Source organism: Kogia breviceps, chromosome 2 (assembly GCF_026419965.1).
Source record: "Kogia breviceps isolate mKogBre1 chromosome 2, mKogBre1 haplotype 1, whole genome shotgun sequence".
Classification (NCBI taxonomy): domain Eukaryota; kingdom Metazoa; phylum Chordata; class Mammalia; order Artiodactyla; family Physeteridae; genus Kogia; species Kogia breviceps.
Window position 1 is genome coordinate 199,777,049 of NC_081311.1, and position 142,829 is coordinate 199,919,877.

The window sequence follows — 142,829 nt, forward strand, 5'->3', positions numbered from 1 at the left end:
ACTCCTGAAGGCCTCCACACGTGATTGGCAGGAGTGAGGAGGGGTCCAGAGCTCTGTGAGACCCTGGCCAGGCCCACCCCCTCGCCTCTTCCTCCATCTTCTCCCACCTCCTACCTCTGCCACAGCTTTGACCACCTCCATCTACCAGGCCACCAGGATTAGCCCCAGGGTGCTCTGCTCGCCTGCTTCCTCAGCCACTTGAGGAGCCCAGGAGACCAGGCCACCTGCAGCCCTGACTCTGCTCCCCTGTCCTCGAGGAGCGAGGCATGGGCCCCGGCACTTCCTGTCACTGTGCCCAGCTTCATGTGCCTTCACAGCAACAAAGACTTGCACTTGTTTGTCGGTCTACACCCCGAGAATGTACACTCAACGAAGGCATTTTATTCATTGCTGTTCCCCCAGTTCTTAGACCAGTCCTGGGCATGAGTAGGTAGTCATAGCATTTATATGATGGACGAATGAATGAATGTTCACTCTCCACTGATGACCTTGCTTCTATTTCTTGAGAAAATAGAAGCAACCAGATGAGAACGTCCACATGCCCCAGCACCCCAACTACCATGTAACTGTACCTGACTTCTCTCTTTCTATATTGAACACAATTCCAGCTTATCTGCCTTGATGGCTTATTTGCTGTAAATCTATGTTGCTATTTATGGTACAGATTGTTTTATCAGAGTCTACCTTTAGGCGATACTATTCCTCATCCTCACATACAGCATAAGCTGACACGCATTCCTCCTTCCTCAGCCTTGGTGCTATTGTTGTCATTCGTCTAACTTCTACATTTATTACAAACCCACAATATAGTTCATTGCTTTCAATGACATTAAAACATTTAAAGCATTAAACATGAAAACTTTTAACAACATTAAACCATTTTAAAGATGTTAAAATAACAGGAAAAAAGACTATTGTATATTTACCCACATAGTGCTATTTTTGACACTCCCCATTTCTTTTTGAATATTTTGATCTCGACTTGTTATCGTTTTCCTTTTGCCTGAACATCTGGGACACTTATTTTAAAAATTTAGATTTAAAACCTGCAGGAACAATAAATTGTAAATCAATATGTATTCCATGTTTATAAACATGTCACTTCTGGGGCAGCTGTTCTCAACATGTGCCCACCTGCGCAGCCCTGGGACTGCACCGTCCTCCTTGTCAGCTGGGGAGACCACGAGAGAGCAGTTTTCTCTCAGGCATGGGCCTTTTAGGGGTTGGGTTGGTGTCCTGGGGCTACAATAACAAAGCACCATACCCTGGGCAGTTTAAATAGCAGAGAGGTATGGTCTCCCAGGCTGGAGTCCAGAGCCCAAGTTCAAGGTGTCAGCAGGGCTGGATCCTTCTGAGGCCGTGAGGGAGACTCTGTCCCAGGATCTCTCCCGTACTTCTGGCAGCTGCTGTAACCTCTGGCGTTCCTTGGCTTGTGTATGTGTCACCCCAGTCCCTTTCTCCATCTTTACATGGTGTTCTCCCTGTGGGCACGTCTGTGTCCAAATTTCCTTTTACACCCATCATATTAGATGGGGGCCCACCTTACACTGGTGTGACTTCATATTAACTAATTACATCTGCAATGACCCTACTTCCAGGTGAGGTCACATTCTGATGTCCTGGCAGTTTGGGCTTCAACATGTGAATTTTGAGGGGATAGAGTTCAATCCATAACAAGTGTTGTTTCTGGCCCAGGAACAAGCTGACCTGGGGTTTCCTTCTTTCCCATCACCCCCAGCTCCCCAAGAAGCAGGCTGGGACAAACGCTGCAGGTACCAGGCCAGGGGGCAGGTGTCAGGGCACTGGGACACACCCACTGGACCTGCCTCAGCACCAGCTCCCTCTGGAAGACAAGCTCTGTCACGTGATATTACTGCCTCAAGAGGTCCTTCCATCACTTAATCTCTTTAAAGAAAGGAGGAAGGGACTGGAAGATTTTCCCATGCTTTAAAAATAGACCCCATTCGCTCCATGATTTCCACAGGTCACCTACCTCTTCTGAGCAAACGAAGACAGTATGACTCACAGCCTCACACCTTTCTCGGACGCTGGACCCCCAAGGAGCTGGGGGTCGCCTGTGGGCACACAGTACTTCTCTCTCAGCCTCCTTCCACACAGCCCAGCGTCCCCCCACCCGCCAAGCCCGCTGCCCCCTCCTGTAGCACACAGAGCTCCTCCAACCCGTCACTTCATTAGTGCGCATTGCGGAACAAGTGGCATTTGACCTCTGGCCCTCAACCCCCCCACCCGGCTATCAGGCCAAATTCTATTTTCAGCCACGGAAACTGCTAAACACTGCCAAAAGGGATCCCTCACCCTGCCCCCCACACAATTATAAATACTTCAAAGGACCATAAATGTTTTCAGAAGAAATCACAGCCAATCAAGAAGCCAGATGGAGAGCCTCTGGGTTAAAAACATCACATGTGAATGATCCCAACAGCCTAGTTTACAGCGAGCTCCGGTCCTGGGACATTGCAGCCCGGTGGGGTGGGGCATGCTGCTCCTTCCCTGCTTCCCTAGCTCTTGCCTTCGTGTCCTGCATGTCGAAACCCCCACCCAGGCCTCAGTGGGCACATGTTTTCAAGGCTTGGACGGTGTTGGCATGACTCTGTCACCGCTCAGGACAGCAAGGTCCAGTCTGCGTCCTCGGCACAGTCTGACGGCCCAGTGACTGAGGCAGTCACGGCCTCCAGGGTCTGGGAAATCCAGAGACAGTCTTTTCCACGCAACAGGCATCAGCAAAGAGCCAGCTTCTCAGCTGAAGGCTCCCCAGGCCCCAGACAGACAGACGTGTCACTGGATTCACCAACTCAGGTGCTGCATGTCCAGCGAGAACTCAGAAAGACAAGGATTCCCATGTCCTGTGCTCCACTGAAGATCAGGGGAAGTGGCGTGAGCGAGGAACCAACGACCAGAGGACATCCTGGAAGGCTTCTGGCTGGGGGTGATCTTTAAGAATTCCAATGGGCAGAGAATCATGGGAAGAGATTTGCATAAACATGACTAATTCACTTGATCAATAAGTCTTTGTTGTGTTGACTGCATGAGGGCAGAGTGCCACAGCTGGGGCAGAGGAAGTAGACCAGCCCTGAGCTTGTGGGGCTCATGGTCTTGTAAGAAGAGACCAAGCCCAGTTATTACAGAAGTAACTAGTAGAAACAAATGGCCTCGTGACAAGGAAAAATGGGTGGGGGAGCTCCTCCTGAGATGGGGGTCACAGAGGGCATCCAGAGGAGCAGAGACCTGGAGTTTGGGAGGTGTGGGTGTCCCAGGGATCCAGAGGTGGAAGGGAAGGGGCTCAGCTCCTGCTAGTGAGGAGATTTGGGGCTTCATTCGAAGTGTGCAGGGTGCCTCTGGGACGTCTGAGACACACGAGAGATGGATGCCGTCTGTGTGTTTAAGCTGCCCTGGCCACCGTGGATGTGGCCCGAGCCCAGCCGAAGCACAGTCAGAAACTGCTGTTGTCTGAGGCTCAGAGGCAGGGTGTGGAGAGAAGCAAAGGGCCCCAGGAGCTACTGTGATGAGGAACTGACAGGGTTGGCACTGACTGGACGCGGTGGGAGGTAGAAGGAGAAATCGAGGTCCCTTTGGTTCTGTGACAAGCGGCTGGATGGACAGAGGACCATTTAAAGCGACGGAGTCACGGGCACTTGACTTGAGATGCGTCTGGTCTGTGTGAGCGGAGATGCCGAACCGACAGAGGGACACGTGAGACTGGAGCTGGGGGCTAGGACCACCCCGGGGCAGTGGGTGTTCAGAGGAGGAGCCACCAGAGGTGGAGGGAAGCTGGGGGGTGGCCGGCGTGACCGGAAGGATTGTTGATGTCACAGCACCCCAATCTGGCTGCAGACCGGCCTGCTGTCTGGTGTGGGGTGAGCCCAGGGTCCACCGAGAGGGGCCCCCGCAAAGCTGGCTTTTCCTCCCCAGGAGCCAGGACCCAAGTCCAGCGTTGCTTCTGAGGCTTGGATCCCTGGGCAGGTGTGGGTTCAGCCCCTCAGACAACAGAGGGAGAGAGTCTGGCAGAGATGTCGTTTGACCCTGAAGCTGCATGTGAGCTCTGGAATGCACATCCACGTGTGCAGTCCTGGTCATGATTCTCCTGTTCTGCTAATGTCCCAGAAGGCCGACTTCCCTTGGTCTCTGCAGCCTCCAAAGACAGCCCCGGACACTTGGAGCCTCTGAGCCTTGAACCTGACGCCTGCCTCGAGCTTTCCAGCCCCCAGCCATGCTGGGATCTGGGATCAATCTGAGCCTGAGGTGGCATAAACCTTCCAGAGGGTCGGGCACACTTGTCACCCTTTCTCTGGCCTCTCAGCCATGAAAAGAGCTTTTGCTTTTCGCAGTTACATGTCAGCAGGTTACTTTGTTTTTAGGAAATGTGTCCCTTTCACCAGCCACTTTCCGCAGAAGAGAGGAGGGAGAGGGCAGCCCCCAGGTGGGAAAGGACAGGGCTCTGGTTCCAGAGCCCACCTTGGGCGTCCGGCCAGCACCACCTGGTTAATGAGAAACACACCCGGTGTTTCCGGCTAATTTGGTTTCCTGCCAAGACAAATCAGCCCAAGTGGTTCCCACCTCCCTGGGGCCCGGGGCCGCCCTGGGGTCTCCTGTGAGCATGAGGAGGAAGGAGCGTCCTTTAATAATTAACACAGGGTTTTGCCACATGGAGGGGGAGCGGGCCCAGGCCTGGCTGCCCCCAGCACACCGGAAGCGCTGGCCGAGGAGGGTCCAAGAGAGGAGGGAGCCGTTCGTTAGCACGACCCACGCCAGGGAGCCCCACAGAAGACACAGCGTGACACGGAGCGGCTGTCCTCAGCTTCCCGCTTCACCTGAGACCCTCCGTCCCTTGACCCCTCTTGTCCTCCTGTGACGAGCCTGAGCTGCGCCCCGGACAGCAGGACCGTCGAGTCCCACGTGTCTCCACGGGGGCCGGGCCTCAAGCAGCAGCCCGGGCCGGCCCTTTAGGAGTCAACCCTCACGGCCGCGCCGGGGATGCTGAGGCTTGGCTCAGTCGTGCTTCTCAAACACAACCCATGCAAGAGCCCAGGTCTGAGTTCACGTTCAGTCCAACCCGGCTCAGAGCCAGGGCCTCATTCGCTTGCGATCCAGCACCTGCCCTGGGGCCCCGCCTGGGCGGGAGGGCAAGGGGGCGGGTCTCAGAGTTATGGGGGCTGCAGATGGGCTCTGCCCCTCCCACAGGCACCAAAGACCGTAGCCCTTTTGGTGAAAGGACCCCTGGAGCTGAGGGTGAAAAGTCAGGCTCCAGACTCGGGCCGGCAGGTGCCCCGAGCCTGGGTGCAGCCGGATGGCCTGGCCTAGTCACGTGTCAGATGAAGACCTGACCATGGGCTGAGAGGAGTGGGGACATTGCTGTGACTCAAGGCAGGCTTGCTGGGCCTTTGAACTCCAGGGACGGGTCAGGAGGCTGCTGCAGGCAGAAGAAATGGCCTGAGCAAGACCGAGGAGGGGGAGATGCCCCCGTGTGCTGCGGACAATGAACCCGGAGGCGGGTGGTCCAGCCACAGGTCTTTGGTGGCCATAGGCTGAGCCGGGAGCAGACAGCACCACGGTCTGGTTGGCCAGAACAGCAGGCAACTGGAGAAGACAAAGCCGAGGTCAGAGTTCAAGGTTGGATGCAACAGGAGCAGGGGCAGGCGTTGGCTGGGGCTGGGGAGGAGCCACAGGCAGGGATAGCAATTGTCTGTTACCGACTTATTCATCCCTTGTTAATGGAGACTCTCTTTTCCTGGATTATGTTGAGACTGCAGAGGACACTTCCTGACATTAACGGATGCTTCCTAGAGTAAATTGTTTCCAGAGGCACTTTTTTGCTTCACATTTTGGTTTTTTTCACCTTCTGTTCTGCCGGCCGGTCTTTCTGAACCTCCGTGATTACAAAGCCCTGGTCGTTTTCCGTCAGTTGATCATCTGGAATCTGAAGTTCAGGGCTGGTGGGTGTGCTGCAGCCCTTTCCAGAAATCCTGGGTCCCAGGAGGCCTTGACCTTGCAGAGTTTCTGAGTTGAGAAGGGACTTCCTGTTTCTGCAAGCCTGGTTCTCTGACTTTGGGCAAAGGGTTTCATCTGTCCTTAATCCAGATTTGAGCTCAGATTATCTGTGGTTCCTTTTCCAGAAGTAGCAAACGGAAAACTTCAAACTCCAGCTGCAGCCAAGCAGGGTCCTTCTCTACGGGCACAGAATTCACTTCTTCAGATATCAGGGTCTTTTTCCTTCAACACCAGCTGTGTTTATTGTTGGAAAAGAATTCTTGAGCGAGCTTTGATAGGCTGTGTCTTTCAAGCAATGGTCCGTTTCATCAAAGACCATGAATTTATTGGCATAAAGTTTCATAAAATCCTTTATTCTTTTAATACATTTAATACCTAGGATATTTAAGTCCTCTTGATGAATTGATGGCTTTATCATTAGGCAATAACTTTATCTCTGGTGATATTCTTTGCTTTGAAATCTCCTTTGTCAGAGAGCAATATTGCCATCCTAACTTTATGTGAATTAACATTGGCATAGCATGGTATATCTTTTTCCTACCTTTTTACCTTTAACCTATTTATGTCTTTAAAGTGGATTTTTTGTAAGCAGCGTAGAGTTTGGGTCTTGCTTATCCAATATGGCAACACCTGCCTTTTAATTGAGGCATTTAGGCAATTTACATTTAACATGTTACTGATATGGTTCAATTGAAGGCTATTTTCTTAATATTCATTTTCTATTTGTCCCATCTGTTCTTTATTCTCCCATTTTGCCCTCTTTGGGGTTAACTGAGTAGTTTTTAATGATTCCACTTTATCCCCTTATAAGGCTTCTTAGCCATAGTTCCTTGTTTGTTATTTGAGTGGTTGCCTCAGGGTTTATACTATACAACTTTAAGTTATCACAGTCTATTTTCCAGGGACACTATACCATACCAGGCAGAGTAGATGAACCCTACAGTAGAGTACCTCCATTTCTCCACTTCTTTTACCTTTTTCTTTTCTTTTCTTTTTTTTTTAGTAAAAGGCTTTGTTTTACTTTCATTTCGGGAATATATTATAGTTGGGTATGAAATTTCAGTCTGACAGCTTTTTTGTTTTTGTAATTTAAATATGTTGCTTTACCGTTTTCCCACTCACATTGTTTCTGATGAGAAATCTGTTCTTGTCTTACTTTTTTTGCGGTATGTGGGCCTCTCACTGCTGTGGCCTCCACTGTTGCGGAGCACAGGCTCTGGACGCGCAGGCTCAGCGGCCATGGCTCACGGGCCCAGCCGCTCCGTGGCACGTGGGATCTTCCCAGACTGGGGCACGAACCCGCGTCCCCTTCATTGGCAGGTGGACTCTCAACCACTGTCCCACCAGGGAAGCCCTGGTCTTATCTTTGTTTCTCCATATAAAATGCCATCTATCTTTGGCCATTTTTTAGATTTTTTCTCTCCTTTACTGACATTGAGCAATTTGATTAACTTGGTATAACTTTCTTCGTATATTCCTCATGACTGACTGAGGTTCACTGAGTTTCTTGGGTCTTTGAGTTTACAGTTTTCACATCAAATTTGGAAATTTTTGGATTATTGTTTCCATCTTTCTTCAAATATTTTTATACCTTTCATGTCTTTTCTTAACTTTTGGAACACATGGAATGCAGTTATGATAAATGTTTTAATTTCTTTGTCTGCTAATTCTAACATTTGCGTCAGGCCTGGGCCTGTTTCAGTTTATTGATTTTTCTCCTCATTATAGATTCTATTTGGTTTTTGCCTGCCTGATAATCTTTGATTGGATGTCAGATATTGTGAATTTCATCTTGGTGCTGGGTGTTTTGTATTCCTGTAAGTATTCTTGAGCTTTATTCTGGGTGCAGCTGAGTTTCTTGAAAACAGTTTGATCCTCTTGAGTCTTGGTGTTGGTGGGATCAGAGCTTCATTTAATCCAGGGTACTTATCCTCCATTACTGAGGCAGGTGCTGGTACCCAGAGTCCCTAGAAGTTTTCCAGTCTGTCTGGCTGGAACAGGCACCATATTCCCAGACGTGAGCGCATCCTGGGCGCTGTCCCTCTAGCCCATTTTCTCCTGGCCTTGCTAGTTTTTCTCACACGCATCTGCTGATCAGAAAGCAGCTTAACACTTCAGGGTGGGCTTCCGCAGACCTCCGGTGTTCTCCTCTCTGGTACTACGCCCTGCGAAACATAGTTATATTGGTTTCCCCAAGCTCTCAACCCTATCTTCTCGGCTCAGGGAGTCTGCTGGGCCCTGGCTGGGGCCCCCTTCCTATGCTGGGGCCTAAAAGCCCAAGGCTGTCTCCTCTATTTCGCCTAGCTTTTGTTTATTTTTATTTCAGGTGGAAGGAAGTGGCGAGGTCTTTTATTGTATTTAGGCTCTCTCCATCCCCATGATTTCATCTTCAGCACCCCGGGGTCTGCATCCGCGCCCAGCGCTCGGTGGGGACTGAATGCATGTTGAGAACATGAATACATGAATATGTGAACTTAATCAGAGAGTAACAAAGCACGTAGAAGCCAGTTTTCACAAGTGTAAGGAGGGCAGACGCTGCCATGTACACTTTTGTGTGTATGAGTCTTGTTTCTTCTTGATGCAAATCTTGAAGTCAAGGGCCCTGTTTAATTTATTCTCATCCTTAGAGCTGAACAACTTTGTCTTGTGTACCTTAGGCTTTTAATAAATATGTGGTCAATGAAGAAACAAACAGGAGACATTTACACATTGTGTAAACAAATTTAGATTGAGGTACAGGTACCACAAATTTGTACTTAAGCCTGACAGCACTGTGTCTTTCTTTTTTTGTTTGTTAAGATTTTTTTTTTTGATGTGGACCATTTTTAAAGTCTTTACTGAATTTGTTACAATATTGCTTCTGTTTTATGTTTTGATTTTTTGGCCGTGAGGCATGCAGGAACTTAGCTCCCTGACTAGGGATCGAACCTGCACCCCCTACACTGGAAGGTGAACTCTTAACCACTGCACCGCTAGAGAAGTCCCTGGACACACTGTGTCTGTACTCTCTGCCTGGCACTGTGCCATCACAATACCAGTCTGTATCCATCTGTGACAAAAGGGTGACTTGAAAGGTGCAGCAGTAACTTTCATATGTGATGTCTTAGGCTTTTCAAGGTTCTCAGTTTATTTTGGGATGGGAAGAGCCAGGACTAGAGAAAGTGAAAGCAGAAAAGCCAGCTGCCATTGGAAATCAGTCACAAATAAAATTATAATGCAAGTCTATTGGAAAACAGACGTGAGTCTCCACAAACGGGAAACCTGAGACAGAGCCTGGTGGGTAGTCACTGCTCACGAAATCCCCTGCACTGGGAGATTGGGATTGACATATACACACTACTATATATACAATAGATAACTAATAAGGACCTACTGTGTAGCACAGGGAACTCTACTCAGTGCTCTGTAATGGCCTATATGGGAAAAGAATCTAAAAAGGAGTGGATATATGTATATGTATAACTGATTCACTTTGCTGGACACCTGAAACTAACACAACATTGTAAATCAACTACACTCCAATAAAAAAAGAAAACAGGGCTTCCCTGGTGGCGCAGTGGTTGAGAATCTGCCTGCCAATGCAGGAGACACGGGTTCGTGCCCTGGTCCGGGAAGATCCCACATGCCGTGGAGCGGCCGGGCCCGTGAGCCGTGGCCGCTGAGCCTGTGCGTCCGGAGCCTGTGCCCCGCAACGGGAGAGGCCACAACAGTGAGAGGCCCGCGTACCGCAAAAAAAAAAAAAAAAGAAAAAGAAAACAATTAAAATCAGTTACTACAGGCCCAGCCTTTTGGAAGGAACTCACTCATCTCAGGGACATTCTTTCACGCAGGATACATGACCAGGCTGAAAGCAGGGGCTTCAAAGCAGCTTGGGTCCAGGAGGAGGTGTGGGGGAGCAGGTGTCAGCCTCGAAGGGCGTGGTCATAATTTAGCAGCAGGACACGGTATACATTCCCAACCAGAGGAGCGGCTGCACCTTTCAGTCAGTGAATGGTAGCCTGGGACACGGGATGCAAATAATCACTCTGGCTGGACCCACGAAGAAACCACAAAGACGGGAGAATGGCCTGCTTGGGGAGGGCCTGACCACCTCCGAGGTCTGGAAACATCACCCGGAGCCTGCAAGCTGGGGGGGTGGGTGGGGTGGGGCGGGTGTATGACATTTGAGTTTTAAGCTCTGGGTGCTTCCTAGATTACTTTGCAATGAAACCAATACCTGACGCTAAAATATTTTATAGCTAGTTTTATTGTTAAATGAATTCTATTTGGTGATTATGAGATATTCTATTTTTAAACAGTCTCAGCTCTTTCGCTGCCTCCATATCTGTTCCCAGTCCCTTGAAGAAGCTGTGGCAGGCACCGAGCCCCAGAGAGACCCTGAAAGGATCCAGGAGCAAACAAACAGCAGCCCTGGCTCCGACATGTGCTGACAGAATCCACTGCCCTCATCGCCCTCTTGTGGTCACGCAGCAGATGAAAAACTTCAAAGGCAAGTTAGTGTCTATATGTCCCTGCCACTCTCCCACTTTGTCACAGGTTCCCCTTCCCCTTCCCCATATCCTCAAGGCCATGCTCTCGTAGGTCTGTGTCTTTATTCCTGTCTTGCCCCTAGGTTCTTCATGACCTTTTTTTTTTTCTTAGATTCCATATATATGTGTTAGCATACGGTATTTCTTTTTCTCTTTCTGACTTACTTCACTCTGTATGACAGAGTCTAGGTCCATCCACATCACTACAAATAACTCAGTTTCGTTTCTTTTTATGGTTGAGTAATATTCCACTGTATATATGTGCCACATCTTCTTTGTCCATTCATCTGTTGATGGACACTTAGGTTGCTTCCACGTCCTGGCTATTGTAAATAGAGCTGCAATGAACATTGTGGTACATGACTCTTTTTGAATTATGGTTTTCTCAGCGTATATGCCCAGTAGTGGGATTGCTGGGTCGTATGGTAGTTCTATTTGCAGTTTTTTAAGGAACCTCCATATTGTTATCCATAGTGGCTGTATCAATTTACATTCCCACCAGCAGTGCCAGAGGGTTCCCTTTTCTCCACACCCTCTCCAGCATTTACTGTTTGTAGATTTTCTGATGATGCCCATTCTGACTGGTGTGAGGTGATACCTCATTGTAGTTTTGATTCGCATTTCTCTAATGATTAGTGATGTTGAGCAGCCTTTCATGTGCTTCTTGGCCATCTGTATATCTTCTTTGGAGAAATGTCCATTTAGGTCTTCTGCCCATTTTTGGATTGGGTTTTTTTTTTTTTGGATATTGAGCTGCATGAGCTGCTTGTATATTTTGGAGATTAATCCTTTGTCAGTTGCTTCCTTTGCAAATATTTTCTCCCATTCTGAGGGTTGTCTTTTGGTCTTGTTTATGGTTTCCTTTGCTGTGCAAAAGCTTTGAAGTGTCACATATCTACACTACCAAACGTAAAATAGATAGCTAGTGGGAAGCAGCCACATAGCACAAGGAGATCAGCTGGGTGGTTTGTGACCACGTAGAGGGGTGGGATAGGGAGGGTGGGAGGGAGGGAGAAGCAAGAAGGAAGAGCTATGGGAACATATGTATATGTATAACTGATTCACTTTGTTATACAGCAGAAACTAACACACCATTGTAAAGCAATTATACTCCAATAAAGATGTTTTTTTAAAAAAAGGCAAGTTAGGAGGAGGCTATGGTTTTGCACAACGGAAATATGTTCTCTGTTAGGGAAAGCATCACCGGGCACCCTTTTTTTCCTCGTTGTTTCCACACACACAAGTGTAAGTGAGAGAGACGTTACATCAGGATTACCTTTCTCTGTCAAAGAGAAACAGCATGAACGTTAAATGTTTAAATTTCAGAACTGTAGACCATCACTCTGGCTGTCCAAAATCCAGGCTAGGAGGAATTTCTGAGAAGATCTCGTCCAAATCCTTCTTTTGTAAAAATTAGGGAGTTTAGAGTCCAGAGATGTGAGTTTCTTGCCTACGATCACAGAGTGAATTGCTGACATTTTGGGGATAGGGGCCCGAGAGTGGTTCCAGCAATCAGACAGCCCGGTCCTTCCATCTGCAGCGGCAGGAGATGCAAGGGCAGTGCGGTCCAGAGATGAGGGCCAGGCACAGGGCACCGAGGGTGGGGCTCTGATGCCGCCGCAGCTCTGAGTGGTCCCGTGGGCAGGTGGGTCAGTTCTCTCATCTGTGTCCAGCCCTTTCCTGAGCTGGGACCATCTCTTCCCCCAGCCTAACTCAGAGCCTGTGTGCCAGGACCAGACAGGAGAGGCTTGTGGGAGGCGTGCCTTGACGAAGGACGCCAGGACCCAGGGCCCTGGTCTTGCTCACGATGTTTTCTCTTAGCTTCTGTGACCAATTCTCCCTGATCAGACAGGACCAGTGGTGGCTACTCTGTGGCCTCATGAAGCAGCAGTTCATGAGCTTTGGTGGGTTTGTTTTAGCTTGGTGTTAAATATATATATATAATTTTTTTTTTTTTTTTTTGCGGTACGCGGGCCTCTCACCATTGTGGCCTCTCCCGTTGCGGAGCACAGGCTCCGGACGCGCAGGCTCAGCGGCCACAGCTCACGGGCCCAGCCGCTCCGCGGCACGTGGGATCCTCCCGGACCGGGGCACGAACCCGCGTCCCCTGCCTCGGCAGGCGGACTCTCACCACTGCGCCACCAGGGAAGCCCCTAAAAATATATTTTTTTAAGTTGTAGTCAAATATAAGTACCATAAAATATATCCTCTTAACCATCTTTAAGCGCACGGTCCAGTGGCATCAGGCATATTCACACAGTTGTACAAGCACCACCACCATCCTTCTCTAGAACACCTTTCATCTTCCCAAACTGAAACTCTGTCCCCGTTGAACACTAACTCCCTACTCTCCCTCTTAACCCTCATTTTACTTTCCGTCTCTATGAATTTGACTCCTTACTCTAGGGAACTCCTAAGAAGCATGCGGTATTTGTCCTCTTGTAACTGTTTTATTTCACTGAGCATAATGCCCTCAAGGTTCTAGGTTCTGAGTCATAGCCTGTGTCCAAACGCCCTTCCTTTTTAAGGCTGCGTAGTATTCCACTGTATGGATGGACCACATTTTGCTTTTCCATTCATCTGCTGACGGACATGTGGGCTGTCTGCACAGTTCACGTGGTTTTATTGACGCCTGGCAGGAGAGCCGCCATCACATGGACTCACAGTGACAGGACACGTCTTCCTCCACGACGGGGGGTGCATCCAGGAGGCCCTCCCCCAAGGTTACAGGTGTCCCAGGCAGCCTGGATTCCTTCCTTCCTGCCAGGGAGCTCTCCCGACCTCTGGCCCGGCTCAGGCTGCAGCCCGGGATCGCACGCTGTTTGAAATTTGGGATTGGATTCAGAAGGATCCAGAACCTGAAAAGAAATGTCCTCTCATTTGATCTGAAAACACGAAAAACATGTTGGTTTGCTGAAAAGGTAGTTCTCCAGTGAGCAATTAATTACCAGACGCATCAGACAGAGGTCGGCGAAGGGAGTAGGTGCGGGGAGTTGGGGGGCGGGGCAGGGGCGATGGCTCTGTTCCTGCCCAGCCCAGAAGCTCGCCAAGGCGTGTGACACATTCTGGGTGCCCTCACCACGGCCTCGTACCTCTCCTCCCAACAAAAACCCTCCTGAACTTGTGCTTTCTCTTACCTCTCATCACCCATTCTTCCTGAATGTGAATGCAAAGCAGGGAAGGGACCCTCACAAATCTCTCACATTAATCGTGTGCTTTCTGTGTGCATCTGTGGCCACCCTGCTTCTGCATCACCACTGACACCCAAGGGCTGCTTCTCGCGGCAGGCTTCATGCCAAAGCCAGGCCGCCTCCCCAGATCAGAATTACCGCACGAGGCCAAATTAAACACGACGTCGCCCTTGCTGCAATTCTTCCGCACTTTCTGGCTCTTAGCAAACTTCTCTTTGAACATCCTGCAACAGGCTCACCCTTTCCTATGAAAACACACCCACTATTCCTTCCAGATCATTAAAAGCTCAGGAGAGATAGGTCAAGGTCGGCTTTCCTTTGTTTCTAACGAACATCCTTGGTCCAGAAAAGGGGAGAGGCCTCAGCAGACCCGCACTGGCCAAGTGCTTGTGTCCAAGCATGGGGACAGCCCAGGCAACCCTGACGGCAGCCCCCCGGCTCCCTCGGCCCCCTCCCCTCGGGCTGCAGGCACGGATGATTTCAGGTCCCCAGAAACTAACAGGCAAAGCATTAGGGGGTGATCTGAAGCTCAGCTGAGCTGCACAAATAGCAAAAAAGTGCAATGAGGTAAAGTTATGTAAAGTTAAGTAAAATCCTCACAGGGAACCATAAAGCTGTTCTTCTCTTTATGAACTCCAGCAAATCGCTTCAGAAAATGAAAGTGTCGTAAAAGACATATTTCCACGGAAAGCTAGGGATGTTCTATGTGAAATGGTCACTTAGAAATCTTCCGGAGGAAGAAGCCGTTTCTGTGACTTCAGGTTTTGAAGACGTTTGAAGCTACAGCCTCAGTTAATGATGACAGGATATTTTTTTAAAAAACAAACTTCCAGTTTTACTACCTACGTGATATTCTGCTTAAGTCTTTTAAAACTAATTTTTAAAATCGGAAATGTGTTCTCATAGCAATTCATTAATTTGTAATAAGCTCAATATAGACCCTTTTGTCGTTAATGGATTCTTTTGAATATTACCCTTTAATTTTCACTTATTTGAGCTCTTGGAAAACTGCAGGTTCCTAAATTGAAGCTTAAATGAATTTCTTCTTTATAACAGCTCAGAAGGTACCAAGACCTTAGCAAACAATGTCACATCTAATCAAAAATAAAAAGTAATTTTAAATTATGCAGGAAAAGATAGCATTTAAATCATACAGCTTTCTTTTAAAAAAAAAAAACCTCTGGTTTAATTGAAGGCTTTCTTTACACTTTATATTTTGGTAGAAATGTTGGTAATTCTGAGTGTATCTCCTGAAGGGGTTTTCTCGAAGGAAAAAGGCTGTAAATTCTATCTTCCTATTTTCACAGGAGTGTTTCTGACACAGCACGGTGATATTTTTTTTTGGTGAAAATGTCATACCAAACCTCTGGGTTTTCCTGAATTTGTCTAGATAAAAGAGAAGGACAAAAATATTTTCCATCTGTAATTTTTTGAAGTTATAAGGCATTTTTAAAAACCTGCATTAAATTAGCAATGGAAATCACATTCTCTGTCTCCAAACATTTCTAAAATTGAGAATTATTTCATTTCTGTAATTCTGGAACATATAATTCGTTTACAACATGTGTGCCCACATTTACACAAACTCAATCATTGCAGAGTAGAACATTCTTCTAAAATATGTGCCCACAGTGTTTAAAAATGAATGCTTTTGGCTCATTGACTTGTTATATAGTAAAGACTTTATATAAAAAAAAATTGGGCTTTGGATTATTGGTTCTTTACTGAGCCTTGCCATAGAAAGTATATCTTATAATGAGAAAACAATATAACAGGAGTGGAAAGTTTACTGAAGCTAATTTGATACAGTGTTCCAACGGGTATTCTCTGTTTAGGGTAAAATGCAGATCCAACCCCATCCGGCCTAAACTCTGCGTTTGAGTGGTCCGAGATGTTTGGAGAAGAATGGATCGCCCCTTGGTCCAAGCACCAGGAAGCTGCCTGCTCAGATTCACGTGCATTATTCTGTCTTTGCAATTTCCTGGAGCTGTCTTCTTTTTTTTTTTTTTTTTTTTTTTTGCGGTATGCGGGCCTCTCACTGTTGTGGCCCCTCCCGCCGCGGAGCACAGGCTCCGGACGCGCAGGCCCAGCGGCCACGGCTCACGGGCCCAGCCGCTCCACGGCACGTGGGATCCTCCCGGACCGGGGCACGAACCCGCGTCTCCCGCATCGGCAGGCGGACTCCCAACCACTGCGCCACCAGGGAAGCCCCGTGGAGCTGTCTTCTTGAAGCAGGCGATAAACTCTCTTATTTTATCATGCAAGTGCTTCTAACAGATTTATGGCAGTGGACACACCTGCAGGGACTGCTCGCGCCCCACCTCCCCGCCTTACCAAGCACATCTGAGAACGCTGCCTCATCACCTCTATCAGGGAAAACAAGTTGTGTACTTGTTTTCTGGATTCATTACCAATAGTTGACTTCCTGAGTTCAGTCCCAGCACCGCTCCTGCTTGTAAAACTCTGCAGGTGTGTTGACTGGCCTCTAGTCCAGCTAGAGAAACCGATTCCCAGGTCTCCATATGATTGGCGGGGCTTTCTTTTGCTGCTTTAATCAGTTGCTAACACCTTGCTGTTTAATATCACCGCAAGCACAATTGCAAACAAGGAAGGACACACTCCTGAAATAATAATTTTTAAAAAACCCCTCTGCTTAGTAACAAACATAAAATCCATCATTATTCAATACAGAAGACTTCTGTCTTATTGTAACAAAATAGCAACTCTATTCCTGAGGCTTTAGTTTGATGGTGGAAATTCTTCCTTTTGACAAAGCAATTTCTCTGTACAAAGAAACATTGTATCTTTTGTTTATTTTCGTCCCTCTGATCTAACACAAAATAGGGAACAATCTTTTACTCAAGAGCAATTAGTCCTGTTCCTGTTTCAGAAAATGGTTGAACACATAGGCTTAGAGAAGAGAATATTCCTTCAGAAATTACTAACCATTAAGTCGTAAAGACAACTTAGAGGTTATTTTCCTCTAGCAAATAACCATAATTTCCCTGAAATCTAGTTCTTTATGTAATTAAAGTTATTTATTTAAGGATTTGAATTTGCTTTAACATTTTAAATGGCCTTAGTGTCTGTGTAAAATTCAGTACTTTGAGCCTGGTCCGTGTTGGGTTCGACTACACATATAATTTTACCACTGCTCTGTAATGCAGGCTATTGTTCGTGTAATAATAGTCTAAAACACTAGCCTGCTGGCGGACAGAATCAGGAGGTAATTCGTGCTATACCCGGGCTGGGGTGCCTGTTATCCTGGACTCCTCCAGAGTCTCCTAAATGAGTCTCCAAGTTTGATTCCTTACAGCAAGGCAGAGAGAGGGTCTCGAGCGTGTTTATTGATACAGAATGTTCGAGATCGACAGCCAGGGCTTTGCGTATGATCAAGCGACTTTCTGTGCAAATCTTATGGAATGTGGCATTCCAGACTTTAAAGGGAAGGGGAGATCGCCATGGCAACGGCACAGGGGGCTGAGGCTGGGGGTCCCCTTGGGAGCTTAAGGGCCAGCAGAATTTTAAGCATTTGCAACTTAAAAAAAAAAGAAGAATAGGAAAGCTCCATCACTCTGCCAACTCTGTCTACAGAAATGGATACGGTTAGAGGGTTCCTCGGAAAGATCCAAATAAACACAGCCTGAGCCTGCACGATGTGAGCTGGAAAGGACAGTTGCTAAAAAAAAAGTGCAGATCCTGGCCTTTTCCATCGAGGACGGAGCCGCTGTGACTGCCTAACCACCAAGAAGGAGCAGAGCTTGGGAAAAGGCCAGTGACTGGTCAGGAAGTGTCCTTGGCTGGGGGCTGCCCCGCCTGTCCCCTCCTGCCCACCCAGAGGCTCCCACGTCGCCCAGCTGGGCTGCACAGCACCTCTGAAGGCCGCCTGCAGGCCGGGGCTGAGGTCCCCGGCGGCCTGGCCCGTGCACGTCTCGGAGTCACGCAGAGCCCGGCCAAGGGCAGCCAGCGGTCGGTTCGTGGCTCCTGACGCTGAATATGTAGAAACAGCTTCTATTAGCACAGAAATCTCCTAGGATCCAAATAATAAACAAGTGAGTGCAGCGTAAAAAGGACTGTAGGCCAGTGTGATTTGTGGTCGTCGTATCTGAGGGAGAAAAAGAAAGATAACAGATTTATAAACGGGGCTAATTCAAACCCAGTGGAATTGGACTTTATCATAGGCTCCCCCTCCCGAAGACCGTTCTGAAAGCGAAAAGCGAGAGTCCAGTGGTAGCCAGGGGTCCGAATCAGCGGGTGCTGGCATCAGAGGGCCGGGAGGGCAGCCCCGGCCCCGCCCCGAGGTGGGAGCCCGACACCCGGCCTGGGGCCTCTGCAGGGTCACGGGGGAAGGATGAGGGGCGGCCACGCGGGGGGGGGAAGGCAGCACCTGGGTCTCCGGGGAAAACCGGAGGCAGGTCCCCCACCTCTGGTCGCAACCAAGTCAACCCACGTGGGAAGCGACATGTCGGCTGCCAGTTCCCCGGATAACAAAGTCAGAGAGTGTCGCCGTTCTGGGTGCTTTTTCCCCTGCGGCGCCGAGCACGCACCCGGCCACGGCCCAGACCTAACTGCCACCGCCTTGATGTCCCCGGGCCTCGGCCGGGCGCAGGCTCAGCCTCTGAAAATAAACATATGCCCCAGAGACGTGCCGGGGCTTCAGGGATCAGCCTCTAGGAGGAAGGCAGACGGGGGTGAGGGGGGGGGTGCCCTTGGGCCCCCCGCAGGGCCGACTGGATGCCAGGCCTCCCCACCCACCTGGTGACCGCGAGTGACTCACATTGCCTCTCAGTCTTCACTCTGTTGTCTGCAAAATGGGTCTCATTGCATTTTGCCACCTCCAGGGCCAGGCAGTCAAGGAGCCCGGCACAAAGGCAGGTTCGGACGGGGGGAGGGGAGGAGGGAAGTAGGGGATTTCGGTAAATGGCCTATGGTTGCCGTAAAAGTACTTTAAAAAGTATGGGGCTTCCCTGGTGGCGCAGCGGTTGAGAATCCGCCTGCCGATGCAGGGGACGCGGGTTCGTGCCCCGGTCCGGGAGGATCCCACGTGCCGCGGAGCGGCTGGGCCCGTGAGCCGTGGCCGCTGCGCCTGCGCGTCCGGAGCCTGTGCTCCGCAACGGGAGAGGCCACGGCGGTGAGAGGCCCGCGTACCGCAAAAAAAAAAAAAAAAAAGTAAAGGAGAAAAGAAAGGTAACTCCTAAGCTGAGCGAGCACCAGAGGCAGCGTGTGATAATCCCTCCCCTTCCTCCCCTCTCCCTGTACTCAGGGGCGTTCAGTACGTTCACATCGTTGTGCAACCGGCACCACCATCTGTCTCCAGAACTTTCTCAGCCTCCCAAACGGAAACTCTGCTCGCACTGAACACTGACTCCCCATCCCTCCCCCGTTCCCTGGCCGCTGCCCGCCACCATTCTCCTTTCTGTCTCCATGCATTTGACGATTTTATGTACGTCGTATAAGCGGAATCAGACAGTCTTGGTCCTCTTGTGACTGGCTTCTTTCACTCAGCAGAATGTCCTCACGGTTTATCCATGTTGCGGCCCGCGTCAGAATCCCCTCCCTTTTTAATGCTGAACGATATTCTGGTGTGTGGATAGAGTGCGTTCTATTCATCCATCCATCCGTTCAGCTGTTGATGGAGTTTGGATTGCGTCCACCTCTCGGCCAGAGTGAAGAATGCTGCTTCGAACGTGGGTGCACACATATCTGTGGAAATCCCTGTTTAAAATATTTTCGGTTTATACCCGTAAGTGGAATTGCTGGATCTCATGGTAATTCTCTGTTTAATTTTTTGAGGAACTGCCGTATTGTTTTCCACGGGGGCTGCGCCATTTTACTTTCTCACCAGGAAGGCACAGGGGCTCCGATTTCCACTTTCTGGCCAACACTTGTGTGTTTGTTTATAACAGCCATCCTAATAGATAGGAAGTGAAAGACGTGAAGATTTGCATTTCCCGAATGATCGGTGATTTTGAGCTTGTTTTCGTGTGCTTCTGGCCATTCGTATACCTTCTTTGGAGAAACATCTATTTAAGTCTTTTGCCCATTTTAAATTGAATTCTTTGTTTTTTGATGTACCTAGATTTATAGAGGGCTCTTCTCACCTTGTATGTGGGGAACATCTTTCCTTGCAGATGAACGCACATCTGTGTTCACAGGGTGCCCTCTGTTCTTCTGCGTCCGCACTGGGCCCTCGCTCTTGAAACGGGGGGCGGTGTAGTGGTTAAAACCACAGACCCCACCCCACGCCGTACCAGCTGCGAATGAATTCCTGAGCAAATGGCCCTCGCTCTACCTCAGTTTCCTCGGGTGTAGAATGGAGATTGTGGATGCTCACCACATACGCTGTGTGGATTAAATACGTCGTGTATGTAAAATCCTCGGAACCCTACTCGCAGCACCGGGGATGCCGCGGGAGGCTTACCCGGGCCGCTTGTCGTTTGTTTGTTGCTGTCGGTCCTCCTCTGCACAGTGGGTTTCAGTTCTAGTTGAAAGACAAACCAGGATCTCGGGCAGAAGGCAGACTTCTGGGTGTGATGCCAGATGAGCCCCCTGACCCCCACCTCCATCGTGTTGACAGGTGCTCACGGCGACCCACGCCCAGAGCTGCCTACGCGCATTTCCCAGCAACTCGCCCTGTCCTTACATGACCCCCTGTTAGGTGGGCAATGCTGTCCTCTCCGTCCGTAGCTGGGAAACCTTAGGAAGATCGAGTTACTTATCCAAAGTCACTGGGCTTCAGGGGGCATATGACCAGGATGTGAAACTAAGAGCCACAGGATATCAGAGCCATATCCTTACGCAGCCCTGCGGGGGTCGTAGCTTGTCCTGACCTTGAATTGCACTCTGTGACAAACCAGAATTTCTATCTTGATTGTGGTGGTGGTTACATTACTATATATTTGTCAAAATTAAAAAGGATGACTTTTACTGAATGCAAACTGTGCTTTAATAAAAAATAGGAAAAATAGGTTACACAATTTCCCTGAATTTGCATGAACTTTTGGGGGTTTATGTTAGTTTGAAGGCATTTAATGACATTTATTGTTTGCTTGGTAAGAGACCTTCACCTTGGAGATGTGGAAATATCAGTATGTACCCAACCAGCATCGCCATTCCTGGGCAGACGTGAGCCTGTTGAGGATTCCACGTGCTGGTGGCAGAGATTCCAGGCTGGGCTTTCCTGGGTCTGAGGAGCTCACTCTGCAAGTCTGACTTGGAGCAAACACCTGCCAGAGAGCTGGGAGGCTGCATCCGCCTGCCCTCCTTAATTCCGAGCGCTGTCACTGAACTCAGAGGCTCGTCTCTTCTACCTTTAAATACTACCTTTCTTTGAGATTAAAACAGTATCATCTGACTCTGGCTCAGTTCAAACTAACTTAACCTGAGGGGTCTCTGGTGCTGCAGTTACGTTCCGGAAGCCTTTGTAATTGCACCTTTGCTTTACGGGAAGGACCTCTGCAGAGGAGAGACGCCTGTGTGATCACGCGTGTGTGTTGGAGAGAGACAGAAACAAGTTGGAAAAGAGCTCTCCTGGTGGCCCTGTCTTCATCTCTGGAACGCTTTACTCAGACCCCCACGCTGGCCGGCTCTGCCCAGGCGGTGGGCGGATAGCTGGTCACCGCTCCCGCCAACATCACAGGATCTGCTGGTGCCCTCAGCCCAGTCCCGTGTCTGCTCAGCTCCTCGGCATCTTCTGCCCTCTCTGTGTCCCTGAACAGCTTCTGGTCTGCCCCAGCCCTGCTCTGTGCCCTCTTCTCACCAAGCCTCTCCTGCTCCTCTCCCATCTCTCTGTAACCTTTCTCCGGATGCTTCAGGCATCGGTGGTTCAACAGTAGAATTCTTGCCTCCCTGCCTCCGGATGCCTTGTCTGTTTCCCTCTGAGCATAATTCCCACTCTGCTCTAATTTCTGGAAAGGGACTTGCAACTCAACTTGGGTGGGCATTTCAAGGACATGGGGCTGTGAAATGCACGTTGGCAGGAGAGGGAATACTTGGGTGGCTTTTGAAGGCAATTTTGTTGAATTAGCATTGCTGGCATTAAACACATGCACGCATGCACACAAACACACACACACACACATTCATTCTACTTGCCCCAGATTTAAACCAGTTCAATATAAATGTGATGGAGGGTAACCATGAATATATCTTTACATATTAAATATTTTAAAATGAAATCTCATTTTCTGATGCACCACTGGTTATATCTTCTTGATTCAAAAATAGGTTAGGAATTTTGGAAGGTGATGGAATTGTTCTATATCTTGACTGTGCTGGTGGTTACACAGCTGTATACATTTGTCAAAATCAAAAAGGATTAATTTTACTGAGTAAACTATGCCTTAATAAAAAACCAGAAAAAACAATAGGTTACAAAATGAAGAATTCAATGGGTTTGACAGATATTTCAGCCGCAGGACATCAACAATCTATTGGCAACATTTTTTCATTTCATTAACTGACTCGGTGGTTATTCTGAAACCTTGGAAAGGACCAATGTCCAATTCTAAATACAGACCAGGCTGGGGGCGGACACTCTTTTTGTCTTTTCAGTTCTCCTTCCTCTTCTGGGGTCCATGCTCCTTCCTTCTGGGGAGCTTATCCTTCCCTATGTGAGCCAGTGGTTCTGGAGGGGCTGACCATCAGAATAGCCTGCCCTCAGGCCATGGGCATAAGACCCTGCAGAGCCAATCAAAATGTGTCCCCTGGAGAAGGGTGGTGGGGTGTTAGTTAGGAAGTTAGGGATGGACATGTCCACACTGCTGTATTTAAAATAAATAACCAACAAGGACAAAAAAATGTTTCCGCTGGAGGTGTGGGGGGCTGGTCTTCCGGGAGGGTGCAGCCACAGCTGTGAACCAGCAAACTCTTGGTGGCCAAAGCCCTTGCCAGGTGACAGGAGACAAGATACAGGTGAGGGAGATGGAACTCAGGCACCAGGAGAAATAAGGACCAGAGAAGGAGTCCCAGCAGGGCTCTGCCCAGTCCTGCCTGGGTCCTCAGATCTGGTCCAAAGCAATGGCAGTATGGGTGTGATGGACAGGGTATGTCGGAATAAGGTGGAACCTCTAACAACTCTGGTGACAGGGAAGGTGGACTGAGAAACAAAAAGGATGATCAAAGCATGCTTTCTCTCAGAAGAGAGTAGGCATGATGGAGTAAGAGGGTGGAAAGTCATCTGTCCACACAGTTGGCCCGCTTTTGCGTAGCTCTGGGTCTGCACCAATCGTGTGGAAGTGGAGTCTCAGGGAGGAGGTGCTGGGGTGATAAGACAAGGACCAGCTGCCGAGCACAGGGAGAGGAGAGGAGGCTGCACGACGGCTGCAGTGGATTCAGCGGAGACCGCGCTCACCTGCTGAAAGTGGATTTGCAGTGAAGAACGTAAGCTTTTGAAATGTCATCTCAAAATGCAGATAAACATAAGAAAACTATGAGAGAGAAGATGATAGACAAAGAAGAGAGAGAATGAAAATCCATGAAACCCATGTAAAAAAAATACAAGGCAAATCAAAGTTATAAGAGATGAAGACTTTACTAGGCTATTTGAAAATACCTGAATATGCAAATGAAGAAGATTCATCAACTCATTACCAAGAATGTTGCTTATACTCAAATGAACATTTTGAAGAAAAAAGAAAGTGTAATAGTAAACAACAAAATAATGAACATGAAACTTAGAACTGATTATACCATGTTTCTAAATAAGAAGACTAAATATCATATAGATAAAAATTCCTCCTAGATTAATTCAGATTCAAATTCCTACAGGATTTCTCTAACTTCACAAAAATAGGTGCCTCTGGAAAAATCCATGTGACAATGGATAAAAAGGAAAGAAAAGAAGGAAAAAGAAAGTTAAGAATGGGAAGGGAAGAGAAGAAAGAGGATCTTATAGCAATTTTCAATCTATGATAATTAAGTAGATTTCTGGTCATTACAAAGGACCCAGCAGTCATGAGATTTGTTCATGCCTGTTCCAGACACTTAGAACTGCTGATTTAAACTTAAAATATTGAGCCAAGATAAAAGCAAGAAAGGCAAATCTCCAGTTCACAGAAATAAAGAGGAAAATCTCAGCTAAAGCAGGAGTTTTGGCTTCATGCTCCAAAGTGGGTGTGGGCTGGAGTTTTTACAGCAATAGAGGCTACACGTGACCCTGAGCCCCAAGAATCTGGAATTGCTCTTCTTATCTGAATCTAAGAGATCAGAAATTGGAAAGTTCTTCACCATGCATGCACAAAGAGCAGAAAAATCTCTGTGTTCTGGCCCCAGGTCATGGCCTGGAAGAAAACTTCCTTTAACAAGCTGTGAATTGAGAAGAAACTCAGCCTGTGCTGTGCACAGGTGCAAAACCCCAATTCATATGTCTTCTCTTGGGGTATGAAACACCATGCCGAAAACCAAGTCACAGGTGAGAACTGACTACAGCTAAGTCCAGTGTCAACTGAGATGGATCACAGAATCCATTCCCCCAAATGGAAGAATTCACACCCAAAGATTAGACTTCACAGAATAATCTGAATGAAACTCTAAACTAAAAGTATTTTAAATATTCAAAGAATCAAAGGAAGGTAAGAATGTTTAAGACAAGAGTAGGCATTATGAAACAAAAATAAACAAATTTGAAATACAATTAAGTAGAAACCTTAGGTTAGTGCATATTTTTAAAAAGCTCCAGTAGCAGACATGATGTAGTTGAAGAGAGAAACAATGAACTGGAAAAATGTGTGAAAACTCATTGGCACACAGCACAGAAAGATAAGTCAACATATAAATGAGAAATTGGCAGATGTAGAGAATAAAATAAGATGCTTAAATGCGTCCAGTAAGACTTCTAGAAAGCGAGAGTGTTGAAACTTGGGCACAGGTGATATCTGTAGAGATAATGCCTGAGTTTTTCCAGAATAGAAGGAAGACATGAGTGCTGCAACTTAAAAATATCCTCAAGTCCTAGACGGGATAAATAAAAGCAAATTCACATGAGGACAGAACATAGTAAACTGTCAAATATCAAGGAGAAGGGAAAAATCTGAAAAGCTACCAGGGATAAAAAGACAGACACTCAATGAAGGAATAACAGTGAGACAGTTGTACATATCTCATTAGTAGACCAGAAGTCAGAACACAGTGAAATAATATCCCTGATCGTTACATTGGTCAACTGATCCAGGACAGACAGACGAAGGAACAGAATAGATAACCCAGAAAGCGAGAAGAGACGTGAGTATTTGACAAAGAAGGCATCGCAAAGCACTGAAGCCTGGGAGGATTAGTCAATAATTGTTGTTCATATAACCAGTGAGCTATGTAGAAAAACACGCTGTATGTCTGCCTTACATGGTCACCATCATTAAGATTAAGGAGTTAATTTTAAAAATAGCAACAGTACAAAATGTGGTATGAATCAGTTAAAAATGTGTTTAACTTTGCTGATGGTTAAAGAAATGAAGATCAAAGCAATAAGTTATCATACTCAAAGGTTTTTAAAAAATGTTAACGTCCAGTGCTGCGGGCAGGGTGGGTGGAATGCCTAGGTATTTTCCTAGGTTTTGGCAGGGGTGGGGTTTCAAACTGATAGAACACTTTTGGAAAGGGATTTGGAAGTACCTATTAACAGTGATCAAATGTCCATTGTCTTTGACCCCATAAAGCCATGCTGAGTCATTTACTTAAAGAAAAAATAATCAAAAATGGAGACAATGATTTATGCACGAAGATGTTCTTCACCACCTCATTTATAATAATGAAGTCTGAAAATAACCACAGTGTCCATCATCAGAGATATGTCTTCAAATAAATCATGGAAAATTAAGTGATGAAACATGACACAGTATAAACTGTTTCCTAAGCGTTTTTAATAACAGAAAGTGTACGTGGGGTAATATACTAAGTGAAAAAAAGCAGGTTGTGTTACCGAACATAAAAAAACGATCACGGCGTCTTTTAAAGAGCATGCAGCTGCACAATATTTATTTTTGGTGGTTAATCTCTGAGTGGTAAGTTGTTGAAGACTCTTTTCTCCTTATTACACTTTTCTGCATTTTCCACGTTTCCTACCATATGGCTGCTTTATAAGCACAGCAAAATAATGAATGTTTAAGAAAATTAAAGCCCCTGATAGAAAGAAAATCCCTTTGACCTGAAGAATGGCTAGGAATGTTGCCTAGGACCCCGGGTCGCCGGTGTCAGAAACCTTTCTCTGGGGAGAAAGGATGCCGTGTGACTTTGAGGACAGTCCTCATTCTGGAACCCACCTTTTGGTGAGAAGGTTCTAGAGTCGTTAAGTGCCGTTATCCGTTAGGTCTCTGCCCTTGACCTATGCCTCCTGTCACCTTCTCTCCTTTCCACACAGGACTCACGCTCCGCTCAAAGAATTGTGGCTATTGCAGGAGGCTGCCAGGCGGGAGACCAATTAGGGCAAAGTAAACATTTCTCCACTAGGAAAATGGATGGAGGCCACCAGAGCTCTCCTCCGAGGGCAGAAAACACACGGTTTTGTAGGCCCTGGGCAGCCACAACCAGAGATGAAAGAGACAAGAGAACGTCCCACAGCCTGCTGGGCTGGGGCCGACTGGGCAATTAGAGCTCAGCATTTATTTATGGAGCTAATTTTGCATATATTGCTCCCATTTCTGTCTGCAGATAAAAAGCAGAGATAATCGGCTTGGCACTGGCCGCGGATGCTTCAGGAGCCCCGTGCCGGGGCCGCTTTAAAGCAGAAGAGGATCTCAAAGAGTCTGGTTCTGAATCAGGTCAAAGAATTCACTCCACCACAAACTACACTAACTCCTCACCGCTGCGTCTTCCTGCAACGGATCTGCGAAGGGGATATTTAGAGGATTTCCATCATTTATGGGAAGCGCTTTTGAAAGGAAAAATAAGGCCGGAGTGATGTACTTTCCTCTGAAAAGCTTACGGCCGCCATCATTTGCCCTAGTAAGCTGCGTCCTCTCTGCTGCAGCACCAAAGCTCTCCTGCGTCTTTACCCCACCACATCTGATTCACCAGCCACTTTCCTGAGTGGGGTTGTTTCAGAGATCATGAAGGGTTAATAGGGAGAAACCCGCCTCCCCAACGGTACTCGCAAGCTCTCCAACAAATGTGTGTCCCTTTAAGAGTGTCCTTAGAACCTTCCAACACACCGCTGCACGGGACACATGGGCCACCTCATCACTTTGGGGGACAATTGGGAGTTTGAATATGTACAATGATTTGTTCTCACAATACTTCCTCACCTGTCACTGGATCTGCCATTATTAGCATTAAGGTAAATATTAAAAACAAACAAACAAACCCAAACTCATGCCTTAAAAACCAGTGGGGTAGTAGCTGATGAAACGAGTAATTATAACATAAAGTATTTCGGAGCTAATTGAAAAGAGACTGGTCTATTTTCCGCCCTCAGAAATAACGACTGCCTCCTCCTCAATCCTGAAATTAAAGTACCAGAGAGAGAAATAGATTACCTAACATGTTTTGAGATTTAAAGTTAACTTTGTGATTTTAAGAATTTAGAAGGGTATTTTTCCTGCTCAATCACATATCAGCTTCCCCTTGAAGTTTTCAGAAGTCCCCTCATTCCAGTGGTATTGCTTTTTCAATTAAAACATATTTAGAGGATGCATGAAATGATTAGTTAATTCAACCATACTCTATTAATCAGCTCCACAGCGAGAGGACTTTTAATACTGATGCAGGGAGGGTGGGAGAGAGGGTGATGCAAGAGGGAAGAGATATGGGAACATATGTATATGTATAACTGATTCAGTTTGTTGTAAAGGAAAAACTAACACACTATTGTAAAACAATTATACTCCAATAAAGATGTTTAAAAAAAAATGTGAAAAAAAAAATACTGATGCAAACATGCCTCGTGGAACAGACTCGTTCTCCGCTTTACCTCTCAGCGCATGGGATCAAAACCAATAACTTGAGAGAATAAATATGGCGAGTCCCCTACAAACCTTAAAAGCTGGTTTGTGTGACCTTTGTTGCATTAAACAATAAAATAAAAGGGGCTTCAAACATAGAGTAGCCTTGTGATTTGAAACAGACTAGAAAAATCTAAAATCCTGAAAGAATGAACAAGGATGGTAAGCCAGTAAATATTTAACCTCAGTTTTCAGGGAAACAAGTCAATTAGCTTAGGTGATTGAAAAAGGATAATCTGCTCTTGTATTGGTGCATTTCACCCCCAAGCCAAATAAAGCACATGCGTAGGAGAGACCCTTCGTCTTTTACTTTTGCTCATCTGCCTTCCAAAATGCACATGCATGTCTGATTCATTTTCTGTATTAGCTATGTCTCTGAACAATTGCTAATCATTTTGTGGTGGTTATTATTATTATAAGCAGAATCTCATCTAAAAAATGATGAAGGAATTAAAAGAAACAGCTGCTTGAAAACTTGCTTGTGAATATTTTGTAATGAAGAGTCACCTTGGCTGAAAGCAATCCCCCTTGGGTTCTCTATTCATTTAGGGGAGGAAGAATGACCTTTGAGCTACCTGTCCTGGGAGAGGCAAGTGCACTGGGGGCGTGGCCCGTTGAAGCCCCGCCCACCCAGTGACTGTGATTCTGCAGACCCGCGGAGCGTGGCACGGACTCTTTGAACAGACCGTCGAGGTCCCTGAACGTGGGCTTTCCTGGAGCGCCCAGGCAGGGTCAGGCGAGCTGTTCAGCGGGGGAGAGGGCCGTTGGCATCTGTGGGGCCTGACGTCTTAACCTGCCCGGGGCTGGAGCGTTCTGGAGCCCTGAGCTCTCTTCTGAGCCCTGGACAGAAAGGCAACCTGGGAGACTCCAACTGAAACAGATTTATACATGACACACGTTCTGAGTTAATACTTTAGTAGCATATAAGACACCGCCATCCCACACCCCAGTAAAAATTTTCCAAAAATCCAAGTCTGATGCACTTATACAGATGGAGCAAAAGGGTCCACATTAGGGATGACACCAGCCTTTGGGGCTGGGAGAGCCACGTAAATCTCAGGGCCATGGCACAAAGCTGACCCCCAGTCAGGTCCAGGGAATAAGCAAAAGGGCAACAGCGTTGCAGCGAATCAGCCCGAGTTTGAGCCATCCCCCCAGGCTTTCAGATTTAAGTAAATGCTCCAGAGTTCACTGATGCCCAGAGATCTCTGGGGGCCGACACAGCTGCCGCTGTGGGACGCCTCTGGCTCCCCCCTCCCTCCCTCCCACTCACCCAGACTCCAGCCTCTGACCGGGAGGGAGCAGGCAGGGTGGTGAAGCTCCCGGGGTGCGGCTCAGAGCCGGGCAGCTGCGTGGCAGGACCGCCCTCAGAGCGGAGGAAAAGCACTGGCCCCCCCGACCCCCCTTTGCTTCTTCCCTGGAGCGACTTAGCTAACGCTTTCACAGTCGCCTTTCCTCACTGTGCCGGGGCTGGGGGTCCTACCTGACACCGAAAGGGCCACGTAGGGCATCTGCTAAGTTAAAGCCAGCTACTCTGGAGAGTTATTGAGCAATTCATTTGGAGGTAGAAGTAGGCATTCACTGGTGGTTTTAAATCAAGAAGATGATTTATCTGCACGTTTAAACACCAGCTGTCACCACAGTGCACCCCATAGAGTGATGATGTGACCTCTCGTGTCCCATTGATGTCACAGCCCCATCCACACTCTACGGATCGTGTGGCATTCCATTTTAAAGGTGTAGTTGGTGCCACGGTACACTTCTTAGAAGGCGAATCTTCAGTCTGGGCAGAGCAATGAGATTCCCCAGAAAAACAAAATTCGCTTATTTTTTGTTATTGAAAGACCTTTCTTTGTCATTTAAAACTTTAATGAAACACAGTGTACATACAGAAGAGTACACATGTAAATATTCACAAGCTAAACACACCTAGGAAACCAGCCACCAGAATTACCAGCACCCAGAAGTCCCCCATGGTGCCCCCTTCCAGGTATTACCGCCCCCCCCAGAGTCCACGATCATAACTGTTCATCACATAGGTTAGTGTGGCCGCAGTTTTGTTTTTGTTCTTTGTATGCGTGAAATCATGGAGCGCATGTGCTTTTGTGTCTGGCTTTATTCACCTAACGTTGTATTTGTGGGATTTGTCAACGTGTAGGGGTAGATTATTCTTTTTCCTGGCTGTGTAGTACTCCCTTGTGTGAATATATCACAGTACGGACATTGATTTCATCATGGCTGTGGAGTGTTCTCAATATAGACATTAATGGGCATTTGAGCAGGTACCAGCCTGGAGCAATGACAAGGGCGGTGATGTAGCTAAACTGTTTTGCTGTTAATATACATGTAATTGAAAATTCTAATTCCTCGTGAAAGAGCTGAATAAATATAAGATTTCCACTGAGTTTATATCATTGAATATGTTGGCTTTTATAAAACTTTTGATGTTCAAGTAAATCTTTTGTTTTATTGATGAAGAATGATTACAGATACCCAATACCATGGACTTGAACCATATCTCTATTTTCAATAGCCTAGATATACCTTTTGTGGTTTAAACCAGCATCCATTTGTTACCTCCTAGTTCCTGTGGGTCAGGAACCCCGGCACAGCTTAGCTGGGTTCTCTGGGCTGAGCTGCATTCTCAGTGGGAGTGCAGAGTCCTCTTCCCAGCTCCTCCAAGTTGCTGGTGGAATTCAGTTCCTTGCAGTGGTGGGACTGAGCGCTCAGCACCCAGCACTTCACAAGGGCTTCTCCGAGGTCGGCAGGAACATCCCTGACCTCTGGAACATCCTTTACAAGGACCACCTGATTGGGTCAGGCCATCCAGGATAACGGCCTTGCCCGTTTGCAGGAGACGGGGATAACACAAGTATGGAGGCCATACCAGGGTTTCCCTACTTCAGCTTTCCATCTCCATGTGCCTCTCTGCACAGCAGTTTCAGAGTAGTCAGATTCTTACTTGCTGGCTCAGGGCTCCAAAATACCATGATCCATAGTTTTGCTTTTTCAGTTGTTCTCTCTCCCTTCCTGATGCTCCAAGAGTCTTTCAACTCTTTCTGTTTAGAGGACTCCCTTTAGCCTTTCTTTCAGAGCAGGGCTGCTGGCAGCAAATCCCTTCAGTGCTCCTTTGTCTGAGCAAGTCTTTTTCCCCTTCATTCCTAAAGGGTAGTTGTGCCAGATACGGAATTCGGGATTGACAGTTCTTTTATTTCAGCACTTGAAAAACACTGTGCCATGTCATTCTGGCTTCCATGAATTCTGTCCAGATACCCAATGTCATTCAAACTCTTTTTCCCTGGGTAAAGCATCATTTCTCTCTCAATGATTTCAAGATTTTTGCTTTGTCTTTAGTTTTCTAAAGTTTGGTTGTAATGAGTGTTGGCATGGGGTTCTTTGAATTTTCTTGTTTGGGGTCTTCTCAACTTCTTGAATCTGAAGGTTTATGTCTTTTGCCAAATTTGGGGAATTATTCAGCCATTATTTCTTGGAATACTTTTAGGGATCTCCTCTCTCTTCTCTCTTCCTGGGAGTTCAGGGACATAAATTTTGATCTTTTGGTGTAATCTTACAGGTCCTGAGGCCCCCGCTTTTTTTTTGGTCTATTTGTTTCTCCATTGTTCAGACTGGGGTAATTTCTGCTGTTCTGTCTTCAAGTTCACTGGCTCTTTCTTCTTCATCTCCATTGTGCTCTTGGGTCCATCCACAGAGTTTCTAATTTTACTCTTTCAGTTGTAGTATTTTTCAAGCATCCATTGTCTTGGATCATATCTTTATTTTAAATAGGTTACATATGACTTTTAAACTGGTATATTTCTCTCCATGTCCTTCTAGCCCATATTGCAAACCTTACCTAAGGGAGAAATGCCTTTCAGTGAACACTGCGCACTTTTAAAGCTACAAAACCAGACCTCCAGATATACTGTACATTCAAATGGGGTGGTCCACCCTGTAGAGGGGGTGGGGGCCCACGTCCAGAGCTCACTCCATCCATGACTTCCACGCACTGAGCCCTCAGGGGGCTTCTGCTCAGACACGAATCTTCCTGCTGCAGGGCTTGAGGTCCGCCTGCCGATCAGATCAGCCCTGAGGTCTTCCTCCCTATGACTAGGGTTGATTCTAATTTAAGGATCCTGAAAGTAGAGCCTGGGGTCCTAGGAAAACCCATTTTAGGGTCTGGGTGCCTCCCTCTGACAACAAACAAGACAAACTTCCTTCAGTTGCCAGTCTCCCTGCTTTAGTTGAAGCCTGTGGGTCTTAACGTAAAAGTGGCTGATGCATCTTGACTTAAATGCAGGAGCTTGAATTCAAGCTCAAACACCCAAATTGGAACTAGGGTGTGATTGATCTCGAGCTGTGAATATATATATATATATATATATATATATATATATATATATATATATATATATATATATTTTTTTTTTTTTTTGTGGTACGCACGCCTCCCACTGCTGTGGCCTCTCCCGCCGCGGAGCACAGGCTCCAGACGCGCAGGCCCAGCGGCCATGGCTCATGCGCCCAGCCGCTCCACGGCACATGGGATCTTCCCGGACCGGGGCACGGACCCGCATCCCCCACATCGGCAGGCGGACTCTCAACCACTGCGCCGCCAGGGAAGGCCTCGAGCTGTGAATTTTTAAAGGGTCTGTAGGTCATGTGTGCCTGGGGAAAACCCAGGAGGCTTGGCCATACCGGCCAGGGGTCCAGACCCCAACTTCTGACAAGCCTGGGGTCTGCTCTCTGGGGAGGCTGAGGTCCCTGGCCCACTTGGTCTGGGCTGTGAACTAGGCCTCTGCTGAGCCCCACTCATGAACTTGCTGGCCCTCTCCATCTGGCCCAGCGAGCAGGTGGTCAGAAGAGTCCCCTCCACCTCTCTGCTGTATCAAAGCTCTGGCCACCTCCACCCACTCTATGCCCCAGCCCCTCCCTCTCTTCCCCTCCAGTGGGTCTAAGAGACTGGAAGGTGACCCCACTGGTTTCTTTGCCCAGCTCATCTGTGTTCTCTGTGTCAGGGCCTGTAATAAGTTTCCTAGGGCTGCCATAACTAAATATCACCAACTTGGTAGTTGCAAATGCCAACTAAAAATTGGCACTTGCCATCTGCCTCTACAAGAATGAGAATGGCCACTCATTCTTGGCCACTGCAGTTGCTGACCTTCAACACACCCCAAAAGGACTTCAGGGTAGAGGTCAGGAATGGGTCAGTCCAAAAGAAATGTATTCACTCCCAGTTCTAGAGGCCAAAACCCCGAAGTCAGGTGTCAGCGGGACCGCGCTCCCTCTGAAGGCTCCAGGGGAGACTTCTTCTTGCCTCTTCCAGCTTCCGGTGGCTCCAGGTGTTCCTCAGTTTGGGGCTGAATCGCTCCAGCCTCTATCTCTGTCTTCACGCGGCCTCTCCTCTCTCTGTGTCTCTCTTCTTCTGTTTCTTATAAGGACACTTGTCATTGGATTTAGGGTCCACCTGAGTAATCCAGGGTGGTCTCATCTTGAAATCTTTATCTTAATCTGCAAAGTGCCCTTTTCCAGGTAAGGTCACCTTCACAGGTTGCAGGGGTTAGGACATGGGGACCACCATCCCCCCTCCTCCAAGGCCCAATCATGCAGAAGAGCGGAATCTGCTCCAACTCGACCCCTGGAACCGGAATGTCAGCTCTGAAGCAGCTCCTCCCAGGATGGTCCTCTCTTCTCTGGAATTACATGTTCACAGTTTAGTTTGTTCCAGGCCCCTTCCAAGAACAATAGCAAAAGGCCCACGGGCAGGAACGATGGCCTGTTTCATTCTCACAGTCCCCCTGTGTAGCAGGAAGTTTTCACCATCTCCTAAGGCTGATATGATACACCCCAATGATAAAAACGTTGTGTGTGTGTGTGTTTTTTTTTTAAGTCATCTGGAAATCAGAACAAGAAAGTTCTCAACTTAACTCTGCCACATCTGGGTGCGAGTGATTCATGAAGAAGCAGCCTAGTTCTGGTTTTCATTTCAAGTGATGTTTACAAGGAGTTTAAAGCGTCTGCCTCTCAAAGGGTTCTCTTTAATATACGGCCACTTGCTTCTCACAGAGCCCAGCTTCTCTGTGTAAAAGCAGAATAACATTTTCCACAACCATATCTTAGGAAACATTGAAAGGATTAACAGAACTCCTATTTGCAAATCAATTTCAGATATACTGGTCCGCCCTAGTGGAAGACGTTTGTGATTTCATTTGCTAATTAAAACCATTTCCCCCAAATTTTGCTTTCCTCCCTAATTTGAATAACAAAGAGCCATAGAGATAGAACCACATCTGTTGACTCTTCTCAAATATTTCTGAATATGGGGTAGAAGGAAAACATGAGACACCAAGAGAGTGACGCACAGACACAGAGGAAACGTAGACAAGCTGATGGCAGGAGGTCAAAGTCCCGGCAATGGACGTGTCCATTTCAGCTCTGCAGCCTCCAGTGCAGACCCGGGCCTTGCGTTCACTCATCCTCCTTTCGTCAGGATTGAATCAGCGTTATCCTGGCCCACGTTCATTTTTAAATATACTTTTTCCTCCCCTCCATCCTCAACTTCAAAATTAACTCCAAAACAATGTTGATTACATTAGAATGTCTAAGGATCAAACAGAAAAGGAAACAGATGGACATGCAACAGCTCAGATTAAGTTAATCCCAGGTTAAACCTAAATATGTAAATGGTCTTGCTGAATACAGTTTTTGTAAGGTTTTTAATGGAAACAATGCAAGTGGTGATTCCATACGGCCAAAGAAGCCAGCGAAGGTATTTTTTTCACTTCCCATTTCAGCTCGTTGGCGTCTTAGACAGCATCGCCCTTTCTGATGACTTTCTTGTGTCTTGATCTCAGCCACGCCTGTCTGAGTACAGGTAGAAAGCGCCACAGACCTGAGAGTGCTTGCAGTTTCTCTGTTCCTCCTTCTTGTACCAGGAACCACCTTTCCGGAGGCCAGGGGCTCCGAGGAAACAGCCCCAGGCAGAGGGTTCTTGCTTGTAACGTGTTTGCTCGTGTTTGAAAGCCTGAGTAAGAAAGCTCCAAAAGGAGACAGCTCTCTGGAGGGGCGGCCGTGGGTGTGTGGCATCTGGACCAGCTCTCCAAGTTCTTTCCTTCAGAGAGATGTCAGAGCAGATGGGGAGAGCTGGACATTTGCGAGATGAAGTGGGTGGGAGAGAGCTGACGCTGGCGCTCAGCCGACACTCCCCCCACCCCCTTCAGGAGGCGGCAGGAGGTCACGCCTCCCGGTACTTACCTGGGTGAGTACGAACCGCCCCTAGGTTTGTCCTTGGTCCCATCCTTGGTTCCTGTAAACATGGCACATATGCATCCCTGTGACCCCTTCTTTCAACCTCACAGCCGGTGAGTCACTGGTCACACCGTGGCCTCCTGGATACGGACCCCAGTGGCCATCTCTGCCGTTTCATTCAGTGCCGTGTGCCAGCTGTTGTGCTGGGCCCTTTACCTACAGCTTCTCGTAAAGCCCTTGACACACACACTTCCGCAGGACAAAATGATGATGGGGAGGAGGGCTGAGGAGGAGGAGGATGAGAAGGAGGGCAAAGGAGGAGGAGGAGATCCACATTTTAAAGATGAGAAATCTGTGGCTCACAGCAGCCAGGCAGTTTGTGCTGGAAAGTTGATAATAACCAGGGTTTGGACCAAGCCTTCCTCTCTTTCCTCTCCCACTCATTCTTCTCTTTCTTTCCTCTGCCCCTGCATCCTGGTCTCATTTAGGCTCACACAACCTCCCTCTCCCCCAGGCTATCCTTGTACCTTCATGGCCAATACCCGTTTCCAGTTTTCCTAGTCTAAATCCTCCATCCACCGTCACCAGAAGCAATTCCTTCTCGAGATCTTTAAGCAATCGAGCTCAGAGCCTTGACCCAGCCCTCCATCCCTCCTCAGTCTGAGCCCTTCCCACACCCTGGCTTCTCCCCTTCAGCTCTCCCAACACCAACCTGCCTTCCTAAAGAGATCATTCTACCCTTTAGCCCCCGGAGAACTCTCCTGCCCCTTCCATCATGCGTCTGGTCCCAAATGAGAAACCACTACCTGCCCCACTCCCAGAGGACTTTCCCGCGTGCCCTCCTCACACCCCCATCCTGCCCGTCCCCGGAGAATCAGTGCGTGCCCACCTCTGGAGGTGTCTCCCCCAGCGCTCCGGGACACGAGGGGCTCCCGGCATCCGCCCCCATGTCACTCCTGTGCCACGTCAGGGGTCCTGTGTGACGCTCTGTCTTTATCTCCACTCAGTCTGAGCCTTGCTGAGGTCAGGGTGTGTGGCCTCCTTCTCTGTCTCCCCATAGCCATTTCTCAGCATGTTCTTTGAATAGTTAGACCCTCTCTTACCATTCTGCCCTCGGGGTCCGTAGCAACACAGCTCAGCCTTGCTGCCCTCCATTGGTGTCCTTCCTGATGTATGGGGACCACTTCCGAGGACGCTCACCCTTCCTCCTGCCTATATCCCGGGCACTCTAAACTGTGCTTCCAGAGGCTTCTGTGTTCTCTGGGCTTCCCTGAGCTGGAGGGATAGGGCTCATATGAGGGGGTCTGCACCTCCACCCCCAGCACCCTATGCCCAACCAGAGCAGGAAGTCTTCTCCACTCCACTTACTGAGCACTTACTAACCTCTCTGGGAAGATGCCTGGTTCAAACACTGGCCCTGCCTCTTGCTCTCTGCGTGGCCCTCGGGTAACCAACGCAGCTAAACTGTGGCTTCCCTTTCCTCACCTGCAAACACAGAGGATATCAGCCCTGCCTTGAAGGGCGCAGTGAGAGTGGAAGGAAGCAAAGACAGCGAGCTGAAGCTCCGTGGGAAGGACAAGCCCCCGGGGGCTGGCCTTGGTTCTTGCCTCCCTCCTGTTCTCGGAGTTCGCAGTCTCTTGGAGGTTACAGCACATCCTTGGCGAGAGTCCTGAGCGAGCTGCAGGCCAAGTCAGCATCCTTCCTTCCCCTGGGGGAGACGGAATCAGCCGCGCTTGCCGGGGGCGCTTCGCAGTGGTGAAACCTCGTGAAGGTAGAGCGAGCGACGGTTGGGTGCTCGCTCTGTGTCTGGTGCTGCCCAGCTGGCACGGGCACCGCACACGAGCTCAGGCAGAGCCCCGGACGCCACACGCTCATCTCTGATGACGCAGGTCTGCTGATGCAGCGCCAGAATCGGAGTGCCTCCTCCTGGCCCGGCTCTCCAGCTCCTGCCAGCCGTCATCTGGACCGCCATCGTCCCCAGCTAGATGTAGGTTTCTCTTCCAAGGAGGCGAACCAGAGAGATCCCGCACGCTCTCGGCACCAGGGTCAGCTGGGAGTCTGATGAGATGAAGTGAGACACAGTTAGAGACGGAAGCATGGGGTGGGCTGAATGAGATTATGTGTGTAAACGGTGGATCGTCCTTGGGGTGTGAGGAAAAAGACTCAGACTTCAGGTAAAAATCACTGGCCAAGTGAGCCAACCACCATGAAAAAAGATGACTTCGTCTGTTTGGGGTTTACCTGGTAACTGTGGTGTTGAGCAGTTATCCACCGGAGAAGTGCTCCCAAGAAGGGGGCTGAGGTCGGCAAGTCAGGCTGAGGCTGGTGGTGCCCTCACTCAGGTGGAACTAATCCAGGACAACCTGGAAGAATCTGGGCTCTCATCTGCTTGTTTCTTTGTCATATTTTGCTCTATTTTTCTTTGAGATCTTCTTGACTTTTATCTTCCAAATATTCTGTTGAAATGTTCATTTCAGTAATCACGTGTTGTTACTAGTTTTTTAATTTAATCATTCATCCATTTATTTTTTTGCAGTATTTTTAAATTTTTATTTTCCATTACTTTATTTTTTAAAATCTAAAAAATAATTTTATTTTTATGCAATTCCTACAGCTTACGTTCCATTTACAGTTACTACAAGACACTGGCTACATTCCCCGTGTTGTACAATACGTTTTTAAAAAGGGTTTAAGGGCTCACTTTCATTCTCTGTTCCTTTTTCAAATCATCTTGTCTTGTTGCAAAGATAAAAACATCTCCTCACGCTGAAGACACAAGTTATTTTTTTAGGTTCTGGTTGTTCCCTAGATTGTTTCCATTTCTTCTAGTTGTATTGCTCTAGAGTTCATACTTGACTTGGCATTTTACACACTTTCTCCTCTCTACCCCGTCTCTTGATCTTCCATGTAAAAAGGCTATATTTAAAATCTGGGTCTTAGTTAGTTTTGTATTCTACACATAATGGTATCCAGTAAACACATTTTACTGGTTTATACTGGAGATAATGGACTGATTTCCAGTCTATATGTAGCTGATCTAGGATTAAATGATGAACTGAATTGAGTTACAGTGGCTGGGAATTAATACGGCTAATTTGCGATTAATTATACTGAGTACAATTCGTGCTGTGATGTGGTTCTATTCATATTAACTAGAATTTCATGCAAGAGCCACCACCAAAGGGTACCCATGTCCCAACTTTCCCCAGTTCGCAGCAAACACATCTTGCTCACTCAGGTCAGACCAGCGGGGAGGCTTGGTGTTTCCCACAAGCTCCAGGCACCCTGTCCTGATGCCACGGTGAGGCCACCAGGTTCAAGGCATGGGAACTGTTCTAACCACGTGACATACCCTCCAAGGAGAAATGGTGACCCAGGGAGAGAAGCAGAGGACAGATGCTCTACTGAGGGGACAAGGGACAGGGTGATTTGTAAGTCTCGGGTCCAAAGTTTTCTTATTCAAAAGCTCCAGAGATTGATCCAGACATATATATTTTTTTCATTCAAACTTGGGGGAGAAGCTTGGTAGTTGGGAGCCCTCGGTTCAAACTGATTCCATCTCTTATTGGCTTTGTGAGCTTGGGAAAATAGCTGGATCTCCCGAGACCTTTCAATGAAAGGATCTAGACCAGCCCATCTGCTCTTAAATGTTATGATGCCGAGTGGTGACTTGGGGAAGGGATAGCGTGAGAGGGAACGCGGCAGCGTGCCCACCCTGGCCTCTGACACTCTTTCATCTCCAGGGATCCAGTGTTTCTGTCTACAAGGTGTCGTATTAATAACCAAGACTCCCACAAAACCAGAAGGCTCATCAGAGCTTTAAAAAGGAAAGCAGGAAGTCACAATTTACTTCTGATTCCCTCCTGCTCTGCTATCAAACTCTCTCACTGGCTCTTCAAAGCAGACTTTGAAGAGAACATTTTTTTGAACATCTTTATTTGCCCAAAGTAGAAAAAAAATGATCTCATTTAGGCCAGAGCTGTGATTTCACTTTAGGTTCAGGGGAGGATAAACTAGCTCCTTGGTAACAAAGCCTGTGAAACACACACATGTTCACTAATAGCCAGTGGATGTTGGCAGAACCTCTGTCATTTAATTCTACAAAAACACTTTTGGTTCCATATCGTTAGACTGTAAAAAAGAATGTACATCGGACATCATTTCAAGCCAAGGACAGTTTAGTGAGCATCTATGGAGGGCGAGCATTTGGTGCATTTTGTCGGGGTTGTGGAGCACGCGAGGTACCTGTGTAAGACGCTTTCCCTCTTTAGGGAGCGTCCACCTCGTTTCGGAGGCAAGGCTACCTCACATTTGAGTATCCGTAGCAAATCGTAATGATCTTAATAACAACAGTAGCCTACACTGATTGGACACGGACTGCATCCCAGTTTCTGCCCGAGGCATTTTCCCAGGCTCACGCGATGCCTGGCACTCAGGACTCAGTCAACAAATGTGAATTACCTTCCTTCCGAGAGACTTCCCTTTGCGTGCAGTGCCCTTGGAAGGGGCCAATCCTGACTTGACAGGGACTGAAAAGACCTCGAACATCATCCGGAGCCTGGAAGCAGCTCCAACACTGGGCCTGAGGTTGTCCGACTCAGCGCTCTTGTCTCAGACTCTGCATCGCTTGGCCCCCATCTGACTTTGCAGGTTAAAGAGGGCTGACCGCCTGCCGGGAGGTCATACGGTGCTGCACGGTGACAAGAGTGCACCTGAGCCTCCTAAAAGCCCATGCAGCTTGAAAATCACTGGCCAGCAGCCACCGATCATGTCAGGTTTTGGCAAGACCCGTCTCTCTTGCACCAGTACCCCAAGTGAGACAGGTTTTCATACCCAGTTCCCCTCGGTTATTATTCTAAATGAACTGTCAACTCCTCCTAAAGTTAGCAAGGTTTATTTCGTCATATTCCTCCATTTTACACAGCGGACAGCAGCTCTGAATGTCAAAGCTAGAGCAAGACAGAGTAATTTTTAAATGAACAATAAACCAGTTAGATTTCTCTGTGGCAAGGGATGTCACAGCTTCCTTTACCCCAGGTCCTACAATGTCCTAGTAACTATTTCCTACATTATTTCTTTAATGTGCCTGGAGGTTGGTATATTGAAGAAATGGCTCTAGGGCAAATATGTAAACAGCATAGGAAGGATGTGGAATGAAGTTTCTCTGCACCCCTCCTGCCCTGTAGAACTACTGCTGATATAAATCCAGAGCATCAGGGACAAGCCCAACCAGATCTTTTTGGAGTAGATTTTGATAGTGAAAGAATAATTCTTTATCTTAATGAGGCTTTACGACAGTCCATCAAAACCATTGTCATATTAGGTCGTAGGCCTCCCATGGGGGCCTGGCTAGGGTGACTCTTAGAAGGAAAATGAAGCAAATATAGCAATTAAGCAACTCCAATTGCCTGGTGGGACAGGGGGTCCCCAGGCCAGACTTCAACCAGAAAAGCAAACAACATTAATGAGGCCGCAAACACCAAGCCATTCAGCCCCAGCACTTTGGACTCTTATCGTACAGGTGATTAATCCAGAAGGGAGCTGTAGTAGTTTCCCACGGCTGCTGGGACCCGTTACCACGGGTGTACAGGCTTTAAATAGCAAAGTTTTATTACCTTATAGTTCTAGAGGCAGGAAGTCTGAAACGGGTCTCATGCGGCTAAAATCAAGGTGTCAGCAGGGTGCTCTTCCTTCTGGAGACTCCAGGGGAGAATCCATGTCTTTGTGTTTTCCAGCGTCTAGAGGCTGCCTGCGTGCCTTGGCTCACGGCCACATTGCATCACCCAGTCTCGGCTTCTGTTCTTCCATTTCCGTCTCTCTGACTCAGACCATCCTGCCTGCCTGTCACAAGGAGCTCTGTGAGTATGCTGGACCCACCAAAATAATCCAGGTTAATTTCCCCATCACGGGACCCTTGACTTAATCACATCTCAAAGTCCCTTTTGCCACCGAAGGTCAAGTATCCACTGGTTCTGGGGATTACAACGTGGACGTGTTAGGGGGGCATTATGCTGCTTCCGTAGGAGCCGTGCTCTAAGCCAGAGGATGGGGTGACATTCCTTCTGGGAGTGGAATCATGGGGGGTGAAGTTCCATGTTAGTCATGGGGCCCACCTGGGATCATTTGTGGAGAGGGAACAAGGTCATTAATGGAACAGCCTGGAAATCTCAAGGTAGTGCATGTGAGAATGAAAATGGAATAATATCTAACATCTACATCATGCTTCGCTCTTTTGCATTATTTTTCTTAATCGTTACAACAGCTTATTGGAGTATATACCATTATCATCCCAATTTACAGAAAAGGAAATTGAGGCTACAAAATGTTAAGTTACTTGCCCAAGATCACAACTCTGTGTACATCTGTCATAAGTGGTGGAGTCTGACTACAAATTGAGGCCTGAATGCTCATTTTCCTCTTTCATGGTGACTTTAAATATTTTGGAATCATGAAAGCAGAAGTCCTATCTAATGCAATAAGACAAGAAAAGGAAATAAAAAGTATACAGTATGGGAGGCAAGAGAGAAATCTGTCTTGGTTTGCAAATGACTTGAATGTCAATGTAGAAAATCCAAAAGAATCTAAAAAAAAAAAAAAAAAAGACCCTCTTGGAACCAGTCATCGATTAATTATAACGAGGATGTAGGATACAAGGAAGTCAATCACTTTCCTATACACCCAGCATTGAACAAGTGGAATTTTAGATTGAAAACACAATACCATTTACATTAGCACCCCCCAAATATTAAATACTTAGGTATAAATCTAACAAAATATGTACAAGAACTATATGAAGAAAACTTTGATAACAGAAATCTGAGAACTAAATAAATGGAGAGATAGTCCATGTTCATAAATAGGAAGACTCAATATGGTGATGATGTCAATTCTTCCCAAGTTGATCTATGGATTCAAAGCAATCCTAATGAAAATCTCAGCAAGTTATTTGGTGGTTATTAACAACTGATTTTTAAAGTTTATATGCAGAGACAAAACACCCAGAATAGCCAGCACAATACTGAAGAAGGACAAAGTTGGAGGGCTGACATTACTCAATTTCAAGACTTACTATAAGGCTATAGGAATCAAGACAGTGTCTTACTGGTAAAAGAATAGACAGATAGATCAATAGAATAGAAGGGGGAGCACAGAGAGTCTCCTTAAATAGAGTCAACTGATCTTTGATAAAGGGGTAAAGGCAATACCAGTACGATGGAGCAAAGATAGTCCTTTCAGTAAACGGTGCTAGAACAATTGAACGTCCACATGCAAAAAAAACTGGACCTCGGCACAGGGCTTATACCCTTCACAAAAATTAACTCGAAGTAGATCATAGACCTATGTAAAATGTAAAACTGTGAAACTCCTAGGAGATAAAATAGGATAAAACCTAGATGACTTTGGGTCTGGTGATGACTTGTTAGGTACAACACCAAAAGCACCATCCATGAAAGAAAGAATTGACATGCTGGACTTAATTGAAATTAAAACCTTCTGCCCTGCAAAAGACAACGTTAAAAGAATGAGAAGACAAACCACAGAAGACCTGGAGAAAATATTTGCACAAGAAACATCTGATAAAGGACTGTTATCCAAAATGTCCAAAGAACTCTTAAAATTCAACACTAAGAAAACAGTCAACCTGATTAAAAAATGGACCAAGATCTCAACAGACACCTCACTAAACAAGTACTGGTGACAAATAAGTAGAGATGCTCCCTACATAGGTCATCTGGGAAGTGCAAATTTCAACAACAGTGAGATACCACTACCCACCTATGGCCAAACTCTGGAACTCTGACAACACCAAATGTGGCTGAGGATGTGGAGCAGCGGGAACTCTCATTCATTGCTGGTGGGAATGCAAAACGGTACAGCCGCTTTTGAAGACAGTTTGACAGTTTCTTAAAAAACTAAGCATACTCCAACCATAGGATCCAGCAAACACACTCCTTGGCATTTACTCAAAGGGGCTGAAAACATGTTCACACAAAAACCTGCGCACAGATGTTTATAGCAGCTTTATTCATAATTGCCCAAAAGTCCCCCAGTAGGTGAGTGGACAAATAAACTGTGGTGCATCCAGACAGTGAAATATTATTCAGTGCTAAAAAGAAATGAGCTTTCACGCAATGAGATGACACGGAGGAAACTTAAGTGTGTATTACTAAACAGAAGAAGCTAATCTGAGAAGACTACATACTGTATGATTCCAACTTATGTTATTCTGGAAAAAAAGCAAAACTATGGAGACAATGATAGGATCAGTGGCTGCTGGGGGTGGGGAGGGGTGAGTAGGAGGAACACAGAGGATCTTTAGGGCAGTGAAAATACTCTGTATGATACTATACCAATGGATACATGTCGTTATACTCTTGTCCAAACCCGTGGAATGCACAGCACCGAAAGCGAACACTATGTAAAGTATGGACCTTTGGGTAATTATGATGTGCCCCTGTAGGTCCATCAGTTGTAGCACGTGTACCACTCTGGTGGGGAATGTGGATAATGGGGGAGGCTGTGCGTGTGGTAGGCAGAAGGTGTATGGTAATTCTCTTCCTCTCAATTTTGCTGTGAACCTAAAACTGCTCTAAAAAATAAACTTAAAAAATAAAAGAATTGTGAAAGCATCGTTTCATTTTTCATTATTGCTTTCCAATGGAAAGTCCTTACTGGAAGGAGTCTTCAGGTTCAGACCCTCAGATACTGGAATGAGGCACTTTGCCTGTGATGCAAAGATCTTTCGCACATGATTCACGATGCCAACAATTTCCTGCTGATTCCTCTAAGTTTAAATCAGTTTGACAATACGCATTTTCTGTTTCATGTGTTCTTCAGATCCAGTCTCTTCACAGGACCATGCTTCATGATGTAAGCCCCAGACAATGCAAGTCTGTAAAGTATGATTAATGTGCCATGTGTCAGAGAAAGGATCAAAGGTTGTGTGTGTGCGTGCTCTAATATGGTAGGATGTCCTTCCAAAAGTTCAGGGCTCTGGGGCTCCCTTCCCTACAGAGAAGAGGAGGGGGGAACACAACTCCACTGAACAAAAGAGTCGAAGTAAAATGTACATCGTATGAAACATTTTTATGATCCAAAAAGATAAGGAATGCCGGAACGGAGAGAAGGAAGGAGCCAAAGGATAAGCGTGAGTTGTTATGTGACCAGCACTAAGCACCCCTCTCTGTTCATCTGGAAAGAAGTAAAGATGCGCCATGGCTCCTGGGTCTGTACAGAGCCCCAACTCAGAGCCACCCTCGACATCTAACAAGTATGGATTTCCGGATAAATCCTCAAATGTGTGGGCCAGCTGTCCCATTCAATGCAGACTCTACATGTGAAAGTTCTGCTTCTCTGGGCTCTGGCTTCATTGTGGCAGTGCTGAGCTAGCCCACGCTCAGGTCCAGGAGAAGCCGGGCCACTTGAGTCAGCCCCCAGGAAGGTAACTTGAGACAGGGTGGACCAAGTAAGACCCTTCCCCAAGGCTGCTTCCAAGAAAAGTGTCATGGCCAAGGAGGGTGAGGGTCAGCACTGAGCAGTCATTGCTCAGGGTGAGGATGGGACCAAGCAAGCGGTTGGGGGTTTGGAGAACACAGGAGCAGTGCAGGGGGCAAGATGCATGGCACACCGAGAAGTTTTGGCTGAGCTGGGTCACCTGATCCCCTAGGAGAAAGGTGCCTGTTTAATTTACTGTCCAAAAAGTGACACTGTTGTCAGTGAAAGGGAGTGCTATAATAGACACACTGGGATGTGTGATTCGCACCCCCTGTGATGCTGTGGGTGGAAGGGGAGGTCAAGGTCAGCACTGGGGACCTCTCTGGACGTGCCTGTCTCACCTACCACACAGGCAGAGAGAGAAACGACTCGTCCGTATGGGTCCTGGATAGGACGAAGGGTGCACAAATAGGACGATGTTAGATTCCACACGGGGAAGAATTTTCACTTGGAATACTCCAGGAGTCCTATCTTCGAGAATTTACAAATTAGTTCCCCCTAAGCCTTGGAAGACTAACAAAATTATTCTGACAAAGAGTTTCAGGAGATGCAAGTTGAGTATAAGCTCTGGTAATAAGTGATGCAGAGGACAAGCTAGACACTTCTCCTGACCACAAACAGCCATGAACTGGCGAGGCCACCATGCTGCATGTCTTTATATGTCTAGAACAGTGACCAGCGGGGGAATAGCAGCAATGAGAGACATCACTGGAAAAGGCTTTGAGGGGAGTTCTGCTTCTCCGTAGGTTGTAAAAAGCTGCCGGGGACCATTGCTCCTCTTCTGACCACGAGAAGGAGCTGGAAACTCTACAAGATCATAAAGTTCCTTTAGTCCCTAAAGAACTAAAGTCACAAGGCCACAGAGGAACTAGATTCCAAGTGTGACAAACCCTCTGAGGAGAGGGGGACCACATGAATTACCCCATGTTTGGTGGAGCATAAAAAGGGTTAGTTACCATGCAACCAAGGCAAAAAGAAACAGCTGAAAGTTAATGATTTCTCAAATGATGAATATGGGTGTATTAGATTGAATGGTGATCCTCAAAAGCTATGTCCAAGTCCCAATCCCGGGAACCTGTTACCTTACTCAGAAAAGGGGTTTCTGCAGATGTAAGTTAAGGATCTCAAGATGAAATCATCCCAGTTTATTCAAGTGAGTCCTAAATCTAATGACAGGTTTTCCTATAAGAGATACACAGAGAAGACAGACACAGAGGCAGAAGTGATGTGAGGCAGCCACAAGCCAAGGATGCCAGCAAGTGCAGAAGCTGGAAGAGGCGAAGAAACAAAATCTCCCCTAGGGCCTCTCTAAGGAGGACTTCTGTCCTCCAGAACTGTGAGAGAATACATTTCTGCTGTTTTAAACCACCAAGTGTGTGGTATTTTGTTACAGCAGCCCTAATCAACTAATACAATGGGCTCATATGACAGCTCAGCATCCCTGGCAATTCTAGACACAAGGGGAGTCTGCACTCAATGTTCTTCCATGGGCCTTTACCAAGTACTTTCAAGAAAGATGGAGGGCAAGGAAGGAGACCTCAGAGGGTCTGTCTTAGTGGTGCACAGGCATGAGACCCTGCCTGCTTCCTTCTTTATTATGGAGCCAAAGCCAAGCTGCGGGAGGGCCAGCCCCCAGGGCCCAGAAAAGATGCTCTACCTCTGAGAGAAGAAAGAGGTAGATGCTCTACCTCTCCCTTGTAGGAGGAGCTGAACTCAGCTCAAGCAGGATGCTGTGTGTCAGGTAGAAGTCTGCTTCTCAGTGCAGGAGGATCAGGAAACCCTCTCCCACCTAAGACCCTCCCACACACTAAGAAAGCAGAGTTTGGCTGTCATGAGGGAAGGGCAGGAATGTTGAGAAAGCCTCATTCCTGAGACCTAGATGCACAGCCAAGGCTGAGACTAGAGCAAGAGAACTGAGAAAATTCTCTGGACCCTGCCACAGTGTGTGCATCACAGACGACCCCTGGCAGAGGGTCAAGAATGTGGGGAAATCTCCTCTTTATAGTGTAGATGTACAGGGAAAACAGAGCTGAGGGTGAAGCAGGAACATGGAGGAAAAGCCTACAGCACTCCAGGCCCAAAGTAAAGACAGGGAAGAAGCACCCCTCCAAGGAAGAAATTCAAAGTCCATAGTCACTAACGGGGACCCTAGCAACAAAAACTCCACACCCAACTCAACTACAGAACAGAATGACTCAAATCCCACAACAACAGTCTGTCAGAAGATGCATGCCCATTTCCAGGCATAAATACTATTTGGCTCAGTCTTTGCTGTTCTTTCACATACAGTGTCCCAAATTTAAAAAAAAAAAATTTTTTTTTGAGATACACAGAAAGACTATAAGAGATGACTCATTGTCAAGAGATAAATAATCATAAAAACCAGACCCAGAGATGATCTAGATGTTGGAACTATCAGACATGGATTTAAAATAACTGTAGTTAATATAATAAGTAACTTATTTAATATAATAAATAAGATAGAGGAGAAGGTAAACAATGTTTCAGAACACATGAGAAATTTCAGCAGAGAAATAAAACCATAAAAAGGAGTCAAATGGAAATGCAAGAAAAAAAATTTTTTAACTTACCATATCAGAGATGGAGAATTCCTTCAACAAGCTTAACAGAAATGTGGACACAGTAGATTAAAAAAACTGTCACTGAACTTGAAGTTAGGTCAATAGAAATCGTCCAAGATGAGACACAAAGAAAAAAAAGAAAAAGCAGGAAAAAAAAAAAAACCTCAAAAAACAGAACTGAGCATCCATGAACTGTGGGGAAATATGAAGCAAATAACATATGTAATTTTAGTCCCAAAATGAGAAGGGAGGGAGCAAGAGAATTGGGCAGGAAAAAGATTTGTATGTCAGCAGTTGATAATGGACAAAATTAAAGAAAAACAACAAACTAAAAATCAAAGAAACTCAAAGTATCTCAAGCAGAATAAAAATAATGACACATCAAGATACATCATAGTCAAATATTTAAAAACCAAAGATAAAGATAAGATCTTGAAAGAAACTGGAGAAAAAAATATACATTGTATATAGAGGAACAAAGGTAAGATTGCAGAAGACTCCTTGTCAGAGATCTTGTACGCCAAACAAAAACAGACATTTTTTGAAAGACTGAAGGCAAAAGTTGCTGTCCAACCAGAATTCTATAAACAATGGAAATGTCTTTCAAAAGAGAAAGCAAAACAGAGACTTTTTAAGACCAATAACAACTGAGTTAATTCATCCCTCATCTGCTTTCACTACAAAAAATATTAAAGAAGTTCTTCAGGCAGAAAAAGTATGATACAATGATGCCAGATGCATATCTGAGTCTACACAAATGAATGAAGAATGCCAGAACAGGTAAAAATGAGTAAATGTAAAATTATATTGAATCTCTTTCAAACTGCCTAAAAGAAAAACAGTAATGATATGGTAGGACTTAAAACAGATGTGGAATCAAAAGGTATGATAACAAAAGTACAATGAATAAGAGGAAAAAATGAAAATATACTATTGTAAGTTTCATGTAGTAGTACGTGAAGTGAAAAATAGTATTTGAAGGTAGATTGTGATAAGTTAAAGATGCACATTGTAAAGCCTAGGACAACAACAGAGAGAAGGGGGTGGGAGAAGAAGAAATAAGCCAATTTAAGGTAGAACTGAATACACAAAATCATTTAATTAATCGGAAAGAAGACAAAAATGGGAACAAAGTACAGACAGAATAAATCGAAAACAACAGGCAAGACATAGATTTAATTCAGCTATGTAAATGGTTATTTTAAATGTAAATTCTCCATTTAAAAGACAGAGATTGTAAAATTAGAAAGAAAGCAAGACTCAACCATATACTTAAACAAAAACCTTTAAGTATATTGACATAGAAAGATTAAAAGTAAAGAGATAGAAAAAATATATATCATGCAAACACTAGTCAAAAGAAAGTTGAAGTGGCTATATTAATATCAGAGAGACTAAAATTTAGAATAAGCAATATTAGAAAGAAAAAGAGGGACCTCATAAAGTGATACATTAGCCAATTCATCAAGAAGGCATAACAATCTTACTTGTGTTTTTCCCCACTAACGGGAGCCTCAACATGCATAAAGCAAAAGCTGAGACAACTAAAATGAGAGATGGACAAATCCACAATGATAGCAGGAGATATCAACACACCTCTCTCAGTAGTTGAGACCAAAAAAATATACAAAAAATTAATAAGGCTGTAGAGGATTTTAAAAGATCAACCAATTTGACCTAATTGACATGCTTTAGAACACTACACCCAATGTTATTTTCAAGTGTATACTGAATATTCACCAAGATAGAACATATTCTGAGCCATAAAACCAGTCACAACAAAATTTAAAAGACTGAAGTAGTACAAAGTATATTTTTTAAGTGCAATGTAACTAACCCAGAAATCAACAACAGAACAATATCTGGAACCTCCCAATATTGGGTTATTAAACAACAAGTAATCCAGTCAAAGAAGATGTACAAGACAAATTAGAAAAAAATTGGAGTTAAAAAGGGGAAAATACAATCTATCAAAATTTGTAGGATGCAAGTACATCAGTGCTTCAAGGGAAATTTATATTATTAACTTCTTATATTAGAAAAGAGGAAAGTTCCCAAATCAACTACCTAAGCTTCCAATTTAATAAACTACAAAAAGAAGCAAATTAAACCCACAGCAAGTAGAAGGAAGAATACAAAGATAAGACCAGAAGTAAACAACATAGAAACAGAAAAACAATAGAAAAAAATCAATGAAAGCATTAAAATGATTACCACTTATACAGACTGAATAAGAAAAAAAAGAGAGAATACATAAAGTATGTATATTAAGAATAAAGCAGGGACTTCCCTGGTGGCGCAGTGGTTAACAATCTGCCTGCCAATGCAGGGGACACGGGTTTGAGCCCTGGTCTGGGAAGATCCCACATACTGCGGAGCAGCTAAGCCCGTGAGCCACAACTACTGAAGCCTGAGCGCCTAGGGCCCGTGCTGCGCAATGAGAAGCCCATGCACCACAGTGAAGAGTAGCCCCTGTTCGCTGCAACTGGAGAAAGCCCGTGCACAGCAACGAAGACCCAATGCAGCCAAAAATAGATAAATAAATTAGTTTAAAAAAAGAATAGGGCTTCCCTGGTGGCGCAGTGGTTGAGAATCCGCCTGCCGATGCAGGGGATATGGGTTCGTGCCCCGGTCCGGGAAGATCCCACATGCCGCGGAGAAGCTGGGCCCGTGAGCCATGGCCGCTGAGCCTGTGCGTCCGGAGCCTGTGCTCCGCAACGGGAGAGGCCACAACAGTGAGAGGCCCGCGTACCACAAAAAAAAAAAAAAAAAAAAAAAAAAAGAATAAAGCAGACACTGCAGAAGTTAAAGTTGGAGAATGTTATTAACAACTTCACAGCAATAAAGTTTACAAGGTAGATGAAATGGAACAATTCCTTTAAAGACACAGGCTGTCAAAATTCTCCCAAGAAACAGACAACCTGAATAACCCTCCCTCTGTTAGAGAAATTGAACTTACAGCAAATTGAATTTCTTTGGATTCTACACAGAAAAGTACAGACACAGATGGCTTCGTAGGCTTATATTATCAAACATTTAAGAAAGAAATAATATCAATTCTATGCAATGTCTTCTAGAAAACACAAGTGGAGGGAACACTTGCCAACTTATTTTATGAGGCCAATTTTATCTTGATACCCAAACCGAGGAAAGATGTTACAAAGAAAAAAAAAAAACACATTAGACATTAAAAACTCTTAACAAAATATTAGCAAATTAAATCCAGCAATACATACAAAGGATGATATATCATGTTTAAGTAGGATTCACCCCAGAGTTACAAAGTTGGTTCAACATCTAAAAATCAGTGAATGTAATTTGCCATATCAACAGACTAAAAAAGAGAAAACAATATGATCAACTCAATGATGTAGAAAGAGGATTTCGCAAAATTCAATACCTATTCATTGTAAAAACTCTCAACTAAAAATAGAAGGACATTTCCTCAACTTGATGAAGAGAATCTATGAAGAACTTACATCTAACATCATACTGGATGGCAAGAATCTGAATGCTTTCCTCCGACTGGGAAAAAGGCAAGGAGTTCTGCTCTCAGCAATTTTTTTTTTTCTTTTCAGCATTGTATGGAGGTCCTACCCAGTGCAATAAGGCTAGAAAAAGCAATAAAAGGCACATAATAGAAAAGAAAGAATGAAAACTTTTTATTCGTATACATGATTGTCTATGTAGAAATGCAAAATACAGAAATACGGAATAAAATTTACCATTAGAGAAAATTAGCATATCGACAATATTGTGCAGCCTTTACCACAACCTAATTCCATGATATTTTTATCATCCCAAATGGCAACTGTATACACGTTAAGCCATTCCTAGTCTCCCCTGTTTCAAAATGCACCTGGGCTTTGTTTTAATTAGGTATGGGAAGATACACAGAAACAGAGATGACTGTCACGAAGGATGACGTTTTTATACCCACAGATCCATAGGAACAGGAGGCAGGGCCACACGGGGAAGTACCAGGGGTGGTTAAGAGGCAGAAGAGAGGGGGAAATGTGGACAGGAGCCTTTATTGTGGTTTGTGTGGGACAGGCAAGGCAGGGCAGGGTAAGCAAGCCGAGCCAACTTCTGGTTAGACAGTGAAACCCCTTGAGCAGCCGGGGCTGTAGAGGTGGTCACTAGCTGTTGGCAACTGTTCCTGGGGTGAGTTAGGGCAGGGACTATGTTCCAGACTCTGATAAAATGAGTAGGGTTTGCACTCAGCATTGGCGGGTTTGCCTATCAAAGGGATGTCCCCAGGCAAACTGTTTGCTGTCTCCAAGAATCCACTGACTCTGGGGGTGGGGGGCAATCCCGCTCTGGGTCCACAAGGCCCCAAGATGTCAAAGCATCATAAAATACAGAAAATAGAACACTTGATTAATACACCCCCTCCTCCTAGCCCTTGGCAACTACTAATCTGATTTCTGTCTCTATGGGTTTGTGTCTTCTGGATATTTCATATAAATGGAGCCATACAACATGTGGCCCCTTCTTCTGGCTTCTTTTGTTTTGCATAATGTTGTCAAGGTCCATCCATATTGTAGCACACATCAGTATTTCATTCCTTATTTAAAAAAATTTTTTTTCATACAATTTTGAAAGGTGACTGTTTGCAGTTATTACCAAATAGTAGCTACATTCCTCGAGTTGTACAATGCATCCTTGAGCCTCTCTTACACCCAGTAGTTTGCACCTCCCACTCTCCCACGCCTATATTCCTGTAGTCTGCTTCTTTTTTGTCATATTCACCAGTTTGTTGTATTTTTTAGATTCCACATATAAGTGATATCAAACAAGTACTTCATTCTTCCTTAAGACTAAATAATATTCCACTGTATGGCTAGACCATGTTTTGTTTATCCATTCATCCATCGATGGACATTTGTGTTGTTTCCATATTTTGGCAATTGTGAATAACTCCGTTATGAACATTTGTGTACAAGTTTTGTTTGAACGCCTGGTTTCAGTTCTTTGGAGTATATACCCAAGGGTGGCATTGCTGGGTCACGTGATCATTCTATAATTAACTTATTAAGAAATCACCAAATTTCTCCACATCCTTACCAATACTTGCTAGTTTTCTGTTTTTTGTTTGTTTGTTTGTTTTGCTTTTTATTATTATAGCCATCTGCAGTTGGTCTTTTATACATTGTTGGTGGGAATGCAAAATGGTCCGGCCATTGTCAAACAGCCGGGCAGTTTCTTCTTAAGTTAGGCATATACACTTACACAGGACCCAACAACCCCACTCCTAGGTATTTACCTGAGAGAGACGAAAGCATGTGTCTAAACAATGACTTGAATGCAGCTTTATTCATAGTCACTGAAAGCTGGAAACAACCCCAATGTCCATCAACTGATAGATGGACAAACAAACTGTAGTGTCTCCAGACAACGGAATACTCAGCAATAGAAAGAAACAAACTATAGATGCATGCAACAGTGTGGATGAATCTAAAAAGCATTATTCTAAGTGTAAAGAGCCAGACACAAAGGGCTATGTCCTGTACAACTTCGTTTTTATGACTTTCTGGAAAAGGCAAAACAGGAACATAAATTAGATCTGTGGGTGCCAGTGGCTGGGGAGGGGGAGGTGACTGACTGCAAAAGGCACACGGGAACTTTTTGGAGTGATGGAAATGTTTTGCACAGTTGTCAAAACTGTGCATTTTAAACTTTTTAAACTTAAAATGGGTGCAGTTTATTGCAGGTATGTCATACCTTCAAAAAAGGAGATAGGGACCCAGTTCTCCATCCCATACTTAGATCCGCTTTCCTGCCTTTGCACCTGGAATATACTTGCTTGTTGGCTGGGGATCTCAGTGTCTCAAGACATACAACAAGGGAGTCAAGAGGGTGGTGTGGTGGCGAGGGAAAGCTGGGCCACTTCTCCACCCACCCCGGAAGCAAGCACAAGGCTGTTTTCTGTTTCTTGGGTTCGTTACTTGGTGGAATCAACTCCTTCCTCACCTTCTCTCCTCCTCCTTCACCCTCCTCTTCATTGAGTTGACCATTTTCCTTCACTTTGAGCATAAAGAAAACATCTCATTGTTTGAAGGTTCCCATCATGGGCATTGTTATTGATTATATACCAAAATTTCACTCGCGGAATTTAAAAACTAACAATATTTCAGAGTTTTTACACGACTTTAAAAACGGAAGATGAGTAAAAACACTTCCTTCCTCTTAAATTGCAAAGCTCTGTGCAGCCCAAATATGAGTGATTGTGATCCCGGCTGCTCAGCCGTGAGTTAGCAGGCCACGGGTTTCAGAATGAATCCAGGGTATAGGAGTCCCACCCAAAAGATGTACCACATACCTACAAAATATTTCCTGTGTGACCCAGGGAAATACAGGTGACACTTTCATCCTTTGATGCTAGTGTTCATTAACTTTTCCTCTGGGGGGAAAAAGGTATCCGTCAAAAAACTAAAATAAAGCTAGTTTCCCTTCGTATTCAGAGTTCAGATAGCGTCTTCTCGGAGTTGGAGTCAGCGGGGCGGGAAGAGGGAGAAGCCTGGAGCCAGCAGGCCTCACGCCCCGCACCGGCTTCCAGCTCGAGGGAGACCAGCATCCTCCCCAGCACTTTCACCCGTGAGGAGGGGAAACTGAGGGACACCTGGGCTGTTATTTATGCCTCTTCCCTAAAGTAGGAGATGAAGAAATGAAGTAGGAAAATGGAGTCAAGCAAAATAATTAAAAACCTTCTAAAAAATGTGTAGCCTGGAGAAGTTACACCTCACCCCTTATCCCTACGTAAACACACACACACACACACACACACACACACACACACACACTCGCACTCACATTTTCTTCTTTAAACAAGGACAGCCAATCGCTCTGTGTCCCGGTCACTTGGGAGAGCTCTGCGCCCACTTCCCCACCCTGCTCTGGTGACCTCTATAAAAGAGAAATTTGCCATACACCCTCAAGTGTTTCCCCCAGCAGACTTCTTTGATGAGCTTTTATACTAAAGATATAACCAGAGTTTTTAGCACACGCACGTTGAATTCCAAATTTATTCTTTGAAACATTTGAGGTCAAATCTGTATGTTTATTTAGATAAGTGTTCAGGACTTTTTCAGTCGAATTTTCAACTTGTGCAATTAAAGGTTTCTGAAGAACATTTTAAAACATGTATACAGTTTTAATTTTAAGATCTGCTAAAGCTCAAAAGTGTCATGTGGCAGAGAGACCATACTTTCTAATTATAAAGTATTGGGGAATGATAAATTCACATGACCTTTTCAGGAAAGTTTATGACCAGGCCACAACAGGACAGGGGCTTTATGAGGGGTCAGGGCATGTGTGGTCACCAAGGCTCCCCTGCACATTACTTAGACAGATGAAAGAAAATCACAGTCCCCAGGTTCTGGAAGTACCCACCCTGGCCCCGGTCTTTCTAAAACGCCACAACGTGTCCAAGTGTGACACGAAGCTTGAGTTCCCCGACCCGGATATCAGTTTCTGAAAACAGAACCTAGACCTTGTCGTGTTAAGGGAACCTCACGAAACTTTCACTCCAACCCATTATTTCACAGAGGGGAAACTGAGTCCCGCTGAGACGAAGGGACTAATCCAAGCTCATCCTCTGGTCAGCGACAGGACACTGAAGCTTGATTCCTCCTCATCCTGTTCTTCTTCTACTCCTGTGCAGACTGGGTGTGGCTGGGTTTTACCTTTTTTTCTTACAAGATGGAGCAGTGTTTAAATTGCATGTCTTCCTGTTCCCAACTGGTAAACCTAAAAGTGAAAACGTAACCAGATTCAGCAAGAGGAAAAATGGGTGAATGCAACCTCCCCAGCTGGCTGTCACTTCCCAGCTTCTCTCAAAATAAAAGTCGGTCCTCACATCTTTCCCTAGAACGCTCCTTTGGTTCCCATTGCCTTCAGAAGGAAATCCAAACTCGGTAATTGGTCCTATGAGCGCCTGGCTCCAACATTCCTCCCCGGCGCCACCGCAATGTACACGCCTTGCTCGTGGGCCCAGCATCTCTTCCAGGGGGGGCCTCCCCCAATCTCAGGGCCCTCAGGCCCCCAGCCACATGGTGGAAGTCCAGCCAGTCAGGGTTCCATGCTTACCTTCTCTGCTGGAGCAAGAGGAGAACACTGTTTCATTAGTGTTGCCATCCCAGGATAATATGACACTGAAGGGTCAAGCCTATCATCCTCAGGCACAAAAGGGAGGACCCCTTGTACTGAGGCAGAGTGAGGCTCACACACGTAGAGGGAAGCAGAGCTGCCGGGTGGAGAGGGAAAAGAGAGACACGACATCATCGAAACTCCTGGATCCAGCTAAACCTGAAGCCCGCCACAGCCTGAGCTTCCCAAGTAGTGAAGAAATTCCTTTTCTGTTAAGCAGGTACAGATTGTGTTTGTATCCTCAGTAACCAAGAGAGTGCTGGCCACTGATCCCCTGAGCTCCCAGGTGCAGGGACCCACCCATTGTGGGGACACCCAGGACTCTTTCAGCCCGTGGATCTTGACACATTCTCATCTCTCCTGGCAGACTTGCTCCCCCTTTGCTGATGTCTTTCCCAGCACCCCAGAGCTACCAGGCTCTCCCTCCTCAGCCTTCCCTCAGCCCGGGTCCAGCACACTCCACCACTCCCCTCAATGTGCTGCGTTGTGAAGTCTCTGCTGCCTGGCTCCCACCCCACTTCTTAGCATGGCTCGAACCACACAGTCAGTGATAATGAAATGGCCTGCACTAATACTCTTCTGTCTTCCACGAATTCCTCCCTCCAGTGTACAATAAAGTGCATGTTTTTATTAGAGTGTAACCATAAGTCCTCTTATCTCTCCACCCATCAGAGTCAACAGGATCTGCTGGGCTCCGCTGGAAAGTGCAAAGCTTGAAGGGCAGTGGGGGAGAGGGAAAGAGAGGGCAGAAGATGTAAGTGACAGATTTTGAGATTAAAAACAAACAAGACGGGACGGTGAGAACTTGAAGGAACTATCTGAAAGGGGTGGGGGGCTGGCGAGAGAAAACAAGCCTTCCCGAGTCATGAATTCAAGTTAAGCTAAGTTAAATCCAGCTACTCCTAGAACCAGAGTGGATGACAGCCTCTCCCAATCCACCGTGGTGGGAGGCTCCTGGGCAGGGACACGATCCCAGCAGGACCAGGAGCCCCTGACAGCTTCCTCGCTCTCTGGTGTAAAAAGATGCACCGTGTTTACCTTGTACATGTCTTGCCCCAGACCTTAAGTTAGACATTTCTTCAAGGAGAGACCCCCACCCCCCACCATGGACGGCAGCGGTGCTCACTGCCCCTGGTTCACTCAGTGCTTCTGTGCTTTCTCCACGGTCAGGGTCAAGAAATACATTGTTTAAGAGGAAATACATTACGAGCTCACACTGATATTTCCAACAAATTTAGAAAGCCATGGTCTTACTTAACTTCTTTCATTTTATATTTGTATCTCTTTCCTTTTAGGGTGGAAATCTCGATTCCCAAAGATGTAAACATAATAACTTGCTTTAGCTCACAGTTTCAGAATGACTGCAGCAATACTGTTACTAGAAATATGAATACTGAAAACAGATTAAGCCTTTGTGCGGTTCTTTTCTCTCTCCTTTACAGTCTATCCCTCTAGGGATGGATACAGTCAAATCACAGCGTTTCAAGTGATCTTAAATTATTTCTATCTGCACGGTTAAAGCCACCAAGATGATACAAAATTAGGTACATCTGTCTGATTTTGCTTTTGACGTTTTAGGGTTTTCTATTCTTTTCTCATTTTGGTGTAATTTTTAAATAATTATGTGAAACATTTATATGGTTTCAAAGTCAAATCTACAAAACAAAGTTTATGCAGAGGAGCCTGCCTTCTGTCCCAGACCCCTACACCTTGTTCTCTCTCTCTCCCATTCTTTTTCGGCCATGGTTGATCTTTCTGGCGTTGTTTTTATGTTTATTCATTTTTATTTTTAAAAATTTATTTATTTATTTTTGGCTGCGTTGGGTCCTCGTTGCTGCGCGCAGGCTTTCTCTGGTTGCGGCGAGCGGGGGCCACTCTTCGTTGCGGTGCGTGGGCTTCTCACTGCGGCGGCGGCTTCTCTTGCTGTGGAGCACAGGCTCTAGGCGCGCGGGCTCAGTAGTTGTGGCGCACGGGCTTAGTTGCTCCGCGGCATGTGGGATCTTCCCAGCCCAGGGCTCGAACCCGTGTCCCCTGCGTTGGCAGGAGGATTCTTAACCACTGCGCCACCAGGGAAGCCCTCTGGTGTTGTTTTTAAACTGAAATTAGGTACATATTCCATGTGAAAAATAAATCATAGCATGAGTTTGTTGCTGATTTGATCTTAAAGGCATTAATAAATGTGTGGCAAAGGCCCACGTTATTCCCACACTACAAGTGAGAGACGGCAAGAAAAGGCACCCTGGGAAGAGCCCTAGTGTTCATCTTCTACACTACGGTCCACAGTCGGGGTGTCTCAGAGTTAATTTGCAGAGAACAGGGCCCACACTAGTTAGTTTATGCAGGAAACAACTTATTAGGGAATATGACAGAATTGCAATGGAGCTGATAAACAGACTCTAGATAGAGCTTTTGGGACCGACTTGCAAACCATACTGCAGACTTGGAGCTACTGTACCAGGAAAACTGTGATTCCAAAACCAGCCTGGAATCAAGGAGCTTCTGCCACGGCTGCCGGCTCCCAGGCTTGCTGGGTTCCGCTCCAGAAAAGGGTTGCTTTTCCCCCTGCCTCTAGATGTGGCCAGACACTGCATTGCCGGGAGCAGCCAAACATCTCCACCCCTGGACTTAACAAGCACGGGGCAGAGCCATGGCCTTCTTCCCTTCCACATCCCACAGGACTGCATCTCGCAGACCCAGGCTGCCAAAGTCTGAGAAAGGTCATTTGTAGCTTTTCAACTCCTGCAGTTCAGGAAGGATCTGTAGAAGAAGGATGGAAAGGAGAGTGAGCACCCGTCCACCATATACAGCCGCACGCTGGAGGAACCGTCCTCTTAAGCCTTGTCGTGGTAACGTTAGACGTGCAAGGCAAGGGTCTAACTGTCATAACGAGGGCTTGTCCTATGCCCTCCTGGGCGATTTTTCAAAGGGAAATTTCTAAAAGGGATTTTCCTACAGGAGACTCTTACCTGTAGGTGATCCGTGCCTTGGATATCAGGTGTCAGCCCCTTGTAAACCCAACTCTTGTAAACCCTACTGCTGTGGCTTACGCAGGTGATCGGCTCTCAGATGGGACCTCCAGAAATTGTTCGCAGGCTCCTCTCCTCCTTACACGCTGGCTCTCTGGGCTCACGGGCAGGCGGAGGGGGGAGGGACGTCTCTGGGCTTATGTAAGCTGGACGGGAAACGGGGGTCTGGGCCCTCGGTCTCCGCAAACCGAGTGACACACGAGGAGTCGGTGAAGAGCAGCCAGTCGCTGCTGTTCCCAGAAGGCGCAGGCCCTTTAGACGCGCAAAGCCTCGGGAAGGCTGGGCCCCAGCGAGGCCAGGACGCTCCCCAGGGCCCTCTCGCTCTCTCTTTTGTTCCTTAAGTTTTCATTTTAGATTTTTAAAGAGACACGGAAAGCTATTTTGCTGCGCTGGATAATCTGAGCGTCATACCAGAGCTGGAGAAGGGGGCGGTCAGGCGCGGTGGGCTGGGCGCGGCGACTCCCAGGACCCCGTAGACTTAGGATCCTGTACTTTTCAGATCGTGAAGCCCGCGGGTGGGGAAGAAACTGCAAACCAACAGCGCTCTGACGCAGCCACATTGTGCGCGGGCCTCACCCCCGCCCCAGCTCTGTCTCCCATCGCTAACGGCGGGGGCGGGGGGGGAAACGTCCCCCTGGGCCGCCCGGGCCGCACACGCAGCCGCTCGCCCTCGGGTTTCCTAACGCGGTGGGCGCGGCCCGGCCCCGCGGAGCAGCCGAGGCCCAGCCATGCCGGCCCCGAGTTCAACTGCAATAAAAGGGCCCGGCCCGCCCTTGATCACGCGGCTCGCCTGACAGCCCGCTCAGGCCCGGGTCTAATTGAGCCCGGGTCACCTGGGAATAGGTTCAAAGGCATCCAGGCCGTAAACCACCTCCAGGCCCCGAGCCAGAACGGCCTGGCGAACAAAGAGCCCCCGAACCACTTCAAACGCGCCCGCGCTCGGCGTCCAGATGGCGCGGGGCCGACGTTCCCGGTGTCGCCCGCCGAGGCCGGGGCCCCGCTCTGCGGCCGCCCGGGCTGCCCCGCGGGCGCCCAGCGCAGGGGAGGCCGCGCGGCTCCCCAGGCCGCCCTCTGTCCACAGGCGATTTGCGAAGCAGAGGGTGGGCCCCGAGGCTTCGGCCCGGCCCCGCGGCCTAGCGGGCGCCCCGGCCCCGCTCCCGCACCCGCCGCAGGGCCAGGCAGGTGGGCGCCGGGCGCTCCCGCGGAGGCTCGCGGTGGCGCTGAGGTTTTAACGCACTTCGGAGGACGGCCTGCGAAGGCCGTCGGGGCCGGGGCTGCCCAGCAAGTCGGGGTGAGAAACTCCCCCATACAACTGCTGGGCAGGGCAGGCCGCGTCTCCACGGATCCCCGCGGCGCGTGCGTGGAGAGCGGCGTCTCCAAGGGCACCCGCGTGTCCGCACGCCCGCGGTCTGGGCGCCGGGGCTACTGGCCCCGCGCGTCCCCCACCCCTGGCCGAACGTGCGGGTCACGGCGCGAGCTCGCCGTGCGCCCGGGAGCAGGCAAGGCGCACACTGGCCCGGGCGCCCCCGGGGGCTCCCCGCCGCGTCCTCACCTCCTGGGAGTGCATCCAGGGTAGGACTCGCCACCCGCACCCCTCGCGGCGCGGGACACACCCCGCAGCCCGGCGGGTTTCGATCTCCAGTTAAGGAGCAGACAAAGCCGGGTCGGCTGAGCCCAGGGCGCGGCGCGGCCGGAGAGCGGTCAGAGCCCGGGATGGAGGCGCGGGCGGCGCGCGAGGGCCCGGCACTCCGGGGTGCCCGCGGCGGCCGGGGCCTAAGGGGGAGGCAAAACTGAAAGTGCCGCGCCGGGGGGCGGGGGCGGCCGGCGAAGGCCCCAGAACTTGTCCTGCCCCCGGGCGCGGCGGCCAATCAGCGCGCCGCCCTCGCTCCTGACAACTATTTAGCAACCCAGCCCGGCTAGGGTTTCCAAAAAAGTTAGAAAAACTTCCTCTCCCGGAGACCTCGGTTTTGCACAAGCCGCCCTTGAAATCAGAGCCTTTCGAGCAGCTCGGAGAACGTGTGCTCGGCGACCGCGGGCTTGGCCAGCGGCGCGCGCTCGGCGCCCGGCGCCCCCAGCCCCACGCGCGCCGGGCGGGCGCCATGGAGGAGGGCTCCAGCTCGCCCGTGTCCCCCGTGGACAGCCTGGGCACCAGCGAGGAGGAGCTCGAGCGGCAGCCCAAGCGCTTCGGCCGGAAACGGCGCTACAGCAAGAAGTCGAGCGAAGATGGCAGCCCGACCCCCGGCAAGCGCGGCAAGAAAGGCAGCCCGAGCGCGCAGTCCTTCGAGGAGCTGCAGAGCCAGCGCATCCTGGCCAACGTGCGCGAGCGCCAGCGCACCCAGTCGCTCAACGAGGCCTTCGCCGCGCTGCGCAAGATCATCCCCACGCTGCCCTCGGACAAGCTCAGCAAGATCCAGACGCTCAAGCTGGCCGCCAGGTACATAGACTTCCTCTACCAGGTCCTGCAGAGCGACGAGATGGACAATAAGATGACCAGCTGCAGCTACGTGGCCCACGAGCGCCTCAGCTATGCGTTCTCCGTGTGGCGCATGGAGGGCGCGTGGTCCATGTCCGCCTCCCACTAGCGCCGCGCCGCCCACGTCCGGACCGGCGCGCCAGGGTAGGTGCTGCGCGCGCGACGGGCGCCCTCCTCAGCGGGCGGGCCGCGGCGGCGAGGATGGGGTGCGCTTTTCCTCCTGGCAGCAGACGGGGGTCGATCGGGAAGCTTCCAGGCGCCGGGGCACCCCTGTGGTTTGGTGCACAAGCTCCCAGGCAGGGGGTCAGTCGGGAACGTGCCGACCGGTGACGGTGGTGCTTTGCGTCCTTGCTGCTGTGGAGGTGGGGGTCTGTGCGTGACTGTCGGGGGCGTAGGCATCAGAAGAGCTGCCCGAAGCCGGCCGGGGCAGAGATCTGAGGACCAGCTCCCCACTGCGTCCCTCAGAGCGGAGGCCGCCCGGGAAGCTGCCGGGGCCGGGCCGTGCCAGGCTGTGGCTTCGCCCGGTTCCCGGGGAGTGACAGAGCGTGCTCGTCGTGCGGACACCCGGCTCTCCTCGACTGCTCTTGCAGGGCGTCCCGGGCCGCGCCTCGGGGACCCGGCCGTCGGCGCCCTGGCCCGCCCGGTGGGCGCAGAGGTGCGGACCGGCGGCGCTTGGGTTTGCTAGGGGAAGGCGGGAGGACGCTCGCTGCCCTGTGCTGGCGGCCCCCGGGGCCAGTGCAGCCCGAAAGCCGGGGACCATCCGCGCCCGGAGCGCGGAGGACAGGGCCAAGGCTGAGGCGCGGAGACCGGAGCGCGGACACCGCCGCTGGGAACCCCGGCTGCCCGCAGGCAGGTGGAGCGGACCTCGGAGCTGGGAGCCTCTGGCCCCAGCCCTGAACCTCGAGAGTCTGGGAGGGGGCTCTGCCCGCGCGGCGTCCGAGCATTCGGCCCCGCAGGAGAGCGCGAGGGGTCCAGGCTGGGAAACAGGTTTGCGGGGAAAGGGAGGCGGTGCGACAGGGCCCGGCGCCGGCGAAGGCAGAGGGACACGGCTGCCGAGAGCCCTGGAAGTTCTGGATTTCTCTAGTAGAGCGCTCAGGGCGTCCTGCACCGGCCCCTTTTCACCGGACACCTTGGAAGTCCCTTAGGCAATGTCTAACTGCGGAGATGCTGTCCTGTCCTTTCCAGAAGGCTCTGTGACCATGCCTCTCTCCGACGATGGAGTGAAGAAGGGTGCAGGGTTTTTGGTGGAGAGAGAGCCGGGTTACAAATCCTTCGTACTTGGTATGTTTTAGTTTCTCGCTCATCTTGCAGTGTTTTTATTCACGTCTCCACTTCACACAGAAGGAATTTAGATTAATAAGGAGTGTGCAGGCGCCCATTCTCCCAAGTATATCCATTTCTTTTCTGTGTGTTTTATAATATCTGCAAATGTTTTTGCTGGGGCTACGAAAGGCTGATCTAGCACAGGTGGATTTTATTTTATTTTTTTAGTTTTTATTTCTGTGCCACTGAAAATTCTTTTGGTGAAATAGGCCCCTAAGACAATAATCACTTTATAGGCTTTTTAAAAAGAATTTTTAGCAGAGAATAACTTACGGGGATCTTCTCCTATCTTTGTCAAAAGCAGATGGAAAGTGTCTCAATCACATATTTTCCTAGGAAAGAAAGTTTGGATTGGCCGAGTACTAAAATGCTACAGTGGGATAATACATTAATTTGGGTTTTTGCTGCTTAAATTATGAGCTTCCATTAGTTCATTCCATTTACCCTTTCTACCACACATAGTTCATAGCACATCTGAAATAAGAACAAACAGATGAGGAACGTCATCTTTTAAAACGTACACGTAGATAGCTTTGTTTAAGGAAAAAAGTCAACAGAATTATCATTAAGACTTCCCTCCGGAAAACTATTGAAAATAAAAGCAAGAGGTATTACCTTAGTGTGAGAATTTCGTAGGATCTTTTAAAATTCATTTGAAAAGAATCGCATTCTAATCAGACATAGAGCACAGTTAACATTATATAAAAATAAAAGGTATTACTTATAATGAATAAAGGAAAAGCATTAAGAGTTTTCTTGGAAAAAAAAGTCCCTGAAATGTAGGAGATAAACACATTCAGCTGGAGACGGAATGATCTCCACGGGGCCCATTTATTTTTATGTTTCTTGAATATACTGACCAGGTCTGATAAGCCAGTTTCCTTCAGTGGATAGATGCCCACTCAGTACAGAAAGAGAAGGGAAATGTGAAAATCTTTGACACACCGGTGATGCTGGACGCACCTTGTTTTTACTTATCAGCCATGTGAGACAAACTTTTGTATTCTTTCTGTTTTTAAGCTTTTAGTCCAGATGAGTATAAATACAGTCATAATTGGTTTGATTTCCTGAAAATGTTGCTCCGTGGCATTTGCTATTTATTTGTAACATTTTTAAGATGCATTAGGTGTATGTATTAGTAAGGAATTTCTAGACCTTTCCAGAAATTTTATGTGATTTTAGTGTCTGTTGAGATATATGAGAAAAGCTGTGTCTACGTGAGCAGCAACCACATTGAACGCCGAGATTGTCCCTTGATGTAAAGAGACACACAGGAAAAATCAGAGTACTGCGGGTGCTAATGTTTATCCTGACTTTTTCCCTTGGCCTGGTATTTAAAAATACAAATACACAATAAATCAGGTGTCTTTGGACAGTCAGCAGGGCTCATCTAATCTGAAAATCTCCAAAGGAGTTTTCGGTTTTCTCATTAAATGCCTGAGTCTTCGGTGCGGGGTTGGTGGGGCACCTGGCTGGGAGGGTATGGGGAGGTGGTGATTACTTATCAGACATTTTTCGTGTTCTCTGCTTTGTGGTTAAAGAAGATATCTCTCTAACTTCTGCAATCTGCATAGATTTTTCAGTAGGTTCTCATCCTCAGAGTACTACCATTTTTTTCCCTAAGAACTTTTAGTTCTGTTCTCCAAAGAACAGAGTAGGACCCTCTAACCATCCAATATGTGTAAGCCTTTTCCTCTCTCCTGAAAATTGACTTTTTGGAGGTGTTCGTTAATGGCTAAATTCAGAATGCGAGCCTGTCCTGAAAGAAAATGAATTCCCTGTGGTGAATGGAAATGCAGAATCCTAGGAGAGCTTTTGATTGGTCAGGGGAAGGAGGAGAATGAATGGCCCAGCTACTTGAAATATAAGTAATGTTTTGTTATAAAATGCCCAGAAGAGATCTGATGCAGGGGCTGACCTCTGTTACGTGGGTATTGTTTCCTTGAATATTTGTAGTTACTCTAAATCTTGCAGGAAGCAGGTCTTGCTACCCATCTGGCCAGAGTGGGAGCTGGAGGCTTGGGACTTGGAGAGTGGCTGTTTGAGGTCATTTGAAATGTAGTACTTGACTGAGGTTTTCTGAAAGCTGTGCTATTTTCAGACAAGTCGTGAACCTGAAAGAATTGAGTTTGCATCCTCCTTGCCTCACTATATTTTGGATAGACGGCGCAGATGCCAGATTCCTTTCGCCTGGTGAAAAGATCATAAAGTAAACTCTTTCTGAGCAGAACACTATACCTCATAACTGTAGTTTAAATCTGGGCTTTACAAAAAAACAAATATTTTAATAAGCCAGTTTTAAAGGCTGAACTTTTATGGCAGTTTTTAAGCTTAGTATTTATATTAATCTATTCTCACTGGTGTCTTTAAAAAACCCTGTGAATGTATGCTGGAAAGTCTGTTTATGTTTGTGTCTTGTCTTGGGAAAGGATAAATGCGCTGCAAAAAGCAAACCAAATACAAAGCTTTCTGCTAGCAAAGAATTCACGGATGAGGCAATAAAATTCAAAGAAGAGATGAATACATTAGTGTAGCCAAGAAGCACAGCCATAAAGAAGACATAGAATCTAAGAGATACAGACATGGATGCATTCAAAGGTGAAGCCAAGATGAAACACTAAAAGCAGAAAATGCTTAAAAACATATTTCACATGGTCACCTGAGTCTACACATGTGATAAAACTGTTGAGAATGAAACACTCACACACACACACAGACACACACACGGGTGCGTGTAAAACTGGCGACATCTGAATAAGGTCTGGAGAGTGTATCAGTGTGAGTTTCCTGGTTGTGATATTGTATTATAGTTTTTTGAGATGTTACCACTGGGGGAACCGAGTGAAGAGTGTAAGGGAATCTCTGTGTACTGTTCCTTACAACTTTCTGTGACTCTACCATTATGTCAAAACAAAAAGTTTGAAAGAAAAGATATTCCACAGGAATTTTTAAAATTTCTATATTCAAGTGAGCAAATCATATAAGGAATGATTATGCCTATCTCAGAGTAATAAACCAAAAAGAATGTGCTTTGAGCAAAAATCCACGTTTTTCCCTGATATCATTTGCCTTATTGCACTTTTCAGAATATTAGGAATTTCTCATACTTGCAATATATAATGAATTAGAAGTGGTTCCTTATCATTCTAAAACAAAGAGTAGAATCCCAGAAATCTAGAGGAGAAATACCAATCAATACATTTATCCCTTTGCTGATAACGAATATATTTTTCAAAGGAGTTTTAGGAAATATTCACCTGAAACTGACACATTTGCTTTTAAGATACTAAGTCTAAATTGACTTACATATCCCCCCCCACACTATTCAAAAGCCAATGATTTATCAAAATTATTCATCCAAGAAGTGTAGAGATTGAAGTCTTAGTGCACAGTTGCGGAGTGGGGAGAGAGGGAGACGGAGAGACACACACACACACACAGAGACTGACAGAGATACCAAATCGTAAACTGAGTCATGATTATTTTAAATTAATATTTGTCTGTTTTTAATAGGAACGTATTTTGTGTTGGGGTAAGTCTTTGACCGCAATTTAGTTATATTAAATGTGCCTTAATTTAATGTTTATTTTGAAGTGAGATACAGTGACGTTAACCCTGCGATTTCCATGCTGATGTCAGCTAAGGCATGGTGGGAGTTTTCTTCAGTGACTACTAACAGTTGTCATGCTAAAAGGAGACTCGAATCAGAAACTGGAAAAGCCAGCACGTAACTTTATTCTGACCTGAGAACTGTTCCGTGGTGAGTTGAAAATAGAGTCATTTTGAATCAAAACAATGCCTTACGTGCTTTGAAATCTGTATTACTTTATCTACGACGCTCTTGTTTAGAATAATATGATCCTGTGATCATGTGTAAGAGGGAACATGATTGAGAGAGCGAGGCATGGTGTCTGTGGAGGCTGTTATTGTTCAATTTCTTCCCATAATATCGTTTTCCTCTGTTATTTGATCAGGGAAAGATTCAGATGCCCAGCTTCTCGGGATGTCTCCTGTAGAAGATGGTGATTTTACTTCTCACATCCTAAGAGCAATGCCTCTAAAACTGGCACGTCCCTCCTTTCTTTAGACCAGAATTTCCCCAGCAATTGAATGAAGGACAGGATGTTGAGCCCAACGAACTTTAAGTTATCAAATTCGGTTATTCTGAAAAATCCTCCTTTCTTTTTAGCTCATGTTCGACCTTAAGAATAGCCACCTGAATCTTTGGGGGGAAATGGTAAGTTATGTTGTCTGCCATTAGATTCCTCTTGCTTGCTGTTTGTGAGGGAGGGTTCCCATTTGTTTTTCCGGACGTGCAGATCTGGTGTGTGACTGATGGGAAAGATTTGGGCAAAAACCCGAATTTTATTAACACTGCGACAGAGACCAAACATCCAACCCCAACCCCACTGCTGAGGTTTGTGCTGGGGTCACAGCCAGGGCCTCTCGGGAGCGCCAGGGAGAGCAACTCAGAAGGGAAACCGGTGGTGGGTGTTTAGCCTTGTGCTTGGGGAGGGGAGGGGTGGAGAGCCTTTGTCTGACTCCCCATGGAGAACAAACGCCCCGACTTTTGCTGTTCATATGCTGTTTTTCTATGGCTGCACAAATGAAATGCCACACTGGCCTTTCTGTTCGTTTCTCTCCGAGTATGTCCCTCTTCTTAGAGATTCAAGAGATTTTTGCCTGCTCCAGAGACAAGTGAGGGCTCCTTGAGGAACAGCTTGTAAAATAAACAAACTCCCTGAAAGAAAACACAGGCCAATAGTTTCTAGTCTCTGCCTCTGCGGCGTGGTGGATTTCTGTGTGTGTTCGACTTTGATTTAACATATTCTGGAAGTCAGAATGCAAGCAGGCAGCATGTTCTTTCAATCAGGAGATCTAGAAATGAACACTGAGCTGCTATTTCCTTTCATTAATCTCAGCTCTTTAAGTAGATTTGTTTGCAGGGAGTGTAGTGGGATCAGGAGTCAAAAGCCATTTGCCTTGTTTGACTTTCTGGCCCTGTGGGTGCGAAAGTGCCTGCTACCTAGTCCTTTGCTTCCATAACTCAGACTTTTAGCTCCGGAAGAGTAACAGGGAAAGCTAGCCTGCAGGATTAAGAAGATCTGTACTTACTGGGTCACTTCCGGAAGGCTGTGTACATTGAAAATCCCATTCCTGATGAGATTGCCTTGATCAATGCACAGGTGCTTATCATTTCTTTGGGAAATGCCTGAAATTACTGCAAATTGGAGAGGAAAGGAGGGGGGAAAGGGCTTTATTTTCTTTCTCGAGTTGAGAGCATTGCCAAGTCTCTGTTCATGTAATTGGGTTTGACTGATGAACAATATCCTCACTGAAGATTAATTTTCCTGAGTTTAAATCATCCCACGTTGCGTATACTACGTATACATTGGGTCGTAACTAATCAAAGCCTTCAGAATACACATGGCCACCTTGTTGTCCTTTTTCATGATATCTGTATGCGTCGGCGGGAACCTGAGAACGACTTGATCCTTCCTGCATTTTTTCTGTCTGGTGAGCCTTTCTTCCTCAGCTCCTCCCCCGCCCCGACCCTACAACCCTGCATCCTCTCTTGTGCCTATTCTTTAGCTGAGATCTATCACGATTAATAACTGAAGTCCACGAAAGCTTTCATATCGTAGTAAGTGACAAAGGGTGCTCCAAAAGCCCATCGTCAGGCCGCAGCAACAGCACGAACGAGCATATGGGGAATAAACACCCCGTCTCAGGTTCTCGGAGTAGAGCAGCTCTGGGTGTTCTGGAACTTCAGTGCAGCTCAGTAATAGACGTGTGGCCACACCCCCGCCCCCCAAACTCGGTGCTGGGAGACTCCCTCTCTTTAGTTGGCTATGGGTACGCTTTTCTAAGGAAATTGTTTCACTGATACTAGAACAAAAGCGCCCCTGATGGATATCTGTACCCTAGAAAGCCTGGTGTGTCTTGTTTCGTTGATTTTTCTTGTGCAAAATGACCCGCTTCAACCACCTAGAACTGCCTGAAACCAGGTGGGGACTCCACTGGCGGGTGCTTCCGGGCTGACAGTTCATGGTGTCCGTGGTGGGGCTGCACGGGATCTCCACGCACGCCCCTCCTGTGTGAAGATAACACACAGCCAAGTATTTTAAGGGCAGAATTAACTCAAGGCTACTTTGCCGGATGTTAAATTTTTGCCTGTTCTGGAACTCTCTTTTAGACGATTTTTTGAGGATAGAGATTTTTCTTTTAATTAAACAATAAGCAGAAAGCGTGGACTGCGATATATTTATCTGCTCGTTTCAAAGATCACTATTATGCGACATCCACTTTTGTTTTATTACATTTCAAAAATGAACGATTTCACATAATTTCACTGTAGGGTAATTTAATCTTCTTACCCGTCTCCAGCGATTCTGGAAACATTCACCGATCATTTATGATTTATATATGACAAAGGTAACTTTTTCAGGAATGGCAGAGTAAAAGAGAAAGTGAAGATCTGAACGCGGAAAGTGTTGTGCGGAGAATTTCACACGGAATAGGGCGATTGAGGGGACTGGGGCCCTTGAACGAGGAGACCGGAGGATTGGGTGTGTGTGCGGGCGCGGGCCTCCCTCTGCTGCGGTCCCGGAAGACCCATCGCGCCTCCCCATGGGTCCCTGAGAAACCTAGAAGACAGTGGTTTATCAGAACAAACACCCTCCCGGCCTTCCCAGAAAAGGGACACTTTGTAGAATCCAGTAGGGCTGCCTCGACGCTGCTGGGATGACGCCCCAGGCGGGAGGCTGCGGGGCCGCGTGACTTAACAAGGACCTGCAGGGCCTTCACCTGCCACCTGCTCCCGGGCCCCAGCATCACCCCGAGAGGGCCATCAGAGACGTCCCAGAGGTGGCGCCCGACTTGGCAGGACCCTGCCAGAGTCAGTGGGTGCCCCAGGTGCCAGAGCAGGCAGAGGTCCCCGAGAGCTCGGTGGCGGAGGTGACCACCCTGCATAGGCGTGGGGAGCCCAGGAGGCGGGTGGGTGCTCAGCTGGGCTGGGCCGGCCTCGGAGCTGCTGCTGATCTGCCCTCGGGTCGCGCGGACGTGAGCCAGCGTGGCTCAAGCCTTTGCCAGGGTTAACGAGAAGACGTGGGAACTCAGCACTGGTGTCCTCCTCCTGTAGATAACCCCACTGTCTAATTTCACTACGAAGCTTTCGCTCGTCCAAAGACAGTAGACTTCCAGGAGATGACACCCGCCCACCGCTGAGGTTCACAGGGGAAACAGAACGTGCCTGGCTTTGCGGAGAGGCGCCAACTCACCACGCTGGCCATCTTGTAAAGCGTCTTTCTGCCGGAGCCGCCGAGTTCTCTCTGAATGGCGATAAAGCGTGATTTGCACAGATGACAGATTTCAGCCTCCTGGCTCGTTCTTCAGAAGCGTGTCCATGTGCAGATTTTATGAAGCAAGCTCTTGGACAGTCGGCTGGTGTTGTGTATTTTTTGAAAGTTACAGCAAGTATCATTCAATGTTAATTACATAATTTCACTTTTGCTCACCAGAAAGAGGCAAAGGGGAAGTGAGGACACAAAGAGCAAAGCTGGTGTGTTTCTGGCCCCTGGCACCCGCTGTGCTCTCTCCTGCTTGGCTCTTCACAGTGTGAATTCTGGAGGTTGTAAGTGTCCGCAACCACGTGTGGCCAACGTGCCTCTCCCCAGGGGATTCAGCTCTTCAGTGAAATCACCGTTTCCAGAACAAATCATATGTAATCCTTTCCCTTAGTGAACTTCTCTGACATGGTGTTTTTCTATTTGGGGAAATTTTAATTAGACAGAAAGCAAAGGCAGTTGCTCTTGCAGGGGCGCGCTAGGTCCCCAAGTGAATCTGTTGGGGAAAACCCATTGTCTTGGGTTCAGGGCATTGAGAATCCACATAGGACTTGTCCTGAATTTGAACATGCAGTGGACATCACTTTCCTGCTCTCAGCCCTACATTTTGGGGCTGAGGTGTGTCATAGCTTCGCTGGGACTCAGTTTTCCTGCCTGTAAACTGATGGGGTAAGTTTCTCATAGCCCTGCGGTTATCAAAATTCCAAGAGCCAGTAGGAGCCAGCCATTCCCTCCTGGGTATATACACCAAAGAATTAAAAGCAGGTGTTCATACAGAAGTGCACACTCATGCTCACAACAGTGCTATGTACAATAGCCAAAGGTGAAAACAATACAGATGTGTGTCTGTCCGCTGAGGAAGGGGTCAGTACAGTGCGGTCTCTCCATACAGTGGAAAACTGCTCAGCCAGAGGTCATGATGTTCTGGCTCGTGCTGCAGCACGGGTGAATCTTGAAAACATTACGCTGAGTGAAAGAAGTCAGACACAAAAGACCAAATAGTGTACGATTCCACTTACATGCAATATCCAGAACGGGCAAGAGTAGATTCGTGGTTGCCAGGGACTGGTGGGGAGGGAGAATGGGACAGAATTGCTTAATAGGTGTGGGATTTCTGTTTGTGGTGACGGAAAAGGTCTGGAACTAGACAGCGATGATGTTTGCACAAGAGTGTAAAAGTCTCCTGAATTGTATACTTTAAAATGGTTAAAATGATAAATTGTGTATTTTACCAGCAAAAAAAAAAAAAATCCTGAGTCAGACCGTGGGCCTCTCTGGTGACTTGATGGGACTTGGGGGTGGAGGTGTGCTAGACCTTTCCCTTTTCTCCACTTTCCAGAGACGCAATCCAGCTCATCCACTTGATTCAGTGCTTATCAGATGCTTCTCATCTAGTCAAGTTGTGTTGCCTAAAAGCATTTTCCGTTTGAAATCTCTTTCCTAATGTGTTCATGAAAGAAGTGCCGCTAACAATTCTGATAACACACCTAGCGGCCTGTGGATTGTACCTCTGGAAGCCCCTCCGCGGTGGGACTGGGGACGGGGGAGGGGCGCAGGGGGGGGAGGGGCCCCAAGGTTCTGCACTGCCAGCCACTGACCCAACAGACAAGAGCGGGGAGCATCTTCCACACCTGTCGCAGGCGCGGCCCAGGAGTATTTGGAGCCACATCGCGCGCAGCAATGGCTCCCTGAAGCCCAGAGCCTGGCCACGAGTGCGCTGATCTCGGTCCGGTTCGCGGGCTCAGAGGCCCTCGAGGGGGATGCTGTGGCCACCCCGAGCAGGTGGCTACCCCTGCGCTGCTCTTTCGGGTAGATCCCTCTCTTTCTCCAGTGCCGCCTCCTAGGCGCTGGGACCCTAGCCCGGTGCCGCGTGGACACGTGACCAGCACGGTGGGCCCCGCCCCAGGAGAGGGGGACGTGGGGAAAGGAGCGGCCGCCACCTCTCAGGACCAGTTGGGTGGTCTTCTCTCCTTTGATCTTTTTTCTCTCCTTCCCCCACTGCCGAGTTAACTCCTCGCCTGCTTCCTGAGCCACTGCGCCCCAGACACCCACCAAGGGAGACGGGTGGGAGGGTGGCCCACCCAGTGCCTCCTCCGCCGAGATTCAGTTCCGTTTCTAAACACACCATCATCACCATCACGGTGTCGTGCAGTCAGCACTTGGAGACACTTGCAGAAACCCCAGAGATGGGGTTGGGCTCATGGGCTGTGTTTTCAAAATCCGGACAGGAGGGCTCAGGAGAACACGAAGCAGGTCCGAAAGAATCTCACCGGGGGGGTGGGGGGGGGTGGTGGTGGCTGAAAGCACATGTGCTGCCGCTGTTCTCCCCTTCCCGGGCCTCTGTGCACCCCTCCCCCCAAAAGAGAAAACCACCAGGGAGGGCAGAAGAGAGGCCAGCAGATTCCCCCGAGTCGCTGAGAGAGAGAACTCAGACTGAGGCAGGAGGACAGGACTCAGGCCGCCTGCCGGCCCCCTGGTTGAGCTGTGTCACCGCCCGACAAGAACCTGGGTCACCCCCTCAAGCCAGGCGCATCTTGTCCCGGGGCCCCGATGCATCACCGCCACGTGGCTCCTCCTGCAGCTGCGAGGCCGGAGCCCAGGCACAGAGGCGATGCTCTTTGATTCACGAGTGCGGCCCAGCGCCACCGCACCGGGGGACACCGCCCCTCTCTCCGGCCACCTCTGCTCTGAGTAACCGAACCGGGGGCTCACCGTGCGCCCCTGGGGGCCACACACCGCGGACACCAGGCCAGCACCCGGCGGGGGGCGGCGTCACGTTGGGCGGGTGGGCTCCATCCTTGCCGCAGCCGGTGGCCATATAACCGTCCGGGTGACGGGAACGAAGTCGGCCCCCTTGGGCGCACACACACAGGGTGCCCCCTCCCACCTCCCCCGTCCTGCTCACTGTCCCTGCAGCCAGTCGGGTGTCACAGCGTCCACCCACCCAGCGTCTCCATGAAAACATCGGCCGTCAAGGCTGATAGAAAATCAGGCCTCCTGGTGAATCCTGGCGGACGAAATGAATGTCGTCTTGTGCCATCAAGGTCCATGGCTCCGTCCGGCGGGGGTCACTGACGTGCGTGCCCGCCCCCAGCCCAGCGGCGGGGGCGCGGCAGGGGCGCCGCAGAGGCTGACAGTGGGCACGGAGGGGACGGAAGGGACGGTGCCGACGTGGAGCCTGCACAGCCCTCGCTCCTGAAGCTGCTCGTCGGAGGAACAGTGGACACAAGTCACAAAGAAAAGGAACAACTGCAGCTCAGTTAACACATTAAACTTCCAAATACCAAAAAACGAGGATATCCAGAGTTGTCAAACGAACTGGGAAGGAAATATTTACACTGTGTTTTATAATGGATCAATATTCTTATGAGACAAAGAGCCCTTAAAAATCCATAGGAGGAAAGACAATCACCCGTTAGAAAATAAGGGCAAAAGACACGAATTTACAAAAGAAGAAGTTCAGCTGGTCAATACACATATAAAAGTGTTGAACTTCAACAGTAGCCAGGAAATTCAAAATAAAACAGGAGGACACTATCTTTTTTACTGAAGTGGAAAACATATCGAGATAATGATAATTCCCATTACTGAGGAAAGGGTGAGGAACCAGGTCCTCTTGTCCCTGCCAGGGAGAAGATACATTGTAAAATCTTTCTAAAGAGGTTTTGACAGTAGGTTAAAAAAAAGATTGAAAAATTGGAAATCGGCTTGGATGGGGCAAATGCACTGTCAGGAGTTATGTGTGAGTGACTCACGGCGGCTCTGCCTATAGCAGCAGAGACACTCATGTCAGCTTTGTTAATATGAGGGAAATGTTTAAAATGTCCTGAATGAATTGCTTGAATAAACTGTGGTTTAGCCATATTTTGGAACACTATACGGTCAGCAGATTTTGTATCGTAAGCAAATATGTAATAATGTGAGGGCAACGGTTATACAATGGAACAGAACGTGTGATCCCAGGTTGAAAATTCAGAGTGTGCTTGCGTGGGTGTGTTCGTCCAGAGAGAGAGAGAAAGGTAAGGACAAATGTCTCTAGACCAGAACGTTAGTGGAAAATCTTCCTTTCCTTCTTATTTTTATTGCTTTTCTTAATTTCCAAATTTTCTGCAAATGCCATGTATCACTTATGCAATTTGAGAAAACCAGCCAGGACTTCTGAGAGGGAGAGTGGAAGGCTCTTACCAAGCGTTGCTTCCTCTGGACTCCGGTTAACCCTCCTACCCCCAGGCCCTCGCTGGTAACGCAGGGCTCCTGCAAGACAGCCAGCCTTCTGCCATCCTGCAGATCAGCCCTCGCTGGAACTTTCACTCCATGTCACAACGTTGGTTCCCACTGAAGTAACATGTGAAGCATATATTTTTTGGTATCTTCTGTAATCCAGCGTCACTACCCTGTCCCCTGTCTACCGGTTACTCAGAGTGCCTTCAGTGCTGGGATCATGTGATGTCTTCTTCCAGAACCCATCAACTTGGCCCAGCTGGGCTCCCTACCGGAACCCCAGGCCGGCTTCTGGCAGGGGGTGGTGGTGCGTGGGGGGGACCGTGAACCTTTCTGCTTTCTGCCCTTATCTCCCGGGCAGATCGGCATACGCGCTTAATTACAGGAATTAGCTCATCCTCTTCCCCTGTGGTCACCCCACCCTCGGTTTGGTTTCAGCATCCTCATTTGTCTTTCTCTTCTTTTTCTTCTCTCTGTATTTGGGGAGATATGCTCTTAATCATAAACCACTTCAGATCTGTGGAAGCAAGTGGAGAAAGTACAGTGAACTGACTGTTCCCCGAATCCAGACTGAGAGGAACCCCAAGAGAGAAGCCTCCTTACCTTCTGGAGTGCTTGTGTTCACCAGGCACTGGAATCCAAGGTTCAAATCAGTCACCCCTGGCTCCTGGCCTTCGGGGATGAAAGGCACACGTTCAGGACTGAAGGAGAAGCTGGCGGTGCCGGTGGGTTTACGGCCCCTCCCATCCTGACAAGTCAGGTTCTCTAGAAGCCTGCGCCCCGGTGGTTTGCAGCCTCCCCTACTCTCTGAATCACACGTGCACCTCCCGACCTAGCGTCCCTGGGCTGAGCCCCCAGCTCTGAGTCTCACATTTCCTTTCCAGTTCTAAACCATAATCGAATTTGCTCTGAGGCTGTCTTCTTTCACACCCTGGGCTGCGTCGGATGCATACTTCTGGCCCATTCTGGGACCACCCTTGCCAGATGGCCAAATCCTTTTCAGAAGGACGACCGAAATGTTTGTAAGTTTCCATCGCCGCCGGGCGAGGTGGCTCTGAGGTCTCCAGGAGGAAAAGCCCTGGGCAGGCCCTCTCCTCCAGGCTGTCTGTCCTGTGCAGGGCACCCGTGAGCGCACGGATGCAGTGAGCTGTGCTTGAACTCTCAATCCGAAACCACAGTTGCCTTTGCTGTAGAGACATAAAGAAACCAGGAGGTTAACGGCCGGGTTAGGCCCCGCCGTGGGCCTCCTGCATGAATCAGAGCCGACGGGGCAGCGTGAGTGAGTCAGAGCGACGGCTTTTTGTCTTCTGGCTGTGCAAATAAACAGCAGGAAGGCCCGGATGGGGCGCCAGGAGCACAGGGCCGGCCGCTCCCAAGGGTCGGCCTGGGCAAAAGGGGAACAGGGGTGCAGGAGGGGTCGGAACCCAGGCCGGGGCCTAGGCCAGGTGGGGCCCGGGCAGGGAAGCTGGTGCCACGGGGGCACAGCCGGGCCGAGACGGGCCTGGGGGAGGCGGGTGCAGGCCTCGGCTCCTGTGCAGAGACACGGAGACAGGGAGCGAGGGTCGCCCCTGCCTGGGGTCCACCCGCCCCTGCCTGGGGTCCACCCACCCCTTGGTGCACCCTGCGCAGCCTGCATGGGCAGAGGAGGGATACTGTTCCGTGCCCCGCGCTCGGCCCCTTCGGAAGTACCCGTTGGGCACCTCCCCTCAAGCAGCCCCCTTCTCTGAGCTCCCGGGTGCCAAGGAAGGGGGGTTGTGAAGCCCGCCAGGTGCGGCTGGGTGGCACCAAGGTTTGGGGGCGGCTCGGAGGGGTGCCTCCCACCGCAGGCCTGGTCGCGTGGTGACGTGAGGGGCCTCCCCTCTCCCCGCAAACTGGTACAAAGGGAGGAGCCACGCTGCCCCAGAGAAGCTCGGGGAGCAAAGGAAGACCAGTGAGGGTGCTTCCCGAGGCCGTGACGCGGAGCGTTTACGAGCCCCGGCACTTGGCCCGTCGAGTTATTTTAATCCTGAAAATGGCCCAGTGAGGTGGGTGCTCTTACTCCCAATATGCCCGGGTGGGGAAACTGAGGGGCCTTAGCTGGGGCCGTCTAGCCAGCAGCGGGCGGAGCCAGGAAGTGCACCCAGGCCGGCTGTGCCTTCAGCAGGCGGCCTGAAACGTGAGGCGCGCCCTCGATGTCAGGTGTGGCCCGGCTCCTGTGCCTGGGATGGGCGGTCACCCTGGGGGTCTCTGTTTCAGACGAGATGGATGGGGGCCCCCGCGTGCCGTTCCCCGGGGAGAGAGCAAGGGCTGGACCTGGATGCTGGCCGCGCACCGGGGGCATTTCCCGCGCCCCTGCCCACTGCCTGCGGGAGCCCCCGCAGCTCTCTGCTGGGAGGGGGGCGGGGGGGGGGGGAGGCTGATTCTGCTTCCGGCCCCGCCCTCCACGCTCGTCGCCGCACCCGTGCGTTTCTGCTTCCGTGCTGTCGGGATGCGGCAAGGCAGGCCGGTCATGCCGCAGCCTGAACCCAGGAGCCCCGGGTCTAGAAATGGATTCAACCCTACGCAACCCAGCTTACCCGCCCAGGCATCAGGCCACTAGCCAGAGGTGAAGCCTCTGAACTTACAGAGCCCGGGACGAGGTGAACCTTGACTTGTCACCGGAGCTTGTTTTGTTGCTGTGGTATTAGAAACACGTTCCTTCTAACGCAGAGAATCCCTGCTACCTGTTTAAATGTGTGATGTAAATACATCAGCAGATGCAACGCTCTCTGTCAGTAGGGAAGACTCCCCCCTGCCTACGCTATGCCAGCGTGGATCAGATGTGGTTCCCGATCAGGGGACGTTTCCCGTCACTCAGTGCCCTGCCCGGCAGGGGACGGTCGAGGGCCTTCCGCTGGGCCCACCTTAGGACCTGTAGTCCGCTCTCTCGGGGTCGTTCTTTTAAAAAAAAATTTCTTTATTTAATGTATCCTTTTTATTCAACTACTTTTTAAGAGCAGTTTAATTTTTGCAGCACAATCGAGGGGGAAGTACAGAGATTTCCCATATACCATCCGCCACCCCCCCACACAGCCTCTCCCACCAGAGTGGAGCATTTGTCACAATTGATGAACCTGCACGGACACGTCAGCATCCCCCGGAGTCCGTGGTTTACGCCAGGGTTCGCTCTCGGTGCGGTACATCCTGTGGGTTTGGACAAATGTATAATGATGTGTATCCACCATTGTGGGGTCACACAGAATAGTTTCCCTGCCCCCCAAATCCTCTGTGCTCTGCCTTTTCATCCCCCCAACCCCTGGCAACCCCCGATCTTTTTACTGTCTCCATAGCTTTATCTCTTCCAGAATGTCCTACAGTTGGAATCATACAGAATGGAGCTTTTTCAGATGGGCTTCTTTCTCTTGGTGATGTGTATTTAAGGTTCCCCCATGTCTTTTCAGGGCTTGATAGCTCATTGCTTCTTAGTGTTGAGTGACATTCCATGGCCCGACGTGCCACACGGTTTATTTATCCTTATTCACCTACCGAAGGACGTCTTGGTCACTTCCAAGGCTGGGGCAATGGTGAATAAAACTTGTAAAAACATCCACGCGTGGGTTTCTGTGTGGACATAAGTTTTCAGCTCCTTTGGGAAAACACCAAGGAGTGCGTTTGCTGGATCACAGGGTGAAAGAGTAGGTTTCGTTTTGTAAGAAACCGTAAACCCCTCTTCCACAGTGGCTGCACCGTTCTGCAGCCCCGCCCGCGCTGACCGGGAGTTCCCGTTGCTCCGCGTGCCCGCCAGCCTTTGGTGATGTCAGCGGTCTGGGTTGTGGCCCTCCTGGTGGCTGTGTAGTGTTACCCTGTTGTTCAGGACATCCGTCACCTAGTCAGCCAGGGCACGTCTGCAAGTCACTGATCTCACCTAATCCCCTCCGTGGCTGATGGAGAAATGCTCGTAACGCGGCGTACAAAGTGCCGCCTCCCCTGGGCCCCGTCGAACGTCGATTCTTTAGCCATCCTGCTGCCCCACCCCTGCCCTCAGCACTGCTCCGGGTTCCCTCATGGCTGGAGCTTCTGCGCGCGTTTATCCCCGGGCATCCTCCCCGGGGACGGGGCAGGCCTGTCCCTTTCACGCAGCGCTCTGCACCTGCAGGGGAGCTGCCCGGAACAGGCGTTCCATTGGAACAGGTGGAGTGAATGAGCAGATCCGAGTGTTGCGTCCTGAAAACAACCGTCTCCTCGTGCTCTGTGCCAGCGTGCCCCCGCCTCCGCCCCTCTGCTACCCCCGTCCTGGGTCCCCCTCTCTGGGGGGACTGTGGCATTTGTTGTGACCCACGCCACGCTCCCCTCACAGTGGCCCTGTTGCTGTAACTCTCTCCAGGCACGTCTGACTGCCCAGTGTCTCTTGAGTGCCTCCGAGACCACGTCTCGCTGATACTTCCACCCGCCTGGCTCAGCCCGAGGTCGGGCATGTGGTTTGTACGCAGGGTGTGTTTGTATGATGCAAAAATGCAGGGCAGGGGATCGCAGGAGGACCCTCTGTTTCCCTACCAAGTACACAAAGAAATTATGCTGTGTCTGTGATACAAAAGCACATTTTCTTTTGTGACAGGAAGAAGTATTTGTGATTTCTAGTTCCCTCTCTGCCTTCTGAGGGGTGCTCCTGGCAGCTGGGGGGCCTTGAGTTTGCTGAGAACAGAGAGAGAGTCGGCCTCTCCCTGTAAGAGCGTTCTCCATCCTAGAAGCCTGTGGCAGTTTGCCGGAAGGGGGCTGTGACATTGGAAGGAACACAGCTCCTGAACTGCTCTCTGCAGAAGGAGGGGGTGAAGAGGGAAGTGGGGGGAGAGAGAGAGAGAGAGAGGGAGAGAAACTTCTTCAGTGCATCCTAGTAGAGGGGACAATAGCAGGAAGAGATACATCTGCATCTGGGGGGGGGGGCGGGATTGTGATTTGAGGATTGAAGTGCTGTACACTACGTGCCATCCCCTCTGCCCTCGGCACACACAAACACACACACACTCAGTAAAACACCCATTTCTCAACAGGCTTTAAGCAGTGGCTTTGAGGGTAGGGGCGCAATAAGGAGAATCCCAGCCTGGGTTCTGGGGTGGGGTCGGCTGTGATGGGAGAGAGTCGAGGCCGGGTACCCTTCGAGAGAACAGAAGAAAGCATTTACTGCAGGGCTGCGGAATGCCCGGCCTGCCTGCTCGGGGCTAGTGAGCAGCACACGGCATCCAGAGACTGAGGGCTGGGTGGACAGGCTGGCCGCCAGTTGTGGGCTCCACGTCCTCCTGCCACCCCTGGGAAATGCCTCGAACCCAGGGCTGAAATGCAATAGCGTCCTCACCAGGAAGAAGCTGACAGGCAGGCCGGGAGGCCAGGGGCAGAGCATCCCTCCTCCCGGAGGTCTCTTGGTGCACCCCCAAAGGCCTGGATGATGTGGGCAGGAGGACACCTGGGAACCAAAGGGTAGGGATGTGTCGGGTGGAGGCCAGAGAGAGGAGGAGCCAGACGTGACGCCCGGCAGGACCGAGGCACCAGGCAGGCCCCCCCGCAGCCGAGTGAGACTCTTCACGGGGAGTGAAAGGATGGTTGAAAGAAGGAGTGGAGTTCACGGAAACCCGGGGAGGCGGCTGGCACTCCTGGACCACCTCTCCTGACAAACACAGACCAACATAGACCACCAGACATGAGTGCCTCGGATGTAAGCCCGAGTCACTGGGGCTCCTCTGGCTGCACCAGCCCGAGGCTCCCGGGGGACTCCAGGGCCCTGGGGCATCATCTGCCGAGGCCCCAGGGGCCTCTTCTGGGGTGCGGTCTAGAGCTGGTGGGCTCCAAGCCCCAAAAGTGCCACCTGCCCGGAGCTGGTACACGCTGGGCAAAACCCTAGCCCAGTGGGTATTGGTTCAGAGGTGAGGCAGTGGGTCTCAGCAAGGGGAGGGTGCTACGTCACACAGAACTTGTGGGCAGGATCAGCCCAGACTGGGGTCTACTCTCAACGTCACTCCATCCCGCCATCAGCGTCTGGACCACAGGAACCCTAGCTGGTCCTCACAAGACAGAAGATGCTGGGGGGTGGGGTGGGCAGGAAGGCGGCTCTGGCCGTGGCTCTGTCTGTGAGATACGTTGTGTTCTGAGCTGGGTGATTCTCTGGGACCAGGACCCCCATGCTCTCCACTGTCCCCCCACACGCAGACGTGGCTAGCCGGGCTCGGCATGGACAGGGCGTGGTCTGATGGCTTGGAGAGTACTGGGGGAGCCTTGCGTGCCGGGGCTTGTACCCACCGAGTCCCAGAGACAGTCTGGCCATGGGGTGGGGGTGTGGAGAGGCAGGGGATGAAGAAGGAACAAATGCAACGGCTCAGCACGGCTGCAGCCATACGCCCTGCACTGTGGGCCCCGCCCGCGCTGACACTGCTGATAGGGGGACGCCGTGTGGTCGGCGTGGGGGGACCGTGGTGTCTGTGGGCGATCAGATCACGTGGAGTGGGCATGGGGGACGCAGGCGCCTGAAGGTGAAGTTGTTTTGTGCAGAGGCGGAGCCCAGCGAGGACTCCACAGAGAGGAAGCAGCGTGTGCGTGGCTCACTGGAGGAGGGGGCACTGCGGACTGGAGGGCACAGGGCGGGAATCAGTCAAGAGCGCGAGGGACTTCACGAGAAGTGCTGGCACTGGCTGCCGCTGCTGCAGCTTGTTTATCCCATGGAGATGGAACTTTATCCGTCCAGAAAGAACAATCTGGGCTCTCTCGGTAGAACTTTCAGGAGACAGGCAAATACAAGCAAAAATAGACAAACGGGACTCCATCCACTTAAAACTCTGCTGTGCGTGAAAGGACACAATGAACAGAGTGAAAAGGCAGCTCCGTGTGGGAGAAACTATGTGCAAATTGTGCATCTGAGAGGGTTCACGTGCGGGATATATGAAGCACTTCTAAACTTGACAACAACGCCGATAAAGATCGAATTTAAAAATGGGCAAAATACCTGAATAGACGTTTCTCCAAAGATGATATGCAAATGGCCGACAAGTACAGGAAGAGATGCTCAACATCACTCGTCATGAGATAAATGCAAATCAAATCCACGTCAAGGTACCACCTCACAGCCAGTAGGGTGGCTACTGCCACAAAACAGAAACGCAGCGAGTGTCGGCGAGGAGGTCGAGAAGCTGGAGCCCTTGTGCACCATTGGTGGGAACGTAAAAGCGGGCAGCCGCCGTGGAAAACAGTATGGAGGTTCTTCAACGACTTAGAGATGGGATTACCAGGTGACCTAGCAACTCCTCTTCTGGGTAAACACCCCAAAGAATTGAGAGCAGGGTCTTTCAAGAGATATTTGTGCACCGCGTTCATAGCAGCATCATTTACGATAGCCAAAAGGTGGGAGCAATCTAAGTATTCATTGAGGGTTGAATGGACCACCAAAATGTAGTTTTTCCATATGATGGAATATGATTCAGCCTTAAAAAGGAAGGAAATTCTGACACAGGCTCCAACGTGGATGAACCTCGAGGACATTAGGCTGAGTGAAATACGCCAGACGCAGAAAGACAAATACTGTCTGATTCCACTTATATGAGGTCCCTAGGGTGTCAGACTCCTAAGACAGAGGCTGGGCAGAGGGGAAAGCGGGAGATGTTGTTTAACGGGTATAGAGTTTCAGTTTTTCAAGATGAAAAAGTTCTAGAGGTTCGTTTCACAGCTGTGTAGATATTCTAACTCCTACTGAACTATATACACTTAAAATGGTAAAGATGGTAAATTTTATGGTATGTATTTTTTTCCACATTTAAAAATAATTGAAATATAGTTGATTTACAGTATCTTCTTAGTTTCAGGTGTACAGCACAGTGATTCACTGATTCTATATATACGTCGAACATATTCTATATTCGTGTGTATAACTCAATCAGTCTGCCGTACACCTGAACTAACAAGATATTGTAAATATATATATATTCTTCAGATTCTCTTCCCTTATAGGTTATTGCAAAACATTGAGTATAATTCTCTGTGCTGTACAGTAGGTCCTTTTGGTTATCTATAGTAGTGTGTTATGCTATGTGTTTTTTACTACAATTAAAAAAAAAAACTTTCAGGAGGTGTTCCTGTCATACCGATGCGAAGAGGGACAGGTGTTGGGCAGTGGGTCCCCACCGAGGGTCCTGCCTTCCCCGCTCCCTCCACAATCTGCTGGTGTCAGATGCCCCTGAGGGTCCCTAGCTGGGAGTCTTGGGCCAGTTCTGTTTGGGGCCAACTTTGGGGCCCTTTGACTTCGAGGCTGGCCCAGGCAAAAGCCATTTGGTTTGCTCATTTTACCTTCCTTCCAGGGGCAGGAATTCTGGGCTGACGGAGGCCTGAGCTGTAAGGCCAGGACTCAGGCATCTTTTTTTGTTCATCTGCATTTAGATCTGGGGGAGGTGGGCACGTCGGGCCCGGCAGACGCCAGTTCACCTTCTGGACCATGTCTCCCCCTCCTGCAGGTGGCAAATCTGAGGTCGCAGACATACGGCCCAGAGCACACACTGCGTGGGGTGGTTCAGAGTAGCTGGTGTTATGCAATGCAACTATTTCTTCAGAGCCCTGTCTTCACATTGCACAAACATTTGTTGGGCGCTGACTGTTTGCAGCCCTTATATTTGGGGCTGGAGACTAAAGGTGATCGTGACCTGGTCTCCCCCGTGGAGGGGGTGCCCCCCGCGTCCCCCCCTTCACCAGCCAGGGGGACAGATACGTAAGCCACCAGTTATGATGCTGGATGTCAGCGTACTGTGACAGTGGTTTGCAGACAAAGAAGCGGTGGATTTATCTCGTGGACGCCATGGGAAGGCCAGACAAAGGTGCGGCACTTCAGTGGACTGGGTCCTTCGTTCGGCAGAAATTGAGTGAGAGCCCTGTCTGTGTGCTGGCCTCCAAGTTAGAGGCTGGGATTCCGGGAAAAGAAAGATGGTCCTCGCCACCGCGGAGCTTGGCCTGGGACAGCAGGCAGGAAGCACACTAAGAAGCAGATGTCAGGTCAGTCGTCACAGGTGCTGCCCAGGAAAATAAAGCCGGGGACAAGGAGGGGGGTGGCAGGAGGCTGGCGTCACGGCGGTCACTTAAGGCTTCTCTGAAGAGGCCACTTGAACAGGTGACTGAATGGAGTAAGCGATCCCGCCAAGATCAAGGGTTAGCAGGATCGGGCAGCGAGTGGCCAGAGGAGCCCCACGTGGAGGGGACGGAGCTTGAGAGCGCCCAGAGGGCGGGGTGTGTGTGTGGGGGGGGACGGGGGGGACTCGCTGTAGGCGGCAGGCTGGGAAGACAGCAGAAATCCACACCTGCATGTCCCCCTACACAACTATGTGTTACCAAGTCGCCCCGCCGGGGAGACGGAAGCCAAACCCGACCGAAAGTCACATTTATCTTTGAAAGATTTGATAAGTGAGCCTGTAAGGAATGTTCTGGAACATCTCAACGCCAGAAACAAAATAACGAAGTGTGTTTTGTCAGATCTCACTTGGGAGAGGCTGGAAGCCTGGGCTTCTCTGGTCTGCTGACCCCGTCCCCAAACCTGGGGCCTCTGCATCGTCTCAGAGCTGTTTTGTAACTCGCTCTAACCTTGCTGATCCTATTTCTTCAGGGAAAAAAAAATCCGAACTCACTTGCAGCTCTACACCAGGCTGGGACTCGGTCTGTGTCTTGGAGAAGTTAGGAGCCCTTCTGGAAGGCGTGGGGCCCCTGGCAAAAGGATGATGGGTGGGGACATCTTTCCAAGTGACGGGTTTCTTGAGGAATGGTGGACAAAGGCTGGCAACTCCGGGTGTATGGGGGGTGGTTAGCCACCGCCACTGTTCAAGGGAGGCCGCAGCGTGAGGACACGGCTGTCTCTAGGCACTTTCGTTAGCGCCTCCGGCGTTACCGAGTCCAGTACAATGGAAACCTCATTTGCTTAAAGCTCTCGCCTTTCCTTTTGTGGTTATCTTAATAGCAAGTGCAGTGTTCCTCTTCAGTCCCACATTACTGGGGCTGAAAAAGTCCTATTTGGTTGTATAATGTTCTTCTTTTTGCAAAAGAATGGGAAAAATGTTAGGACGCAGCCCGACGAGACGTTGCAGTGTCCCTATGCTTCTAAACAAAAGGCTGAATTTTTGCAATGATTTGTGTCATGGTTGGACACTGGCCCACCGACTTTCTCCCTGCTGGGTACCAGGCTGCACCAACCCCTACTCCGGTCCATTTCCAACTGCCAGCAGGTATTTTTATGAAGACATACATTCTGGCCCTTTTCTCCTCTCCTGGAGAAACTACAGAGGCTTCTTCCCTGACAAGGCCAAGGTGAGCATCGTTTGGATGTCGGCTGTGCTTCAGGTAGAGAGGCACCTGCCCTGGGCTCCCATACTCCTGAGCCCTCCAGGTGTAGGTGAACCTGTGTGACTGGGATATATTTCCTCTCTCTCTGCCACGCTGGACCCCCCTCCCTGTGGAGCGCCAGTGCTCTTTCCATGGCTTGGTGTGGAATGCATGAAGGCACAAAAATGAATGAAGGACGGCAGGGCATCCACAGCTTGAAATGATGTATTTTCTTACTACCAGAAGACTCAGGAAACAATGCAGAAAATAGGAAATACCTTCATTGGCTTTCCCGGCTCTTAAATGGCTTGACTCAAGTGGGCAAACCCTGGCTGGGGAAGATGGGACATCTGGAGGCCGTCGTGGTCTCAGGCCACAGTGGAGCCAGCTCTGTCTCGTCATTCTGGGGTGAGACATGGTGGACACTTGGCCCTTCAAGGAGCCCTGATGACAGGTGAGAGGGGAGGCCCAGCTGCAGGGCTTAGCCAAGGATGAAGGGCCACTTCCAAGACTCCTCCAACAGTGTGACCCGCTGGGACAGACGCCCGTTCCTCCAGTAGCCTCCTCCGTGGGGTAAACATGAATCAGCTCAGCAGATCAAAGAAGAGAAAAGTAAAAGTCTGTGTGATGCCTGTCCTCCAGCAGGGTCCTGGTCCAGGCCCGAGCTGTCATTCCCCGACCTTTGCATAAATCATAAGCTAATTTTGTAAGCAGGTATATACTGAGGAGCTGGTTAACTTAGGTAGAATTAAGCTTTGAAGCGCTTCAAACACGAAACTAATAAAGGTAATAAACAGGAGTTCAAACAAACACACAAAAAGGTCTGTGTGATGGTGGCCGAGCATTCTAACACAGGGTGCATCCCGGTTGCTTTATTTTCACGTGGCTGGCGTTTGTTGCTTGTTAGGAAACCGCAGAATTGCACATCACCTTGAAAGAGGGACTGGCTTGCAGTGAGCTGGACATTTAGGAGTACGTGGGTTCCAAGAAAATGCCGTGAACTTCAGCTCCCTGACCTGGGTCACGGCAACGCCGTAAATCAGGCCAGACCAATTCCCAGGATGCCCGGTTTCCCTCGGCCCAGTTTCTGGGGATTGTGGGTGTCTGCACATTTCCACCCGGTCCCCAAGTACCAAAAAAAAAAAAAATAGATGGAAGGGTTACCTCACCGATCCTTGGCAAAGACCCCTGGACTCTCACATCTCAGTCCCAAGTGGAAGTTTACTCAGGAGATTCTGATGCAATACAGAAAAAAGTCAATAAAAGACAAGGGAGCCAGTTTCTTGGGGGGCTCCCCCATCTGGCAGGGCTGGAGGGAGGCACCAGGATGCCTGGAGGGGTGCGGGCCCCTGAGGCCCAGAGGCCAGGGTCCAAGTCCCCGTCCACTCACTGCCTGTGGGTGAGGGGGCTGGTAGAACTAAATCCCTGTCGCCCGCCCCTGCCTCGGCCCCCTGGGTGCCTGTGGAGGGTGACCAGGGCCTCTTGGGAGATGCAGGGGAAGCCAAGATGGCCCGAGGCAGGATCTGCACGGGGACCAGGGGCTCTCGATGGCTTGTAACTTTCCTCCCTCCTAAGAATTTCGAAGTTGGGAGGAGCAAAGCCTGGGCAAAAATGGTTGTCAGATGTTTCATGAAGTGCCTTCAGAAACGTCAGGCTTCAGGTGGGCCCTGTCCGGGGCACTCCCTTCCACTTTCAAGGGTCCTTCAGACAGGAAGTAGCACCCCTGGTGTGCCCACTCCCCTGGGGACTGGGGAAAAGCCTCCCCCGTGGGGGACCGTCCTGAACATCACGCAGAAACTAGTTCAGAAAAAGAGAAAACACCTCAGTGTTTGTCATAATGATAAACCAAAACCTGTTGAAGATAAAAGAAACAAACAAACAGACCTGTCTCATTAGGAACTTAAATCAGTTTTTAAAAATTCTACGTAAAGGGGCTTCCCTGGTGGCGCAGTGGTTGAGAGTCCGCCCGCCGATGCAGGGGACGCGGGTTCGTGCCCCGGTCCGGGAAGATCCCACGTGCCGCGGAGCGGCTGGGCCCGTGAGCCGTGGCCACTGAGCCTGCGCGTCCGGAGCCTGTGCTCCGCAACAGGAGAGGCCCGCGTACCGCAAAAAAAAAAAAAAAAAAAAAAAAAAAAAAAAAAATTCTACGTAAAGTATAAGAAAAATAAATTAAGCAAGGTTTCCAAAGAATAAAGCACATGACAAGGAGGTTTTATTTATGGACTAGAAGACCAGTTGACACACTGTCAATATGTGTCAGAAGCATTAAAATCATTCCTAGTCCTCCCGAGTCATGCCATTGAGCTCATCCACGGTCAAAAAAGAAAATAAATATAATCATCTCAATAGATGCTGAAAATGCATCTGAGAAAATTTAACGCATTTCTTTTTTTTTTTTTTTTTTTTTTTTTTTTTGCGGTACGCGGGCCTCTCACTGTCGTGGCCTCTCCCGTTGCGGAGCACAGGCTCCGGACGCGCAGGCGCAGCGGCCATGGCTCACGGGCCCAGCCGCTCCGCGGCACGTGGGATCTTCCCGGACCGGGGCACGAACCCGCGTCCCCTGCATCGGCAGGTGGACCCTCAACCACTGCGCCACCAGGGAAGCCCTAACGCATTTCTGATATTAAAATCTCTTTTTCTGGTATTTAAAGTCTCCAGAAGCTACAATAATGATCTGTCCTCACCCTCATGGAGAGTACCTATTTTGAAAGCTGACGTGGCAGTCACTGCCTTGGCGTGAAAGTCAAGACCATCCTCACCAAAACATTCTGTGTCGTAACACTGCCTGGAACATTTGAATGAGTCTGTAAAACAAGAAAAAGAAATAGAGACAGAACGACTAGAAAGCAGAACAGCAACGATGTTATTATCCCAAGGTAAAGCAATTATCTACCTGGAAGCTTTCCCCCCTCTCCATCACCAAAAAAAGAAATCCGTTCAGAACCATTAGAACCAAGGAAACCATTTAGGATGGAGGCCAATTACTAAGAGAAGGTAAATTTTAAGAACATCCTCATATACACTAGCAATAACCAATTAGATGATATGATGAGACAAAAAGATGCCATTCATAAAAACAAAAAATAAACAACACCTCCTATATCCTTAACAAGAAAAATGAAGGACTTTTTTGAAAGAACATCTCTTAGCTGGGGGATCCAACACAGTGTGTTTTTGAATGAGAAGCTCTGCTGACTGTGAGGCTGTTTGGAAATGCATATGATTGTAAAGGTGCCATTTCTTTCTCAAATTAATTCCTATGTTTAATGTAATTTTTTTTCTTTGTTTTTGTGGTACACGGGCCTCTCACTGTTGTGGCCTCTCCCGTTGCGGAGCACAGGCTCCGGACGCGCAGGCGCAGCGGCCACGGCTCACGGGCCCAGCCGCTCCGCGGCACGTGGGATCTTCCCGGACCGGGGCACGAACCCGTGGTCCCCTGCATCGGCAGGCGGACCCTCAACCACTGCGCTACCAGGGAAGCCTTTAATGTAATTTTTAATTCAAGAAAGTTATTGTCAGGGACGCAGGGAAGACGAAGACAGCAGAAAGAAGAAAATTATGACAAGGAAACGTGAGGAGGAAGGCTGGGGTGGCCAGATGTGAGATTTCAGAGCTCCGGTACTGAAATCATGGGGGCAGGCTGGGCACCAGAAGAAAACAGCATGAAGTAGGGCCGTCGAGAGCTCGGAAACACCACAAATCTCTGTCATCCCCAGGTACAGGTAGAGGGGGGACTATTCAGAGTGTAATTCTAAAAAAGAGGGGTTGCCAGGTCTTGCAGGAATAGCCACAGGGGTTGTGAAGACCCAGGCTCTCTGCAAATGACCATGGCCTCCAGCTCTTGAGGGGCCCTCCTCCCCGGCTGCACCCCACCTTGTTCATGAGCCAGCGGTTCAACAGTGAACCCCGGGATCTCTGCGGGACTTGGACCCCACAGCTGGCCTTTTGTCACAGCCCGTCTAGAACCCTTGCAGACAGCCCACTCTGGCCTTTGGAGTTACAGTTACACTTGACTGTCTCCCTCAGTGTTCTGATCTAGAGTCAGATGGCCACCAAAGACTGCGAACTCCAGGGCACCGTGGACAAAGAGAGGGGTCACCCCCGCCGGCACCCGAGCCCCTCCCGTCAGGGCCCTCCCGGGTCCTGGCCATCATCAGGGTCCGGCCGGAGGGATGCGGGTGCTGCTCTCCACGCCTCTCGTGAAAGTGCAGGCGGCGGCACCGGGTTGATCTGTCTTCCAGGTGAAGTCGAGGTCCCCAGTTTCACGTGGAGTCTGTTCCTTCCGGAGACAACACAGAATGGAAACGTTTCCCCAGGACTGTGTGGGTTTCATCTTAATCACGGCCCGAAAGCTGGGCGTGGCCGTGGGGACAGATCTCATGGAGGGGGCAGGATGAGGGCTGGGCGGGGTGGGGTCGGTGCTTTCAGCTGGAAACCCCACGTGCCCACCACCTTTAGGAGCCCACTTTTATGTTTCATTCAATGTTACTTCCGGAGGCTGCGGTCAGAATTTGTCTGTGAAACATACCAAGTGAGGGCACGTGATCTCACTGAAGTGCTGGGACACCCAGTCATGAAAGGGAGACCATGATTCTTAAAAGACTTCTAAGTGGATAATATCAAGCGGCACAGTGTGCACTGTGCAGAGGAAGAATCCGGCAGGCACCGAAAAGCAGGAAGGGGTCACTGCTGTAGGTGGACACGGCTCTCCGCCTTGAGCTTGAGGTCTTGCGGGGACCCGAGCACCTGGAGAGGAGAGGGGTTAGTGCCATCCTGGTGAGACCAGTGACCAGGGCTCCGCTGGACTGAGTGGAGGTGTAGGAATCAGAAGCGGATGCCCTGTTGCTAGGGCGACCGTCCCTGCCCGTATCCCCAGGACCATCTCGGTTCACTCCTGCTCTCCGAGCCTGATCGGTAACAGCGCCCCCGTCAGTCCCCAAAGCGTCTCACTTCAGCCGATGTGCCCCGTGATCATCCTGTCCGGCACGCACACACGTGCACGCGCGCGCACACACGCAGACACGTGCACGCGCGCGCACACACGCAGACACGTGCACGCGCGCGCGCACGCGCAGACAGCCTCCTGCCGGGGACGCCGTCGTTCTCCAGTGCTGGGAAGGGGATGTACGTTAGAATTGTTTGTAGATTTTTCTACAATACTCCATCCTCTCTCTGCCCTGCTGCCCCCTCCCCGTTCCAGCGCACCCAGCCAGGGAGTTGTGTGCTGAAAATCACCGCCCCGCCATCCTGACGTGCTACCTTCCAGCCCCGAAACCAGGGACGTGGCGTCAAGCCCCGGGGTTAGCAGGACCTCATCCTGAGTCAAGCCCCGGTCCCTGGGCTGTGGACATCACAGCTGTGCAGACCGGGGCCCCTGGTCAGGCCGCACCGGTGGGAAGCATGCTGGCCACGTGGAGGGGAGGCGGGGGGTGGTCAGGAAGGGCTTCCTAGGGCCGGCAGCCCCGGACCAGGCACCCCAAGGTCGGAGGACACTCCACTCCCCGCAAGGGAGGAGCAGCCATCTTTCTTGGGGCTCTTGTTTGCGGCTCATCTGCTCAGGGCCGCGCAGGTCTCCACGTTGGAGATCAAGACGGGGTGAAGGGAGGCCACCGTGGGGAGTGACTCAAGGCGGGAGAGAGGGAAGCCCCCGATTCCCGCTGGGCAGAGAAGGACCTCGGACAGAGCCCTGGGGCCGCTGACACATTCAGACAGGGAAAGCCACGGGGCGTAACTGTTACTGTCGTTATTCCTGTTGAGTGAGTGCGCGCTCGCCCGTCCAGCCAGCAAGCCCTGTGCGCTCATGTGGTCTAAAGGGGGTCGCAGAGAGCAGTCAGTGCCCCTCCACCCCCGTGCTTCTCACTCATCCGTTGATCCACTCACTCTCCCGTGCCTGCAGCCTGCCTCTGCCGTAGGGAGGACTGCGGCGGCTCATACCTGGGCTGGCTTCGGAGGATGTGCCCACCTGGCGTGGGGTCGCTGCCCCAGAGCTGGGACGGGCTCGCCTCCCTGGCTGCGAACTCTCTGCCCTGCCTCAGCTCAGTTCCGTTCAGCAAGTACGGCCTGAACATCTCCTGTGCCTGCAGTTCTGTGCAAGTCCCAGTGGGAGTTCCGTGTCTGCAGTTGTTTGTGTGAAGGGTGCTTTCTGGGGAGCTGCTCAGCCTTCAGGTGGGAACACCGGGCATCACAGGCTGCAGGGAGGAGACGGTGCCCACCTGAGCGCACTTGGGCTGTCCTGTGCACTTGCACAGCAGGCCTCACACCACCCCCGCGAGTCAGGTAACGCCCTTCCCTGTCTCTCTGTCTCGTCTCTCTCTCTTTCTCACACTGTCTTGTTCAGAGAGGCACGCAGAGTCAGGATTCAAGTTCAGGCGCCTCTGGCTCTGAGCCCCTGTCCACACCCCGGGCCCTGCTCTCCTCCTCCTCCCGAGGGCTCTCACCTTCCTCTCCCAGCAGCCCAGTTCCTCCGAGCCCAGGGCACCATGTGGAACAAACTGGCCAGCTCTGTGTTCTCCTGGAAGTGCTGGAGCCCCGGCCCTTCTGCACCAGCACCGCTGCCCCCGTCTGCACTGACCGGCCTTCTCCAAACTGCCGGGACCTGAAATTAGACGGTGGCTGGAAAACAGATTAGGACTTTTTTCCACTTTTGTGCTGTGGCCCAAACAGAAATGCAGAAGCCGTGTGTCCCTCCCTGTGCCAGGATGCCCGGCCTCATGAAACAGGCGGCGCTCAGAAGCATGTGTAAATTTAATTTGGGTGAACGTTGACTCCTGTGATGATCATTGCAGAGCCCCTTAGCCCAGCTCTGATTGGCCTTCGGGGCGGCGGCCACACCGACGCCCAGCTCAGCTTCCTCCCTGCTCTGGCCTCCTGGCCAAGGAGTTAATGGTCTGTAAAAGCACTTAAATTCATGAGGAGGACTCCTCGGGAGGAGCGAATTTGTTTGTAACTCACGGATTGATTTTGTTCCATGTGAGGGACCTTTCAGGGAACGAATCTGCTTGCATCACTGAGAAGTGATAAGTCTATCTTGAGAGCTCTCCAAGGACAGAGCTGCTTTTAACAAAGTAGAGGGATGCTTCCTGAGGGGCTCTGCAGAAACCCGGGGCAGTCCCAGCTGCTGAGAGCCAGGGCCGCGGGGAGACAGGTAGACTGGTCCAGGGGTGCGACCAGGGAGAGCCAGGCTCCCGGGGGACACGCGTCCGAGGGCGTCCGGCCTTGACAGTGGAACCTCCCGTGCGACGGGCCCAGGGCATCGTCTGGTGAGGCCCAAGCCTCAGAACCTGAGATGTTCGTCGGCTGGAGCTGCCCGGCGTGCAGAGGGCTGCCCAATCCTCAGAGCTTGAGTCCCAGAGCGTTCAGGCAGGGCTGGACGTCCTCTGCTCAGCATGGCCCCGGGGGACTCAGGGAAGGGGCGGTTTGGGGCGGTTTGGGGCGGTTTGGGGCGAGATGGACGTGAACATTTCTTGGACGATTCTTTCCCTCCAGCATCCGTTTTTTTCTGCTAATTCTAGAGACCTCAGCAAGGCTGTTGCGTTTCTGGGGCTCCATTTTCTGGCTGTGGTGCTTGATGTCCCTTGGAGGAGAGTGTGGCATTTGTGCGAATCCTGTCTTACTGGGAAGGCGGGGCTGGGGACTGTCTCCCCCGACCACTGAAGTCACCCTGTGGCCTGTCCTCACCCAGAAGCGGGGACCTGTGTGTGAGCACAGGCGGGGCGGCAGGGCCACGGGAGTGCAGGCGGTGGGGTTGCCACGCCGCTCAACTTCTCTGCGGGTGTAAAATCCGCCTCCCGCTCCCGCCTCCAGCGGCTCATCTCGGAGGAGCTGGGCCGGCTTTCCTCACGTTAAATAGGAGAAATAGGGAGAGAAACGCGGAAGTGCAGGGACAGGAGGAGACACAGAAGGAGTGATGGCCAGCCCATCCTTCACCGCTCACCAGCTTTTAATTCCAGCAGAAAGAAAAGGATTGGGATTTTGAAGACAGAGCAGGGAAAACATTCAGCACTTGAGCAGAAGAGTTCTCTGGAAGCCTGGCCACAGAGGAACTCTGACACCCGGGGGGAGGTGGGTCAGAGGCACCCCAGCTCCTGGGGTGTCCAGAGGGGACCGGATGGGTTTTTTTGCTGGGGCGGTGGTGGTGGTCTCTGCCTTGTGGAGAGGGAGGTGGCTCTCAGGAATGGAGAGCTGCAGGGCTGTGTTTTTTACTGGTTTCCCAGCTGCAAGATGTACGGAACTGGCTTTTCTCTCCTTTTGCATCTGCAAGACGTCAGTAATCGATGGCCGATCAGAGTTGCTCCGTGAAGCCAGGGGTCCACGGGCGGCATGTCTAGCTTCAGTCCCCCTGGACCCACAACTTTAAATGCGATTCGCCTCCCTGCCGGTCCCCTGGTGTTTTATCTGGGTTCCTTCTAGCCTCCTTCCCTTCAGAAATATTCCGGTTAAACCAGCCTCCTCTCCAAGAAGGCAACGCGTGTACCCGCAGCATAGAGCATCTTCTGGGGAGAGTTGAGGATTCCACGGCATTAACCGGGTCTGAAAACTGATTCGTCAGATGCCAGCTGTGCCCCCGCGGGGACACGCGAGTGAGCTCTCAGCTGTCCCCAAGATTCTCAAAAATCACCAGACCCCCAGGGCCGTGGAGACCTCCAGCCACTTCCACCTGGGAGAAGTGAGGTCCAGCTTGGGGACAAGACGTGACCAAGGTCACTCAGATAGCAGGTGGCAAAGGGGAGACAGGAGGGGTTAGCGGGGCCTGATGGGAGCTTTTCCTGTGCGAAGCAGCCTGAGCCCTGAGGCAAGTCCCAGCCCTGAAGCTCTGCAGCTCCTCTCGGGGTACACGCTGTCCCGCCTCTTTACAGATGATGGCTGAGATGGAGGGTCCCAGGGTCAGGCAGACTCAGCCCTGTGTCAGCGGAGCCGGGCCAAGGCGGGCCTCCCCGCAGGGCCTGGGGGTCGCGGGAGCCGCTGGAGGGCGGATGGGAAACGCCCTCCCTGCAGCCAGCTCCGCTCCAGGAGGAAAAGGTTCCACTCAGTCCTCCTTCCACCACCCACCAGTCACGCCACCTCCCCTCCCCTGGGCGGGGTGGGTAAGGAGGCGGAGGGGCCAAGGGGCCACCGCTGAGTGTCATCTGTGGAAGGAGACATGGCAGAGTGTAGAAGACACACGGAGCCGCATCCCTGGGATGCTCGGGGTTTGGGGTCAGCTTCTCGTGCCTTCGGTGCTCAACCCTCCCAAACGGGAGATGCGGGGGGGTCCCTGCTGCCTGGTCCTGAGGGCCCCGCCTTGCTCTCGGGCTGTCTTTGGCGCTGGAGGGGCCCCTCCCCTGGGCATGGTCCACTCTTCCCGATCTCCCTCCCAGTAGTGACGGGGGTGACCCGCCAAGGCCCTGGTACGTGCTGCCTGGTTCGGCCACTTTTATTTCATCCAGGCAAAGTGGCAGAAGATGAAGAGCTGGCCTCTCGTGCGTTTCTTGTGTGCACTTAACCAAGGAAAGAATACAGCCCAGGAATTTTATTTATGACTCTGCCCATATGGCTACGCAGCGTCCTCAGTGTCTGCTGTGTCGGCCCACAGCCCAGCAGAGGACGTCTGGGTCTGGGGACTCTTCCTTCCCGATGTCCTGTGGGTTGGCTCCAGTCAGCAGGTGAGCTTGCCTTTGACGATCTTGAGGGTGATGATAAGAATTCACCATCGAGATCTCCGAGAATCCTGCAAACCAGATCGTAAATGCCACGTGGCCCTGGGGATGTTACTGAACACTGTAGGGTCATTTCCTAAAGGGATCCAAGGTAGTTTTTACATTTTTAAAGTATGTTTGTAATTTTAATTTGCAGTCTTAACTTATAAAAGCTAATGGGTTTCCCGCTAAGACGTAAAATGTGCGGTGAACTTTATTCTAAAGACCGACAGCATGGCTCCCATGCTTTCCCGCCTGCCTAGACCCTCTCCTGGGATCTGAGTCCCCAGCTGCTAGTGAAATGACATTAACCCCTGAACCCCTGTAAATATCCAAGGTCACAGCTTTACTTAGTGTTAATTATGCCTTCAACTCAACATTTTGAAGTTCCTGAAACTCAAACTAGACTATATTGGCGGGGAGAATGGTTTCCTTCCACATCTTTCTGGTTCACTAAATAGCTTCGATTTTGCTTCTCTAGTCCACAGTACAAGGTATGAGGGAGAATCCACGTTCCTTCCCAGAAGGTGCCGTAGGGCTGCTGGTGCTCTGAAGATGAACACAGGGTACACAGTAATCCCTCATCCAACCCTGAGTTCACCTCACTCAGAATGTGAGAGAGCCAACTTTTAGGCTGTTTTCTGGAGCCAGGGGGATGTTGGGTGTGTGTACGGCACCCAGGCTGCCATTTTGTGTGCAGTTCTGGGTGATGCCCGTGAGCTGAACAGGGTGAGCGGGCTGGGAGGCGAGGTGGGGGCAGCGGAAGAGTCATGCATCTGGTCAGTGGGAACCCTGTTTTCAGCACAGAGCCCCACCAGCAGGAGAAGCTTCCCCGTGAGGGACGTCGCGAGCCAGTCTCCCAGCCACACATCCTGGTCCTGGAAGTGAAGTGACCAAGGTGACTTCCGGTAAAGACAAGGAGAGGCATTTGTCCAGGCAGCCCTGAAAGGCCAAATTTGGAGTAAACGCGTTAGCAATGTCCGAGAACATGCTTGGAGGAGGACGACACCCCAGGGCAGCGGAGCCAAGAGGACTTCAGTGAAAGGCCAGCTCACGCGAGCCCCGTGGAGCTTTCTCCTGAGCTCAGCGAGGACCCTTCACAAAACCCTGGGGCATCGAGCAGCAGCACTGCGGGTCCCTCCAGCACGACGAGCCTCCTGACGTCACTGTCCCAGCGGAAACTTCACACCAAGGACACCTGCTGCTGTCCTGAGAACCAGGTGGCCCGCCACTTGGAGGGAGGAGAGGAGAGCAGGGGCGGCACCTCGAAGCCGAGTAATACCTCACCTCACCGCCCTTCCAGCTGCCACATCATCTCAATAAAACGGGGTGAGCTAGGGAGTGAGACCCCGTCGCTACCCAGTTAACGTGGAATCACGTCATTGTGTTCACCTTGGTGTTTTGCCCTTATGGCTGACCTTAATGACCGTTTGTTTGAAAGTTCAGTTCTTTCACACATTCATTCAGTGTCTGGCTGTCTGCACCTTTGCCCCCAAAACACCGAACTTCCCCAGCCGTGATTCTGCTCCCTGTCAACCTTCAGCACTCTGATGCCCACGTTGGGAGAAGGTAGTGTAATCAAATGACCAGATGGGTCCCCAAGTGACCTTCTCCAACCTACTTTTTGTGTTTTGGACAAACCTTTGCTCAAAAACCTTGCCTTGGCCCTTGGGGCCGGCCCAGCGGCACCACCGAAGCTTGGCCCTCCCCCTCCCACTCCCCAGGCCGTGCGGTCGGGCGGGGTGACGGGTGCCAGCCAGTGAGCTTCAGGAGGAAGTGGGGGACGCTTCAGTCTGTCTTCCACTGCCCGAGTGGCTGGAAGGCCACATGCCCGCAAAGGTGCAGCTACAAGGCGGTGGAGACCCTGCCAGCCCGAGTCCTGAGTGCCCTGTGGAGCCAAGCCCCAGCGGGCCTGGATGAGCAGGAAGAGGAGGGCAAGGCCCACACGTCACCCCGGGAGAGGCGGGACCTTGTCTGCAGTTGCAGCCTCGCCACCCTCGCTCCCGCTGGACCAGCCCTGTGGTGAGAGGGAAGACACAGTGTGACCCCGCAGAGGTCTCTCTCGTGTCCTGGAGCCTCAGACACGGTTACTGTGCTTTGCGAAATGGGTGTGCGCGTGCGTTGGGAAAACTGTCTAAACTAAGTTGTTTCGGATTCATTTGGGGGAGAAGCTCCATTCCTAAAGGCACTTTTCACTAAAGTTTTTAACGTGTAAAACTCTTTCAGAGTGTAACCGTGGCTTCATTTATTTGTTTACCAAGCATGAGCCTCTCTACCCCAGATATCCTTGAAGTAACTCCTGTTAGATGTTGAAAGCATTTGGGTTGTTCGAATTCTTATCTTTGGTTCAAGGTGTATTCGCTGATTTTGAGAGTCCTGCCTCCATTTGGGGTTTTGTTAAAGCTTTCTTCTCTGTCTGTTAACTTTCCTCCTCTGTATGTGCCTCCAGAGTAGTGTTTTATTTTCAAGTGGATTCAACCTGAATTCTTTAAAACTACACAGAACATCTGTATCTCATCTATTTATTGACAAAGCTTGATTAAAGAGAGTCTAGAAGGGAAGGTGGATTGCTGGATCTAAGATTTAAAGTAGCTGCCGAATCCCTTTATAAACATTGACATCAACACTGCTTTCCATATTCATGGGTCTGTCTCGGCAAAAGAAATTACTATAGGATGTTAAGCTGGAGTCCAAATGGTAAATAAATGCGTTAAAAATGGGCAGATTATGCAAGGGTGATTCCCGCTTAAGGAGCATAGCCTTTGATTTGGTCAGAAATGTGATAGCAAATATTCAGACTTCAGCTACCCTGCTTTGGTCATAACTCCAAGGTCTCATCCCCTGTCTCTGGGTCTTAGCGCTGTTATCTTTCTAATTAAAGTAGTCCTTTCCGGCTTTCAAACGCAGGAGTATTGTTGCAATCAATGCAGAAGTACAGGGGAATATTTGGGAAATACACAGCTCTGCTTATCACATGGTCATCTGTGATTTGCACGACTGACTGTCAGGCTGATTCTTCCAGAAAGGAAGAGACGGAAGTCTTGGCACTTGAGTGATTGAAAACGTTCTTTTAAGAAGAGGGAGTCCTGTCCTCCTTGGGCAGGTTCCAGGGTGCACAGAGGCTCTTCTCCATCTGCTCTATACAGTGCTCAGCCATCCCCAGGACTCCTGGAGCCGTGGAGCTGCACTGAGTCACGCCCAGGAGCGTAGCAGGGTCTGATTGAACTCTGCCCCGGATTCACGCCGACTTCTGTGCGATGGGCCCGTTTGGACCAATGTGACTGCATAACCTCTACCCTCAAACTGTGAATTCAGTAGTTAACGATTGCAGCAGACTCAGGACAGAGGTGACCCTCCTTAGAGAAGGGTGCGGCGTTGTGCGTACGAGTGTTTGTACGTGATACTCGTACGCGTGGGGTGTGTGTGTGTGTATGTGGTACATATATACACACGTATGTGGGATATGATGGCATGTGTGTATACACACAAATACACATACTCTCTAAGTACCGAAGGGCCTGAAGCCCCTCAGCCCTGCTCCGCCCTGTCCACCCCGCCTGCCGGGTCTGCAGCAGAGCTCCACGCACGCTGTGTGCGCCATAGATACGAGTTGTTGAGCGGCTGCATGTCAGAGAAAACTCTGTTTGTATTTGCACCGTAAAGTCAGGCTCCTTGAGTCGCTCAGCCTGCGGCGCCCAGGCATCCCAAACCCCAGGGAAGCCAGTACGTGTGACATGGAGCAGGATTCCGTCCCTCGAGCGCCAGTGGCCTCGTGTGTCGCGCCCCCCGTGGGTTTCTCAGCCCAAGGTGAGCTTCCATTAGGTGCCAGGGGCCCACTCACCTGGGGCAGGTAGGACCGGCCCACTTCATAGACAGGACCAGGCTGCAGGCTCAGCGGTGCTGTGCAGCACCCCTTTCAGGACGTCCCAGCGTCAGGCCTGGTCATAGCCCCGGGGCAGAGGTCAACGCCTCCCTGTCCGGGCATCCAGGGAGGGGCTTTGTTTGCTCTCAGATGCTTTGCTCCGGCAGCCCCCAGCTTAGGAGGGGGCTCCGAAGAGCCAGTGGTTCCACGAAGCCTGTAGAAAAGAGGGGACACCTTGTGTCACCGCACAGTCTAGGACATGGGGTCCCACTGAAGGTTGCTTCCAGAAATGCACGTATGCACACGGGCGGTCACTTCTCATTCGTGCCATCTTCTGTGGCTGCGTGGGAAAATACAGAATAATTCAGGGTTTTCTTTTTTCCTACTCAAAGATATTTTGAAAACACAGTACATTCCGTAAGATTTATTTGAGTCTGCTATAATTTATAAATGTGGGATTTCAATCCAGGAAATTTGAACTTTAAAAAATTGAGCAATAATGAAAGTATTTCTGTATCTCTTTACTTGGCCCTGGGGGCCGAGAGCCATCTGGGATGAGGGCGTGACTCTAAACTCCCGCGTGGAAGCCAAGGCCAAGAAGGCCCTGAGAGTACCTGTCCCCCACGACCTGCCCTTCCCAGACTGGGCTGCTCAGCCCCCCCCAGGGTCAGTCGGCACGGGGGCCGGGGTGGGGGGGGGTTACCAGTGGGCTGATAAGCGTCTCATACTAAGTGAAGTCAGGCAGAGAAAGACAACTATTGTGTGATATCACTTATATGTGGAATCTAAAACCAGTGAGACAAATGAACTTATTTACAAAACAGAAACAGACTCACAGACACAGAAAACAATCTTCCGGTTACCAATGGGGAAAGCAGGGTCGGGGAGGAGGGTTAAATTAGGAGTCTGGGATTAACAGATACGCACTACTATGCGTAAAATAGATAAGCAAGGACCTACTGCGTAGCACAAGGAGCGATATTCAGTATCTTGTAATAACCTATAATGGAAAAGAATCTGAAAAAGAGTAGATATGTATAAAGAATATACACGTGTATTATTGGATCACCAGTTTGCTGTATACCAGAAACTAACAGAACATCGTAAATCAACTGTATGTCAATTAAAAAGAGCAGAGCCCGTATCGCCCACATTCACGGGTCCTTCTAGGTTCAGTGCAGACAAAGGAGCCCTTAGATTTGTGTATTGCAGAATTAGAAGTTTGAATCTCCAAAGCAAATGGTTGGGAATTACAGCTCTTTGTTGGAAGGAGAGTGACGGATGCCTTTTTTAGGAGGAAATATCTAACGCTTTTTCCAGAGGCGACACCAACTCCGGGTGCTTTGAAGATCAGCAGGGGAACATTGACCTTACCCGGTGGATGGGCACCCCCGGTTGATCCTCTCCGGCTGACAGCAGACCCCCCTGTTAATGCCCCCGGGACCCCACTCCCTCGCTGCCAGGAACCAGAGCATCTGCACGAGATTCTTCACAGACTCACCTCGGGGCCTGCTGGCGTGAACTTGACTTCTGTTTCTGTGCCTGCTGCCCCTGGGGCTTGAGGGCTCCCAGGTGTCAGCTGGGGGTAAGAGGCGAGTCCATCAGATGTCCTTCCCCTGGCAGGTCTACGGGGTGAGCGAGCGAGGTGTCGGCTGCACCCGCCAGCAGCAGCGCGTGGAAGCCCAGCGAGAAGACGCACGGGGGCCCCAGGCCGGGGGGGTCGCGAGCTGGCGGACGGGGCCCGCGGGCTGCCTGGGAGGGGTGGCCAGTCTAGGAAGCCCGAGTTCTGTCTGCGTTTGCCCTGAGACACCTGAGCGCCTGTCCTGTGGGCCCGTCAGATGTCTCTCGGTCGGAGTTAGCGACCACTGGGGGCAGGGAGCCAGGCCGAGCAGGAGGAGCTGGATTCTTGCAAGTGCGAGAGGTGACGTTTGACAGCCGGCCTTGTTCGTGGACCGCTTACCGTCTCTCTGCCATTTACCCACTAAGTGCACCATCCATTCACTCCCCTTCCCCTTCAGCTCTCATCGGGCGTTAAACACGCACGTTCAGTTTTACTTCACCCCGTGCCGGGGTGTTGACCGGCCCCCGCGGAGCCCACCCCAAGGCCACTGCGCCCACCTTTCCCCGGGACCCCGGGGCTGGCCTCCACCAGGCGGGTCAGTGCTTTCCCACCTCAGCCCTGGCCGCTCACAGCCGCGTGGTCCGGCTGGGGGTTGCTCACCCACCCTGTCCCGCTTCTCTGAGCTAGTTTTACCCGAACCCCTGAGGCCCTTCCACGCTTGAGCGTGGGCTGGTCAATGTCTAAGTATGCTTTTTCCCAGCAGAGATCAGTTTTACTCAGGTGGTGCTGAGGTTTGAGAATAGGAAATGGGCTAAAAGTAACTGAATCCAGAGCTTGGGAAGCAAAAGGCCTTGCCGAAGGGGTGGGTGGGTTAGACCAGCCCCTGGCTGGTCTCCGGAAAGCTGGGATATCCCTGTGCCTAGAAGGAAATCCTCCCGCCAGGGCCCCCTGGGTGCTGTTGGTTTGTCAAAATCGACCCCATATCTCAAGAGGCTGCCAAAATCAGGGTTCCCAGAGATGGGTAGGACCGGGGATTGGGTCACAGTAGGATTCTTAGTAAGGTTTCTGCATTCTTCTGGATCTGCACACCTATATGCATAATATTTCAAAAGTAGCATAGTTTTTTTCTGGGTGGTTGAAGAAAAGAGGGCCCAAGAAAATAGATTCAGGTGCAGTTATTTCTGTAAACAATTTTGCATTTTAAAAACTGCCTACTTTTCTGAGATTAATTGGGGAACTAACAGCTGGCCGTAGTCAGGCAGAGGTCATCGTCACCACCGATGCATTCCTGGAAACAGTGTTTCTATCCCCCATTTTTCATCGTTCGTGGGAAGCGCTCTTTTGCATTTTCCAGGCTGTGCTCCCCCGTAAGAGACGGGCTGGCACGCTCTGAAGACAGCGGGAGTCTGGGTTTCATTCCCAGCTCTCCCTCCTCTGCTTTGTGACCCGGCTGGTTTGAAGCCTCTCCAGGCCTGGGTGTGTTTATGCTGAAGATGTGGAAATGAGAGCAGAATCCATATCGGAAGCCAGTTCCTGGCCTGCCCGCTGTCCTCCAAACGTGCAGAAGACCGCTCCCAGCCAGCCCAGCCCCCACTGTACTGGACCTGCCCTCCCAGAGGTCACCTGCTGGCCGCCCCCACTGCCAGGCGCAGGTCCGAGCTGTCCCCTGCGAGGCAGTCCTCCCGCCAGCGTGGGGCGCTACCGGGCAGCTCCACTGGCCTCTTCCAGAGGGTCCACGCGCAGCCTCCCCACCTCCCCTGAAAGTGTGACCCTAAAGGCATGCAACCCCCAGTTGTGCCCCCACCGGGAGGCACAGAGATGGAGAATGAGGCCCGGGTTTGGGATCCCGAGGCCTGGGTCCAAATCCTAGCAAAGCAAGGTACCCTCATTCCTTCCACGGGGAGGGTCTTGCTCATACGTCTGAAGCCCCCAGCCCTCTTCTGGGATTCCAAGCCCCGCGTCCTGCTGAGTGAACTTAACCTTCAAGGTGTCACGGAAGCACTGACCACTCAGCCCGACCAGCACTGGTCTTATTTCCCCACAAAGGCGCCTTCTCTCGTGGCCCCCATTTAGCGCCTGGGGCCACGACCCCTCCTGTTGCCCGAGCTGGACCCTCGGTCACCGCTCATCTCCTGCCGATTCTCCAGTGCTGCTGCGTCTCCTCAGGGTCCCCAGCCCTTTCCTCCGGGACCACAGGGGGGGCCTCCCCGCCCTGGCATCCTCGGGGCCGCCCCACCGTCATCCCGGGAAAGCCCAGCTCATCGTGCTGTGTGCGCTGCGTGGTACCCCTTTCATTGCCTCCCCACTGCTGTGGGTCCTGCCCGCCTCTGCTCCCCCAAACGCGGCCTTCACCATCACCCCAAACCCTCACCTGCCTCCAGCCCGCCTCGCGTGCGCCCACGCGCCCTCGCCTCTGCCCACGAGGCCCTGACTCCTTGGAGGCCCAGCGGCAGCCCCTGATCCCGTGAAGAGCCCCCCAGAGCCCTGGGAATGTAATCAGCACGTTCTCTGTGCCCAAAGCCCTGAAAACTTAATCGATACATTCTCTGTGCTTTGATTCTGTGCCTTTTAATACTTTTATTATAACATTTCTTATATTTTGCTATAATCATTTGTATTGATAAATATTTGTCTGTATTTTAAAGTAAAATAATTGTAGACCTTTGTGTACCCTTATTATACCTTCATTAGAACACGTTACCTTTTCGTTGTAATCGTTTATTTTACTGTCTGTCCCCAAGGGAGCTATGAACGGGGTGGAGGCCAGGGAGCAGATCCTCCTCGTCATTACACGCCAACACCCAGCAGGATGCCTGATGTCAGAAAACCTTCCGTTAACATGCTCTCGAGCTGGTGCTGCCGTCACTGGGACCCTCGTATCTTCGGATACTCATTTGTCAAATGTGCAAAGACGGTTATTAAGTCGGTGCCCCCGGGTTTGGACCCGAGTGAAGGGCGTCGTGGGCAAGAAGTCGGTCGTGGGAGAGGAGGGGTTTCCATCCCGGGGCTGAGCTGACCTGAGTTCTGCCGCTGATTCTGCACCTGCCTGGTGACTTGGGATACGTCACCCCCAAGCCCAGGCCCCCGTCTCCTCATCTCCCAAATGATGTCATTGGATGGACCATCCTTAAAGGCACTTCCAGCCTGAAATGGGGCGGCTGCAGGGTGACTGTTTACTCCACCCTCTAACACTCATGAGTTTTATTTGGAAGCTGAATGTAGTGACATCTGGAGAAATCATAATTCACCGGTTAAACTAGTTCCTGGGTTTGGAGGCCTGTGGACCAGGAAGAGGCTGCATCCTCCTCGTCTCTGGTTACTCGGGACCGCTCGACCTCACTGTCTCTGAAACGTGGGAGGACCCTTTGCAGCGTCTCGTGACTCATGGAGAAGAAATGGGACGGTCTCCCTCCTAGGCGGCGCTGAGGATGGGTCCGCGGGGACCCCTGGCCTGGCTGTCGCAGCTCCCCTGGGAACTGAGCGGGGCTGGTCCTGGGGAGTCTCGGGCAGCCAGGGATGCGGGCTCTGCAGGGCGGTCTCTCCAGGCGGTGACATTGGGAGGCACCAAGTAGGAGGGACCTGCCTGGATGCCCAGAGGCAAGCACGCCCCCTCCCCAGCCTGTTCTCAGGGCTACTTCCCCACGGCAGACAGGTCACTGCAGACAGAGCCTGAGTCACTGAAGCCAAGCCCAAGCCGGGGCCAGGGGAGAGACACAGAGAGAGAGAGAGAGGGAGGGAGGGGGAGAGAGCGCTGTTTCCACTTCTAAGTGGACGTGAAGTTCTTGGTACCCTGGAGGAGCAAGGCCAACGGCTCCCCTGCAAGCCACCAGGAAGCCATAGAAGAGCCCTGGCATCATAAACGCGGTCATTCCAAAGAGGATTCCTCTTTGTCACACGCGGCAGGCTGGCTGGGGTCAGACGTCTGAGTCGCGGAGCTTGGAGAGAGGGGCCACCTGTCCTCACCCTCCTCACCCTTCCACTGACCCCAGACCCTGAACAGGGCAGGGGCCCCTGGCAGGTGGCGTCTGCAGGCGGGGGGCTTGTCTGGGACACAGAGAGGGGGCAGAGAGCACAGGGGGCGTCGGTGGCTCCAGCACAGACGGGCACGGTCCCTCTGGAACCCACAGCCTGCGCCGGTGTCCGGGCAGCAGTCCTGAATGTCACACTCGAGCTGAACGCGCAGGTCCTGGAATCTTTTGAGGTCCCGGCAGAGCCTCAGGCATCCCCGCAGGGCAGCAGAAGCCCCTCCACCCGCTGGGGGTCCTGGGAGCTTTGCGGTGTGGTGGTGGGATACCTCCCACCCAGCCGTTCCTGGGAAAGCAGGACTATCCAGAAGCGACGGGCCAGCCCCTGGCAGAGGAGCTGCGGGTCTTAACTCTGGCCCCATTTGCCACCTCCTTGCTGCTCACTGGCCTAATGAGACACACATGGCTGCAGCCTCTGTCCCACTCTTTAACAAAGGGCCCAGGGGCCTGTAAAGAGAGACCAGAGTGTCCTGCCTTCGAGCCGCTGCCTGGTTCAGGGACCACTTACAGCCCCCAGGGACTCCGCAGGGGGAGGGAAGGACCGGGCGAGGGAAGGAGGTGGGACAGCCGTCCAGAGGAACCTTGTAAAAACGCAACAATCCCAGAAGCCCAGTGCTTTCTGCTTTGCATTTGCTGGGAGAGGAAGCAGTTTGCCTTTTGTCTGTCCCTCCTTTGCCCCACAGGGATATGTCCTTAAACTTCTCCTTTGAAAATCAAGTAGCAGTTAATAGAGTCCAGCCTACGGGAGGATGGCTCCGGGCTCCCTCCTGCCGTTCTAGGTTTTAGAAGTGGATTCCCAAACAGTCATCGAGACGGGGTCCGTTTTGTCGCTTGGCATTTTGCCAGTTCTCTACCCTTCTGCCCCTTGGGGCTTCCAGGCCCGGCTCACAGCCGGGAGAGGTGCCCAGAGGCCACAGGGAGGAAGGGGGCCTGACCTGGGAGGACAGAGGGCCCCCATGTGCAGGGGCAGCTGGATCCCCGCCTCTCCGGTCGCCCAGGTGAGCCTGGCACCTGCCCCGGCAGGCCTCGGCCGCTGGTCCCTAAGGGAGGGGGTCCTGCTTACGTGCTTTCCCGTAATCCGGGCCGGATCGGAGCTCGCTGCTCAAAGCTCCGCACTCTCTCCAACGAAAGCAAAACCGCTCTTTCCTCCCGTCCCTGGACAAACATTTGTCACAGAAACTGCCTTGGGGCAAAAGCGGCTCTGGGGGAAGGAGCTTTGTTCTGGCCACCCGCTGGCGCTGCCCACCCCGGCCAGGCCAGCAGGCGGCAGGGAGGCGTCCCGCGCGTATGCCTGCACCCAGTGCCCCGTGGTCTCTTCAAACCCCCGCCCCGGAGGGAAGAAGAAAACCTGTCCAGCTGAGTGGGTGATCCTTCCAAGACTCCCCGCAGGGGCTGTCGCTGGCACCCCTGCTGCCCGCGCATTTGGGGGGGCGATCATCGAGGTGCAGCCAGACAAGCTGGACACGGGTCGGCTGCACAGCTGTGTGCACTGCGTGTCCCGGGCGGGCCCCGGCGGGTCTCTGTGTCTGGGGCTCTCAGGCAGCATTGTAGCGGCTGGCACAGCCTCAGGGCCTGGCTGCCAGCAGGGGCCCCGCCCCCGGCGGGGAGCATCATGAAGCTGGAATTCTTGTTTCTCCACCCAGCCGTGTGCCCCTGGCAGTCCGAGCCCGTCCCAGCCGCAGTTCACGTCTCTGAACAGGGATGCGGGTGATGTGGGCTGAGCACGATCACCCACTTCTTCCTGCTCGGGGAGCATCTCCGAAGAACTGCGATTTTGCCAGAGTGCAGGGGCTGATTCCTCAGTTCCGGGCGAGACCTGCCGTCTGCACTTCTCACAAGCTTCTGTGTGTTGCTGACCCTGCTGGTCTTGAGGAGCTTAGAGCGCACGGGAGTCCGAGTGCGTTACAGAGCGCGGGTGTTACAGGGGGCCTGGCGCTCCCGGTCACCGGGGTGACCTTCACCCCTGCTGTCTGTCTGACCTCCTCCTTGCAGTCCCTCTTTCAGCAGGTATTTATTGAACACCTACTGCGTGCCAGGCGCTGCTCCAGACCCCGGGGACCCAGCTGGGGAAGAAGAGCGCCCTCTGCCCTCTTGGGACAGAGAGAGCGTTGACCACAAGCGTCTTACCCGTTTGTCTGGTTTGCGGTGGGGGCATCGTTAGATCAGTCGTTGCTGTGCCTGCAGAGACAGAGCCCGGGCTACTTTTGATCCGATGGAAGACGTTTCCTAGTAGTTTTCCTGGAAGCGGGACCTGAGAGGTGGATTTCCTGAGGTCTTAAATGCCTCGTGTTTCTTTCCCTCCCCACGGGGTCCGTGGATTCTTGGGGAGCAGAGCTCCCGGGACGCCGTTCCTCTCCACAGAAACTCTGGGCGTCCTGGGATTGTCAGTTAGCAGGTGGTATGAGCACAGGGGAAGTCACCCCAGTCTGCTTCTTTTTGGTTTCTTTTTGTGTCTGGAAGCCTGTAGGAGGTTTTCTCTCGTTTAGAATCCAGAACTTTGTGATGTGGCTCGGTTGCTTGTCTTGTTGGGTTTCCTTTCCAGAACTCGGTGTTCCTTTTAATCTGAAACCCTCCATCTTTCTTGAGTCTTGTGGGGACGCTTCCGGCGGTATCTCTCCTGCGACTGCGTCCGCTTCCTCCTTTCCACATACCTTGTCTTTTTGCTCAGATGCCGGGAGATTCCATGAGTCAGTCTCCAGTTCATTAATGGTTTTTCATCAGTGTCTATGTTGCTTCTATTATTTAAAAAAATGTCTACTCACGTTCTTTTTGTGATTTCCAAGAGCCCTTTCCCTGTCTCCTGGTTGTTCATGCTATTTCAAAACAGCATATTCTCATTTTATCCGCACACACTCCTCTGGCTTCTCCCCAGATGATAGTTTCCGCCGGCTTGAAAGCTGGATCCCCGTTCGCTGGGCTGTCTGTGCTGCTCAGCTCGGCACTTTCCCCACTCTGGTCCTCAGCTGACTGATGCGAATCATCGTTTGTTTTCTACTCGTATTTACGGCCCGTTTTGTTGGTGACACGAAGTTGGTTCTCTCCCTCCAAACCGCTCTTGGGAGCTGTGTTCAAACGCTCAGGAGGCTGTGGGCAGGCTCGGCCAGGGGACAGAGGGCCCCCGTTGAAAACCAGTGCAGGACAAATGCCCTAGAGGGAGGGGGGCTGACCCGTGCAGGATGGGCGAGACCCACCAGGGAAGGTGGCAGCTGTCAGCTCTCCACTCCTGGGTCCATTACTGCTCATCTCCCCCTGGCACGTTCCACCCCCGGCCGTGCACGGCGTACCTGGGTGCCCAGGTGTCCAGGGTCCTTGTTTTAGGTGCTGTGGGTGGGAGGAGAAAAGCAGCAGGGTGCAGCAAGGGCAGCCGGACAGGGGGCGCCCCTTCTAGTGAGCTGGCCAGTGCCAGGGGCCTGCGGAGGCACAGACGCTTCCACTGTTCATGCTGAAGGGGCAGTGGGGGCTGGCACACGGCCCTGCATGTCTGCTCTGTGCTGGGGGCCGTGGCCACGCCCCCGGGCTTCTGTGAACAGTTCCTGGCCTCCTGATCCTCCCCGTCTGGCCCCCAGTCTCCACTGGCCAAGCCTCAGGTGTGCGCACTTGTGCGTGCGTGGGCTGCACCTGACCAGGAGAGATTTCACACCTGTGATCCTCTCCCTCCACCCTTCTTCCTCAGCCCTCCGTTCTGGTTGCAGAGCCTTAGCTGCACCTCCTCTAAAAAAGTTGTCACTGTCTACCCTGAGCTCTAGTTGTCTACAGCCATGGTACTCCTCCGCTGCCAGGTGGCTCTGATTCACCTCTGGGCTTTTGAAACAGCCGACAGCATTCCCGTCACATGAAAGATGCTCAGTACGTGTTGGAAAGATAGATGGATAGGTGGATGGATGGATGGGGGGATAGATGGAAGGGTAGTTTGGGGGGATAGATGGAAGGAAGGGTGGGTGGGTGGATGGATGGGTGGGTGAGTCAGTGAATGGATGGAAGGCCTTAAAATGAATGCTTCCCTCTTAAGCCCGCCCCTGCCTCACTTTCTGGAGAACCTTGTGGATGTGCCCCTCCCTGTGTCAGGCCCTAGGGATACAGATTCGAATGCGACCCTCTGTTGCTTCTCAGTGCCCAATGGTCCAGTGGGGGTGAGAGAGGAGGACGGCCACCCTCTCAGTCCGGCCGCTGCCCGGCCTCTCTGCCTGCCCCCCTTCCTGGCCGGGTAGACAGATGCAGAGTGAACTGTGTGTACAGGACACACGCACACGGTTTCAGGTGGCTCTCACGCGCGGGAGGCTGTCGGGGCCCCAGATGTTTTTCATTTGTGGCCGAGAACGCTGCCCATGTCAGCAGACACAGCTGGGGTCAGGGTGACATCGAGGCGGTCAGCCCCGAAGGCTCTCGGTCAGAAAGACTAATGAACCTGCCGCTGACTCCTGCCCAAGCCCTGGGCCCCGCAGGCATCTGGAGTGAACCCTGAAACCTGCGCTCCTGGGAGCGGCCCTGTCGTTTCTGGCTTTCCACGGATGATGCTGTATTTCCCCTCGGAGGGCTGGCGCAGCTCATATATCAAAACCTGCTGTAATTGTTTCCTCCCACGGAGGAAGGCTTCCATTTAGCTTTCTCTAGCTGCCCTCCTTATTAATTATCTAATTACAACCACATTCTCCAAGAGAGAGCAGCCTTTGACTCTCTGCCCAGGACCACTTAAAAAGGCTTATAGATTTGGAGTGCTCTGAACTTGAAAAAAAAGAAGTGCCTGTGTGTTTCCACGCACTGGAGTTTCAGGGAAAATATGTCTTCGCTTTTGCAAAGCTTTGTCTTGAGGCAGTAAAGGTTTCTAGAGTTCCCTGATCAGCCGGGCTTTAGTGTGGAGCTCAGGGTTCCACGGGGAGGGAGCTGGGGGCGCAGGAGGAGGTCAACGCGCATACCTCCTGCTGCCCCTGCCCCCACCCACCCCCACCCACACGCTGTAAATTTGGGATTGGCTGTAAGCTGGCTGGCTGTGCTGTAGACCTGGGTCCTGCAGGACTGGGCCATCAGCAGTCCACGGCCCCAGAACAGCAGGCGACGGGCCAGCGGCTGCCCCAGCCACAAGCTGCCTCCTTGGAGTGAGGTGAGGGGCCCGCTGTGCTCACCCGCAGGCCCTCCAGCGCCCACGTGTGGGACCTCCCAGCGCGTGCTGAGGTCCTCGGCCAGGTGGTCGCGCCCAGTGATATCCCCGGGGCCCTCCCGCTGTCCCCACTGCCGAGACTTACGACCTTGGCTTACGGCGGCCGCGTCACTCACTCTGTAGTCTGGTGGTCGGACACCCTGGCCCGGATCTCCTCTCCAGCACATTTTCTCGAGCGAGCCTGTGGGCGCAGATGGTAGCCCGTGAGGCCCTGGGTTCCGGGGGCCCTGCCCGCTGGGTCCGCCCGGCACACGCCCCTCCCTCTGCGACATCACTTGGTCCTCCTCCTCCCCGTCGGCAACAAGCTTCACTCCCCAACCAGACCTTCCCAGTGGGAAGGCAGGGAGGGGTGTTTCTGGTAGAGCGTGGCCTTTGTCACTCGAATTGGTTCCCGGGAGCCTCACTGGCCAGGTCCTGCGGAAGGTGGTGCAGATGGGGGTGAGGGGCTCCGGAGACGGCGGCTTCCCCAGAGCTGCATCTTGATCGACCCACCTGCGCTTTATGGATCAATTGCACGAGCTCTGAGGCCTCATGGGGCTGGGGCTTTGACAGTTGTGTATCTTGATCGCAGTGGAGGGTACCAGAATCCACAGGTGATGAAATTGCCTGGCGCACACGCACAGACACAGACACAGACACACACACACAGACACACACACACGCACCTGGGTACAACCTCCTCCCACCCCAACACACACACACACGCACACGCACACACACACACACACGCACACGCACACACGCACACACACACACACGCACGTGCGCACGTGAGTGAGGTGTGAATAAGCCCTCGTACCGTGCCAAGTCCCCTCTTCTATTTGTGAGGCTTCACTAGAGTAGCGTAAGGTGATACCAGTGGGGGAAACCAGGTGAGAGGTGCCTGTGACCTCCCTGTACATTTTTGTTTTGCGTCTGTCTGCAGATCTGTAGTTTTTTCAGAAGCACAGCTGTAGCAATTCATTCCCCTCTGACAGCTCCTGCCCGGCGGCCGTCCCATTTCTCTGCGTCCTCGCCCCCAGCCCTCCGCAGCTGGCTTGGCTCGCACCGCTGTCCCGAAGCCCCTGCGGCCGCCTCTCCCCAGCACCCCTTCCCCTTCCATGGGGGACTGACTGCTCTTCTCCAGGGGAGCTCCACTAGGGAGCGGCTCACCCCCAGGGTCAGTACCACCCTGCAGGGCACCTTGGGGGCAAGGCTTTGGTGGGCACAGGAGATCCGGCCCTCTGGGCCTGGGCGCAGCCAGAGAGGGCAGAGCTTGGGAGGGAAGGGGGAGCTCCATGCCTGGCCTGGGTCTCTGGGGGCAACGGCCTGCAGGTGCCCAGTGGCCCTGACTACTGGTCACCTGTCCAGCTTCTGCCAGGGCGGACAGGGAGGAGGCGGGTGTCGGAGCGGCTCGCGCCTGGCCCGTCCCGTCTGGGGGCCCCTGAATGGGGGCGGTCCCCAGACACCGAGCGACGCAGCGGCTTCTCAACCTCCCTCTGCCTTGTTTTCCAGACTGTCCCGCGGGGCTGAGCGCACGTGGAACTGGGGTGCATCCGAGTCTGTAACTTCTGAAACCCGAATGACCTCCGGGAACAGCCCCCTCTCAGTGCTCCAGCGAGGTGCCTAGACAAGGGCACGGCGACAGACCCCGGGCCGCGCGGCCCCCTCCCCGAGACGGTCCCCGCGGAGGAAGCGGCGCTCACGGTCCTTCTCGCCGGTGACATGTTCATCGCCACCCTCGCCACTGTTTGAGGGTGGGAACAGACCCAGGCTTGGGTTTTATCTTTTTATTTTTATGTTTTGAGGGGGCGGGGATTTATTCTTTCTGAAAATCACTAAATTCAGGAACACATTTACAAGGATTTTGGATTTGTATTTCTCTCTAAGTGCCTTTTTTTTAGTGTATATTTTTAAAAATAAGCCAGAAATGCCCTCCTGTACAATTCTGTTTCAACTGGACCAAGGCTGTCAGAAAAAGAACTTCGTGCTCCCTTCCCACCCCCGAGCCCCTGCATGATTGTTTCAAGGAAGCCTGGAATTCTTCTCACTTCTCCCCTTTCTCTTTCTCCATGATTTGCTCAGCTAACCTTTTTTTTTTTTTCCTGTTTCAGTGTATATGTTGCTTATTTGTTTTATTTATTGAGATATTTTTAACAAGCTCAGTGACTGCAACGTGGCTGTGTGTACTGCTCCCTCCCAGGAACAATAAAGACGTCCTTGCAGCCCTGGTCTTCCGTCTCTTCTTCTCTCTACTTTGCAACACGAGGAAGGTCCTGAGGAAGTTGGAACGGGTTGCAGAAATAACTAGCATTTCGCTTTAAAGGGGGCCAGAAAGGATGTGGGACATTTTATAGCATACGTGATTGTAGAACTTTCTAGAAACTACCAACACTAATGCAGTTGAGAGTGTTAACAGACCCAGGCCTGGGAAAGCGGGTGAGGCTGGCCTCAGCCCCTCTAGGTGCCCGTGTTCTCAGCTACCCACGCCCCAGACTCAGATGCTAGAGGTACGCTCTCCAGACCATTTCTTGTTCTTTAGATCAAGAGTCACCCATCCTGTGTCCCAGGCCTGCTGTTCGAGGTCAGTGCTAGCCAGTGCCAGCGCTGCGGAGCCTTCCCAGGTGGAATTCCTTACTCTCCCCAGACATGACATCCGTGCCCTCCTTCACACTTCTCCCAGTGGGTTACAGTCTGCTCTGCATATGCCCGGTCCCCCTGATAGCATGAGCTCCACAGGCACCCGTCCCACTCTCCACAGCCCTGTATATGCCTGTGGGCCAGGTTAAGGTTGTAGCACCTGTATGTGCAGGTAAGGATGGAGCTCAAGAGCAGAAGTCCCAGAAAGGCCGCAGTCCACAGTCTGCATCCAAGAAGGAGAATCCGGCTGGGGTCTGGTCTAGGCGGGCAGGGAGACGGTGCAGACAGCCCTCCGTGGGGGGCAGGAAGCCCCACGCCCCACCTGCTGGCCTCCTCACTGTGTCTGTGGCCGCCACCGGGGGTTGCGGAGTGGCTCCCAGGTTGAGGGCCTCTGGCTGGGGAACCACGAGTCCGTGGGTCCCCCCACCTCGAGCCACCAGAGACACGTCTCCTGGGGGACAGCCGATGCCTGGGGCTGCTGGATGGAGCTGTCCGCAGATGAGAGGCCACACAGACCCCACGCAGCTCCCAGGCCCACCCGCAAGGCAGGAGCTCCAGAAATACCAGCCTGTCCTCAACTTCCGTCACCTGGCTGGCCCCTAGGAGTGACTGTGGTGCAGTATCTGCATCTCTGGGGGCTGTGGCACCACCTGGAGGGATCCCTGCAGCACAAGCCCAGTGCACACGACAAAAACAGGCGCTTGCGTGTGCGTGCCTGCGTGCCCCCCCCCCCCCCCCCCCCACACACACACACACACACCCCTGGACTCCCTGCTGAGACCTTGGGAAGACAGAGCTGGGCAAAGCTGCAGTCCTGGCAACGAGACTCCTGCCCTGTCCTGTGCTATCCCACAGGGTCCTACAGAGGCCTTTGGAGGCCTTGAAGACCGCAAAGTCATGGTCTCTTGCCATGGAGAGATTAAAAGGACCCCAAATCATATTGCCTAAAACGTACAGGTGGGGTGTCCAGAATTTCTTTCTCGTTTTCCCAATTGCAAAATCCATGCTCCCTCCTCACAGAGCTGGAGCCAATGTCACCCTGCAGAGTGACCAGTCCCTGGGTCTCTCCTGTGGGTGACCAGGCCCTATGAACCTCCCACACCCAAGCCCAAGGCAGAGGGCTTGGCTAGGGGTGAGGCACAAGAGGTACCCATGCAGGTGACACACGGCCCCCCTTGGGAGAGTCAGGGGATCCCTAGGCCGAAGTGAAAGGAAAGAACCCAGGGCGTATCTTGGGACCCGGAAAGCCCTACTCTTTGCCTCTGGATCTCCTTCCCCATCCAGACACAAACACGCTCGGAGGAAGCCCCACTGCCTCCAGGGCCCAGACCTGAGAATGAGGGTGGCCATACCCCCCATTCAGCAGTTTTATATTCGCCCTCTACGTATCCTGCTGTCTTTGAGTACCCACCTAAGTATGTCTCCCTCCCTCTACCCAATCAGGTGGAGTTTCTTCATAGACATTAAAATTGCCATCCAAAAAGTTTCCGTGGAAATATGGAAAGAGGTAGCAATACGTAAGTCACAGGAAGCATTTTCCAGAAGGCACAAGCCGTGTCCGTCTGGGTCTCGGGGACTGACAAAGCCAAGTTTACAGTTCTAGGGAGGACCTGAACACACGTCACAGAAAAGACATCAAATAAAACCCTTACATTTCTGGGTTCCGCCTAAAAACAGCTGGATGAGAGCATTGAGGCTGCCCTTTCTTCCACAGCTGCCTCAGGTCTTGTGTAAGGAACAGAGCCCACTGGACCAACGCCCCCGTGGCTGAAGGTAAACACCATCATTCGTATTTGAGGATTCTCCTCCAGGAGTGATGTGGCCAGGTGTCTGTATCTCCGATAACACACCTGGATATTGTCTGCGTTTACCTTAGAGGTAGCACATACTATATTCCATTCGTAGTTTACCTACTTAACCATGGGCTCTGGGTCCATCTGCTTAAATATCCCTTCTGTTGACGTGCTCTCCACCTTGGACCGCGGCCCCAGAGTATCAGAACGCTTACCTGCTCCTCTCCTTCCCCGCCAGAAGCGGGGGTGGGAGGGCCCGACTTGGAGTCTTGAGAATTTCAGGTTGTCTTGACGCCGTGACCCACCGTGGCCCAAGCTTAGAAGAGAGCGGTCGAGCTCTCTCTGCCTTATCTGGGGTGTAGAAATGCGTGGAGCCCCTGAACCCCGGGGGTTCTCAGCCTCCCTTCCCAGCCTGGAGACGGCTGCTCTGCCTTGGTTACCTCCGTGCCTGGACCTCCTGGTGGGAGCTCAGGGGCAGGGAGGCTGGAGAGACACAGGCGGGGATGGGGGAGGATGGGGGACCGCAGAGGCCAGAGGTGCCTGTGGGGAGGGAAGAGTGGGCGGGCCCCAGGTTGAGAGCGAGGGGAGAGGAGTTCGGCGGGCACGACGACGGTATTGAAAGTGGCTGGGGAGACAGAGGTGTTGAGACACGCGCCCACCATGAAGAACACACCTCCCCCCCATACGCTTCTCGGGACGCCGGTGAAGATTTGGATTATCTCAGCGTTAGGTGGTTTCTTGATTAAGAGGGGACTCCTGTACCACGGGGACGTCTGGAGGCAGGGGCAGGTGCTAAGCCGGGGGCCCACACGGGAAACGTGGTGGACGTCAACCCTGAGACTCTGGGGGCCCTGAGGGAAGGACGGGCCGGGCAGGCTGGGCCTCGGGAGGACATCTTGGGGAAGCCACCCAACGAGAAGACAAAGAAGGGATAACCGATGTTCCAGCACGGAGACGAAGATCCTCAAAATAGTAAAGCCACGAACACTCACGATAGTAGAAGCATCCACATCCTGTCACCTGCCTGGGTCCTGGTCTCCCCGGCGACAAGCCCGGGAACAGCAGTGCCTCCCCGGGTGGTTGTCAGGAGCGGGTGAGGCACTCAGCACGGTCCCCGGCACCCAGTGAGCGTCCGGAGTGGGAGCCGTTGTTTCCGATCCCAGCGGGGAGCGGCTGCCCGCTTCCCCTCTCTCCACCTCGGTTTCTCCTTCTATCAACCGTGCTGTGGACCCGTGACCTGTGAGAGACATTCAGGTTTGTTGCAGGTTCAGGTGTGCCCCCAAGATCATATGCTGGAGTCCTGACCTCCTCTGCCTGTGACCCTATTGGAAGCGAAGGTCTCTACAGAGGTCAGCAAGGAAAACTGAGGTCATCAGGGTGGGCTGCATCCCACATAACTGGTGTCCTTATCAGAAGAGAAGATTAGGACATGGACAGGGGGGCAACCGAGTGAGGACACGGGGAGAAGACGGCCGTCTACGAGCCGAGGAGGGAGGCGGGGACAGATTCTCCCTCGCGGCCTCAGAAGGAGCAGCCCTGCCGAAGGACACCTTGATCTCAGACTTCCAGCCTCAGGCCCTGAGAGACAAGACGTTGTCATTGTGTAAAGCTGCCTGGGGTGGGGCGCTTTGTCAACGCAGTGCTGGACAAAGCTGTGTGTTTCCTGCCCGTGTGTCTGCTTGGAGGCTAAAAGAGAGAGAGAGAAATGAAAGGAGCTCATGGGGTTGGCATTCCTTCCCAAATCGCAGATGCATGGAGGCCACAGTGGCAGGTTCCAAGCAATCGCAGCCCTGGTCCCGGCTTCTCTGGTTTCAGGGAGGGAAGTAGGGGTGCATCCGAGGAAGACGAAGGGGTCTGATGATGTCGGGGATGATGGCTGGCTACTTGGACAGAAGTGTTGTTTCCTGGTCTCCTTGGTGGCACTGACCGGAGAGGGAAATGACGTGTGGACACAGAGAAGAAGTGTCCCTCACCCCCACCCCACCCCCGCCTGTGGGAGAGGGGGAGAACGCCTTGTGCCCTCCCTTTGAGCACGTCCGCCTGCAGACCGCCATCCTCCACAGAGACTAGCTGATGCTGAGAAACCAGGGCGCTTGGCCGCTCGCAGATTTAGGGCCCGGAAGAGATGCCGTCTCTCTGTCGGTGAGTTTCTGCTCCACTTCAGATGTGTCCAGCCTCGGGAGCTCTGTGGTCACCTCTCCCTGCGAAGTAAAATATCCAGCTTGGAGCAAAAACAATCCAAATACAGGCACAAGTGCTTCACAGGCTGAGCTCCTACTTAGAAGTGCACTTCTGGGGGGCAGACCCCATCACCCAACCCCCCACCCCAAACTGCAGTGAAGTAGGACTTCACTGCAGTTTGGGAGTCCCTCTCTTGGGGCAGCCAGTGGAGCCATTCGACCCTCCCCTGCTGAGTTCAGAGGCGCTGTGGAAGACTTCTGGCCTTTCTAAGCGATGTCCTGCTTCCTTCAGGTCAATTTACATTTACGAAACTCAGGGCTTCAAAGTCAAGGTTTGATTTAAGGGAGGAGAAGGCACGATTGCGGGGCCACAGGGACTCAGTGCTCTCCCCAAAGCCCCACACGCCCACGGGGTGGAAGGGAAGCGGCCACCTTCAACCGTGGGTTCGCTACCCACCGTCAGACCGGAAACCATCTTCGGGTATTTTTACACATGAAAGTGTTTCCCGTTGGAATGTGGCAAACTGGGTCTATCTCCTTGGGCAATAACAGAATCAAAGGGCATTTAGAGACGAACTTGCTGAAATCCCAAGACACCGTATCAGAGGAAGAAGGCGGAGGCGGAGAGCTGAAGGGCCGAAATCTCCACTGTTACAGGTTTTGCTGTAAAACTTGTGCCCTTTGACAGTAACTCTCGCTTTTCCGTGAGTGTGAACTGTGCTCGGGGGTGATGATTTTTCTTCTCCAGCAGCAGCTCCAGAAACTCTTGACTCCTAAGTTTTGCTGGAAGGGGGCTGAGCTGTTAGCATATAGTCTTCTCTCTAGACTGGAGGTTGGATGCATCTGGCTTCCGGTGTTGTGGTCCAGCCCTTCTAACTAAAACGCTCCAGGCCAAGAGGTCTCCAGACAACGGTCACGGAGAGAGAGGCCCAGAATGGGGTGCAGGATGGGCTTGGGCTGGGAACCCCTCTGACAGGGATTTGGCTGCAGCACCCAGAAACATGTAAGGAGAAAACGTCAGCAGGTGTTCCTGACGGAGGGGGTGGCCCGGCACGTGGCCCCTCCCTCCGAGGTTACTCCAAACACACCTTCTGGACCCTCCGTCACCCACGGCCCGGCCTTCGCACACAAGGGGCAGGCTCCACCCGGAGCAACACTTGGTGTGCGTGGCCCGGGCGACAGCGTCCCCCCATGGGCGGACAGGGACTAGTCTGGAGCTCCCCGCTGGGCTGCAAGGACCTGGAGCTTTGCCCCGGCTGCACTCTGCACTCACTTTCTGCCATTCTGGGGTTGGCGTCAGTCCGCCCGCTTTGCCCAGGTGTTTGGGGCTTTTCCCAGCATCGCCGTGCAGCCCACGTAACCTGCTGGAAAGGCTGCAGGTTGAGTGAGAGGTGAACAGAGCTCTGTCGGGCAGGTGGGTGTGCTGACCCAGGAATGGGGGAGACCTCGGTGCTCCCATCAGGGTGCAGCCGGCCAAGGCCAGGGCATGGCTGTCCAGCGGCCGGAGAGCATCAGGACGTCTTAGCCCTCATGTTGCAGGGTTGAGACTCAAATTCACCCCGTGCTGGTCAGAGAGGACCAAGGAGGGCAAGTGAGACAAACCGCCCCCGGGAGGGCCCGACCCCCTCCGCCCTGAATAAGGTCTCCCTTTGAGCCTCGGAGAGCCCGTCTCTGCACACCAAGCAGTGAACAGTCCACCCAAAGAAACGGGTGGTTTTGGTTCTGTTGTTACTGGTGATTTCTGTCTCTTCTCGGTTGTTCCGAAGCTGTTGTCTGCAGCATGTGTCACACCGAGTTCCCGGACACGCAGGGCAGAGTCACTGTTGGAAACTTACTTTGGGGTCCCAGTTTCCTCAGCTGTAAAATGGGGATAAAACCCCAATGCTACCGCTCTCGTGGGGTTTGTGACAATAAGCAAGGTAATCTGTGTAAAAGCATCTCGTGACTCGACTCATAATCAGTAGATTATCAGCAGGACCGTGGAATGGATAGACACGTGACACCGCTCTCTGGTAACACAGGCTGAGAGTTTTGTCTGTTTCTCGGGTCTGTTTTTTAACCAGGTGATGGATTTTAGGGGGCGGGGACGAAGCGGGAGGGGGCCTGGGTCTCCCTTCACACGTGGCATTCAGTAGAGAAAGTCAAGGAGAAAGTTTTCTCCGCACAGACCCCAACTCCCAAACATTCTTCAGTTTCTGCTTCGAAACAGTGATCGCGCTGTTGGCAGAAGCTTAGCTAAGCCCATGGGCCGGGTCCTCGGAAAACCAGCTGAGAGTAAAGTTTCAGCCGGGGAGAGGAAGGGCCAGCAGAGACGCCCCTGGCCCAGCACTCCCTTCTCCCTCCGTACCCTCCTGGTCCCCCCAGCGGACGGAGAAACGTGACTCGCGGGTAGCTGGGGCGGGCAGAGGCCGAGAGAAGCTCGGCTTAGTCAAACGTCTAAATGAGCAAAGAGAAGGGAAGGCATTGGAAGAAGCACTTTGTACGAGGCACGTCTGATGCTCCTGGGCGTTCCTGGAGGAGCCTCGGCTAAGCTCAAGGCCAAAGAGCCGCCGAAGAATGACTCCAGAAACTGTGCTGCGCCCGGGGACGGTCAGGGTGGCGGGGGCACGGCCTCATCTCAGGCCCCAGGAATGGACATACAGGGAAGACAGCGGCGTGACTGCCCGTCTCACCTGGCTCCGAGCCACTGGTGATCAGAGCACGTGCTCACGGCAGCTCTCAGAGCAGGTGCTGGACGGGCTCCTCCTCGGAGCCACCCCAGTCCACGGGGGTCTGAGGCTTGGGATCCTAAGGGGAGCCCTCCAGCAAGTGGTCCCCACGCAGGTGCCTTCCAGTGCATGGTCCCTGCAGGGCCCCATCACCTGGGGAGCCTGGGGGCTTGGGGAAAGTACCTCTGGATCCAGGCAAAGACTGGAAGGGGGCTCAGTGAACCTCAAGACTCTTGCTGGGGACAACTCATCTTCTTCAGGGCAGAGTCAGGCTGCAGGGACAGGTCCCTCTGCAGAGCCACTAGCTATGAAGGGGGAGCAGTGTGCCTGAGTGCTGGATCAAACCTCTCCTGAAGGTCCCAGAACCCACGTCCTCTCCCCTGAGGTGACCGGTACATGGTCCTTGTTGTTTACATCCATTTGAGCTGAGCTCCCTGTCCGTTTACGAGGCAAAAAGTCCTAACGGAGAGTGTGCTCCAAACTTCCACCAAAATAGGAATTAGATCATCGCTTGCTAACAACTGTCATGCTTGCAGAATTTTACGAGGGAAGAAAGAAACCTTTTTGACATATTGACATCATAATAACCCACATCCAAGTAGTAACTTTTACGACGGCGCTGGGGAAAATAGAACTGCTGCCACGTGTGACAGTCCGGGAATCCAGGTGAGCGTGACGGTCACCTTCACGCCTGTCCAGGCCAGGAAAGGCCCACGTGCTTTCCCGTTCCTACCGTTAGAAGAAGACAGACCCAAGAGAGAGCTCTCTGATTCGACAAAACACAACACAACAACCAACCACAGCAAATAACCCATTTTCCCTGTTTCCCCATCTGTGAGGCAAGGGTCCTGGAAACAGATGGAACCCGCAGGGCTCTTGGGGACATAAATGTGACAACACGTGAGCAAGTCCCCTGGGAAGGGCCACGCAGACACACGTTCTCATTTCGGGGGGCTGTGTTGACGCCGCACCTTCTCAACGCCCAGAGATCGGAAGAAACTTGGGAAGATGGAAGATGAGTGTCGAGAGCTGGGTCCAGCCTCTGGGCTCCTGATCTACAATGTCCAGGATCAGGTCATGCAACCAGGGGTCGCGGACGGACAGGTGGGCGACTCTCATCTCAGACTGACACACTAAAAATAAACATCCTCTTGGGGTCCAGGTCCCCGAAAGCTGTGCTCGAGCTCTTCTTGATCTGTGGTGACACTGCCGCTGCCCCGTGCTCCTCAGGACGGCGGGGACCGCACGCTTCCAGACCAGGTGAGCTCCGTGAGCAGTGCTGAGGCCTCGGGGGGGTGGGTGACGCATCCGTCCTGAGACTCACGTCCTCTCATCTCCAGGTCAGATGAAACCACTCCACCTCCCAACAACAGGGGGTTAAATATTGACTCTGCACACAGAGTGTTTTTTCTCATTATTTTTTTTTCAACAGACTCTCCATAAAACAGGATGTTACTTCTTTCGTCTTGTTACTGCTTTATTTTAGTTCAGATTTTGAAAACACATCATTTAGATGCCAAGATTAACAAAATCTGGCTCTTTATGATGTTGGGAATTGACCCAACAATTCACAGATTAAAAAAAAAAAAAAAAAAAAAGCAAAGCTAATCAAGCTGGAAAACGTTGCACATTCTGTCCGTCGGATGATCTGCTGACCCCGCAGACCCAGTCCCTCCCACTGTCCATTTGGGGAGTTGTAAGAAGTAAGAAAAAGCAAAATGAAAGCTCCCTGCTTCATTTGTATGTCCTTTGTGCTGCTGGTGTCTTTCTGCCCGCAGCCCTGCTGGGTAAACAGCCGTCCCCCCGCGCAGCCGCCCACGGCCCCCACTCCTGTCCCGCCGCCTCCACCGTCGGGAACAGGGCGGATATGCTGGGCCCCGCAGCAGCTGACCGCCAGGCCGCCAAGGGCACGTGGCGTGAGTGGCCTGGGTCAGAAAGGTGAACTGGGCCAAGCGGAGTCCTCCTGGGAATTGGGAAGCAGAGAGGCTGGTCTCACTGACGGTGGGAGCCGAGACCGCAAGCCTGTGCGTCTGGCGTCACAGCAGGGATGGAAGTGAGGTGACACTGGCCCCCAAACAAGCTGGGGAGAGAAAGGGGGAGAATCTATGAGGCAGGAGAGAGAGCTGGCAGGCGGAGGGGGCGTGGAGAGAAGCAGAGGTGACCACACTGTCCCAGGTGCAGGAGGAGAGAGGGCCACCTGTTCCTCGATGCCCTCAACTTCCAGACCATATGTTCTGTGGTACGCGGCTTTGTCCAGACATCTCTTAGGGCCTCTCTCACATCCTCCTGACCTGCCTCTTTTCCAATCCCTACAGAGGAATGGGCTGTGTGGAGCTGTGTCCTGACTGTTTCACCAAGGGCATCAAGTACTACTCAGCCACTGCCCTGGGGCTCCCGGCCACTAGTCATGCATCTCTGGTCTGTTCTGGTGCATTCTCTCAGGTGCTAGTGCACGGGAGTTCACACACCCTGGGGTGACTCTTTACCCATAGGACAGGCGCTGGAAGAGAAATATTCCCCTTCCACGTCTCAGGAGGACGGTGCTGCTCAGGGGGTCCCCACCAGGGTGGAGCCCTGTTGTCTGCAGTGCAGCCAGCTCAGTGAGACACCCCGGGATCAGCCTTCCCTCCTCCCCTGTATCATTGTCCCAGGACCCCCGTCCCTCGTTCCCTGGACACTTTACAGAATAAGCCACCTGTACAGAAGTCTTGTCTCAGACTCTGCTTTGAAGGGGAAGCCAAGCAAAGACACCCCTCTTCTTGAAGCGACATAAACGAATCCCTTTTACTGGCAAACAAAACCACTCCATCCAGAAGGTCCTTTAAAAGGTAGTTAGAATCTTCTACTTCCAGGAACGTGACAAACTAGGTTACTCAAACCAAATTCCTGCTGAAAACAAACAGGCTGGAAAAAAAAAATCTTTTAAAATTGTCTTAAGAGCAATGAAGAGCAAACAAGATGGTAAGAAATCAACAGGCTAAAATGCAGAGAAAAACGGGGTCCAGAGAGACAAACAGAGCATGGCAGCTGCAAGTGGCCCGAGGGTGTTTGAAGACCCAGACAAACTTGGGCTGCAGCTTTGACAGTTGACATGATGCAGAGACGTCTCCACGTGGCAGGCGGAGTGAAAGACCCCCTGTGCATCAACCTGAGGCTCCCAAATGGACCACTGCTTTCCCCGGACCACAGTCAGGGGACCTGAAGGAGAGGTGCCTTGGCGCTAAGTAGAGAGGAAAACACACCTGTGAGAAGTTGTAAACACAAGCCAATCCTGACATGTATTTGCACCTTAAATTTACATTACTTTGTGGCCAGAACATAATGAAAATGGAATTCTGAAAAAATGTTCAAGTAACCCACAGGAAGACAGGAGAAAGATAACAGAGAAATGCAAAGCAGAGAGAACAGACTCCCCCACCACGCAGATTTAAAGCTAAAGCAGTGCTGGGAAGAATATTTATAGCACTAAGTGCTTACATTAAGAAAGAGGAAAAGCCTCAAGTCAGCATGCGAGCTCCCACCTGAAAAACCCATAAAAACAATAGAAGAATTCAGAACAAACAGAAAGAAGAAATTAATGAAGATAAGAACAGAAGTCAATGACATTGAAAACATAGCAACAGAGAAAATCATAAACAAAGGTGTGGTATTCTGAAATAATCAATAAAATTGGCAAACCTCTAGAAATACTGACAAAGAAAAAAAGAGAAAAGACAAAAATGACCAATAGTGAAACCAATGATGTTATTACAGACGCTTTAGACATTGAAAGGATAGTAAGCAAATACTACAAATATTTGTCAGCTTAGATGAAATGGACCAATTCCTCAGAAAAAAAAAGTACCACAACCCACCTAATATGAAATAGATCATTTGAATAACTTATAAGTATTACGGAAATGAAATTCACAATTTTAAAACTCAAAAAAAGAAGCAAAGAAAAGTACTCTCCAGCCTAGATGGTTTCACCAAAGAATTTAACTGAATGTTTAAAAAGAATTAACACCAATTTTACACAATCTCTTCCAGAAAACAGAAGAGGAAGAAGACTTCCCAATCTACTTTATGAAGTTAGTATTATCCTGATACCAAAACTGGACAAAGACATTACAAAGATGTAGAAAGCTATAGACCAATAGCTCTCTTAAATATAGATGCAGAAATCCTTAACAAAATATTGGCAAACAAAGTTCACCAATATATAAAAATAAATATACACTATGACCAAGTAGGATCTATTCTGGGCATGCAGGGCTGGATATAAAATCAAAAATACAATACCATTTACAATTGCTCCCCCAAAATGAAAATTCTTAAGTATAAATCTAACAAAACATGTACAGGACTTACATGCTGAAAACTACACAATGTTGTTGAAAGAAATCACAGATTATCTAAATGAATGAAGACATTACAGGTTCATGCGTTGTAAGACTCAACATAGTAGAGATCCCAATTCTCCCCAAATTGATATACAGGTTGAAAGCAACTCCCATAAAAAACCCCCGGGAGAGGCCACAGCAGTGAGAGGCCCACGTACCACAAAAAAAAAAAAAAAAAAAAAACCCAGGAAAAGTTTTAGCTAGAGGCAAAACTATTCTAAAATCTATATGGAAAGCAAAGTAACCAATAGCTAAAATAATTTGTAGAAGAATAAAGTAGAAGGAATCAGTCAACTGAATTTCAAGACTTACTGTATAGCTACAGTAATCAAGATTGTGTGGTATTGGCAAAGGGACAGACATACAGGTCAACGGAACAGAACAGAGAACACAGAAGTAGCCCCATGCAAATAGGCCCATCTGATTTTTGATAAGGAAGCAAACGCAATTCAATGGAGGAAAGATAGGGTTTTTAACAAATGCAGCAGTTGGACACTAAAAGGCAAACAACGAACCTCAGCTTAAGTATTCTTCTTTATAAAATATTAACTCAAAACGGATCGCGGACTTAAATACAAAACCTAAAACTGTAAACTTTTCAGAAAAAAAAAAGAAGAGAAAACCTTCATATCTGAGGCTTGGCTAAAAAGTTTTTAGAACTGATACCCAAAACACAACCTATAAAAGGAAAAATCAATAAGCTGGACTTCTTCAAAATTTAATAACTTTTGCTGTGAAAGACTGTGTTAAGAGAATGAAAAAAACAAATAACAGACTAGGAGAAAATATTTCCAAACCACATACCTGACAAAGGACTAATATCTAGGATATGTAAAGAACTTTCAAATCTCAGCAGTAAGAAAGAAAATCAAACAATTCAATTAGAAAATGAGCATAAGACGTGGACAGACATTTCACCGAAGAGAACAACACACAGAACACAAATAAGCACGTGAAAAATGTTCAACCTCATTAGCTACCAGAGAAATGCATATTAACACCCAAACAAGGTATAACTATCCACCTCTCGGGTTATCTAAAATAAGAGTTAGTGACAACACCAAATGCCAGTGAGGATGTGAGGAAATTGCATTATTTATCCACGGCTGGTGGAAATGTAAAATGACACAGCTGCGCTGGAAAAGTACTCTGGAAGTTTCTCTAAACATTAAACATGCAACTACTATATGACCCAGCAATTTTATTCCCGGGCATTTATCCCAGAAAATGAAAACTTACACTCACACAAAAACCGTACATGAATGTTTGTAGCAGATTAATGTGTAATAGCCCCAAACTGGCAACAAACTGAATTTTCTTCAACAGGTGAGTAGTTAAGCTGTGGTCCACCCGTACCATGGAACCCCACTGAGCAATAACTAGGAATGAACTACTGATATACACAACGGCCTGGGTGGATTGCCAGAGAATGATGGTGAGTGAAAATAGCCAATTCCGAAAGATTACTTGCTGTATAATTCTATTTATATGACATTCTTGAAATGACAAAATTATGGAAATGGGAAACAGAATAGTAGCTGCAAAGGATTAAGCAGGGGAGGCAGACGGGAAGTGGGCGTGACCAGAAAGGCACAACACGATCGTCCTGCTGGCGATGGCATGTGGAAGGATGGAATGATGAAATGGTCTGTATTGCGACTGTATCTACGTCAGTTTCCTGACTTTGTGATATTGTACTAAAGTTTTGCAACATGTTACCGTTACATAGGATCTCTGTCATTTCTTACAACCGCATGGGAATCAACAATGGTCTCAAAATAAAGATTTTAATTAGAAATAAACAAAAATACACTCAGAACACAACTGAATGAAGCGGGTACCCTCCACTGTGAAGAAGGCACCTCCGCACGCTGTGACATTGGAAGAAGCAGTGACTGACATGGGGAAGCTTGGGGACCTGTGTGTGGTCACAGCTGTGCCTTTAGGAACGGTATGACCTTCAGCCCGTCACTGCCCTACTTTGGGTGCCCCCCCTTTTCAAGTGAGAGGTGAAAGAACGTATGATTATAAAAGGCTCCAAAATCTCCCCAACTTTTTTCCTTCCACGTTGGAAGCACAATCTAGGCATCTGTGCTTGCTGATGTCCTGGCGGTGTCTGCATCGAGGTCTGTGTTGCTGATGTCCTGACGGTGTCTGCACCGGGGTCTGTGTTGCTGATGTCCTGGCGGTGTCTGCACCGGGGTCTGTGTTGCTGATGTCCTGACGGTGTCTGCACCGGGGTCTGTGTTGCTGATGTCCTGGCGGTGTCTGCACCGGGGTCTGTGTTGCTGATGTCCTGGCGGTGTCTGCACCGGGGTCTGTGTTGCTGATGTCCTGGCGGTGTCTGCACCGGGGTCTGTGTTGCTGATGTCCTGGCGGTGTCTGCACCGGGGTCTGTGTTGCTGATGTCCTGACGGTGTCTGCACCGGGGTCTGTGTTGCTGATGTCCTGGCGGTGTCTGCACCGGGGTCTGTGTTGCTGATGTCCTGGCGGTGTCTGCACCGGGGTCTGTGTTGCTGATGTCCTGGCGGTGTCTGCATCGGGGTCTGTGTTGCTGATGTCCTGGCGGTGTCTGCACCGGGGTCTGTGTTGCTGATGTCCTGGCGGTGTCTGCATCGGGGTCTGTGTTGCTGATGTCCTGGCGGTGTCTGCACCGGGGTCTGTGTTGCTGATGTCCTGGCGGTGTCTGCATCGGGGTCTGTGTTGCTGATGTCCTGGCGGTGTCTGCATCGGGGTCTGTGTTGCTGATGTCCTGGCGGTGTCTGCATCGGGGTCTGTGTTGCTGATGTCCTGGCGGTGTCTGCATCGGGGTCTGTGTTGCTGATGTCCTGGCGGTGTCTGCATCGGGGTCTGTGTTGCTGATGTCCTGGCGGTGTCTGCATCGGGGTCTGTGTTGCTGATGTCCTGGCGGTGTCTGCACCGGGGTCTGTGTTGCTGATGTCCTGGCGGTGTCTGCACCGGGGTCTGTGTTGCTGATGTCCTGGCGGTGTCTGCATTGGGGTCTGTGTTGCTGATGTCCTGGCGGTGTCTGCACCGGGGTCTGTGTTGCTGATGTCCTGGCGGTGTCTGCATCGGGGTCTGTGTTGCTGATGTCCTGGCGGTGTCTGCATCGGGGTCTGTGTTGCTGATGTCCTGGCGGTGTCTGCACCGGGGTCTGTGTTGCTGATGTCCTGGCGGTGTCTGCACCGGGGTCTGTGTTGCTGATGTCCTGGCGGTGTCTGCACCGGGGTCTGTGTTGCTGATGTCCTGGCGGTGTCTGCATCGGGGTCTGTGTTGCTGATGTCCTGGCGGTGTCTGCACCGGGGTCTGTGTTGCTGATGTCCTGGCGGTGTCTGCATCGGGGTCTGTGTTGCTGATGTCCTGGCGGTGTCTGCATCGGGGTCTGTGTTGCTGATGTCCTGGCGGTGCCTGCACCGGGGTCTGTGTTGCTGATGTCCTGGCGGTATCTGCATCGGGGTCTGTGCTTGCTGACGTCATAAGCGACGCTACTTTGTGAGGTACCAGAGCACAAGGGGCAGACCCTCTGCATCTGCTCTTCTGCCTTATTTGTCTGTGTTCATTCATTGCAGCTTAAGCCGCATGAGGGTCTGGTCATTGTCTGATTTGGTCCCTGCTGGCTCTCCAGGCCCTGGCATGGGGCTCAGCCTACAGGATTCGCTCAATGAAATCCAACGGTCCAGGGTGCCAGCCAGACGCTGCCAATCCGAGGCGGAGGGCTCAACCGCTCTCGGGAGAGCCTCCCTGCGCCTGCGTGTGAATATTCGCTCCACTTGCCCGTTGGTTCCTGTCTAGTTTCTCCCAGCACCAGACAGCGAGCCTGGTGCACCAGCAAGTCACGGCTGAATGAAAAGCGCACGCACACAGGTGAACGCGGCGGGTCCTGGGGTAGCACAGCCGTGCCGGTCACACCCTTGCACCCCCGGGTCCCCCTCAAGGCTCAGTGCCCACTTAGAGGTTCATTCTCCACCTGTGTACTTGTCCCCGTGGTGCCCAGGTGTCAGCCCTTCTCACTTCCCATCGAGCTGCCCTCCCCGTTTCAAGGCAAAGTCCGATATTTACCATAGTATTTCTGGATTAGTCAGGATTCTCCAGAGAAACAGTACCAGAAGCACATAGATGTAGATATAGGTATATAGATACGGATACAGATACAGACATAGAAGAGGGGATCTGTTATAGGAATTAGCTCACATGATTATGGAGAGTAAGAGATCCCACAATCTGCCATCTGCAGGCTGGAGAACCAGGAAAGCCGGAGGTTTAATTCAGTCCACGTGGAAGGCCGGAGAGCTGGGCCAGCTGGTGTCCGAGGGCAAGAGAAGACGGGTGTCTCAGCTCAAGCAAAGAGCAGCTTCACTCTCCCTCTGCCTGTTTGTTTCCTTCAAGTCCCAAGGGATTGGGTGACGCCCACCTGCACTGGGAGGATGATCACTACTCAGTCCTTCAAATGCTCACCTGTTTGGGAAACAGCCTCCCAGACACACCCAGAAATGATGTCTTACCAGCCATATGCACATGCCTTGGCCCAGTGAAGTTGACGTGTAAGATTAACCATCACAATCTCTTTATATATGAAGAATTTAAGATGTCTTGGTGACCATTAGTATTTTTCTTAGGTTTTGATATAGATGAGTATGAATTTTTATTTTATTTATTTATTTTTAAAAATTTGTTTATTTTATTTATTTAGTTTTGGCTGCGTTGGGTCTGCGTTGCTGCACACGGGCTTCTCTGGTTGCTGCGAGCGGGGCTGCTCTTCCTCGCCGTGCGCAGCCTTCTCATTGCGGTGGCTTCTCTTGTTGTGGAGCATGGACTCTAGGCGCGCGGGCTTCAGTAGTTGTGGCACACGGGCTCAGTAGTTGTGGCACAGGGCTCAGTAGTTGTGGCACACGGGCTTAGTTGCTCCGCAGCATGTGGGATCTTCCCAGACCAGGGCTCGAACCCGTGTCCCCTGCATTGGCAGGCGGATTCTTAACCATTGCGCCACCAGGGAAGTCCTTATTTTTATTTTTTAAATTGAAATGTAGTTGCCGTACAATATTATATGTTATAGGTGTACAATATAGTGATTAATCGTTTTTAAAGGTTATACTCCATTTATAGTCACTATAAAATATTGGCTGTATTCCCCACGCTGTACAACATATCCTTGTAGCTTATTTTATACCTAATAGTTTGTACCTCTTACCCCCCTGCTCCTACATTGCCCTTCTCCTCCTTTTTAATTATGATTTTAAAAATTACGATTCTCATTCCTGTGTTGGATGTTTGGTTACAAAGGTATAAAGTGTTTTGCATTTGGATCAGGCGGCCCTGTGGATTCTCGTGCCCACTGCGGTGTGAAGCTTGCGGCCTTCAGCGGTCCACAGCACAGCCCGGCGAATCCGAGTCCAGCCAGCCCGAGATGCTCCCTGGCGTGATGGCTGAGTGCTTCCCGTGGGCTGTGTCGTGTTCCCATCCGTTTCCCGTACAGGCTCCTGTGGGCCCGTATGCACTGTCCTTGCCCACAGGTTGCAGAGCTGAACCCACACGGGTTAATTACGAGCCAGGGTTCTAGGACGGGTAGAAGCGAGAGTCAGAGCCCTTGCTCTTGACCCCCATGTTTTCCCGTCTCCGTTTTTAACACACACACACACACACACACACACCCCGAAGCTGTGAAGGCTTCAACCACATTCAGCCCTTCACAGGTTTGCACGTGATGTCACCTCTGCCTGAAGAGCACGCTGGTTCTTATCTGTACTCACACCGTGACCCAGGGATCGAGGGCGAAGACACAGGACCTCGTGGGAGTGTGATGCATCTCTATCACCCACAGGAGGGCCCTGAGGGCCTGTGCACCAGGATGTCTGCAGGCAGGCGAGCTTGCTCCCAGCTTGGAGCTGGGAGCCGCGGAGGGGGCCATCCTCCAGTCCTGACCGGAAAAGGAGGCCCAAGCTGTGGTCCTCAGAGGCGCGACCGGGTGGCCGCCAGCTCTGCGGCCACGGCGTCCCATGAAGGCAGGGCCCGAGGCCCCTCATCACTTGGAGACGAAACGTACGTGTGGATGTCCTCCTCAGCTCTCACATGCTCCAGGTCTGAGGCAGGAGGCGGCCGGTTCTGCCTGGTCCCATCCTCACAGCATGTGGAGGATGAATGGCTCTCTTCTCCACCATTCAAGCTTCCAAGGCAAAGCTCGGTCAGCCAACACAGCCGTGCGCGGTTGGGTCCATCTGGGAGAGGCGACGTCCAGCCCATGGTGGTGGTGGTGGTGGGCTGGGTCGCCTGGCGGTGTCCTCAGGACCAGCTTCCGCTGTTTTCCTGGGAATCGAAACCCCAGAGCGCCCGCGGCTGGTTCATCAATCTCCCGCAGGGCGACCCCCTCCAGGAAAAGTGCGTGCCAGACGCCCTCGCCAGCTTTTCTTGGGAACACACACCCAGGGCCTGTGCACGTGTGCGTTCACATGCGCGCACACACACACGCATTAATCAGAGCTCTGTCTCCATTATCTCCTTGACCTCACGCCAAAGCTTCCTGACCAAGGCGGTTCCCATCGCATGAGGACCGCGGATGCTTTCCGAGGGCTGGGAAGGTTTCGTCAGTTGGGTTCTTTCCAGCATGAGTCACTGTCCGCCTCTTCTCTGTAATTAGTGTTCTGGGAGTTGCTGGTGTAACTCTGGTGAAGTCTAGAGAAATTAATCAAAGTGTATCTTACACTTGAAATGCAGTCAGAGCCACCATCCGGCCAAATCCCCCGGCGCTGGCACACAGACAGCTCGAGCTTCCCTCCTCTCCGTTTTTTTTTTTTAAATTAGTTTGTAGTTTCCCACATGCTCGACTTGCCTTCCTCGGTTGATCTGGCACTTTCCTCTTCAGCATTTTGTTCTGGGAGGCTTTTTTCATTGTTTTCCCAACCACAGCAATTTCTCAACCCACTGCATACCATCCATCTCAATAAAACGGTTCTCACGGAACCCGGGCCCGGGAGGACCTGGGCACAGGCCTCCCCTTGGACTCGGCTCCAGTGTGTTCCTCCGTGCGCTTGGGTGCCGCCCAGGTCTGCGGCCACGTCGGATCCAGGACAGAGGAGGTCCCCGTCAACTGCCAAGCGAGACTTGCACTCCCTGCTCACCCCGAGCCATGCTCTAGCCTGGCAGGTGCCAGAACCCGGGGGGTTCTAGTGTGAGGACTACACTGTCTGAAAAAAAAAAGCCCATTTCACTGGAGAGACTGAAACACAAGCAGACAATGGCCAGACCATCCGCGTATGCAAACAGAACCCTGACCCACAACCTGCTGTGCCCGGCCCAGGAAACCAACCCCTTCTCTGCAGTAACCAGCCCAGGAGGGCAGCTGCTGTGAGTCAGACTCCACTATATAGGAAATCAGACAACTGTCTCTAGGAACCAGTCCAGGAAGTGAAACTATAACCCCTGGAACAATTGGCCCCAAACAACCGGGACATGTTTAATAACTGACAGCATCTCCCCCGTCCTGTGGGGTCTCTCGAACTCAGTCTCTAACGTTTTGGGAGGCAAGCTGTGGCTCTGTAGACCTTACTTGGTGGCACGGGGCCAGAAAGAGAGGACTCGGGCTCCCCAAGTCCCCCGCACAGCACATATGACCACTGTGCCCCAAGCCCCAGCCCCTCCTGCATTTCATGGGCTCAGCACACCTGCCTGTCACCTGCCTGTGCCCAGCCTAGTGCCTCTTCAGGGATGGCCTCTTGCTTTCCCACCTGGCCACTCCTTATACCTTCCAAGACAGGCTTGGTACCCCCTCCTCCAGGAAGCCTGCCTGTGCTCGACGGGGCTCCACACCTCTCATGTGTCCACAGCCCCTGCACACTCCTGCACCGGGGCAAGGACTCTGTACCTGAAGCCCTTCTCCCCCTCCAGGTAAGGATTGCATCCGCCCACTTGGCACCTGCACCCTCAGCCCCATCAGGTCCGGGCCCAGCAGGCATCCATCCACGGAGGTCAAATTACACGAAATGACTCACCCCGCCGGGGGAGACGGTGCAGCTTTTACACAGGGGACGGGCCACGGTTCAACCTGCAGATACAACTCGGTGTGGTGGACAGAGAGACGGAGCGGGAAGGAAAGAGAGATGATCTTACTGTGACCCAGGTGAGCCCCAGGGGCTGGCGCAGGGCAGGGCAGGGCGCACGATCCTGAGTCATCGAGGACCTGGTCCTCTTTCCGAAACAGACTCCACGTGACCTTGGGATTTCTACACAAAATGGCCCTAAACTGTCCTCGTGCTTCAGTGCTTAAAAGGGTAAACTTTGCCAGGCATCTTGAGATGGATTTCTGGGACCCAGGGCATGACTGGAAGGCCGTGAGCACAGGGGTTGAACACACCAGGTCACTGCCAAGAGTGAAAGGGTAATAACGATTACACGGGGCCGGGGCCAGGGGACGGAGACTGAAATCCTGGCCGCTCACCTATTTGACCACCACGGTGAACAGGTGAGCTGCTCTCTGTAAAGCTGTTTTTATTCCCTTTTTATTATTCTGCAGTTTGAAGAGCCTGGTGGTGTTTTTAATATTTTTATTTTTATTTTATTTTATTTATTTACTCAGGCTGCGCCGGGTCTTAGTTGCGGCATGCAGGACCTAGTTCTCTGACCAGGGATCGAACCCCAGGCCCCCTGCACTGGGAACAAGGATTCTTACTCAATGGGCCACCAGGGAAGTACCCGCTGTGGAGTTAAATTAACTATGGGAACAGTTAAAAAATAAACTCTACTTTGAAAAGTGAGACCAAATCCTTGACCTGGGCTGCAGCCGTTGCGCAGAAGCAGGGAGATGCCTGCTTGTGTCCCGGATGTTTGTGTCCCGGTTGTGCTGTGGTTACAGGTGCAACACAGACCCAGCAAGACCAGAAGGGGAAGCCGGTCTCCCGGCCTGTCCCCTGGCTGAGCTCGTTTCCCCCCGCTGGTCTTCCTCCGACCGGGAAGCCCAGGTCCCCGGAGCTGCAGCCACTCAAGCTGGGTGGGGAGGAGCTCCTTTGCCCACCTCTGCTAGGCACAGCCAGGCTCTGCCAGCTGGAGGCCTGGGGACTTGGAGCCCCTGGGACACAGGCACTGAGGCTAACGGGGAGACCACTCCCAGCCCCGGGGAAGGAGGTGAGAACGGACAGGGGGCCGTAGCAGGAAGCGGCAACCATGGGGACAGACCCCAAGTGCACCTCGTGACGAGGGACCCTGCCCTGACCATGCCTGGGAGGAGTGGTGGGTCCCTACAGAGTGAGGCGCCTGCCGGGAACCTGGCGCTCTTGATGCTAACGTGACCCTCCTGGCGTCTGTGAGCTCCTGGTTCCTGGCCACATCTGGTGACAAGTTCTTAGCCTTGCCTTCCAAAATGTGATCCATCTAGAAGATGCTATGTTATCAGAGAGTGTCTTATCATCATCACTCATCGACAAGAAACATTCCTTGGTCACCTTGTTTCAGAGCCTTGGGTCTTTTCCCAATGTTGCTTGAAGAAGGAAGCAAAATTTACCCACTGGTCTCTGCTCTCTCTCCGTCCCTTGCTGATTCTCGTGCTGTCTCTAAATGAGAATCTTGCACCTTAAATCTTCTTCAGGTTTTCTTACCCCATGATATGTACCCGAAAGAATGTCCGGAAACAAAGGACATACCATGGAAATAATTTGTCCTTGAAAGGGCGAGATCAACCAGATAACCCATCAGAAAAAGGGTCTGTGGGCTTGTGATCTTCTCTTCTTCTAGAGCCGTGGTTCTCTGCCACGGGGCATTTTCTCCCCGGGCACATTTGGCAGTTATCGGGAGGAGTATTTGGTCGTCCCATCTGGGGGTGTGGCCAGTAGTAGATGCTGCTCTACACCCTACAGGGCACAGGGCGACCCTCACAGCAAAAAACGATCTGGTTCAAAATGTCAGTAGTGCAGAGGCGGAGAAACCCTGCTCCAGGTTAATTCCAAATATCCTCTAATTTGTTTTGTTTGGATGAGCTCTTGGCTTTAGTGACTGATTTCAGCTTTTTCCATATTCAGATACGTTTCTTTCCACTCTTCATACAATGTATGTTTATTTCCGCTAATGTGATCCGTTGCCATTTTTGTTACTTACCCTCCAATTCCCTTAAACTTTTTGAGATCACAGATTGTAGACTCGGCGTGATCAGTTTCTTTTTTTGATAAAGAAGGCGTTGCAAGCCCTCCAACTGCTGCTGTGGCCAAAATCCTTCTATTTTACATGCAGTGTTTTCCAGTATCTTCCAACTTAAGAAGTTGGACTGTTTTTCTATATCTCTATATAAAGTTTTATTATATTCTTCATTTCCTCATGGATCCACTTTTGCTCCCAAGGAAAGTGTCTTTCATCCTCACGTGGCTGGGCGCCTCGTTTACATTTTTGTACGGATGTGTGTTTCAGTGTCTGCGGCCAGAGAAGGGAGGGTGTGCCCTGGCCTCTGTGCTTGCTGATACGCTGTGTGTCCTTGCAGCCATCAGCTGGGGGGTGGTCTTGCCCGATTTCACTTTCACTATTCATCCTCCCCCAGCAGTTACCTTCGCGTAGATGTTATGAGACCACGTGTAATGGGCAGAGACGTGTTTCCCAATCTCCACCCACTCTGACCGGGTCCCACCCAGGTCACGCGCAGCCCTCCTGGGCCACCCCGCGGGCCCCGTCCACCTGGGCCTCCACGCCTAGGCCGGCCCTCCGTTCTCAACCCAGGTCAGGGTCCTGTCGGGAGCAAAGACAGGGGCCCTGATGCAGGATGGGGGCAGCCACGTCCACGCCCTAGAAAGCACGCAGACTCCGGATTCCCGAAGAAGCAGCCCCACTGCTCCCTGTTAACCATGAGGGCTTGTCCCTGGCTGAAGGGGACACAGCGGCTTCTGCCTGCCGAGCCAGCACGGCCCTGCAGGCCCTCCCCGCCACCGTCACCAGAACAGTAAGTAGATTCAAGTCGCAACGTCCCCTGACCAGGGCCATGGAACTCGGCCAACAAGACCCACAGGTGCCGCGAGGGTTCGGCGGGAGCTGGACCGCAGGGTGGAGGGTGGAGAGCAAGCCTAGTGACAGGGAGGGCCTGGGGGAAGCCCCTGGCAGCCAGGCTCTTGCAGAAGCTTGGAGAAACCCTGGTCCTCACGGTGATGGAGGCGGGCCAGGGGCACCAAAGGCGCCTGAGGCCCGCAGAGCCACCCGGGGGCCAAAGACAGAAGGCACGTGCACCTGCTGGTGGGGCCCCGGTGTCGCTGAGCCGGGGGGGCTGTCTTCTGGGGGCAGAAGCTCCAGAGCTGGGGTCCCAGAGAGCAGTGGGGCGGCGGCATCCCGGGAGGTCAGAAGCGGGACACACAAACACGTGGTGAACGGGAAGTCAGAGGGCAACCAGGGGGGCCTGTCCCACTGAGAGCTGCGGGCACGGGACGGCGGGGAGAACGTGACGCCTCCAGGCGAGACAGATGGGCAGCCGTTGTGCGTTTCCTACAAGTCACCGTCGCTTGCCCGGCTTACGGGGTGTAGGCGGGGAGCCCCGCACGTTAGGATAGTAAAGCTTAAAGCTGAGAGTCAGAGAAGAGCGAGAGACGGCAGATCCCGGCTGTGCAGCCGGCTTTGCAGCCTGGCTCCTCCACTTCCTGGCTGGGCTTCCCTGGTGTCCCTCTCCGAGCCTCCGTTTCCTCCCCAGAACACGGAGATGATGATAACGCCAACCCAACCTTCCTACATACTTGTTGCGAGAAGCACTCTCAGTGCTCCTTGGGACTGTAGGATGTGACCTCCCCAGGGCAAGGACAGATCCCAGGGCTGCACGGACCAGCTGCTTCTGGCCCAAGCCCTCCAGAATCCTGCCTACAGATGTCCCTGGCCGTTGTCTTCCCAGAGACCAAAAGCCCCTTCCACATGGTTATTCTAACGGGAGCCCTTTCTAATGTGAGGTCTACTGTTCGGCAGGTATTGACCTCCTACCACCCGCCCCGAGTGCAGGCTGCAAGCTTCCCAGCTGCACAGCTGGGACAGAGGAGACATGTCCCAGACGGTGGTTCTCCCTCTATGAAAATTCTGTGCTTGTCCTGTACCTTCCTTGTGATAAGCGTCAGAGAATTCTCAGAAACAGCTCCCTCCCACTAGGCATTAGTGCAAGATCTGGATGTCCCTGAAGGTTCTGTAGGGAAAGGCAGAGGGGGGGATCCCTCCGGTCTTCCCAGTGGCGAGTTCCTGGCATCCCCTGCCTGCCTCGCTCTCTGGAGCCACCACCAGGACGGCCCGTTCCTTCCCTCCCTCCTTGAGTCTGAGACTTGCTGCTTATGGACCCTGTAATATGGCTCTGCCTCAACCGTGCAAAACCCTGGAGGAACCTCACCAGCCCCCGTAAAGCAGCGGCTTGTTACTACCGGTAACTGACGCCGAGTTTGCCCCGGTCTCTCACTGCCCGCGCAAAAGCTGGTTATCGGTGTGTTTCCACCAGCTGCGTTAACTACGTCCCCGGAGAACAGGTCGGGTAGATACCACTTCCTCCATCTTGGCACAGAAATGGGTAAAACAGACACGCAACAAACGTAGGTGCCTTTTGCTGCGGTGGGTTGAACAGTGGTGTCTCCCCAGGTCCATGTCCCCGCGGAACCAGACCGCGACAGGGTCTTTGCAGATGCAGTTAAGGTAAGAATGTTGAAACAAGGTTATCCTGGATGTAGGTTGGGTCCGACGTCCCGTAAACGGTGTCCTCACAAGAAGAGGCTATAGGACACAGACACAGAGGGAAGGCCATGTGAAGAAAAGGCAGTAACCGGAAAGATGCAGCCACAGGCCAAGGAACGAACGGCCAGAAGTTAGAGGAGGCAGGGAAGGACCTTCCCCTGGAGCCACGGGAGGGGGCGTGGCCCTGCCACACCTGGATTTGGGGCTCTGGCCTCCCAGCTGGGAGACAATACATTTCGGCTGGTTTAAGCCCCCTGGCTTGTGGTCGCTGGTTACAGCAGCCCCAGGAAATGAACGTCCGTGCACGCGAGCGAGCAAACAGAACAGACAGCGCCGCTGAGATCGGGGCCCTCTTCCCTGTGAGGCTCACCTTGGTGATGTCCCAGGCTCAGCCCTGCATCCGGGCACTTGTGGACGACACGAGGCATAGCTCACCCTCCTCCCGCGACCCGACGCTTCTGAGTGTACCCTTCATTGTCACCTAAATGTCTGCAGGCTTAACTCTGGGTGCCCGGCAACGGCGCCCAGGCCACGCCCAGCAGGTGCTCTCGGCCGAGCCCGGGAAGGGTTGGTGCCTGGAGGCTCCACCCCTCGGCACGGCAGGAGGAGCTGGACAGACCTTCCCGGCTTGAGGCGGGGACAGAAAATCTTGCGGGCCAGCACTGCCCCAGAGAACCTTCCAGATCACCCACCAGCAGCCACGCAGTGGTAACTTCCCGGGTCCTTTGACCCTGCATTCCACAGCTTCCCCACCCTGGCGGGCTGCCTGCAGGGAGGTTTGCAGTGACTGTTTCTCTCTGTCTCTCTGTGGCCACTAAAAGGACTTCGGCAATGGGAGGCCCCTCAGAAACACCAGCTGTCGCTGGGACAGGGTGATTTTTCCTGGCAATCTGGGCGCGGTATCCCCTTGGGGGCTGAACGCCTCGGGGGGCGTCTGGCCAGCTCCCACGGACGCTGCCGCTGATTGGAAACTCATGGGGTTCTGCTCAGGACGCAGGCTTCCATCAGAGCCGCCATCTGCAGGATAAGCGTCCCCGCCTCCCAGGTGGCTGCAAGGGCCAGACCTTCACCCCACTTCTCCGGCCCCTCCGCAGCCTGACTCCGTTTTTCTTTCCTCTCAGATCAGCCCTACCGCCGAAATCCTGGCAGCCACTTCTTTCGGGTCCTTTTCCTGTCGTAAAAGGCATTCCTGTTTCGTACAAACTTTGTTTCTTTTGTTTCCAGAGATGTTAAAGAACACAGTAAAAAAAAGCACCTTCCTTTAAAAAAAAAATCAAAAGTAAGAATCGGCCCTAATTTCCCACCAGGGAGAAGGCCCCGAGCCCTTCCTGGAACATTATCTGCTCTCATCTTTCCTCTAGGGTTGGGTCAGTGTCTTCTCCCAGAGGCATGGCTTACGCATCCTGGGCTCAGGCTTTGGCCATGATCTGGTCCCTGGAGCCCCGAGGACCCTGAGATCGGCTTCCCTCTCAGCCTGACCAGGCCTCGCTTGGGTCTGCAGGTTGGTTGGGCCCCTCGAGGGCTCCATGGGTGGGCGCTCGGAAGGTCTCTTTACTGCAGTTATGGGGGTGCGCTGTCTGGAGGTGCTGCCTGGGGGAGCCCAGTAAATGGTCCCAGGCGCAGACACGTCCACGCTCCGGCCAGGGCCCAAGTTTCAGAACCTGCCCCTCACCCTGTCCTTGGTCCCTGCACCCACCTGCCCAGGGTAGCAGAGGGCACTCCCCGCTCTGGCATTTGCGGCTTTGTGCCCTTGTGGTCCCAAAGGCGCTGATCTAAGCAGGTGACTTCACTGACACCCCTTGGACTTTGGAACACCTCTGTCCTCTCTGACTAATCCCCCAGGGGTCCCGGGAAGCAAAATGACCCCGTGGAAAGCCTGCTGACCTTGGAGGCAAGAAGCTGAATGGTTACTCTACAGATTAGTTCTCTGCTTAGGGCGAGTTCAGTAACCTCTCGGACTCTCAGGTTTTTCATCTGGGATGTGGGGTGAAGCCTAAGGTTAACCTGGTGGAGGGCCTTCCCTGCCTCCCATTGAAATAGTGATGAAAGTTCACAGAAACACTAAAACCGTCTGGCTGCACTAAAAACTTTGTATATGTTTTGAGGTAAGGATAGAGCTCATTTTTTTGTATGTAGATACCCAATTGTTCCAGCACCCTCGCTTAAGGACTGTCTTTTCTTCCAATGAATTATCTTGGCTTCTCATGAAAATTAAATGGCTATATCTGCTTGAGCCTTTTTCTAGATTCTCTTCTGTTCTATATATCTGTATGGTCATCTGTATGCCGATGTCACAGTCTCAATTTCTGTGGTTTTATAGAAAGCCTTGAAATTAGGTGGTGTGAATCCTCCAACTCTGTTCTTTTTACCTTTGTTCAAAATTATTTGGGCTATTGTAGGTCCTTTGTACTTTTTATATAAATAGAAAATCAGCTTTGTGATTTCTACCCCCCAAAAATCTGCTTGAATTTGTATTGGGGTTGCATTAGATCATGGATCAATTTGAGGAGAATTTCATCTCAACAGTACTGAATCTTCTGATTCAGGAACATGATATAACATTCCATTAGGACAGATCTCCTTTAATTCATGAATATTTCCTGCTTTTTATCACACCAGTCTTGCACATTTTTTTGTTAAATGTATTCATAGTATTTCGTATTTTATGCTATTGTAAGTGGCACTATTTTAAAAATTTTTCAATTCCCATTTGATTCTTATTAGCGTACAGAAATGCAATTGATTTTTGAACACTGATCTGCTATTTTGCAACCTGCCAAACTGACTTCTTACTTCTAGTAGCTCTGTTATAGATCTTTTAGGATTTTCTATATAGACAACCTATCACCTGTACATATAGACGGTTCCTCTTTCTTTCCCGTCAGTATGAGTTTCATTTCTTTTGATTACCTCATTGCCATGGTGGAGCCTCCAGAGCATGTTAAACAGAGGTGTGAGAGCAGACTTTCTTGCCTGGTTCCTGATCGCAGAGAGAAAGCATTCTGTTTTCTTACCACAAATTACGTTAGCCATAGATTTTTAGTAAATCTCATTTGTTGAGTTGAAAAGTTCTTTGCTATTCCTAGTTTTCTGGTTTCAAAGAGAAATCATAAATACACTCTAAGTTTTGTCAAATGCTTTCTCTGCATCTATTGAGATGTGACTTTGGTGGGTCCTTCCTGGCACCCTCCTCTGGGGACCAGCTCTCCTCCACTAACTTACCAGCCCCTCCCCTGCCCAGATTTGGTCAGAGGGGTCTGTGTGAGGTGGGGCAATTGTCTGACCTATTGAAGCTGGACCCGGGCAAGGGCCCACATTGCCCAGTGGGTGGGCACCTGCCAGGGAAGACTCTTCAGAACAGACCTGTCCCAATCAAGGGCCCAGGCTGTGGGCAGGTGCAGCCCCTGATAGACACATCTGGGGCTGGAGAGCAACGGGTGGAAAGCCTGGCTCAAACCAAAAGCTGATTCCCTGCGCCCCCAGCGAGGACAGAGCCGCTCAAAGCGGAAGTCTTTGGACTGAAGGGGATTCGCCTGGACCCTGCCTGAGCCCCCAGGAGCTGTTTTCCCCCTTTGCAAATAAAACCAGTGCACTCACTCATCCAGGGTGGGAAAATGTCCCAGACGCCTCCTGCAAGGAAGCCTGCTTTAATAATGAATCCAGGAACTAGCAGCCCCTCAGGCACCAAGCATTTCCCAGCCAGACACACACGTCTGTAAAGGTGAGGCGTGGCTAGTGCTGTGCTCGTTGGGGGCGTTACGATGGGGCGGCAGAAACAATGATGACTTCTGTTTCCTACCTGCCTTCTTCCATCCCTCAGTCGATATCAAATAATACATCCTCGCTGAGAAGGAATCTGGGAAAGGCAGAGAAAACATCACTAGGAATATCGGGTACTGAAAACAGGTCTTATCTCATCCAATTAAGCAAAAACAATTGGCTAGGATGTGTCCTTAGCTGAGGAGAAGGCAGCTTTACGCAGCTCTGGAGTGTGGATGACATGGGCTCATTCTGCTAAATGTAGCTGAAATCTGGTCCAGGATATGCCCCACTTGTTTAAGTTATGTCTGGGGTGGATTGCTTCATCAGGTGTGATCACTCGCCCCTCCTTCCCGGCAGAGACACTGCTGACTTCAGGTGTGAGTGCGTGTCCTGTGCCCCACCCCACCTGCTGATGCCAGCCTTCCTGTTCCTGGTCCTCAGCCAGGAGGATGGGTGTCCTGGAAAGGGGCTGCCTCACTCAGCCTGGGTCTTGGGCTGTGAAGACACACAGAGGAGCCTGAGCAAGAAATGAGAGCTGTGAGCATTTTGAGTTCATTTGTTACGCGGCTTAACCCAACACAAGCTGACCAAGACCACTTTGGAAACCCCGTGGATAAATGGTTCACACGATTTTTTTCAGATGGGGTATTTGTTCCTCAATGAGATAGTTAAAACATATTTTCCATACATTTGATTAAATATGTATTCTGACTTCAGTTAATTGTTACCTTATCCATTTTAGAAAATTGTTCAATTTTTCTATCTTATATTAGCAAAAGGCTAAAAGAATAGTCCAGGTGTCAGACCCGTTCTCTTTGGCAATACATATCTTTCCTTTATTAAATACGTAGAAAAAGTTTGAGCAAAATTTGTGAGAAAATGTTCCTTTCTTTGCTTAATAATTATCAATATTTAAATCATATTTATATAATTTTGATCATTAGTAATGAATATTAACTCCAATCATATTTTAATCTACAAGAAAAATGTTTTAATACTTAGAGCTTCATGCTCATAGGATAAAACGTATTTTTAATATGCAATATATGTAAGTATCTTCATTTGTGATAGGATTAATAGGAAACAAAATAATAACAGGGTGATCTGTAAGAGGCTTTCAAGCATGAGAATATACTCTATTAAGATAGACATTGGTGGAGGAAATGGAAAAGAATTACGGGTTAAATAAGAAAAAGGAAACATGCACATTTTCTGATAGGTAGAGCTTATTATGTATTTTCTAAGTTGATATTAGTAAGGGATTTGTTATGTCATTTACATTCTAATGAGTACATCTGAAAGAGAAAAGCAGCAGTTTTTGCTTAAATCCATTATTTGTAATATCCTGGAAATTATAGGCTTTGCAACTTTTTAATACCTCACTAAAATTTTTAGATGTCAACTTAAAACGTATGAGGGGTACCCAGTTTCTCCGAAAATCTTTCAGAGGAAAGTTTGAGGACTACGTATCCACAGCTTGCCCGTCGGTGCCAGAAGGAAAGACCCCAGTGAGCCAGCCTTTAACGCTTTGAAAGCTTGACCCCCTGAGTCACAGTCTGGAATCTGGCCCTGAACCCACCCTCGGAGACAGTGAAATGCGCTGAGAGGTGGAAGGAGGGCGCCCAGAGGAGGTTTCAGCATCCTCGGGGACCATCCTTTCTCCTGGAAGCCACGGAGGGCTCCTTCCCTTCTTCCCCATCCTCTACCTGCATCATCTTACTGACATTTCCTTGTTTGAGACCCTTCCGCGGTTTTCCCCTTGCCCTCCTGATGGAGATGCATTCCTTAGTTTGGACTGCAACCCCTTCCAACTGTGCTTTGCATACTCCTAAAGGCTTGTCGTCTACCACCCCACGTAGGTGACATTCAGAGGGGACAGTAGGAGGCGTCAGCCGAGGCCACGAGGGAAGGAAAGGTGCACAGCCCAGAGGGTGAGGTATAGGCCGGTGGGGACACGCGGGGCAGATGCAGACAGGGAGGCGGGCTGGGTCCCCGAGGGCAGAGGGTCAGAGTCGGCACCCCCGCTGCCGCCTCCAGGGCTTCACGGTGCCTCCTGGCCCCTCACTTTGCAGCTTCCTGTCTGCCCAGCCAGTGTCCCATGAGGGCCACACGTGCCTTAAACAAAACCCCTCTGTGCTTGATGTGAAATGAAACTTTCTTGCCAAAAAATATATATATATATATTTTTTGACTAATGAACTTTAGACTCATCAGAATTCTCCTTGTGTCCTTCTCCCTGAACCCACTGGGACCTAAATTCAAATAGTAGAAAATCTACGGGTTAATTTGGGGGAATTTTTGTATTTTCAATATGGAGTCTTCCACTTATGGACAGGGCATGCCTCTCCTTTCCTTCGAGTGTCCTGCTGGCTCACAACAAAGTACTGTGATTCTATTCACAAAGGTCTTGCACATTTCTTATTATTATATTCTTGCCTTTTTCTGTCCATGGTGAACAGATTTTTAGCTCCTACCTGTTCTGATGTTTACTGAGTCAGCAAGTGAGTTCGCACATCCTCGGCACTGAGTGTTCTCATGAGAAGATGCTATTTTATCTTTCCAGTCATTTAACTGATTCTTTCACCTCTTAAGGAGGAAAGGACATAATTTGTCCACATTCTATAAAGGGTTGATGGAAAGGACACAGTTATAGGTCTCTCTTTTCCTCTGTCCTGGCTTCAAATAAGACAATTTAAAGTTTTCTTTCTCAGCTCTGTTTTGCAACCTGTAACCTTTTCTTCTCTGTTTCTTTTCATGTTTCATTTTCTTGCCATTAGGAAGTAAATCTGTTGCTTTTCCAACACAGAATAATGCCAGACATTCTTCCCAGGCCCCGGGCCCCGTTGGCAGTCTCCTGACCTCTGCATCTTGGCCGGAACCAGGGATGGGACTTCAAACCTTTCACAGTTCCAGCTACGATCAGAACACCCGGGTGTCTGAGAAAGAAAATGCAAAAATATTTCTGCGACCTGTCCCCTCCTTCCTTCACTTCCCACGAAAGGCAGGGAGGCCTCCCCATCTCCCAGCGAGCATGGCTTGGGAGGTTAAGTCAGGCCATGGTGGGAAAGTGCTTCGGACATCCGCTGTGCTGCATCTGTGTCCTAATTCTAATATACGGATGGGACCACCGACCTCTGGTACAGTTAACCCCAAATGCATCCTTCATGATCCTTCCAGGAGACCTGTCTATTACACAGTGGACCCGAGCCTGGATCCCACCTGGGACTCCAGCGTAGGGCCCAGCCCAGCCCAGTCAGTCAGGATCCCCGAGATCAGCCCCTGCCCACCTCTCCAGCCTCATGTCTCACCGCCACCAGCCCACTGTCACCTCCACGCTCCACACTCTGTCCCCACGGCCTGCAGCATCCTCCTCACCATCACTGCCTCCCTGCCCCACCCTCCCAACACGCTGGTCCTTGTAGAGCTGACGTCAACCCCCAGACCCCTGTGGGGGCCAGGCTGAGCCCCTCACCCAGGCTTCTGCAGGCTCAGCACACCCCCTCTTTGCCCCGAGCCTCTCCATTGCCGTCACCAGGGGCGAGTAGGCCCCGTTGGACGGGGCTTGTCCACCTTTGGTTGTAACCACAGTGCCCACACGTGGTGGAGTTTGCTGATGCCTACTGAGTGTGTACACAAGTGCTCTCATTGCCTAGAATCCCCGGGGTTGTCTGAGAATAGATGACGGACCGGCACAGCCCCCCCTAACTGCCCTGTACCCGGACTGCACCTGCCCAGCAGATGGGGAGAGCCCAGGGCAGGACTCAACACCCAGGACCATCTAACTCCCAGCTCACACTAGGGTGTGGGCCTTGTACCAATTTGGTCTAGAACCTTCTGGGCCCTCCCCCGCTGAGAATCTGGGATTCCCACACTGCACCACGATACCTCCAACCGGGACTCACAGACTTCTAATCCCATTCATCCAACAAACCTGCAGTGCATTGAATGGTGGCCCCCCAAAAAGATGTGTCCAAGTCTTAACCTCCAGTAAGTGACCATGTTTGGAAAATGGGTCTTTGTAGATGGGATTAGTTAAGACCCTTGAGATGAGATCATCTTGGTTTAACTGGATGGGCCCTAAATCCAACGACAGGTAACTCTATCAGAAGAGAAGAAGTGGAGGAGAGACCCAGTGAGGGTGGCCTAGGGAAGTCCGAGGCGGAGACGGAGCCGCGCCTCTAAGGATTGCCCGCCAGAAGCTGGCGAGAGGTGAGGAAGGATCCTTCCCAGGGCCTCTGGAGGGGTCACGGGCCCTGCTGACACTTTGATTTCAAACTTCTGCCCTCCAGAACTGTGAGAAAATAAATTTCTGTTGTTTTAAGCCACCCAGTTTGTGGTCATTTGTCACAGCAGCCCCAGGAAACTAATACATAGACCCTCTGTGGTCTTGGCCTGACACCTCTTCTCCCCGTCCTGCTGGCCGCCTTCCTCCACGGTGAGGGGCCCACGTCCAAACCCCAACGTCCCTCCCCGGATCTCCATAGGGTGGCTTCCTTCCCACCGAAGCTCACCGGCCCGCCCTGGCCTAGATGCAGCCCACCTGCACCCCCTCACCTGCTCTGCTTTGCCTCTGTCCCCAGCACTCACCACCCTCTAGGTCACTGGTGCCCTTTGCTGGTGAGCCGACCCCCTTCACCCACCAGAACGCAGT

At 50.9% G+C, this 142,829-nt stretch overlaps 1 protein-coding gene and 1 long non-coding RNA gene across 4 annotated transcripts; one reads left to right on the plus strand and one right to left on the minus strand.

The window, feature by feature from the left end:
* Positions 1-54,111: 54,111 nt before the first annotated feature.
* LOC136793647 (uncharacterized) lies at positions 54,112-58,299 on the minus strand. 2 transcript variants are annotated; one of them, XR_010839273.1, is made up of 3 exons: positions 58,094-58,299; positions 55,068-55,224; positions 54,112-54,728 (listed from the first exon to the last, which is right to left on the minus strand). It is a non-coding gene; the product is annotated as an uncharacterized lncRNA (long non-coding RNA). The 2 variants fall into 2 exon arrangements; XR_010839272.1 differs by lacking the exon at positions 58,094-58,299 and having other exon boundaries at positions 55,068-56,452.
* A 1,775-nt stretch (positions 58,300-60,074) lies between these two features.
* TWIST2 (twist family bHLH transcription factor 2) lies at positions 60,075-110,286 on the plus strand. 2 transcript variants are annotated; one of them, XM_067027300.1, is made up of 2 exons: positions 60,075-60,770; positions 109,578-110,286. In XM_067027300.1, the coding sequence occupies exon 1, from the start codon at positions 60,253-60,255 to the stop codon at positions 60,733-60,735; it is 483 nt and encodes a 160-aa protein (XP_066883401.1). In that variant the 5' UTR covers positions 60,075-60,252; the 3' UTR covers positions 60,736-60,770; positions 109,578-110,286. The 2 variants fall into 2 exon arrangements, with proteins under 2 accessions (XP_066883401.1, XP_058910874.1); XM_059054891.2 differs by lacking the exon at positions 109,578-110,286 and adding an exon at positions 98,663-98,747 and having other exon boundaries at positions 60,224-60,770.
* Positions 110,287-142,829: the final 32,543 nt, after the last annotated feature.

Coding starts and splice junctions, on each gene's coding strand:
- TWIST2 (XM_067027300.1), top strand. CDS start 60,253: ATGGAGGAGGGCTCCAGCTCGCCCGTGTCCCCCGTGGACAGCCTGGGC.